This window comes from Scophthalmus maximus, chromosome 2, assembly GCF_022379125.1.
Source record: "Scophthalmus maximus strain ysfricsl-2021 chromosome 2, ASM2237912v1, whole genome shotgun sequence".
NCBI classification, from domain to species: Eukaryota; Metazoa; Chordata; class Actinopteri; order Pleuronectiformes; family Scophthalmidae; genus Scophthalmus; species Scophthalmus maximus.
The window spans coordinates 3297810-3430665 of NC_061516.1; the positions used below are offsets into that span (position 1 = coordinate 3297810).

General features: G+C 42.6%; 9 protein-coding genes, 2 long non-coding RNA genes and 7 other non-coding genes across 29 annotated transcripts; 7 read left to right on the forward strand and 11 right to left on the reverse strand.

Moving 5' to 3' along the window:
- Positions 1 to 14092: 14092 nt before the first annotated feature.
- Positions 14093 to 19314, forward strand: LOC118301427 (sodium/myo-inositol cotransporter-like). The gene is made up of 5 exons (XM_035626926.2): positions 14093 to 14183; positions 15783 to 16833; positions 16930 to 17125; positions 17371 to 17498; positions 17587 to 19314. The coding sequence occupies exons 2-5, from the start codon at positions 16194 to 16196 to the stop codon at positions 18828 to 18830; spliced, it is 2208 nt and encodes a 735-aa protein (XP_035482819.2). The 5' UTR covers positions 14093 to 14183; positions 15783 to 16193; the 3' UTR covers positions 18831 to 19314.
- A 3087-nt stretch (positions 19315 to 22401) lies between these two features.
- Positions 22402 to 39611, forward strand: LOC118300116 (ATP-dependent RNA helicase DDX3X). Of its 5 annotated transcripts, none has more exons than XM_035624213.2 (20): positions 22402 to 22753; positions 24004 to 24055; positions 24674 to 24721; positions 25135 to 25194; positions 25417 to 25620; positions 25875 to 25977; positions 26104 to 26226; positions 26731 to 26830; positions 26918 to 27053; positions 27176 to 27273; positions 27791 to 27889; positions 27993 to 28153; positions 28310 to 28454; positions 28620 to 28764; positions 29422 to 29472; positions 30462 to 30643; positions 30887 to 31004; positions 31111 to 31264; positions 31360 to 31484; positions 31637 to 39611. In XM_035624213.2, the coding sequence occupies exons 1-20, from the start codon at positions 22709 to 22711 to the stop codon at positions 31714 to 31716; spliced, it is 2229 nt and encodes a 742-aa protein (XP_035480106.1). In that variant the 5' UTR covers positions 22402 to 22708; the 3' UTR covers positions 31717 to 39611. The 5 variants fall into 5 exon arrangements, with proteins under 5 accessions (XP_035480106.1, XP_035480107.1, XP_035480108.1 ...); XM_035624214.2 differs by having other exon boundaries at positions 25138 to 25194; XM_035624215.2 differs by lacking the exon at positions 24674 to 24721.
- Positions 39612 to 39698: 87 nt separating this feature from the next.
- On the reverse strand, positions 39699 to 43026 carry LOC118300117 (dTDP-D-glucose 4,6-dehydratase-like). The gene is made up of 12 exons (XM_035624219.2): positions 42799 to 43026; positions 42127 to 42193; positions 41855 to 41923; positions 41633 to 41723; positions 41396 to 41544; positions 41216 to 41314; positions 41076 to 41135; positions 40956 to 40999; positions 40706 to 40871; positions 40574 to 40629; positions 40356 to 40453; positions 39699 to 40173 (listed from the first exon to the last, which is right to left on the reverse strand). Exons 1-12 carry the CDS (start codon positions 42843 to 42845, stop codon positions 40115 to 40117), a joined length of 1005 nt encoding a protein of 334 aa, XP_035480112.1. The 5' UTR covers positions 42846 to 43026; the 3' UTR covers positions 39699 to 40114.
- A 410-nt stretch (positions 43027 to 43436) lies between these two features.
- Positions 43437 to 48381, forward strand: gpr180 (G protein-coupled receptor 180). Of its 3 annotated transcripts, none has more exons than XR_004790289.2 (11): positions 43437 to 43689; positions 44612 to 44755; positions 44890 to 44984; positions 45075 to 45180; positions 45305 to 45485; positions 45586 to 45635; positions 45737 to 45894; positions 45985 to 46182; positions 46268 to 46345; positions 46529 to 46847; positions 46925 to 48381. XR_004790289.2 is itself a non-coding variant. In XM_035626760.2 (10 exons), the coding sequence occupies exons 1-10, from the start codon at positions 43551 to 43553 to the stop codon at positions 46682 to 46684; spliced, it is 1305 nt and encodes a 434-aa protein (XP_035482653.2). In that variant the 5' UTR covers positions 43437 to 43550; the 3' UTR covers positions 46685 to 48374. The 3 variants fall into 3 exon arrangements, 1 of the variants encoding a protein (XP_035482653.2); XR_004790290.2 differs by having other exon boundaries at positions 46945 to 48381; XM_035626760.2 differs by having other exon boundaries at positions 46529 to 48374.
- On the reverse strand, positions 48300 to 48381 carry trnas-cga. Its single transcript has one exon. It is a non-coding gene; the product is annotated as a tRNA-Ser (tRNA).
- Positions 48382 to 49144: 763 nt separating this feature from the next.
- On the forward strand, positions 49145 to 51086 carry LOC124849778. The gene is made up of 2 exons (XR_007030334.1): positions 49145 to 49176; positions 49843 to 51086. It is a non-coding gene; the product is annotated as an uncharacterized LOC124849778 (long non-coding RNA).
- On the reverse strand, positions 50909 to 50979 carry trnag-gcc. Its single transcript has one exon. It is a non-coding gene; the product is annotated as a tRNA-Gly (tRNA).
- Positions 51087 to 53229: 2143 nt separating the features above from the next.
- trnag-gcc lies at positions 53230 to 53300 on the reverse strand. Its single transcript has one exon. It is a non-coding gene; the product is annotated as a tRNA-Gly (tRNA).
- Positions 53301 to 53419: 119 nt separating this feature from the next.
- On the reverse strand, positions 53420 to 53490 carry trnag-gcc. Its single transcript has one exon. It is a non-coding gene; the product is annotated as a tRNA-Gly (tRNA).
- Positions 53491 to 53824: 334 nt separating this feature from the next.
- On the reverse strand, positions 53825 to 53895 carry trnag-gcc. Its single transcript has one exon. It is a non-coding gene; the product is annotated as a tRNA-Gly (tRNA).
- A 2169-nt stretch (positions 53896 to 56064) lies between these two features.
- trnak-cuu lies at positions 56065 to 56137 on the reverse strand. The gene has a single exon. It is a non-coding gene; the product is annotated as a tRNA-Lys (tRNA).
- A 176-nt stretch (positions 56138 to 56313) lies between these two features.
- On the reverse strand, positions 56314 to 56386 carry trnam-cau. Its single transcript has one exon. It is a non-coding gene; the product is annotated as a tRNA-Met (tRNA).
- A 2139-nt stretch (positions 56387 to 58525) lies between these two features.
- LOC118300994 (cytochrome P450 4F3) lies at positions 58526 to 62610 on the forward strand. Its single transcript, XM_035625993.2, has 13 exons — positions 58526 to 58775; positions 59109 to 59253; positions 59414 to 59467; positions 59690 to 59817; positions 60013 to 60134; positions 60234 to 60380; positions 60488 to 60611; positions 60724 to 60790; positions 60879 to 61008; positions 61103 to 61236; positions 61341 to 61405; positions 61495 to 61577; positions 61681 to 62610. The coding sequence occupies exons 1-13, from the start codon at positions 58572 to 58574 to the stop codon at positions 61889 to 61891; spliced, it is 1614 nt and encodes a 537-aa protein (XP_035481886.2). The 5' UTR covers positions 58526 to 58571; the 3' UTR covers positions 61892 to 62610.
- Positions 62611 to 67166: 4556 nt separating this feature from the next.
- On the forward strand, positions 67167 to 74168 carry LOC118300995 (peptidyl-prolyl cis-trans isomerase). 2 transcript variants are annotated; one of them, XM_035625994.2, is made up of 6 exons: positions 67167 to 67304; positions 68663 to 68872; positions 72693 to 72723; positions 73321 to 73410; positions 73519 to 73666; positions 73766 to 74168. In XM_035625994.2, exons 2-6 carry the CDS (start codon positions 68702 to 68704, stop codon positions 73905 to 73907), a joined length of 582 nt encoding a protein of 193 aa, XP_035481887.1. In that variant the 5' UTR covers positions 67167 to 67304; positions 68663 to 68701; the 3' UTR covers positions 73908 to 74168. The 2 variants fall into 2 exon arrangements, with proteins under 2 accessions (XP_035481887.1, XP_047186361.1); XM_047330405.1 differs by having other exon boundaries at positions 67211 to 67304; positions 72693 to 72727.
- A 950-nt stretch (positions 74169 to 75118) lies between these two features.
- Positions 75119 to 84505, reverse strand: LOC118301385 (dual specificity protein phosphatase 26). 3 transcript variants are annotated; one of them, XR_004790303.2, is made up of 5 exons: positions 83996 to 84136; positions 83636 to 83819; positions 81888 to 82099; positions 79727 to 80024; positions 75119 to 76809 (listed from the first exon to the last, which is right to left on the reverse strand). XR_004790303.2 is itself a non-coding variant. In XM_035626857.2 (4 exons), the coding sequence occupies exons 2-4, from the start codon at positions 83812 to 83814 to the stop codon at positions 79813 to 79815; spliced, it is 603 nt and encodes a 200-aa protein (XP_035482750.2). In that variant the 5' UTR covers positions 83815 to 83819; positions 84123 to 84505; the 3' UTR covers positions 75119 to 79812. The 3 variants fall into 3 exon arrangements, 2 of the variants coding, with proteins under 2 accessions (XP_035482750.2, XP_035482749.2); XM_035626857.2 differs by having other exon boundaries at positions 75119 to 80024; positions 84123 to 84505; XM_035626856.2 differs by having other exon boundaries at positions 75119 to 80024.
- Positions 84506 to 85947: 1442 nt separating this feature from the next.
- Positions 85948 to 99546, reverse strand: oclna (occludin a). 3 transcript variants are annotated; one of them, XM_035626624.2, is made up of 9 exons: positions 99432 to 99546; positions 98934 to 99021; positions 96357 to 97011; positions 96096 to 96263; positions 93276 to 93406; positions 87985 to 88170; positions 86942 to 87113; positions 86759 to 86800; positions 85948 to 86620 (listed from the first exon to the last, which is right to left on the reverse strand). In XM_035626624.2, the coding sequence occupies exons 2-9, from the start codon at positions 98981 to 98983 to the stop codon at positions 86522 to 86524; spliced, it is 1503 nt and encodes a 500-aa protein (XP_035482517.2). In that variant the 5' UTR covers positions 98984 to 99021; positions 99432 to 99546; the 3' UTR covers positions 85948 to 86521. The 3 variants fall into 3 exon arrangements, with proteins under 3 accessions (XP_035482517.2, XP_035482519.2, XP_035482518.2); XM_035626626.2 differs by having other exon boundaries at positions 98934 to 99008; positions 99432 to 99495; XM_035626625.2 differs by having other exon boundaries at positions 98934 to 99035; positions 99432 to 99488.
- A 2089-nt stretch (positions 99547 to 101635) lies between these two features.
- On the forward strand, positions 101636 to 108104 carry LOC124849761. Its single transcript, XR_007030296.1, has 2 exons — positions 101636 to 102336; positions 107999 to 108104. It is a non-coding gene; the product is annotated as an uncharacterized LOC124849761 (long non-coding RNA).
- Positions 108105 to 117895: 9791 nt separating this feature from the next.
- LOC118301612 (ankyrin repeat domain-containing protein 34B-like) lies at positions 117896 to 124235 on the reverse strand. Its single transcript, XM_035627235.2, has 2 exons — positions 124125 to 124235; positions 117896 to 120660 (listed from the first exon to the last, which is right to left on the reverse strand). The coding sequence occupies exon 2, from the start codon at positions 120613 to 120615 to the stop codon at positions 119014 to 119016; it is 1602 nt and encodes a 533-aa protein (XP_035483128.2). The 5' UTR covers positions 120616 to 120660; positions 124125 to 124235; the 3' UTR covers positions 117896 to 119013.
- Positions 124236 to 132856: the final 8621 nt, after the last annotated feature.

The following is a 132856-nucleotide window of genomic DNA, read 5'->3' on the forward strand; positions in this document are numbered from 1 at the left end:
ACATCTCTCCCTGTTCCTGCCACGTCTTCCTCACTGTGTCTCCCGTTCCCTTGTTAGTCTAATGAAATTTATCTTCTGTCTGTTTATACCGTTTCTCTCCGTTTGTCACCTCGCTCTCTTTCGGTCCATCCCTCTATTGTTTGCTCCATTTCTCCACTGTAGTTCTCATTCACTGCATCTCTCTCCACTTCCCCTTCATCACACCGATCCCTCCACTGTGAGACGGACATGAGAGAAAAAGAAAGATCCAGTGTTGATTGGCTCTGGATCTGTCTAGCATTTCTAACTTGCTCTCTCTCTCTCTTTCTCAGGGTCTATTTGACCCAGTTCTCTCTTCCCTGCACGTGTGTTCATGCCTCCCATGGATCATTTGTTATTGTGGCCTTGTCACACCTTAAACCGTTGCCTTACGTAATTGACTTCGTGCTGCGTGTGTGGCTGTTGGTGTGTGATACACTTTGTGTGGTTGTAGTTCTCACCACTCGTACACTCCTGCTGTTTCGGTGATGGCTCGTTTTTTCGTGGCATCAGCCTCCCGGCTCCGACTTGGAACGCATTACAGCTTGAGGGGGTTGCTCCACATGAGATACATTTTTCAGACGGAAAAATGTTGCATCGCACGGATGGGAGGAAGTTCTCCCCGGAGTTTACAAGAGGCGACGTGTTTTCTCGCCTTCATTGTCGTCAACACTGTTGTTGACAGCAGCTCTGAACAGCCAAAAGCCTCGGCTCCATCACGCCAGGCCGCTTGTCTGGTAATGCTCTTGTGTGGGTCATCTACAGTAGAATAATGCTCTGTGGTGGTGGACGGTCCATGTGGCTGACTCACTCTTCACTAGCAGCAGGAGCTTCGCTTTAATTAAAGTCCAACTTTGCAGCATGAAGAGGTGAAGCAGCCGCTCAGCTTCCCCACAGCCACTCTCTTTACCAGCCACGGCAGCCTGGCTGGTGGTGTTTCCACCTGTGTTCGTCGCTGTGAAAGGAAGAGATCATGGAGACAACTACAGTCGCACAGAGTTGGTTGTGAGTTGGTCAGTCAGTGGGGAAAACCACCGACCGGGCAAGAAGCAGTCGCAAAACTTTTCAGGCTTATAGCTGATTTGAAAAGCCAAGTTTAAACATTGGCGTGATCCAGCCCACACTCTCATAATAATGTTGTCATGACCACCAAGTACCCGTGGGTAGGAATGCTGATGGGCGTGCTGGCTGGTGGGATTCAATCCCAAATTGAATCTCTCGTTTCTTCTATCCCTCTCTGGGGCGTCAGCATCTTCCAACCTGGCTGTGTCACTAGATGCGGTAGCTCCAAGTCATGTAGTAGTCGTCGGCGTCTGCAAAGTGTTATGGTCCATAGTGAAGTATAAATACAAGCTGGGACCACCTCGGCCCTTTAGCAATGCCTTTGATCAACATTCACCGCATCAAAACCTATCAGTTGCCGCTGTAGGAAAAGCCCCTAAAGCATATGAGGATCCTTCGTGCCATCCCCAGAATCTCAATGCCCAAGAAAGTTTTATTAAAACCAACACTTGAACTCTTAAGTAGCCCAGTGCAGGGTCGTCAAGCAAAAAACACTTGAGCCTAGCTCAGCTTTCGCCACAAGGCAACATGGCGTCAACCAGCAAGGCAGTACGCTGGGCAATCTGATGGAGTGGTAGATTCCTGTCTGTGGAATGGATCTTCGGATTGAATTTGATTGTCACACGAGTGCCTGAAGCCAACGTTGCAGCCCCATGTGTTGTTTGAGATGTAATAAACAACCCATCCTCTTGGGCCTGCTTGACTCTTTATCTCCCTTTCCCCCGTGGAAACACTGCAGGCTTTTTTTTTTCTCGAAAATGTCGTTTCATTTGCGAGTTAGCCCTCAAGTCGACAGTGTGAGGTGACGTGGAAATGAACGGAGGCGATGACGAGCGGCAGGAAGCGAAGAAAAACGGACTGATCCCATGTTGGGGACCACGTTGTCTCTGAGGCGGCAGCAGTCAAATATTGGTCTGGGAGAGAGCGGGGAGGGAGGGGGGAGTGTTAACTGCCCTCCCCCCCAAGTGTAAATGTTACTGATGGTGTGTGTGTGTGTGCACTCCTGAGCATGCGCTCAGGAATGCGGCGATGAATCGTCAACACCTTCCCCTCACCATGGAAACTATGTCAACACATGGGTGGGGGATGGAGAAAAGTGTGTGTATATGAAATGGGGAGTGGCCAGCGTGTGCATAATTTATTATTAGGTAGAAGATATTTGACCTAACGTCTTCATAAGTCTCTCTCGTGCTCGCTCTCTCTCGCACGCACACACACACACACACACACACACACACACACACACACACACACACACACACACACACACACTCACTGAGATACGGGTCTCAGAGCAGTTAGCTCCCCTCTCAGAGTCACTTTCATCTTCTGTCGACTCAAATGTAGTTGATCTATAAAACATTTAAACACGGAAGCATGAAGAGAGTAATACACACTCGGACGCACAGAGAGTGGGAAAAGGGGGAAAAGAACAAAGAATAGACTGATTCACAGCAGCAGGATTGTACTTTCGTCACAGGTCGAATGTGTGCGATGGGTGGAAAGCAGCATAACTGATCCTTTACTGTGGAATTAATCAATACCACACTGGCTGTTGACGGAGAAGGCATCGGCATTAATTACCTCTTGTGAGAAATATTCTTTTTACATATCACATCTATTAACAGTCAGTATCAAGTTTTTTTTTTGTTGTTTTTTTTTGTTTCTTTAAAATCATGACCACCACAAAAGTTCAGGAAGATTAGACTCCACCTGCGGTGAGCCGGCTCAGAGCTGCTCTGCCCCTGCGGTCGTACAGTACCAGCCTGTGGACCACTCTGCTCCCTCAGCATGTCTTGCCCTTGTATGGTGCCGTGTCTCCAGCGTGGCACAGCTCCAGCTCTTCGCCATGGCACACATCCAAGTATACACAAATAACTGGTACTGTAAGTTTGACTCCACATTATCCGTGCGTGCGTGTGTGTGTGTGGGGGGGGGGGGGGCATGGTGCCAGCTACTGTAAAATCTGAGCAAGTCCAGGCTGCAGCAACTGATGTGCTCTGATGCTGCGCACACACTGTTTACCTCTGCTTCCAGATGGTAAACAGAACTCCAGGTATGATGACGTTTTTCCGTTGGGGAAAAGGGCACAAAAAGCATCGCGGCGTTCCCTGGCCTGATCTACACGGAACGTCAGGCTAGAACGTAATAGGAATTTCTCTGGAGCTTATGCAGCCATGCAAACGTTGTCGACCTACTGCGCGCAGGTCGGCGTGCGGGCACGAACTCCTCAGCGCTGAATGCTCTGTGCCTGCGTCGGCTTTAACCTGCTGAAGATTATCAACACTGCTGCTTGACCTGATGCAGATTGGAAACATTGATATGTATTTGAAAATGTCATACTTAAATTTACATCCGTACATTTTTGGCGGTTATAATTTGGGTTTACTAACCCTTTAACTATGTCATGGCTGGTTCTCCGGCGATAACTATTCAAGTGGTGTAATGTGATGTTTAACCTTGTGTGACCTAGATCTTCTGCCGCGCTCTTGGACTGCAGGAGCGACGGTGTGGGTCAAGTCCGCCGGAAAGTGCGACGCGGCGCTTGTGTGCAAACACGGTCGACCCACCATCAATCACTGCCTTTCACGGTCACATAAACCCAGAGAGTCGGGGGGAGCGGGGAGCAGGAAAAAACATGTCGCGCTTCAAACACAATCACAGACCGTTAAATATTGCGTATCATTACACACTCGCACACACTGTTCATGCATCACAGCACATGAGAATAAGAGTAAATGTCTCATATGCAGTACAAACCGCATTCAGGCGTGTACTTAATATTCAACTGTAACACTTTGAAGGAGCAAGCAACTGGACACAGAGGCAAGCTTAAGATTTAAAAGAACATGGTCTTTCGTCTTCTCCGCAAAAAATGAATATGCAGCCGAGCAAATGTTAGGTCTGAACCACCCTTTACAAAGGTCTCAGAGGTCAAAGGTTACACTCAACGCTTCGTCCGAACCAAAAGGTTTAAAGCTGGTCCCGAGCAAAGACCTTGTGAATGTTGAATAGAGCCACGATGCAAAGAAAATGAGGAAAATGAATACGTTACATTACAACACGTACTTCCTTCAACTGCTCCACTTTACACCTCACAGAACAATGTGTATGTGTTAACGTACACACACGGTGTCGGATCCCATCATTATCACGCTGACCTGTTATAATTCGGGCTGTTATGATGCTCTGTGGATGCTCATATTCAGCCCGAGGCAAACATTACATTGACTTTTACACCCGAGAGGCCACTTAGGTTTTGACCCAGTCATGCTTCTTCCTCACACGATGATGATGATGATGATCTGGTCAATAGTGGGTATCAGGGCGTCTTCCTGTCAATATCTACAAAATTAAATTCCCAGCAAAAAAAAATCCTCTTATTGCAAATGTTTGTTTGTGTCGTTAGTACAAAATAGTTTTATATGGTTGATAGCTCAACTTTACCTCAATGTTTGCACACTGTAAATATGTGTTCAACCAGTATCTTCAAATGGAATAAGGAAGAGGGAGTCATATTCACTCTTTATATCAATTTACTGGCTGCAAAACTTAAACACATTTTTTGTGTTTTCTGAAACGTTTTGGGTCTAAATATTTCCATCCTCCGCCTCCCATCCTGTATGAGGATGGCGTTATTCTTGGCTACCTGAGAGGCATCTCAAAAAAAGTAGCTGCGGGCGTCAAAGAGATTGCTTTTGTCTACTTTGACTTTGCCACGGCTGAACTTAAGTATTCGCCGAACAAATCGATAAACATATTTTGGAACTCAAGGCGTACACACACTCCTCTTCCTTCAAACAGGGATGTACTGTACAATAATGTCAGCTCAAGATCATTTTTCTTTCCTTTCAAGTGGCCCTTATACTCCTGGTACTAACGTGGCTGATTAAAAGAGGAGCGCGTGTGTGAGATGGACGACTGAAAGGCGTCCTATCATTTTCACCTTCTTGTGCTGAAATTAGCTCATTGGCACAGAACAGCTGAGGCTGATGGGAATGTCGGCCGTTTTTTCTGGTACCTGATCGTAAACTGATGATGACACCAGAGAAGAAGTCTGCAGTCAAGGCGATCGTAAAAGTCTTTTAGATTAATCCCGCATTTGATCATTAAAAAATGTAATGGACCAAAGTAGTTGAGACAATGTCTAACAGCTCAATACGACAAGCTCATGGTAAATTCCCTGGCAGTTTCTTGGCTGCAATTGATCAAGTGCAGCATCTTGTCGAATCGACATGGATGTTGTTGTGTTTTCTCTCTTTCTTCTTCTTTTTCTTCTCCTGGGTCCCTCACACCAGAATAAAAGTCAAACTGTGCCTTCGGGGTTAAAAATGATGCCGACCTCCTTTCTCCCACTAAAAATGCTCAGATGCCTGTGCTGCTTGAACTCCTCCTGTTCTCCGGGGTCATCTCCTCCACCACGGCACCGACACACTGCCTACAGCTGCATTTAAAGTGAAAGAGCAGCTTGGCTTTTTTATTCTATTTTTATTCTCCAGCATGCATTTACTGTAACTGTAGGGCCTCACCCCATCAGTGGGAAGTCAGTCAGGGACAGTGGGCAATTTAGTGTGGAGACAGCGAGGAAAGAATCTAATAGTCGGACTGTATTGTTATTTTCCCTCGGTTGACGTGGAGGTTGCGGTAGAGGCTGTGATGATTAACCTTCTCACAACGATGGATGTGCTAATTTGAAGGTTTACCAGGAGATAAAACAAGAAAAAAAAACACTAATAATAGTCAATAATTAATAATGGCTGATGATTTTGAAGTGGTGCCCTCCATTATCTCGGCACCGACACCTCTTGATTACTGATGGTCCAGTGTGAGACCTGCTCGCGTGGACCGTGTTCTTTTTGTAAAATCGAACACATGCATTGACTCAACACCGCAGAGCGAATCAAGACACGTCGTGATGATGCTTATTCCCACTGTGGTCAACGCCTGCAGGCCTTGCGGACGAAGACGCAAGATCCTACTTCAGCTGCCGGGGGCATTTTCACCACAAGCGAAGACCAGATGACGCAGGCGTGAGTTTGAGAGGTGTTCCGTGAGATAAAACGCTGTGGTTTGATACTAAACGCTGCGAGTTCACAGTCTTCTCACCAGTCTTTCTCACTCTTATGTGTATTTACGGAAACGATGCGCTGGACGGTTAACCACAGTATTGTCCGTCTCCTGAATGACCAAAGGATACGTTCTAAACATAACTTTTCGCTTCAGTGGTCCCCAGGGACCCGGATGTTCAACCCCAAACTCTCAGAAGCCGAACACTCTCTTACTGGATATGAACCCGTCAGATGCTGAACAATATCGTCTCCCAGTTGTGTGAATCGCTGAATAGTATTTCCACCGGGTGCTGCTGCACTTAAAGGTTCTCCGGGGTTTTGATGTATGTCCACAACATTATAATGGGAATTTGTAGGCAGGGGTGGAAGATATATTTACTGTATATATTTACTGTATATCACTAATATCACAATGTGCATTCAGAAGGTAAAAGTACAGAGGCATTATCAGTCAGAGATGCTTGACACATCACCAGAATGACTATTTATTACATTATTAGATTATTTTAAATGTATTTTAATGTCGTTGCTGGTCTTCACAGTTGGGTAATGCTCCATATTTTATAGGTGGAAATAGGTTTTGTACAGAGAGAAGAGTCTTAATCAGAAAATGAACTCGTAACTTTAGCTGTCAAGTCAATGTAGCTTTTATATTTCAATTTTATTTGTAGTTATGAAGAAATTCAAAGGAGCAAACTGTCCCTTCAGGTCAAAGATACACAGAGGAACAGGCAGTTAATTAGACTTGTGCTTTAAGCACAGCTTTAATTCACTGGGTGACCTCTGGAAGACACAAAATCACGTGTGTTCTTTTACAAAATGAAAAATTGAAACACGTTAGCAGCAAGACACAACTCTACCGAGGTCACTGCACTCAGGGTTTTGCCTCTTCTCAGGACAATGTGGGTGTGAATGTTCATCTTGTAGCACCCGTTTGGGCGGATGAATTATAAAGCTCTTATTGGTTCTATGACATCATAAATTCCCACTATGACATGTTACTTGACGTTGGGTTTGAACTAAAGTCGTGTATAAAATTAAAAAACTTATTCCTGAAGTTTTGTCCGAGGTTGTAAAACTTTTTCAGCGATGATTTCATTTGTTACGATAAGTGATTGCGGTTTCCGGTGAGTCTCAATCTCTGTCTACGGATGTTACATGAGGGGTTTTCTGTTTTTAGCAGAGTCAATATGTGTACTACGGAGAAGAAACTTGACTCGGTGGGTTAGAGGTGTGGAGGAATTGATTGTGTTCATGAATAATGTAACCGGAGCAGGAACGGGAGGTCATGCGGTTTGATGTGTGGCATTGACATTTCACTTTCTCCCCATGTCCTAGATCATTAATCCCTGAATGTGAATGTGACGGCCCAATCCAGTCCACTGAAGCTTGTGGGGGTTATTTAGGTCCACAACACATTCAGGGCGACTGAGGTCAGCTTCTCTGCGTAACAGCAGCTGACTGCACCTCATCACTCAGAGGGCCCAAATGACCGTCTGAACCCCCGGACTTACTGGACTAACCTCTATACACACACACACACACACTCCCACGCGGTGGGGGGTCGGACAGCGCTGTCTAAAAGAAAAAAAAGCTGCTATTGTCGGGTTTTGCTGTTGCCGATCCATCCTGGGCGGCTCTGTGGCTGTCGTCGGTACATTACCACACTGTGACCTGGAGCACGGTGACTCCTCTTCGTGTCTGCGAGGTGGAGCAAGAGAGCAAAGGCAAAAAGGGGCCGTGGGTTGACCGCTTGGGGGCAGCAGAACTAGCTTCTTAGTGAAGTCGATTTGGCTTAACTGTGTGAAAAATAATCGCCTGAATAATAATCACACAGCAGGAATGCTACTTCCTTTAGCACCTGTCAGCTTATAACAGAAATGTGTAATATCAGTGTCAAAATCCTTTTTGGATGCCCTGTGAAAAAAGTATTTTCTCCTGGATATCCTTGTCGTCGAGACAGAACTAGTATCTCCGCTATCATATTTAGTTGTATGTGCCTTTCTCTCTATTAATTTTCCTCATGGGAGAAATTATCATCCATAAAATCCGAGCTACCGGTCGTTGGAAAACCAGTTTCTGCCACACAATTTGTTTCCAGCCACGGGAGGAGTGAGCGGATCGGCCCTGCTGTGTGCGAGTGTTATTGATTTAGAACTGGAATGAGCTTTTTATTGTATTCGCTCATAAAGGATTTCAATTCTAATTAATTTGACACAGTGTGAGCTGAAACGTTGAACATAACCGAGTATTTCTAGCCTGAAACTTTTCCGAGCTTTATGATGGGGTTCAGCTGTACGACTCGAAACTTTACTGCCTTGGTTCGTTCACAAACTTACCCCAATGAGGACATTTTGTTGTCGGAAATCTTAGAACCTCATACATCTTCTTGTACAACTGCACTGACATAGGCACCGCACACAATTGGAGTGCATCTCTCATCTTCGGAAGCCCAAGATGACCAATACTGGGAGCTTTTCTCTCTAATTCAATTGGTTCTATAATCAGCTTGCAATGAATCGCAATGCCCTTGTGTTTCCAAGTCAAATATGTCTAAGCACACGCGCGCGCACACATAAAGTTACATAAGCGCTCTGAGTGCTGGTTCAATGCATCAGTTGATTCTTCAAAGAAAGAGAAAACAGAAAAGAGGTTGGGACAGAGGAAGGAGGAGGTTTATTCCTCCTCATTCATCCGTCAAGTTTTCTCTCTCTCTCTCTCTCTCTCTCTCTTAAAAAAGCTGAGCTAGTGTTTGGTGTCAGCATGTTTGTGTGTGCGTCAGAGTGTATGTGTGTGTCAGAGGATCATATGTCCCCTAGACAATAAGACGCCCTTATTTAAAACAACAGGGGGAGAGCGAGACGGAGAGAGGGGACACTCCATGAATGAAAAACGTTGAAAGGCAAAACCTGAGAACGAGAGAGAGGTTAGATCGAAGCCTGTTATCTCTCTCTCTCTCTCTCTCTCTCTCTCTCTCTCTCTCTCTGTGATTCTTTTCTTTCTCCGTAACTTGACATTGGACAGAATACTGGACGGATCTAATCCCGCAGAGGAGACGGAGAATTACAGAGGAAGAGAGTGCAAGATTTAGTCCAACATTAAATCCAGGCCCCTTTTTTTTTCCTCAATCACATCCCTAAGTAAAGCTGATGCCAGATAAAAAATACAGCGAATTGTATTCTATTATATTCCAGCCATCATTACTAAGGTCCAGTCATGCTATTGAATTGAATTTGTCTGTGTATCTTCATTAGGAATATGGTCACATGGCAGCAATTCTGCATCAGGTGTCCTGACTCATGCATGTGATGGACCAAACTATGAAAGCAGGAGCCATGTTGCACTAAACTGCAGTCCCTCTTTAAAACACTGCTGATCTCTCCTTCATTCACAGATCTCAGATCAGCTCCAGTGCTTTTGAGCTATTGTTGCTATGAACATAAACAGACGGTGCGGCGGCCTCCCCAGTGTTTGTGTCTGAGGCCAAGCAGCTGGAGATTAGTAAGAACCTTCATTTGAATTCTTTCCCGTTTGTTGATCGGAACCAAACACTAACGGCTGGCTCTTCAGTGCTTCCTGGAAAACCCCATTGCCTTAGAACCTAGAATGGTCCGCACCATTGCTGCGTTTTCAGATGTGACCGAGACGTGACTAAGAGCAACCGCTGAGCGAATTCACGGCCAAGAGCAGCGTGCCGACAGAAACGACATGTGACAGTTTGACCAAGATTTGGCTGAACCATATCTCCCTTTATCTTTTTGCTCAAACGGCTGCACCACCGGCAATTGCAGCGGATAAATGATTGAAATGTCTTGAGCGGTAGCGGTGAAATATATCAAAAGTTATGCTGTCAATGCTGTCAGGGGTGTGTTTGCCGAGGTCACAAAGTCATGCGCGTTTCTCAACTTTGTCGGCTGCCTCACTTTCTCTCTGTCACACACACACATATCACTATAGCAACAGTCATAAAAAAAAGTACATTTATTACCATGGCAAAGTACTTTTTTTTTTTTTTTTTTACCATGGCTTTGTAGCTTAGTAGCTAATGCTAAGAGGCTCTAGTGTTGCTGGTTCACACTAAGTTTACCCGGGTGCTTTCAGTTGTAATAAGCAGTTTTAGCGTTTTTAGATTTTGGAATCCTCAAAGACTCTTGTGTTCTGCTGCCGCAAAAAAATAGGCCAGTGCTGAGCAGCAAAAAGCTCACGATTTAGACAGCGGTTTGGATGTAACTTTAAAAACACATTTGGTGTGAAGGTCTTACAAATACTTTAAACATTGGATTAGTTGATTTTTATGCAATATTGCCAAAACTTCATGCCAGCTTTTAGAATGTCAATATGTGATGGTTTTCTTAGGCTTCTATGATAATAAACAGAATCAATCAGTTAGAAGATGTCACATTGGCCTCTGGGAAATTGTTATGGGCATCTTCAAGACTTTCTGACATTAAAAAAAACGTTGCTTTTGCAAAATAAAGAACATAATTACAAGAGGAAACTGTGACATACAAAACAGACCAACGTGCAACACTTGTCCAAAGCTGTAGCTTATAGCATTTAGGTAAATCAGACCAAACCCATAAAAACACATCATCCCGTTCCTGGCCACCATCATCAAAAGTATATATTATGTAGCATTGCATCTGAACGGAGGCGAACAACTTTCCTGATAACACGAAGATTCCCTGAAGAACCCTGAGGAAATAAGATATACAGTCGACATACACTCAGTGTAAAGCCTCTTTCTCACACCAGCATGACTGTGAGTGGGAGCGTTTGGTGTTTTGTTTTTTTATTCTAAATCACATTTTTCATTAACCCTGGGGGAATCATACCCCCCAACACGCACACACACACACACACACACACACACACACACACTTCTTGATGATGATAAACATGTTGGAAGTGATTTTTCCATCTGCCTTTCATTCCCTCCACCATCTGCTGTCGGCAGCAACTCTGAGCGCTTGGTGCTCCTGTTTGTGTTAGAAGAAGAATAGCGCCCTCCTCCTCATCCTCCTCATCCTCCTCCTCCTTCTTCTTCTTCTACTCTGTGCTGCAAATAAATCTCTTTTTTCCATACTGCTACAGATTCATACGCAATCGGACTCAGTGGCCATTAGAAGCAGACGACACATGATTGTTTCATGCATGTTTATATTTTTTCCTGAAGCTGACCAGCACTCCTACTCTGGAATATTATCCCTCCCCTTGTTTGCTTTGGGACATTTATTTTATGGTAATTTGATTGAACACGGCCACAAGCAAGGGCCTTGAAGAAATGGGTCAAGATTTTTGTAAATGCACTTATGTATTCATTAGTAAGCTTTAGATGTAGCTGGTAGCCAAGACAATCTACATACATCACAGGATGTACGAGGATGAGTGGGGTTTTCTGGGCAGCCGGTTTGACTTTTCAATCCGTAGACTTATTGTAGCCTGAGCCACATAAACTCTACAGCTTCAAAAATATACTTAGAGATGCCAAAAAGTCATGTTGAGCTATTGGTCCCCGCCTGTCAATCAGCTGAACGCAGGAGCGCAGCATTGTCGAGGGCTCGCGGAGATGCTGAGGGATGAGATTAAATATAGTCTGTAAAAGTTGTCTTTTATCAGATGTTTTGCTTTTCCTCAGCGGGGAGACCCATTTGTGTGTGTTTGATTGACAGTGTGGGTCTAAAAAAAAATAAAAAATTAAAGTTGGAGTTTCACAACAAAAATAGTCCATCAATGTTTGACGGGTAAAGAACAGAGCCCTCGGCCTGTGTGAAGAGAGATTTGGAGTTTGCAGGAAAGTGGGAAAGTTGAAACCATTTTACACATGAACCGGAGATTAAGAAATGACATTGGATGAATTTGATACTAAATCTGATTAGTAATTTCCAATCTCATAGCCACAGATGTTAAATTTAACATCACTGTCGAACTGTCTCGTTATTGCAGTGAATAATGTAAAAGTGTTAAAAATCAGAGGGCACATCAGTTAAGTGAAGTGGAACAGGAGCAGTCAGAGCTGTTTGTTCAGAAGAGCAGTGGCGCCATCTACTGTCAAAGTCTTGAAGGTCTCATTGATTTATCCTCCTCGTACATTGGCTCCGTGGTGCTGCTGAGCTTCTACCGCCTCCTAGTGGCTGAGCAGAGCAAGAGCAGGAACGTGCTGGTGATCCGAGGCCCCTGTGTATTTGGCACAGTCAGTAATAAATACACCCTTAAAAGAGAGGTAGAAGCGATTAGAACCCTTCTCCTGGGTCACTGCTTAAATTCCCCCTTTAGGAAATGCATTCACGTTACAGCACCTGTTGCAAATAATGTAAAACAAATCTTGAACTGCAGTCACAACTATTTATTTTTTACACTTTTTAGCCTGTGGCCATTTCTTCCCATTACTTTTCGAGCTAAACAGAAATTTAAAGTACAAAACAAACATGGCTGACATCCTCGCTGAATATATCTTGAGTCGTATCATCTCCTTGTTGTGATCTGACATAAGTTAGAAGTCATCATGACATTTTGCTCGCAGAGAACCTCCACCTCGATTCTCAGTTTATGGCTTATTGTTTACGAAAAGTGCAAAATCATGGTGTGTGTGCAGAAACAAAACACTTTCTGACCTTGTAAGGTTACGCCTGACATGGTAATGTGTAATAAGGTCATCATGGCACACACACAAAGTATTTTGCATGCAACTAAATAAGATTGTGCAGGTGAAAATGTGCAAGCAAAGTTGCACATTTGCAACACACACTCATGCAGACCTCAGTGGAGGGTTAGGCACATGTCCATGTTCTCATGATTCCCACGTCGTCTATACAGGTTGGTTTATGAGTAATACCGTTTCTTGTGTAACCTAACTGGAAAAATATCAAACTACCATTTCAGGAGAGCAAAGTGACAGCATGTTTGGTTTGTTGACACAGCCATGTGCTTGAGCAAATAGCCTGGTCCAACATGGCAAGTACAGTCATCAGTCACATCATGGGACGAGAGCGGACACGATGCCAGGTAAGATGATGAAGATAACAGACGGAATCTATAAAAATAATAATAATGGTGCCGCTGAAACTTTTCATCAAGAGGTGAAGAAGACGTCTTTAATAAAACAGTAAAAAAAAGTACGACTTTGTGAAGTCCACCATTATGAAGCTTTTATTTTTATGTGTCTGTCAAGGCTTACAGCTTACACTCATAAAGAAACCAAATTGATCTAAATATAATTTCTAAGGGTGTTAATACGGCCATGAAAACCTTCGAGCGATGCCCCTATTTTTAAGATATCAAAACCCTACCTTTCAGTTATTTTGATGAAAATCAGCATCCAGCGCAATAATTAGAGCCCGACCGATATGGACTTTTGGGGGGGCCAATGTCGAAACACCAAGAACATTTCTGATACAGATATGTCGACCTATATATATATATATATATATATATATATATATAAACTGACAATGCATCCTCAGATGACGTAAACAAGGCCTTATGTCACAAAAATGTAACTGAGGCTTGACATTTTACAGTTTAACCATAATCTGCGTTGTAAATCAAATCGAAAGAAAACACAGATACAATCATAGATGTAGAACTTGAAAATAATATAGAAAAAAACCCATACATTTTCACGTCAAACGTGAGCATAAATCAACATGACGATACATCTATGAAAAGCTCACATCAGCTTATGTTGTTGGCCAACGTTCAGTGGTATTCGCATTTATCATCATTTCATGAAAAGACTTGATCTATATTCCTTAAAGTCCATGTAATATATATGTATTATTATTCATGTTGTTCGCAATGTGTCACTGATATGAGACATCCCTAAGTGAGTGGACAACCCCTGCACATCATCATCATCATCATCATCATCATCCTCCTTCTCCTTCTCCTCCACCCAGGTGATGATGAGGCAGCTGTGGGCGGGGCTACGGTTCCTCTTATTACGCCGAGGAGCCTCTAACACCATCTGTCTGGTGGTGAACTCTCCCCTCCGCGGTCGAGCTGGGAGTCGGCCCCAGAGGAACAGCTCCGCAGGTGAGTCCCACCTGACAGTGCCTCGTCTCAGAACTCCGCGGAAGGCGCTCGATCGGGCCAACTCTATTTTTTTTTTTTTCATGCGCGGAGACCAGCTGTTTCTGCGATATGCTTTGTGTAATTAATACCAAATCTTTTTGGATTCTGTTGTTGTTTGAACACTATAAATCCACTGCCAAGTGCCCACATCGCACTCATACACATGATAATTGGATTGAAAGATAGTAAATGTAAGTGTAAAAGTATAAACGTATTGCAATGTCATAGGAATTTCACAGGACTTTGCTGGAAATTTTACAGGAAATATTCTAGGCTACTACTATGTCATGACTCAAATATCAGTTATCACATCACAAAGTGTATAAACAATTAATTGTATACCTTGGTTCTAATATATATCAATATAATAGACATGTCTTCTCATTATAGTCTATTTTGTAGTACCACAAAAATCTAATTTTACAGAAATACATCAATCTGCGGAAGTTATACTTGAATAAACAAGAATAGATCCCAATAAGTCCCAGCCAGGTTCATCTCTTTTCTGCGTCTGTGCTGACTGTAGCACATTGTTGTGCGTATTTATTTGCAGCAAGTGTGTTGTCAAATTACCGGAGATGTTTTTTGTTTTTTTTTATTATTTGCCTATGTTTCGGTTATTTGCCAGTTGCACTGTAGTGTGTCCAGGGCCACTGTAGGATGGGGGGTTAAGTCTGAGCACAAACAGCTGTCTTTCATTCCCGACCCCCTGCACCATCTGAAGCGGCTGCAGACACGAGGGAACAATGGGCTTCGTGAGGGGAATCTGCTGTGCAGGTGTACTGCAAAGACAGAAAAGCAAATAAATATGTTTTTGTGTTTACACAGCTTGCAGGGTATTGATATAATAGGCTCTCATTAGTCAATCATTTCCCCCATTTAGATTTAGATTTAACTGGATGTGTGGATTATGCGTTTGACAATTCCTTTCTTGGTCTGGGAAGCAGCAGGGAGCAGTCGAGATCGAATGAGAGACACTACTAAATTATAATATTATTAACTGAAATGCATATATGTGAATGTGTCATTTCTGCATAAAAATGTGAATTCCAATAATCAACTTTAAATTTTTAAAGACAACTACAGTGAATATCTATGAAAATCATGCGTAAGGACGGGACTGCATCATTACGTAAGTGTGTTTACAGGCAGCAGTTTGACTTGTCTTGGCTTGTCTCCATTTGAGAGGAACGGCTCTGACAACAATGTTTCTTTCGAACTAAGAGCGTCCTGTAGACGACAAGTACTGTACCGATGGATTCTCAGAGTGAAGATGGATGACAGTTTTTGAATGCCAACTATCGTTAAACCAATAAGTTCAAGTTTATGCAGGTCCACACACATGGTCCACGAAGTCAACACAAAGGAACGATTCAGGTGCTGTCAGGGCAGAATAAACAAGAACCTTGTGTGACGTTGCTGCATGTTGAGCAGCTTTTCCCCCCCTCTGTTATAATATTGGTTCTAATATCTCGGCTGCCCTGCAGCAGGTGCTGACATTCTGTTGTATTCAGGAGCTTCCACATTAGAATTTATTTGTATATTTCTGTTTTGTTGCAGGAAAAAGATGACCTCTTTCTCTTGTGGCACCCACAGTCAAACCTCAGAAACAACGCGCCGCAATGTTGTAAACTTCCGAGCCACAACCTGCATCGGTTTCCAAGGCTGAGGTTCGAATACTTGGAGGGACCACTTCAAATATTTTCACACAAGGAACATTCATCTCACACTTCCCCTTAATGATTGCATTACATTGTGTGTATATTTCATCATGTGCAGATAAATGTATGTGATTAATTTGTTGCCCATCTTCACCTACAAAGTTAAGTAGCAATGATCCCGTTTGGCACCAACAGGTCAAATTTCAAAGATTGAAATTCCAAACTGCAATTAGTGGAGAGAGTATCCTCCCTTGGTTTTGATGTGATGTGAAAACTACATATTAATTACAAATCACAAAAGCCGTCAAACATGTCCACCGCTGCCACCATGGAAGTGGCAGACATTGCCGTGGTTGCGATCTACTTCATCCTGGTGCTGGTGATTGGTTGCCTGGCGATGTGGAAAGCCAATCGGAACACAGTGAGCGGCTACTTCCTCGCCGGCCGCTCCATGAATTGGGCGGCCGTAGGGGCGTCTCTATTCGTCAGCAACATAGGAAGTGAGCATTTTATTGGACTTGCTGGATCCGGCGCCGTCAGTGGTTTCAGCGTGGCCGCGTGGGAATTAAATGCCCTGTTATTGCTCCAGTTGTTGGGCTGGATGTTCATACCTGTTTACATTCAGTCAGGAGTTTACACCATGCCAGAGTACCTGTCCAAACGGTACGGAGGGCGGAGACTGAAGGTGTACTTTGCGGCGTTGTCGCTTGTCCTCTACATCTTCACCAAGTTGTCCGTGGACCTCTACGCCGGAGCCTTGTTCATCCAGGAGTCATTAGGGTGGAACCTCTATCTGTCAATCATCCTGCTCATAGCCATGACTGCCCTGCTGACGGTCACTGGGGGTCTGGTTGCCGTCATCTACACGGACACAGTCCAGGCATTCCTCATGATCGGCGGAGCCCTCTGTCTGACAGGCATCAGCCTCTCCAAAGTGGGAGGACTTGAAGGTCCAGTTCGATCATTTATACCATGTTATTCAATAACATTTGATCTATGTACTTTCCCAATAGTAAAACTCTGCTGTCCTGCTGTATCATTTTAAGGGTTAAGGATCAAGTACATGCAGGCGTCGCCAAACATCACCGCCATCTTGCTGTCTTCACCCAACCTGACATATTCGGAATCCTGCCACCACCACCTCAATCCCAAGCCAGATGCGTTGAAGATCCTCCGAGGCCCAAGGGATCCAGACCTGCCCTGGCCTGGCTTTTTGCTGGGCCAGACCCCTGCCTCTATTTGGTAATTGTCCAAGTCTAATCGTGTCTTGCATGTTACAGCAAGTAGCATTTAAAAATGAGCAAATCATTTCCCCCCTGGAGCGAGTATTGTTTTAAAATGGCCCAAGTCGAGCAGTATGTCTGATCCCTGCCCCAGGAGCCTTTGGTGAGCACAGTTAATGGGGATTGCACCATCGGCTTTGTTAGAATGCAGGCGGAACTCTGAGGCGGACCAGTTTGGCAGCTCAAATTTTTCCTGTGTTCTAGGTACTGGTGTACAGATCAAGTGATTGTACAGCGGGTTCTTGCGGCAAAGAACATTGCCCACGCCAAAGGTTCTACAATCATGGCCGGCTTCCTGAAAATCCTGCCTATGTTTATCATAGTCATCCCAGGTAGAAACAATTATTACTTTTTGGGTCACTGACACCTAAAATCTGTAGACTCACTAAATGCCCGATTCATTAATCTCCATTATTCCAGGGATGATTTCTCGGATCTTCTTCGCTGATGAGCTGGCGTGTATCAGTCCAGAGCACTGCATGGAAGTGTGCGGCTCTGCGGCCGGCTGCAGCAACGTGGCTTACCCGCGTCTCGTCATGTCGGTGATGCCCGTCGGCCTCCGTGGCCTGATGATGGCCGTCATGATCGCAGCGCTGATGAGCGACTTGGACTCCATCTTCAACTCAGCGAGCACCATATTCACGCTGGACATTTACAAGATGCTACGGAAGAGGGTGACGTCCAGAGAGCTGGTGCTCGTCGGCAGGCTGTTTGTGGTCGTTATGGTGATCATCAGCATCGCCTGGGTACCAGTCATCATTGAGATGCAGGGAGGCCAGATGTTCTACTACATCCAAGAAGTGTCAGATTATCTGACTCCACCTGTGGCCGCGCTCTTCCTGCTCGGAGTCCTGTGGCATCGCTGCAATGAGACGGGCGCCTTTTGGGGTGGGATGGTCGGGTTCACACTCGGAGCACTGCGTCTGGTGCTAGCATTTGTTTACCGTGAGCCGCACTGTGACCAGCCCGATGAGCGGCCGTCTTTCATCAAAGATGTCCATTTCATGTATGTGGCGGTCATCTTGTTTTGGGTCACAGCTTTGGTGACGATCGTTGTGAGCCTCTGCACTCCTCCCCCCGGAAATGAACAAATCAGAACAACTACTCTGTGGGGGTTGAACAAGAGAAAGAGGCTAAAACGACGGGTCGAAGAAAAAGCTGTAGAAAATACTTTGAAGCCTCTCAACCGTGGAAGCTCAAACGGAGACAGTGTGCTCTGTAAGGAAAAGTGCCACGATCGCCCAAACAAGCTCAATGGCATCGAGGCCCGTCCTGAAGATTCTGAACCAAGCAATGGTCATGCTATCACAGCCGCTGACATAGAAACCCAACGTGCAATACAGAATGATTGCTACTCGCTGATCGCTGACCCCAAAATGGTAGAAGAGGGAGAAGGAAGAGGCGCGAGGGCAGGCGAGGAGGAGGAAGAGGGCGGCTGCTTTGAAGGAGGAAGGGTTGAGGGCAACAGGTGTGTGAAGGTTTTTGAGTGTGTCTGTGGCTTCAAGGAGAACGCGTCCGAGGATCGGATCATTACAGCTCAGGAGCAGGAGAAGATCGTGGATGAGCTTCTCTACGAATCTCCACGAACCAGAATCATCCTGAACATCGGTTTGGTTGCTGTTTGCTCGGTGGGGATTTTTTTATTTATCTATTTCTCCTTATAGGCCTCTTTAATTCCGAATAGTGGGTCTCGTGTGCAGTACACTGAGTGTTCTCACCGACAGGGGTGTGTTGAGAAAGTCACACATTTTCTGATGCCTTGGGAAAATGATGATTCAACGAAATCTGGTCATGGTCTTTAGTGATCATGTTCAGTTGTGAAAAAAATGTTACGAACAAATGTGGAGAGGAGAAACTTTGAATGCACCAATCAAGAACACCATTAAAACTGTGCCAGTGTTGGTGTGTTTTTGATCCATTCAAAGCCCTAAAGATAAGTGAAACTATCAAATATACGTTTTGAATCACCTTACTGGTGGTTCAGAACGTAAATGAGAATCTATTCTATGCAAGAGAAATTTGGCCGGAGTTTCTGAATGTGGCTCCTGTGGCTTTTCTCAGGAATAATCTGAGGTTCCTGTTCAATGATGTCTTCCAGCATTTGACTGTAGAGAGATCTGTTTTGCACATAAAAAATGGAACTACCTCTGTCAGTCTCCTTTCATTAAATGTCTCTCCTAGTATCTCAGTCACTGCTGCCACCTGTGTTTGTTGGTTTCATTGGCTGCAAAATGTTTGTACAGGTTCATAGTGGGATTCATTTTCAGAAATATGCTCCATTTAACTAATTATGGTGTGATGTAATCACTCTCTCCCCTAACGTCCATATCACTACAATAGTCACTGATGAACTTGACACCTTTTGGCACTCGCTGGCCGTCACCTCGTGGAAAGCAAACATCTAGCCAAACTGGTCGTTCTGCCCCACTTAAAGCCATCCGCCAGGATGTTTATGAGGGCTGTTGTATGTTAAACACTGCCGAGTGTTCAGACACCACATGCGATGCTTTGTGAGCCTTCTCAGCGCTTGTGTGCAGGACAGAGAATTAAAAAAATAAGACCCGCCTCGTGAGGTTTTGTTTTTGATTACGACGACAGCTAGTATTTTGTCAGAGGGACATCCAGCAGCTTCAGGTCGGACACATCCTGCCACCAGCTGTACACTGTAAAAACACAACCGACACACACTTTTTATTTTTTTCATTTGCTCTTTGGTCCAGACTAAGACAAGGCCTGGACTGCAATGAAAATGTTAACACACATTCATGTTCTCCACAGAATGAATTATAAAGATTTGGCCATCAAATCTAACACCATATCTGCACTTTCATTGTATTCAATAATTTGTGTTGTGACCAATTACCTGCAGAAGTAATAACTTCTGCTGTTCTTTTTGTTCAGTGCCAATTAGCTGCAGATGATTGGCACTCATACACAAATCTTCAACTGTATACAAGGTCAACTTTGCTTTACTTTATTATTCCCTCCCCGCCGTGCAAGCACCTGTGTCTTCTTAAACTCAATGCATCCGGGGGTTTTTAATGATTGGGGAAGGAAGTGGACATCATTTTCCATATATCTCCAACAGAGTGTCCTTAAATATCAATATACTTATACTTACTTACGGAAGTGGCATAAGCAAAGCACTAGTTTATAAAACCTATATGTGATGTATAGGCTATAATAGGGAGGAAGCTGTTCAAGTAAAACAGAAGACACACAAGCTCGTATCATGAACCAGCAGGTCGTGGTATGCGAAACAGATTTTCACAAATGCTAATAAACGCCCCACAGCAAGCAAACATCCCGCCACTCAGTCGGTTAAAAGGTTGTTAACAGCAGCCTCTGCTGTGGTGGAAAGTTACAGACTGCATGTGGAAAGTTACTGGGGGTAGACCTATCCCACACAATGTCACTGCAAACATGACAAGAATGGTAAGAGTTTACCCTTTTTCTTTCTTTCTTTCTCCCTCTGGCGTCATCATCCTTTGGTGCATAGTGAAGCTGTCTTCAACAAAAATTAATTTCCCATCATGCATCTTAGCTCTTTGTCAACAGCATTATCAACAAGGTTTTGTTAAAGCTGAATCAAGTTCCACACGTCTATTAAAGCGGAGGCCATATTGCCGCAATTACCGCAAAAATATATACCTACTGGTAACATCTGATCTTGTTGTTGCTTTGCAGTTATAGTCAGAAATATCCCTCTTGGTTTGCGCAGGTGTCCTGACTGTAATACAGAAACTTTGTTGTGTTCCATTAGTGTTCAATCCCAAAACATTTCCAACAGACACTGTGTGATTAGACTAAGTACATGCGTCGCATATTCTCTAAACTAGTTCTGTTGCTGTGAAGTAGGTCGGTGCATTAATCAACTACAATGGCATCCATTACTCATAACCGTCCCCTTATGAAGCCATATTTTATTATTTTTGTTTGGATCTGCAACAACAACAACACACTCAGATATCAGTCCCCTAAATAAGACTGATTGTTTTCATCAAACATTATTTTTATTCCTTGGGAAATCTATGAAAATATCCACAAAGTCCCACTAACACCCTGACCTGAACAGGGATTTCTCATTCATAAACTACACTGTGCAGAGCAAGAGATGGCTGTGGCGTGCTCAAAAGGCCTTAAGAGTAGGGGGCATGAGAGTAAAGAGATACCCAGTATGACACATGCGGTGCACTGAATTACCCCCACCATGTGCCTGTAAAATGAATTTCACATGCAGGCAGTGACTCCAGGCAGCTACAGACTTCCATTGAACTTTATGGGAGGGAAAAAAAACTTTCAAAATAAAATGACATGTAACTATAACAATGAGACTCCTACCAGCCAACCAAAACCATACCTGCTAAACAAACAAAGCAGCGGTGATGGCAAAGCAAAAAGAATTATAGGCAAATCAGCAGTGGCAAAGTCCTGAAGGGTGAAACCAGAAGGTAAGGGGAAACTACTTTGTGTTGTTGTCTAGAAGGTGCAGTCACTCTCCTGATATATATATATATATATATATATATATATATATATCCGTTGGGAGTGAATTTCTGAATAAAATAGTTCTACATTATGTTGTGTGTCTGACTCTTCTGTTTGTGTTCATTAGTTTTTCCTTTTAACTTTGTCATGAATCAGACATTGTCTTTATTGCTAGTGTTCATCAACAGATCTAGATTAGTTTGAATTTCATATTAAACATCGAAGAAATGTATTTGTTGGAAAATGAATGGGTTTTATTCAAATCAGGCCAACGTGGCGGTGGAGGATGCTGACATTATGTATTTGTATATCAGAATATAAATGAATGTAATTGAACGTAGATGAAACCTGGCAGTCAGCACTGTGCTCCACTGGGATCATGCACAATATTCTTCCTCGCGGTGCAGCGGCGATATTACGACGGACTGTGATTAAAATCTCGCGTTGTCTGGATTCAACATGATCCGGTCAAGTTAGCTGGTGTTAGCCAACAGCAGTCCGGAAGTAAGAGGACTGAGTGGTGCCTGAAATGTGACTTAAGAATTTCTTTATTTACCTAATACCTCATTTTGGTTAACCATAACCAAACATTTGCAAGTAATTCCTTTTTCAATTGATGGCTATAGTTTGATTCATTTCATCCTGTTGATTATTTAATGTTGGCACGCATCCTGCTAAAATGTTACATTGACTGGTGCATATTGGAAGACTTTTATTTTGGAGGTTACCGGATTTGCTTTTCGGTTTTACTCAGACCAACGTGACGGGTACATGACGGCTTCATCCCAGCTTCGACTGAAGAGCAAACCGACAACAGCTGAGTTTGCACGAAGTGCTATCGTTGTAGCTGAAATACAGGGATTTGTCGCTGCATTCAATTCTGCAATAGCATTTTCCAGTGCTCCGTGTGACCGTCGTGAGCAGACTGCATTGCTGTCATCTGTCGAAACCGCAGAAGCAGCATAGAGGCTAAGGAGAAATCACACTACATCAAACCCGGCAAACAAAGAGGTCCTTTTTCAGCGACAACATTTTTCCTCCATATTCTATAGTTATGAGTCATGTGGCCATCGAAAATGCCCACGGTCTAGAGCAGCAGGTAAGCCGCGTCATTGTCGTGTGTGTCTTGCGTCGTCGGTTGACTAAAACTGTTACAACGGCACGGATAAATGTTAGCTTGCCGGCTAGCCCGAAAAAACACCGTTAACCAGATGCTATCATGCTAGCTGGCGCTGGGTGCGCTTCAATTCTGCACCCACGTGACCAAAAATCGGGGGAGCGGGGCCTGTGCCGTGCAACGAGGAGAATATGTCTGCTATCCTTTCGCCTTACTACTGGGTTATAGCTACAGTTGTTACGGAGAGGACTTTACCCAGACAATGTAAGAAACCTCCAGTGTTACTGAGAGACGCGTTGGCGAGGTTCGTCCGCGGACGAGCCCATACCTGTAACCGGGAGCTGAATAACAAATGACGCCCGGGTAGCTCCGTCGGCCCTACTGCGTGGTCACATGCAACGCACCCATGAACTATTATCTTCACTGCGTTTGTCGTGCAGCTTGATACAATAATAAAATGGAGGTATTCGCGGATGCAGCTAGCAGGAGTGACACACAAACAATGCGGCGTTTGACAGCTCGGCCCACCGGCTTTCACATCACACGCAGCGTTGCTCAGTTTTCATGTTGGTCTCGACTGCGTCCCCGTTAAAAAAAAAAATGCATCTGCGTCACCAGCAACGTCGTCTGTCTGTGTGTGTGTGTGTGTGTGTGTCTGGTCAGACAGTTGAATAGCAACAGAGAAATACTTCATGTTCTCAGTTGATATTTGACAAAGATGGGTTTAACTGGCAAGAAGGAGTGCACAAGTCTGACTTCATTGAAACAAACACCCTCTGTCTCATTTGGGATGCGAACAAACAAAACCTATACTGAGATGTTTTTGTTTTTTTCTAAATGCAGGAAGTGAATCATATTATTTGCCTTCTTTACCAAATGTTGCTCCAGTGTTGATCTAAATCCAGATTTCTGGAATTGATTGATAGAAGCTGGACGCGCCGACATCAAATCTGTGGCCTCTCGTCACGTCACCGTCCTATTTGATGAAGTATCTCAGGCCGGCTGTGTGGTCGTGTGCATCTTGTTGACAGGTTCCTGTACATGGTGTTTATGCACACGACCATGAGCGAGTTTCCATCATTTCTGTTTTTATTAGCATTTTCAATATGCAGGGAAATAAAAAACATTCGCAGAAGCAATCAAACCTTTACCTGGATAGAGATGGGATGAGTTTGATGTGGATTTATGATTGATTGATTTTTCTAACTCACTGTTTATCTCCGTGTCTCCAGCTCGCTGTCCTAGACTTGAGTGCCGGAGACGGACAAGTTGGAGGCACAAACAGTAAGGAGCCGAGATGCTTTTGTGTTGGACCTTTTTTTCCTTTTCATTTTCTCTTTCTTAATCATGTGCACAGACACCCACAAACATGAACATTTTACCCCCACAAACACTAAACCAATTGCAAAAGCACAGGGGATGCCATGAACTGAGAAAATGTTCTATGGAGAAGGAATCGGGAATGAGACAAAAGCGTGACGCACCTTTTCTGCACTGGAATGCTAAATTCTTACAAAAAAACTCCAACAACCCTAATCTATTGACTGATCATTTCAGTTCAATACAGTTTAAATGCATCTTTGAGGCGAGACGAAACAACGACTTTGGCAATTTAATTTGGAATTCTCTTTTGTTTTGTGTCAGCGTTGCATCATAGATCACTGGAGGCAGGGTATCCATGGGCAAGTTTTAAGATTATTTAAAATCCTTGAATAGGGTCACTTCTCCAACTGTAGAATATGTTATTTACATTCAGTGACATTAAGTGTTTGCCACAGTCAAGGAGGATTGGAGTGGTTTTGATGGCTCTGTGTCATTATTTAGATGAAATATCGTTACACATTCAGATGCTGAGACCTCTAAGGAAGGAAACTCTGTCACTGATGTTGTCTCTGTCTACAGGGCGATACATTCCTCCACATTTACGGAACAGCGATGCTTCCAAAAATGGTGAGTGGGGTCAGAGCTAAAGCTGTCCTGCGGAGTTTTGCCATAAACCAAAAAAAAGCCAAGTTATGTTTACTTTTATCGACACTCGCCCAAAATGCATTTCCTTCCTCATAAAACATTTGCAGAGCCAATTTTGTAAACGTATGAAAGCGTGCACACATTTTTACCCCGGGATTCCTCGCCTCCAGTATTCTTTCTTCCCCGTCTTTGCTGTTGTGTGTGTCTTTGCAAGTTACATCCACCAACTGTCGGTCGGTGCAAGGCTGTGAAACCGGTGACAGGATGTGAGCAAAAAAATGTGTAATGCTGCTGGTGGTCAAAAACTCCACAAGGCATCTCTATTATGTGTATCAGTGATTTATAAAAATAAAAAATAAAAAAAAATCACAACTCAAAAACTTCTTCCCATCCAGCAGGAAATGCCTTTGCTGCTGGTAGACCAGGTGTCTACGCCATGGCGCCGCAAGCCACCTGTAAGTTCCTCTCTGAACTCCAACAAACTCAAAGTCATTAAAACTTTGCGCAGTGTTGACATGGTGAAATATGATCAGCGGAAGCTAAAGCATGGCTAAAGGGGCCCGGACTGAAAACGGTCATATGTCAAGTTCTGCTTTCAATGTGTGATGAGTTGAACTGAAATCCAAAAAAGATGATTGAGATACTGGGATCTTTTATCGTCCTCTCTCTGTCTGCAGATGGTTGGGACGGAGGGCGCAACAACTTTGTCAATGGCTACCATGACAACCGCATGACCGGCAACACATTCAACCGGGGCCCGCCGCGCATGGAGCGGGGCCGAGGTGGCGTCGGGGGAGGCGGTTACCGCGGCAACAGGGGAGGCACGTTCAACCCCATCATCCCAGCACAGCCAATGGGATTTGCTGGCTTCGAAAATAAAGGTAGGATTTTGCATCACCGCATCCAACTTGAGTTTCCAAAACTAAAATGCAAACGAAGACTGCTACTCTTAGTGCCAGTGAAGAGAAGACTGTGGATATGAAAATCAAAAATGACGATGTCGCTGCCAGAAACACATGAAATCAAACATTTCAAAAAGTAAACATTGCCCATATGTCCAAAGACACTTGGAAATCTTCACTACCTGCTTAATCTTTTCCCCCTTCTTACACATTTGTTTTTATTCTCCTCTCAGATGCCGGCGGCTGGAACACGGCCAAGGACGCCTATAGCAGTTTTGGCAACAACCGAGGAAAGTCTGCGTTCTTCAATGACAGGGGCAATGCTAACAGAGGGAGGTAAGGACAAGAGACGGACTTCAAGGTCTCAAAGAAATCCCCATGTTGAACGTGAAAGCAAAAAGTTCGCAGATTTGGAAAACATTGCAGCATCACACTTCAGTTCTGCCCGTGTCCTGTGCTCAGGTTCGATCACGGTGGATTCGGTGGTGGCGGTGGAGGAGGAGGTGGAAACAGCCGTTGGGTGGAGGAGTCCAGAGACGACGGAGATTGGTCCAAGCCAACGCCACGTAACGAACGCCTTGAACAGTGAGTCAGAACTTTTGCTTGTCATGACAGATGAATGTGGTCCATGTAGGGATAGTTGGAGAGTTGAATAAACTTTGCAGGGACATCTGGCAAAATCAGGGAGACGATTTCACTCGGTGTTATATCATCACCTGCATCAGCTTAACTGGATAAACACAACACAACAGAATCAATTGTACAATGATTAGACATTTGTGTTCGACATCTGTTATAGAACATCTAAGAACAAAAAAGTCAGAAAAATAGACATGTTTCTTCGTCATTTCTTCGACACACTCACTGAATCGTATAAACAGACTGTAACAACACAAACTGTCATTGAGCCTTTTAAGACATGAACATTGTGCATTCAAGCATCATCATTTAATGTTGAAAAACAAACATGCAACTGGTGAGTCATGGAGTTCGAGTTTTTGTAACTTTTTTTCTCATGTGGCGTTATTACAAAGATTGTCTGTACGTCAGACTAACCCGCCCTGATTCTCCTTTTCTGCTCCTCTGCAGCGAGTTGTTCGCTGGCAGTAACACGGGCATTAATTTTGAGAAGTACGACGACATCCCCGTTGAGGCCACTGGGCAGAACTGCCCTCACCACATAGAGAGTGTAAGCTACTGTCGTTCACGAGAAATCTAACAATATCTTACATCAGCTGCACAATTACATAAATGTGTGTGTGTGTGTACTGTGTAGTTCCAAGATGTGGACATGGGTGAGATAATCATGGGCAACATCGGCCTGAGTCGCTACACCAGACCGACCCCTGTCCAGAAATATGCCATTCCGATCGTAAAGTCAAAGAGAGACCTCATGGCCTGTGCACAGACAGGTAGGACATACATAAACAAGCAGTACACCAAGAGTTCATCACATCGCTTAGATTTTGATGTCAGATTCTTGAGGTAATGTCATGAAACAATGACTTTTGATGGTTGTGTTTTGTGCCTGTAGGTTCTGGGAAGACTGCAGCGTTCCTGCTGCCGATTCTCAGCCAGATCTACACCGAAGGACCGGGAGAAGCTCTTAATGCAGCTAAAGCTTCTGGACAGGTAAGAAAAAAAAGAAAAGAAAAAAATCCTGACCATAAAAAAGCTGTTTTCAGATATGAACTCTGGAAAATGTCCATTTCCACTGGACATTTTGCCTTTCTTACACGACGAACGCAGCAGGAGATTTTCCGAGTCAGACATGTTCACGACAGCAGGAACATTTCTGGAACATTCTGTGGCGACTTGGAGGACATGACGAGAATTTGGCTGTGGAAAGTGTTAATGTTTACAGTCATCAACACGAGATTTTCCTGCATATTCTCACATGGGCTCACTTAGACATTTTCAAGAAATCTTAATATGGGGGCCAGCTGGAAAAGTTTTCGGAAAATGTCCAAAGCAGCGTTTGCGGACAACTGGCTTCTCACCTACATCCCCTCTGGAAAATGTAAAGACTTCAGTGCAAGTCTGAAACTAGCCATCGTGACTTACACTGCGACATAAATTTAAAGCTCACATTTGAGTTAGACATGCATGAACTGATCTTTTGCTTTGTGTTGTTGTCGTTGTGTTCCAGGAGAATGGGAAGTACGGGCGTCGTAAGCAGTTCCCAATCTCTCTGATCCTGGCTCCAACAAGAGAGCTGGCATTGCAAATATATGATGAAGCCCGGAAGGTATAGCCCAACATGCACACACTGACCCCCTGCCATTAATAATAATAATTTTTAAAAAAACATTAACCCCGGTATTTCTTGATCCTTCTTGTTCTATTAATAGTTTTCCTACCGGTCCAAAGTGCGTCCTTGTGTTGTGTATGGAGGAGCAGATATTGGCCAGCAGATCAGAGATCTGGAGAGAGGCTGCCACCTGCTGGTGGCCACACCGGGGAGACTGGTGGACATGATGGAGCGGGGCAAGATTGGACTGGACTACTGCAAGTAAGACATGGACGGCAGGAGCGAGTGATGGATATATTCTAATCTTCTTTAATGGTTTCTGAATCGGCTTATTGGTATAGTTGTGAATACGCTATTTCATAAATATGAGTTTTACTTTGAAGGCTACAACCTCGTCCTGTGTCTCTCCCACCTCAGCTACCTGGTCCTGGACGAGGCAGATCGCATGTTGGACATGGGCTTCGAGCCTCAGATAAGACGCATTGTGGAACAAGACACCATGCCACATAAAGGCATCCGGCAGACCATGATGTTCAGTGCGACCTTCCCTAAAGAAATCCAGGTGTGTCTGCAGGGACTCCTCAGATTAGTCCTCTGGTTCCTTAAGAGAAAAGCAGAGTTCACTCCTTATGTCAGGTTTAATGGAATCTGAATCGGAAACGGTAAAAGCCTGGTGCTAAAAAAAAAAGAATCATTTTCGATAAACAATAACGGTCTGCTCCTGCAGATCCTGGCCAGGGACTTCCTGGAGGAGTACATCTTCCTGGCCGTGGGCAGGGTGGGCTCCACCTCGGAGAACATCACTCAGAAAGTGGTGTGGGTGGAAGAGAGCGATAAGAGGTCTTTCCTCCTGGACCTGCTCAGTGCCACAGGTGAGCCGCTGACACGAGGTGCATCTGTGTCGAGCCACTGCAAACACACACATACACACACACACAAACACAGTACAGTTTTATTTCCCCTATCTCTTTACCATTGACATACTGTGGTCCTCACATCTCAGCCAGTACATTACTACGTGTCTCGTGTTGAGCTTGGCGTTATGTCCGTCAACGTCTCCTTTGTCTGAAACCTACTTTGAAAAACTCACAACATTCACATAGTTGTGTTTCAGGTTTTTAGTTCAAATTACATTTAATATTTCAACCAGGTAGCATCAATAGGGGTTTTATAACTCTTATCAAACAAGCTACCCAGATAAAGTCTATTGACTTCTTCTGTCTCTCTGGGGATGAGCTCAGGGCCTTGAGGGTTTATAGATGTCATTTCATCCAATCATATTTTTGGTGGTCTGAAGAAAAGTCAATGGTGGGAACACTCTAAGAGAAGAAACAATATTCATACCCCAAAGCATACAACAAATATTTTCTTTTCACTGTAAAAACCCATTAAAGAAAATGAGCCTTTTTATTTTTCGCAGTAAAAGAGACGTTGGTCCATCAGGAACATTAAAGATATACACAGTTGGTTTTCTCCTGGTGACTGAGTGCAGTTTACATGTTGGTGGTTTGGTGTGGTTTTATCCAAAGTCATCCCCAGCGATGTACAGGACAATACTGGAGACAACATAGAGAAACCTGGTAAGATCCTCAAACAAGAAACCTGTATTTGTCATTCCATACTTTTAAAAAATCATTTTGCTTGCCTTTGATATTCTTCTCTGTGGGTGAAGAATCCTGTGTTTCGTGTATATTTTTATTTTTTGTTCCGTGTACCATGTCATGGGTCAGGTTTTGCTCTGCTGAAATCAAACATATTTGCTTCTGTTTCCAAGAGTTTAAAAAAAAAATAAGAATTATTTTCTTTTTGGCATCTGGTGGCGTCTTCCATGTTGGACTCAAATCCTTGATGGAGAGAGTCTGGTCATCAGCTTACAAGTGGAAACAAATGGGGATGAATATGGGCCAGTGGCCTTCATTTCATAATCGGGTGTTAATGTCATAATAACCGGAGCATTAGGACGGAACCATGTGACCAAACTCTTTCCATCAGTGGCTCTAGTCACAGTGCTGCTGATGTTATTAGCTGTTTATTCTTGTGATATATATATTTTTAATTTGTATTCACGCTGCACCCCCTCCCGCTGCTTGTTGCACTATTCTGCTCACAAAAGAACAGTGTTGTAATGTGGTATGAACATCTATAACTCCTTAAGGGTGCATGTTTTTTTTATTGATCAGATTCAAGTTTAAGCACAAAGATTGACTTGCCAGACACGTGGACATTTTGTTGAGAATAGAGTTTTTGTTGTTCGTCCTTTCAGGTGCCATATCAGAGTCTGATATTTGTATCCTCAGCATGTAGTGAAAGGGGAAGTCTGACACTTGTTTTTCTTACTATGTCATCAGTGTGAGATGTGTTTAACTGATACCTCATCATCAACAGACTAGTGTTAAGTTTAAGATTAACCTTAATTTTTACAATCCAAATACATTTTATGAGGTTTGAACCCAGAAGCTTCTTTATTCTCAGCAACTTTAAAATCTGCTGTTTGTGTCGGTTTGACCACCGTGATTATCCGCTCGCCTTTTAATTTTAACCTCACGCGTCCTTTCTCTCGGTTGACCAGGCAAGGACTCCCTGACTCTGGTTTTTGTGGAGACCAAGAAAGGCGCCGATGCCTTGGAGGACTTCCTGTATCGGGAGGGCTACGCCTGCACCAGTATCCACGGCGACCGCTCCCAGAGAGACCGAGAAGAGGCCCTAAGCCAGTTCAGATCAGGGAAATGTCCTATTCTGGTGGCCACAGCGGTTAGTACACGTTTCATTCTCGAAACTTGCTGTAATACATAGTTTGACACACACACACACACACACACACACACACACACACACACACACACACACACACACACACACACACACACACACACACACACACACACACACACACACACACACACACACACACACACACACACACACACACACACACACAAAATATCGATGCAAAATGTTGATTGAATGTTGCTGCTCTTTTCTTTATGTGCTCAGGTAGCCGCTCGGGGTCTGGACATCTCCAATGTGAAACATGTTATTAACTTCGACCTGCCCAGCGACATAGAGGAGTATGTCCACCGCATTGGACGTACAGGACGAGTCGGGAACCTGGGTGAGTCTTCAGCTAATGTCGTTGAAAGTACACACCGATCTAGATTCTAGAATGAAGAAAGTCTTTCAGGTTCTGGAGTCCTTGACTTTTTTTTTTTTACCTGCAGGACTGGCCACATCTTTCTTCAACGATAAGAATGGGAACATCACTAAAGACCTGCTGGACATCCTCGTCGAGGCCAAACAGGAAGTCCCCTCATGGCTCGAGAGCCTGGCTTATGAACACCAGCACAAGAGCAGCAACAGAGGACGCTCCAAGAGGTAAAACATAATTGTGCCAATGTATGTGTTCTGTCAACATGAATGCTATTTTAGGGGCTGGTGCTAATCGAGTTTGTGTCTGAATGCACAACCAGGTTCGCTGGAGGTTTCGGAGCACGCGATTATCGTCAGACGGCCGCCGGAGCCAGCACTGGAGGGTTTGGAGGACGCGGAGGTCGCAACCAGGCAGGACACGGAGGAGCCCGTGGCTTTGGAGGGGGTGAGGATTTAGTCTTTAGAGATAATAACTCGTTTTTATACTTATTTCATATGGTCATTTTTCAAGTGACTAATGTTTTTTGCACAGAAAATGCCACTGTAATCGAATCCGAATATTACGGAATTGTTGATGAGTGTCATCTGTTTTTCCAGGTGGTTTTGGAAACTTCTACACCAGTGACGGCTACGGAGGCAACTACTCGCACTCTCAAGTTGACTGGTGGGGCAACTAGGTTTCTCCTTCCTCCATCCCTCCTTCACTCATTCTTCTTTCTTCTTCTCACTCATCCTCCTTCCTTTCCCCCCACACTGTTCTCTGCACTCCATCTGTCTTCACCCCCCCATAACACCCATGTGCATGTTATTGAACTATTTATAATCGTTTATATAGCCCCCCCCCCTTTAATCCCTATATGCTGAGATCTTTTAATTCCTCTTCTTTCCTCTTTTTCCACCCTCACCTTCGTCTATACAGTTTTCCATCCACCCTGTTTTTGATTTCTTAGTTCCTGAAGATTACCACCTGTTAAAATTGGCCACAATTTAAAAGAATTTTAGTGGGTTTTGTTTTTTTTAAACTAGCCACAGATTTATTTTCAGTGAGCAACATTCTCTTGGTTTCTTTTGGGTTGCCCTCTTGTGACATGTCTGAAGAAAAATAACCAGTTAAATTTAAAATTCTAGTTGTTCTTTTAACCCCATGAGATAGATACACACAAGGTTTACGGTGTGTGGACTCGGTTGTAGAAGACCAGGGGCATATCCATTTTTTTTCCAGTTTTAGATTTGAGTTTTGGTTTCATTGTGTTTTGGCTGTAATTCACCCAAAGCCAGCTTCCTGTGTCCCTTCACACGTCATCTTTGTATGTAACGCATGGCCATGTTGTAAATCACCGGCCGAACACTTTTTTCTAAAACATAGTGCAGAGACCGGCAAGATGTCAGATCTGAGCAAGATATGTCTGCGTATATATAAAAATAGGATCTGACTGAGGTGCACTTCCATGACGGGGCAACAGAAACAGCAAAATTATTATTATTTTTTGATTTTTACCTTTTAAATTATATTAACTCGGAGTTGTGAGAAAGACGTCTGACAGAAGAGACACGGGGCTGGGACGATGCCAGTCAACCGAGTCTTCCGACTCAACGCGATTGTGAATATCACAACCACAAACAACATTTCTTTGTTTGATGCAAAACATAATGGAGGATCATTTGTTTCTGTACTGTGCCTTTTCAGCAGTTCAACTTTATCCCTTTTTTTCCATTTGTTTTATTGCCACAATGCGTAACTGGCCACAAGTATTGGCCAACTGTGACAAAAAAAAGAAAAGTGTATTTAATGTCATGTATGGGTTCAGACATGTTTTCTTTATTTCTATTTGGAAGGAAACAAACTAGGCTTGAACTAAATCAAACCTTGGCAAAAAAAAAAAAAAAAACTTAAATAAAAACTGCGATGAGGAACCTCAACACTGTTCCTTATCTGTCTATTGGAGTTCAAATTCATCAGAAGGTCTCTGATGAGCTGCTTCCCAACAGCATATCACCACTGGGACCGTATTTCTATACTTTTTAAATGCACACTCATCCAAAGCCACTAAAATGGGTTAAAAAAAAATTAATTTATTGAAAATTACAAGTTGTATTTATAACAACTGACCTCTGTTGCTTTACTGGGCTGTGAACAGAGATGATATCAGTGGTTTTATGCCTTTGGGAAACTGAGTGCTGCTCATTGACCTGAATGTCACATCTTGAGCTCTGGTTTGAGCTCGAGTTTGCGTTTCTCAAAACCAACGTGTCACTAATTGTCGGGTCGCTTGACGCCACTGACGGAGAATCTGTTTAGCCGTGCAGCAGCAGGCGTGTTGCGTCGCTTTCCCCCCTCTCTACCTTCAGATGTGTGGTTGTAATTGATGTTCCTCACAGAACCGACGACCGCTGCGCGACTGCTGCTGCTGAAAAAAAACGACAGATTTCCAAATTTTGACGATTGGCCGTGGAATGTTCGACCGACTCTCAGTGCCGCCGTGCTCTTGGGAAACCGGCTCCGCTTCCACCACAAACATTGAAACCCTTGTTTGCCAAAAGCTCCCTTTCAAGGGGAGTCACAACTAAAAGGCTATAATAGTTCAACAAAAAAAAAATATTCTTGCTCACTCTATCCTGGAGAGTTACATGAAGAGTCTTCTCTAAAATAAGTCATTCCAGTTTATTTGTTAGGTCTTACAGATCTGTCGAGGTCAGGGATAAAAGTAAAGAAATTGGCAGCCTAATCCATTTCACAGCAGGGTCATGCTGGGGCTTCTGGGAGATAATGTAACGCCACACCTCTATAGCACATTTTAGTCATGTCGTGTCTTACTGTGCTGTGACCAGATCTACTTTTTAAGACTGGTGTGCTTACATTCCTATCCTTTTTATGCATTGAACAGATACGAGTCCTCATCACTGTCTTTTCCTTTCTGCCTTTCTGATTAAATCCATATCAGTCGACGGAGAACTCACAGAAATGATGATCCCAAAATCCAAATCAAGACACCAGAATCATATCATGCACTTCACTTGCACCCGTTGCTTTCTATTTAAACCGCACACCTCTCGGCACAAGCCGCTGCTGAAGGATGTCGTATCGACTTCCTGTATGTCAGTGTGAAATGATGCAACACAACTTTTGCTAACGCTGCCCTGTCTTTATCCCTGCTAGGAATGATAAAAAAAAAACTAGCTTCTGCATAGCACAGCAAGATACAGGACAGATAAAGTGTGCTAGAAAAGGACAAGTGGCAGAAAAAACCTTTGGCCTAATCAATGGAAATCAATGCCCGATACCCGATAAGCCCCACTTTGGCAGGGGGGCAGTCGACCTGCGCCCACCGTGTCCACGTTTCTCCCCAGTTTAGAGAAACTCCACTGGACGTTTGGATGATTCAGTGGTGGATGTTCAATCCCCCCACTTTGTCTTATCAGCAGCAGAAAAGGCCAAATGCACTGTTGCTACCTTGTGGGGAAAATTATTGATTCTTTTTTTTTATCAGGGTATTAATTTGTTTTTGTTTACATCGATAACTTTAGTGAAGTACAAAATATAGATTGTGTAAATAGTTAAAACAGAGAAGAATCTCCACTGAAAAAGAATGTGAATCGTATGTGAGACAACACTTGGCGTTGTAGAAGATTATCTTTGATCACTCGACATTGGACCACGCAGTGTCTGCTCCGCTCAGCTCGATGGGCAATTTGAACGAGCTGGGCAGGTTTATTCCTAGGATACGGAATTTTTTGAATGCTCACGAGGCAGATTCCCTCACATTGCCCCCCCGGGCTGTGACGAGCGACAAGGCTGGACCAAGACAACAAAACATATGCAAGTGTTGTTGTGTTTTTGGTCAAGGAGTTTAAAAAGAGAAAACAACAGCCAAATTTATAAATACAATTCTACAGCAGGCTTTAGTTATGATTTTTTGCGTCGTCTATGATTTTCACACTACTTTAGAATCAGAAGTCGTGCGCGGGTCAGTCTTCAAATCTTATTTCCCTCGAGTGCAGTTGACGAGAAGGTTACTCATGCTGAGTAACGCTGGAGGACTGAGGGTTCAAACGGACGCATACACCAGTCCCTTGTGTCCATTTAGTGATGACTTGCTAACAGACGGTTTTCACGTAGGAAGAAAAAACATTGAAGCTCCTTAAGTAGACGGGAAAATGAAAAGCACTCGACCACGTCGACCTTCCAAACGAACCAAAAACAGAAAATTAGTTTGCGTTTTACTTTCAGTTTCTGTCAAAGTGTCGCTCAACTGTAAGATGAACTGTTAACGCATCGTGTTCCCCTAAGTTGTTCAACTCGCAGTTTGATGCAGACAAAACTGAAACCGCTGTTTTAAAATGTTGACCAGAGCTGCGTTCGATTCGTCCCAGTAAAAACATTTTTAGCGGCTGCTAACCAATCGGAGAATTCCTCCCTATTTAGTTTCTCCTTCAGCAATGGTGGATAGTCTCGTGTGAAGGAATAAGCAGGAGGGAGCTAGGAATCAGTGAATGGACAAGATGTTGAAGATTGATATTGCAAATGACAATCAATAATTAAGGATTTGCATTAGTTAAAAAACTCACTTCACACATCAGTTGTTTTTTGATTGCCTTTGGGGGAACAGCTTGAAACGTAGAGCTTGCCCCTAATCAGCCGTCTCGTTTTGCAGTTATTCACTCTCTGGCCTCTGGGATGGAGAAGACTGAACCCGAATCATTTATCGTCGAAGACTCTTAATTTTGTAACATTACCAAGTAGCGTCCCCAAATCCCCATTTTGTTGTTTTGGAGTCAGGACATTTGGACGCTCTCTGGCATCGTTTAAGAAGTTCTACCTTTATATATTGACTTAATACCACATGTTGAGCATTGGACTGATTTGCCGCCTGACACTGTTACATATTCCCTGAGTTGGAGGGGACATTGTCAACTTTTGCTACTTGAATCCACGACTCTTGCCGACCACAAGCTTGGCAGGCAGCTAGTGGAGATCAATAAAAAAATGCTAAGCATGTTAAAATTCCTTCAAGAAGGACACTAGAAGTGAATCTGGGTCCACGTAGACGTTGCTGTGCCTTCTAACAGCCACTAGGGGGCAGATGGAATTACCGCAAAATGATGGAAGGACTAATCTTTTGTCACTTGGGCATTGAACATGCAGCGATACTGATCTAGGAACCGGTGATTTACTGCAGGATCTGAGCACGTTGTCGACTGCTGGGAGTGTAGATAGGAATTTTTTTTATTTTATTTTTCGCGATGTACAGCAGGGAACCGAGGATGGTCAGACTTCAGTTTACCTCACTTTTTCATGGTGTTTATGGAGCAATCTTGTCACGTGGTAGTGTTCAGAGCACGCACATGAATATGCAATGTAATTAGGTCTTCTTTTCTAGGAAGACAGATAATATCTTATCAGCTGTAATTTCTCTTTTTGAACTGTGTTTGGAGCAACACTTAATTACCACTGTGCCCCAAAACCCCCACCTCGTCAAAAAATGTCTACAGCAAGTGCAATAGAGATCAGTTCCTCGTGGCTCGCTTTCACGTTTTGAGTTTTTGTTTCGAGCTCTTTTCAGTCTGTGCTCCGTTTGGATGAAAAAGCACAAACTTGGCACAAGCGAAATTCAGCTCACATTCCCGACATGTGCACGGTGCCTTTTGAAATGATTTACTCGACACTGAAAACGCGTCAGTGTCGTGGCTGGGTGTTCGTCAATACAGACGTAAAAACCCGAACTATTACACGGACACGAGTAAATGAAACGCTGTCTCCATTTCAGATGGAAGGTTTTACAGACTAGTGAAGGCTTTAAAATAATGAAAAATTGGAAATGTAGTTGTCGTTTTTTTGTTATTAACATTATGCGTTTGCGTGAACATCATGTCCACTTAGCCACAGTAGCAGCAGGGCTCGACGTACAGGACCGTAGGTCAGTCGGTCCATCAACCACAGTCGTCCAGACTAGATTTGTTGGCAGATGAATCCTAGTGACCCCTGTAACTCTGCGCTCCGTTTATTCCCTGAAAGAAAAACGTCTTCCAGCACTTTACTTTGTGGTTTTTGATCATTTTCAAAACCTCTCTGAGGCCTTAAATTCAAGGCTGATACCCAGCCCTAAGTTGGTTACACTGCATACAGCAGTACCATGGCAACAGATACACAGTTGGAAGGATTTTGCCTCACTACGGTAACTCGACTTACCAGCAGGAGCATTTTGATCGTCGGGGCAGAACAATGAATGGTGCTATGTTCCATTGCTGCGGCCTGCAGGCCCCCTCTGTCGTAGAAAGACTTCAAACCCCAACAAGTTTTTTTTTTTTAAACAGAAAAAAAATGTAACTTAGTTTAACGTTAAGCTAAAGTCCTCTGTAGCACACGTCATTCAAAACCTGCGAGGGGTTCGTATGAGGTATGAGTGAGTGTTAGAAGTGTAGCACAGCCGAGTGTGAAAATGAGAGGCTTCTCATCGTGTGTGTGTGTGTGTGTGTGTGTGTGTGTGTGTGTGTGTGTGTGTGTGTGTGTGTGTGTGTGTGTGTGTGTGTGTGTGTGTGTGTGTGTGTGTGTGTGTGTGTGTGTGTGTGTGTGTGTGTGTGTGTGTGTGTGTGTGTGTGTGTGTGTGTGTGTGTGTGTGTGTGTGTGAAGGTTCTTCCAGATATGAAACAAGTTATTTTTCTTTTTCTTTCGTTTTTTAGTTTTTGTTTCGGGACCAGGTGGAGTTCTAGTTAACGGCAACCGTAGGATTCAGCTGTCTGCGCGCAGTTTCTCGAGTCGACTTTTCGCTGCTAGTTTTGTGTAATTTATCAAGCATTTCTGAGAAATATTTATTTTTATAAGCCTAATACAAAAGTTGATATTTTACAAAGTGACTTGACCAAAAGACAGTAAACAAAAACACTGGCACTTGAATGTTGAATGTCATTGGTATGAGTGAAAATTTCTATTTTTCTGGGGTAGTGTGAGCTTTTTAATGTCAAAAGATGCAACGTGTCGGGGTTTCTCCTCGGATGTGTCACCGGAACACGCTCTGAAGAAGGTTTTTAAAATTCCAAAACTAAAAGTAACAATACTGTCACGGGTGCCAAAATGCTAAGAAAAAACAAACAAACCATACAAGCGCTCTCTGCTAATGGCCGACGATACAAAGTTACTCACACCATGTGTACATCTTTCCCTCAGCCTGTCCAGCCCTGTTTTTTAATTGTAAATTGTTTGAACTGGCTTTTGTCCCAGAAAACTTACACCCTGAACACATCTCAGAACAAAATTTCAATTTAGCACAGACATTCGTGTGTAGACACATTCCATACACGGGGAGTCACGATACTGGGTATGTTTTTTTGTTTTGTGGCATACACATACATTTTGATATCCTGGTGTACCTGAAACCATTTATAGATTAAATGAATTGTTCTGTGCATTGAGTGATACGTACCACAATATAAACCATAAGGAAGAATTGAATTCCTGAAACAAATTAGAAATATTTTTTCTTTACTTGCACTTTACGATGCGCGAAGATGTGCACATGGTGTCGTGTGAGGTCTCACGGTGAGCATAACCGCGACGCAGCAGGAGAAACGCCCGACGCGCGTTACCTTTAAAGTCTCATTGGACTCAGCATCAGATCCATACACCTGTTTGTGCGACAGGCTCCATTGCCAATAATGATAATCATCCATAAACAGTAATTTTTTTTAATTGGCAAACAAAATTTGAGAACAATATCACCATGTATGCCAAGGTTTGGATAGAAAAAAAAAAGAATAACAAAACATTACGATCAAAGACCATTTTGTAGAAAACATTTTTAAAAAAAACATTCAGTACAAAAAACAAAGTGTCCAGATTCTCTCCAAGTCAGTTTTTTTTTCTTTTCATTTGAGTCTTTACACTTTTCCTTCCCGTAAACACCCTCGTTGTGAATGTCTGGCAAGTGGCGACCTTTAAAGTCTTCATAACTCACAGTTAACTGTGGTTCTATTGCTATGTTGTTGTGATTTGCATATTTTCAGGCGTCAGCGTGTTTAACGCCGTCACTGGGGAGATTCTGGCCAATCAGAAATGAGGATCCTCTCCTCTGTCTCGTTACATTAGATTAACCAGAGGTGGTGGTTGTTGTTGTTTGTGTCGACGTGCAGCTGATCCGTGACTCTTCATCTGCCTTTGCATGAGAACAATAATGTTACTGAAGGTTCACTCAGCACAGACACTCGCACTGCAGTCATTCTGTGGCCTCCCTGGACAAGAATGCATTGCAGCCAGAGCAAAGCCACAATCACTTATGGCGATGCAGGTAAATACTCACATTTTATAGCCTTTTGTGCGCTCAAACACAAACGTCTGCGAGATTAAGTTCATGGCTCTTCTGCGGTAGTTGACAAATGAAATAGAAAAAAAACAGTGTCATTACTGACTGGCCAGACTCCTCCACGTGGACACACGGCAGCACCGGCCTGCTAGTTAGCATTTGCTTTATGTATTAGTTTAGCAGTTGTGCACGAAGAGGAGCACTGCACGAAGAAAAACGAAAACTGTGCATCTGTTCTGATTTGACCACAAAATAAAAGTTTGGATTTGCAAATGTAACCGGTGTCGTGGTGCGTTTCTTTCCTCCTCCGTCTTGTGTGTGCGATTGTAGATGTTTTGAGAAAAGCATCAACGACGCCAGACACCTTCAACTTATTAAATATTATGTTTATTTGTAATTAAATAGATTCTTCAGCATTGTATAAAAAAAATTCAAGAAAGTGTAGAGTACAAAACACCTGACTGAGATGAGGGACTTGCTGTTTGAAATGTAAAGTTGCAGCGGCAGACCAGTCGCTTGAACGTGTTGAATGCTTCCAATATTAGTAAACTAATATAAATCTGTCTCGTAGGAGCAGATGATCAGATCATCGGAATCTGTAATTAATTTGGAGATAAAGTGCTTTCATTTCCAGGTGAAACTGCTTTGGTTGAAGGGAGGCGCTGCCGTCCTGTTTGGCCCAACGCCAAGTGATTGGACTCTTGAGGATAATGACGTAGCAGCAGTGACTCTGTTCAATCTGCAACCTGTCAGTCAAGCCACAGGGCACAGCAGAAGCCATCTATTGCTGAAGCTCGCTCTTGTCTGACCAGAAGTCTGGGTTTTCTTGGTACCATTTCACTTTAAAACACACACACACACACAGGAAGTAACAGAACACATATCAATGTATTTTCCATCATATCTGTTCATTTGGAAAGACAATTTGGGCTGCAACTTACACCTACTAAATGTCTGAGCTTATATTTCTAGAGGCATGTGGTGTGTGTGTGTGTGTGTGTGTTGTGTGTCTGTCACCGTACCAGTGTGTCTGATGCCTTCAGCCCAGGACACCTCCGCCCTCCAGCCCAGCTGCTGCAGCTTCTCACAGGTGATGGGGTAGCGCAGGTCGACCCGTGGCCTGCGGAGCATCAGTACGGTCAGATGAGTTTAAATGTTTTAATTGTGGAGGAGGGCGAGGCCATGGCTATTTCCTGGAACATTGCATAGATCTGCTGAACTTTTCACTTTCTTATCTCACCTGTCGGGCACAAACTCGAGCCAATCCTTCACCTCAGAGTCCGGAACATTCTTGATCTATAAAATAAAAGTTTTAATAAGTAATTTGTTTTCCAAAACCTCTTGCGAAATGTTTGATTTAGTGAAAACACACCATCCTTATAAGCTGCCGGGCCAGTTGCATGATGGGAACCTCACAGGTCGTCCCCACATTGTAGATTTCGCCCACAGTGCCTTTCTCCAGAACCAACAGGAAGGCAGCGACCGCGTCGTCAACAAACAGGAAGTGGCGGGACTTGGGGAGGGTTCCCTGGATGGTGCTGCAGCGTAGAAGAGAAAATTTTTTCTTAACTCAAGCTTGATCATAACCTGAAGGTTTCACAGTGAAAGACGGACACACCTACCATCTCTTGTTCATTTGCAAGAGGGTGAGAAACCTTGGAATGACCTGAGAGACCAAGAAGAAAAGTCAGCTGGAGAATTTTAAAAGAAATCAATGACGCAGTAGTTGTGGGATACTGTACCTTCTCGGTAAACTGCCTGGGCCCGTAGATGTTGTTGCTCCTGGTAATAATGATCGGAAACTGGTGACAGGTGAACAGAGCAGAGTTTAACGTACAAAGAAAGATACGGCGAGGGGGGGTGTTTGTGTGTGTGTGTTTACCTTGTATTTGTCCCAGTAGGATTTGACCAGTTGCTCTGCGGCTGCTTTCGTTGCAGAATACGGGTTGGTCGGCCTCGGTGGGCTGCTCTCGTCAAACACCTGCCGAGAATAAACACCAAAATAGTTGTCAATAAAAGACTGAATCGTCCAAAATGAACCACCCGTACCTCCCCCGCTGACCTCGTCCACACTGGCTCCGTACACCTCATCGGTGCTGACGTAGACAAAGCGCTGCGGCCGGTGTCTGGCCCGACGGGCAGCTGCCAGTAGAACTCTGGTGCCGTCGACGTTGACCAGCTGGAATGTAGACTGAGATTCAAACGACGCCTCTGAGGGGAACAAAGGACAACATGGCGCATCGTGAGAACAGAGTGAACCATGATTATCCGCTCGGTGAAGTGAACAACCGCTGCTCACCGACGTGCGTTTTGGCTGCCAGGTGGAAGATCACGTCGACTGTCTCTGTGGTGAAGATGTGGTCGACCAGCTGCGAGTTACACACGTCTCCCTGTGGAACACAAGCAGCACATAGTTAATAATTAATAATAATTTTAATATCATAAAAGTAGAATTTGTTCACGGTCGACTTTTGGCAGCCAGCTGCTCTCAGAGCAAACATTATGATGCAGCAGCTCTCACCCTGATGAAGGTGTAGTTCGCCCTATCGTCGACGCTCTCCAGACTCCTGGGGCTGCAGCAGTAATCCAACTGGGAAAGACGAGGCCACAAGATGAGACATCATTTGTATCCCTACACACACACACACACACACACACACACACACACACACACACACACACACACACACACACACACACACACACACACACACACACACACACACACACACACACACACACACACACACACACACACACACACACACACACACACACACAGTGAAGACTTACATTATCCAGGTTAATGATTCTCCAGTCAGGGTGTCTGTCGACCAGTGAACACACAAGATGGGAGCCACTGGAGGAAGAAAGAGGGATGCAGCAGATATAAGACCCCATGTCCCATTGTGCCCTGTCCCACTATCCTCTTTGTCTCAAACTACAATACACATCTACGTCAGTAAAGAATCATACTGTACACACTTACGCTCCAATATTGTTTATTTCTATGCAATTTAATAATAATATGAATTTTAAGCTTGTAACTTATAACTTGTAATATCTACAAGTTGTGGCCTTTAAAGGCCCTAAGTCTTGTCTGTTGGGTGTGTGTGGGTTTGATATTAGTCCTGGACAAATTAAGAGCTTTTCTTTTTTGTTCCACTTTCTCTCACTTACTACTTGCAATGAATGACCTCATTGATGGAGAGCTGTGCTTAATTTCATTTGTGCTGTACTTTGTTATTCTAGACTTCACACGCTGATTATGAGTTAATAACAACAACAACATATCTTGGACATAAGAAAACATTAGCTCCGAGGCTGCACACACTCAAACATATTAAATACAGTAAAGTAAAAACGCGTAGAACAAGACGTGTTGAAGCAGCAGTGAATATGAATACAGTAGAATATACTGTACATATAAACATGACAGAGGTCTGGTTTTAAAGTGACACTCACATGAATCCGGAGCCTCCGGTCACCAGAACAGTCCGGTTGAAGTCCATCCTGTGTGTCAGGTCACATTCTAGTCTCCTACTGACGCAATCACACTTTCACTCCTTCCCACCAGGTCGTGTTTCCTGTCATTTCTCACCTGAGAGAACACAACGCTTCTGTTACCCTCCACACGCACAAGTACGCAGTGTAACGTGCGACAGCGGCGGTCTGTTTTACGGCAGTGTTGACACGTTGAAAATGGGCGGGGCATTTGGGCGCAAGCGGACGAGCTTCTCCTCTCTGATTGCCCCCCCCCCCCCCCCCCATTTCCGTGTGACGTGTCAAAATAAGTGCCCTCTGATTGTGTGAATCCCAAATCACTCAAAACTGTCAACGGGCAGGGTGGTTCTGTCAAGTGAGCTACAGTAGCCACGTATTGTGCGGAAGGTTTTTTCAAAATAAGGGTGTACATCATTTTCTCAAAATGTACTGTGAGTAACATATTCCCTGGTTTGCACGTCATATATTGCTATTAAAAATTAATTTTCTCAAGTTCGATTTTGAGGCACTTTCACATTTGAATGTGAAACCTGAATATTATTTATACAGCCGACGGCTTTTATTTGAGAGCAGGAACGCCTGAGTTCCGGTCGTGACCCTGGGTTAGTTGGTCCAACTTGACGCCGCTGGGCTGCATCTGGCTGTCGTGGCTCATTGAATCGATGATCGGACGAGTTGTGAGTCGATAACGTTGAAAGTGACCCGCGGGACAAATGGCGCATGTTCTGGCCGCGCTCGTGGCCGCGGTGCTGCTCGGTTCGGAGGCCTGCGGGAAGACGGTGACGGGACTTTTTAGGAGCGACGCGGCGCGACAGCAGAGCGGCCAGTTCATCACTAAATTCATGTACCAAGGTAACTGAGGTGGTGGTGCTGCTGCTGCTAACGTGTCACATCAGCACCGAGTGTATTGATATTATACTGTCTGTGTGAACATGTTGATATTGATAGATCATTTTATTTATCCTGTTCTCCAGCCTGATGGGTGTTAGCCTGCACTTCATCAGTAGCATGTGTCCAAATGCCAGTGGATATTATTATTCTAAGCATCTTCCCCAGTGAATGCTACAGGAATATTTAAGCAAACTTTCTGTGGGGTCAGGGGTCAAATCCACTCCTCACTGAGCTGGTGACGTCAGCAGGGTGGATGCTTGCTGCAGGATTGGTTAGTTAAAAAAATTGTGTTGAGCCATTGATCTATGGTTGATCTAAGTTTAGTTGAGGCTCACATCATTTGGATTCTGCTTCTCTTCGAGCATGTGACCGCGCAAGAGTCAGGCTGCTCTCCTATCTGATTTCTTTTTTTTTTCTTAAGTCCTCCGGCCCCTGAAACCTCAGACTTCAGTGTGTTCAACCTCAGAAATATTCAGTTTGCAGCATATAAACCAGAGATCCTCACATCTGACGAAGTTGGGACCAGAGACTGGTTGGAATTAATTTATTAACCCATTCAGACCTTTGATCCTGAATTTTTGAAGTCAATGGGCCCATCCATTCATCTCAAGGCCCCACTAAATTGATCTGGCAAATCTGGGACGAGGTTGTGTTCGAATATAAGATGAAGATCTGTCTTGGGTAGAGGAAGACAAATGTTGACGTGACATACAAAGTCCAATGTCACATAGAACGCCAGCAGAATTGAAAGTATGACTTTTTTACATAAACTTTATTGTAAGTAATTATAAATAAATGTAAACATTACATATACACAACAATTAAATATATAGAACTTGAAATGAGAAAATAAACATGTTTCCGGCCTCTCGTCTCTGTATAGGTGATAATGGTTTGTTGGTGTGTCGCCTGGAAAACACTGCTCTGGCCACGGAGAAGGAGTCCAGACTGCTGCTGTACCACGATGTGGACTCGGACCTGGACAACCTCAGCTGCACGGAGCGGCTCGCCAGAGCCTACCTCTCCAGTAAGGAACCGGCCGTGCCGCTCACCTCTGATGCGATGCACATGGTGGATTGGTGTATTCCTCTGACTCCTCTGCTCTCTTTCCTCCACGTCGTCTCGCTCTCCTCTCCTCATCCTTCCTCATCCTGTTTTCAGTTCCTCTCGGTCAAGAAGAGCACAACCAGACAATGCCTCGCCAGTCCTCCCCGACAGCCTGGCGGGCCCTGTACGCGGATAGATACACGTGTCAGGTAACAGCATCTTCGCGGATGAAACAAGCCCCTCCGCTCGTTTCAGGTTGTAACGCTCGCTGACTCTTTTCCCGTCTGTCTCTCGTGCAGGAGAGTGCAGTGATCCCGTCTCACGCTGATCTCAGCTTCACCGTCCTGCTGTTCAATGCAGACTCGGCTGGAAATCCTCTGGAGCACTTCAGTGCAGAGGAGGCAGGTCAGACATCGCGGACGCTCCCACCGCCACGGTCCGATGGGCTGTCGGTGTAATGCAGCCGAAATTTCCAGGCAGGAAGTGTAAATTTAAAAACCCCTCATCGTCTTGACGTTCTCTCCGACAGGTCTCCACAGTTTCTACTTCCTGCTGCTGCTGGCCTACTTCATCGCCTGCTGCATCTACATCCAGCCTCTGCACCAGGCCCTGAGGAAAGGAGGCCCCATGCACACCGTCTTCAAAGTGCTCACCACAGCGCTGGCGCTGCAGGGCTGCTCTGCACTCTGCAACTACATCCACTTGTCCAGGTCGGCTTTTTTTTCAGCACATCGTATTTGACTGCCCTTGAATAAATATGGAGAATATGAAATAATGCAGCGGTGTTTCCCGCTCCCTCTTTGTGTGCAGGTATTCTCGAGACGGTGTCGGTATTCCTCTGGTGGGCAGCCTGGCAGAGTGTGAGTTCCTCTTTCTCAAACACACACTTTTCTTCCCGTCTATGTTTGTATATCTGCTTCTGAAGTTCGAGGGGACTCTTTCGGTTCTTGTCCCGGTGCAGTCTGGGATATGGTGTCCCAGGTGTCCATGCTGTACATGATACTGAGCCTGTGTGTGGGCTGGACTCTGAGTCGAGGCAGGAAGCCCCAGGCCAGACCTCTGCAGTGGGAACACTCTCCAGCCTCCACGGCCGTCGCTGTCGGCGGCGTCGTTACGCAGGTACGCAGGAACACAAGCTTCATTAGAGTAAGTATTTAAGGCTGATAATGCTTTTTGAACTCTGATCCTGATCTGATTTTTTTCTTTCAGGGAGCGCTGCTGCTGTGGGAGCAATACTCTGAGTCAGGCGGTGAACATCACAGCTATCACGCCCAGCGAAGTTTGGCAGGTGTCCTCCTCATGGCTCTCAGAGTCTTCCTGGCCCTGCTGCTGGCCTCCGTCCTCTACCAGATCATCGCCACCGAAAGGAGCACACTTAAGAGAGACTTCTACCTCACCTTCGCCAAGGTGAACTGCACCTTTCACAAGCCCCCAGCCTGAACAAACATTCCCCCGCGGCTCCTCATGGTGGTCGTGTGGTTTTCCGTTGCAGGGTTGCTTCCTGTGGTTCCTCTCTCACCCGGTCCTCGTCCTCATGTCCGTTATCTTCAACGAGCACCAGAGGGGGAAGGTCTGAACACACACACACACACACACACACACAAAACAATATTTTAGCAGAAGCACCAACGTGAAGTGACAAAACAGTTTGGGTTTGTGATTCTAGGACCGGTTGGGTGACCTTTGGCACCACGTTGACGGTCTACAGTCCATGCGGAGTCATAACTCTCGACTGTGTCTCCTCTTTCTGTAGGTGGTGACTATCGGTGTGATCCTGTGCCAGTCCATCTCCATGGTGATCCTCTACCAGCTCTTCCTCTCTCGCTCTCTCTACTGGGAGGTCTCCTCTCTCTCCTCGGTGTCTCTGCCGCTTACCATGTCCAGGGCGAGCCAGAGGGGGCGCTACTGAGCACATCCGCTGTTGCGCTTTTTTTCGGGGGAGAACACGCTATGACACAGAGGCTTCTCCTCCCTGCACCCCCCACCCTGCCGGAGGAGGGAGTAAGAAGACGAGGAGCGCTGCTCCTTCGCTGTTCACGGCTTCCTGCGAGAATAACCGTGGACACTAGCAAGTAAGTTCGCAGGAAACAATAGCACGGGTCAGAGAATGAGCAGATGATGATACTGACAGCAACACCCTACCTCTAAGTGACAGATGATTTCTGACAGTGCTGGGAAGGAGGCAAAGGTTTTACTAGACCACTCCGATGAAGAGGCATGAGGCTTTCAACTGGTGTCTCGTGCTCTCCGCTACATTCTGGATGTCTCAACCTGACAGCTGACGTACAACTTCAAAGGACAGGAACAAGAGGACTGAGGAGGATGGATCGCCAGCGTCACCATTTTGAGGATGCGTCTGCTGGTGAGGTAGAAGTCAACAATGGAGGATCTACACGTGAGCGTGCAGAAGGAAACGACGGTTGTTTGGAGCTGAGAACCTGCACTTTTTGAAATGATATAAACTGTGTAGCTGGAGACGCACTGCATGACTTATCCTATTATATATGTTCTCATGTGAAAGAAGCAGATCAGGTTAATTCATATTCTTCCCCTGAGTTATGATGATACACTTGAATATGAGCCTTTGCGGTTGGTTTGTTCATCACAAAATGTGCAATCTGATCCATCTTTGTTTTCTGGTTTGCATCGCAAACGTATGTGTTCTGTGCTAAATGTACCCTTCATATGGGTGAAGGAGAACGCATACTCTATAATTTTTATTTTATCCCACAATGACAATCTCGTTATACTTTGACAACAGCAAAATATGAAGCCTCTGGTTGTACTGTGTGAATATTATATCATGAATTTTATTTGAAAGAAAACAGAAGTGTACAGTCACCCTTCTTCTTGAGTTTCCATATATTACAAGTATTTATTATCTGTAACCTGGGGAAATATGAACACTGTGATCATGACAGCTGTAACAAGGTAATTGTAAGGTAATAAAACACATACCAAAGCAAAGTAAATGGATCTGAACCTAAAATATCGCAGTCATTGGGACATTTACTTTTAAGGATTTTTGATGCAGATCACTGTGACCGTGGCACACATTTAAACTCCCTGTCGAAAGCACCCTAGTACTGTAGATTCTGATCCATCCATCAGGAGGCGTCTGGTTGGAATCATATCCTGCTTATTTTTGCAGCATGACGATGAGGCCAGATGATCTGGTCCCTGATGTCGACATCATGGAGTCCGTCTGGGAGTCACGAGAAGAGACAGAACAACCGAGAGGAGAGCCCATGCTGTTTAAAAGAAACGGATGGGCACACCAAATGATTTTTATGAAGTTCATTAAAAATCAAACAATATTAATGGCATTATTTTTTAATGTGTCTAAAACACTGTAAAGTTCCATTCCGTTGGTTGATAAAAAAAAAAGAAGAAGCTGCCTTGCAATCTGCCCGGCAACTCAAATTCAAGCTCGTCCTGAGATCAGCAACTCAATCCGGGTCCAAACGAATCCTGCCGATTCCAAACCTTGTATCTACCGGCGACGCTAAAAGAAAATGGAACATCGTCACGAACAGGATTCGAACCTGTGCGGGGAAACCCCATTGGATTTCGAGTCCAACGCCTTAACCTCTCGGCCACCGTGACTGTCCTTTACTGCTCTGAAAACCCCTATTTCTACCGCTTGCAGGAAAACCTTTGTATCGTTGATATTAATCTGCTATTGTGAATTATGTTTCCAGTGTTTATGCTTTATGTAAAGCTTCATCATACACGCCAGTGAAATACTCACGCAGCAGAGGCAAATTATTCGATGGCAAAACCAATCCTTTAGCGAATCCGCCAACGTCGGTTGATGGCGTCGTGATTTGATATTTGAACATGAGATGCAGGCATAGATTTACTAAGGCGACGTTTTAAAGTTTTTAGCAATAAAAAAGCAAGTGGTGGAACATATATTATTTATTTTCAAGTGCATAGGTGTGTGTGCTGTCTTCCCTCACGCCGATGAAAACATTTGAGCTTGTCGATCGGTTCACTTTACCAGCATTACATTTTTGATTTAACTTTCTTTTTTTCACTCAGTCAAATTGTGAAACTCAAAATAAATGAACAGACGATGGATTCATAATTGCAGATGTATTGTGTCTGAACACAAACAGAAAACCTGTTTAACCCGAAAAAGAAAATCAAATACTGAATTATCAAATCTGATAAAATAAAATAATTTAAAAAACAGTAATTCTCAAGTATGTTTCAGGTTGTTTGGACTTTAAAAATAGTTTGTGTTACAGAAACAAACTTCACCCCTGTGGCCTCAAACTTGGTACGTTCCAAGTCGCCCGCCACCTTTTTTTCCTATACGTTCAATCGGAATCCTCCACTTCCTGATTTCCAGTCGTCACTTCCGCCAGGAGCCGGCGAATGGGGAACAAACATTTGGTGAGAACATCTTCAACTTTAAATGTGTAGGTGCAGATTTTTCACTGATCAAACTGTAATGAAGGGAAGCTGAAGTGATGTCATACTGACAGAAGAAGTTAATGTGATGAGATCATTCACACTGACCTGATGACCAGATTTTTTTTTTAGATGTTGCAGCCAAGCTTTAATATTAAACTCAGAAAATTAAGACTGCATCCGGGGTAAAGAATGATGAAAAAAACAACTGTGAAACATAGTTTGGCTCTCAGAGATAGAATAACTTAAGAATCAACAAATGTATCAGATTCATTTTGTTATGTTATCATCACTATAAGTGCCATCGGTGTTTGGGATCTAGAGGCAAACAACTGTATAAAAAACTCCAACACGTTCAGCTCGTAATTGTGAAAAGAAGCTGTGTTTTTGAGTTGTTAAATAAACAGTACAAGTGTACAATACATTTAACATTAAAATGTGGTTACATGGTGCAGTCAGAATAGCTCAAAAGAAATACATGCACACGAGTACATCCACAGACCAATGTGACTGTAAAAAAACGTATAAAGTTAAACTTATTTTGATCAAGGTGGATGAATGTTAAGAAACTTTGTTTAGTATATTGCGAGGAAAAAGTTTTGTCAAATTAAAAACAGACTCTAACCAGAATCCTCTTTGCTCCTCCAGGTGGCGCTCCGGAGTTTACGCCTGCTGTGCTCCACCATGAGCCTGACCCTGTGCAGGAATGTCAAGCATCTCCGCCGTTCTATTCAACCGGACCAAGGAGCTCGACCTCCGTGATGAAAGTGTTCACGTATGAGATCATAAAAAACACAAGTCCTGTCGTGAAGCCTTTCCTGTGTGTTAGAGATGGTCTATGGATTAATATTTAACGTTAAAATGCGGTCACATGGTGCAGTCAGGATAACTCTAAATGATTCATGCCTACATGTTCTTCCGCAGACCAATATGAATATTAAAATGTATATAGTTTAACTTTTTGATCAAGGTGTACTTTGTTGTTTAGTATATTACGCTACTTCCCCTTGTGTCGAAACTTTGTGAAGAAAAAGTTTGTCTTGGCATACATCCCAAAAAAAATATTTTTCTTCACAAGATGTCTTTGTGGAAAGGAAAGTAAAGGTATTATTATAATAGTAGTTTATAAAAAATTGTGTTGTCTGCTTTGTAACTTTTAACTAACTTTTTTCTCTGCTTTTTTTCAGATCTTTGAGCATACAAATTGTAAACAACCTTAAAATTGAACTACAGTCCCCCTCTGCATCATTCAAAGCAAAGCACATTTAGACCTGTTGCTTTGTACGATGCAACAGAGGGGGACTGCAGTTCAATTTTAAGGTTGTTTACAGATAAAAGTTTAGTATAACCCCCTACTTATCTTTGTCTCCTATCTATAACCCCCTACTTATATTTCTCCCGAGGGCCAGGGGGGCTGACGTTCCCCCCGGCATTCTCATCCGCAACCTCTCTGGACCTCCCCCAACCGCAACCTCTAGGAGCCCCCACCAACTCCATCTGCCCCCAATATCACCTCCATCATCCTGTTAATACACAGATCCTGTTAATATACACAACCATGTTAATATACACACCTTCAGCAATCTTTCCGTGGTCCCTCCCGACCGTCATCTCCGTTCACAGCTCTCTCTCTCTCTTTACCGAGCGGCATTCGATTTTTCACTTTGAAAAGGACACGCATACACCGGAGGCCTTGAACGAATGAAAAGGAAGTTGCATTGGCCGGGAATCGAACCCGGGCCTCCCGCGTGGCAGGCGAGAATTCTACCACTGAACCACCAATGCTTGTCATGATTTCACATAAGTCTGTTTAAATTGCGCCCCCGGTGGCTGCAGCAGGGGAAGTCAACTGGATCTTCCTTCTCCATATCAGCAAATGAGAAATGGGCTACTGAGAAAAGTCAAATCACACCGTAATCGCATTTAATCGCCACTTAGCTCTCCCTAGTGGTCAATGGGACTTACAGCTGACTTTGAAATGTGTAATTCACGGGTCGACAACTTGTATATTGGAAATTCAGTTGCACAACTGTCGCATTTTTAGGCTGGCATTGGGTATCTGTTTCCTATCAGTGTGTTACGGGCACCGAGCGGAGTGAACTGTCTCTTTGAATCATCTTTTGTCAACACCCACATGGCAAACACAGTAACACCTCTGGGTTCACAAGTGGACTCAACTCTACCACCTACTGGTGCACACTTCACTGTTCCCTATGACAAGAGCAACCCTGTTGAAACGAGGCTGGAGCCAAAAGTATCATGAGGCCAGAAGACTTGAATAACTTCAAATTACACAAAAACAAATATACAGTGCTTGTGATGATAATGAAAAAACTTTTGCAACAGTTCAAAATTAACAGAGTGGAATTATATGAGTCACTGTGCAGTTAAGTTAAGAATACGTAGGTTTTAAGTAAAACAAACCATAATGTGTAGCACAACTAGGGTTATATTTAAAGAATTCAATCGTATTTTGGCACCAAGGTGTAATGCATCAAGCTGAAGAGGTTGTATGATGTGCAATAGAGGACCATATTATAGTGTGGGTATTTAATGATATGTGACGGGGCACTACTGTAGATGATGAGATCTGATACTTCTACACACCACATACGACCAGGTGGATCACAGGTGTTTTTATTGAGTAAATTCCCTGCAACACAGTGCAAAACAGTGGAATGACGAAGAGAATGGGTCTTGGGATCACAGTCTCAGTGCAGGTCTATCGGCAAATCACAGTATATGCACTGCTGTTGTACCAGCAGAGGGCGCAGTTGCGCTATTGTTGCATTCATTTAACTCCGTCATCTTATACTCTGTTACAGAGACGCCTGTTTCAATTTCATCTGTTTAAATTTGTTTTCATTTATTCATGACTTTTTAATGGGAATTTTTTTCCATTGAGGACCAATAATAACAGACAGTGATGACTCCAAACATGGGCACTCTTACTCTCTGGCATCAGTACAGAGGAGCCAGAGCTTCTCCACAGTCAGGACAAATGCCCCACTGATCCTGCACAGTTCCAACTCAACTGTATAAGACTCTAGAAACCAAGCTGCAAACAGAGACATAGCCAGAGACACTGAAAGCAAAGAAGAAGTATGAAGCAGCTCCTGACAGTGATGCTCAGTTTGTTTGGTGGAGAAGCAGTCTCTGAAAAGATAGACAAAAAACAAACAAAAAAAGAAAATGGTGAAAGCACAATGTACATTAAACTTTCTATAATCAGACAGTGAGGTTTTACACATTTACAAGTAGTGTTACAAATGTAAAGTAATTGTTAGACCTGATTCTGTTTATAGGGAGAAGAGAGAGTGGCAGTAAAGAACAATGCTGTTACGATACGATTTAACCCTCCTGATGTGCTGGGACAGTAATAATGTGAATTAACATTTCATGCTGAATCACCTCCCTTCATGCACACGTATTTCCCATCTTTGTCTTACTCGACAGAGGCGTTCAAGGGCCCTAACAACAGATTTGATTGTAACATGGTTTCCACTGCTGATCCCTTCACCCTGTCGCTTGGGATTTTAGAGATTTGCACAAATTCATTCACACGAGCAACATCAAATTTGGTGTGCCATCTCAAGACCTGTGGGATCAAAAGCTTGAGTTTACACCACTGCCCCTTGCAGTGATGACGTGGAGAGGACGTGGTGATCTTCGAGATGAAACAGGAAGTTGCTGCTGATCAGAGGTACATGATGTTTCTCCATGATGTGGGACGTTCCTCTGCCTTGCATGTCAAACGTGCACATGTGTGCGGGGGCCCTGCTCTCAGCTGCCTGTCACTGAAATCACATGTAATCGTCACTTAGCTCCCCCTAGTGGTCAATGGGACTTACAGCTGTTTTTGAATCGTGTCACTGATCAGAGTAACACACATTGAGGACGAGTCAAGAGATTTCAATTGTGAAACTGTTAATTAATGAACAGACGGTAGACTAAGGACTGCTGCTGTGTTGTGTCTTGTTTTGAACACAAACAGAAAACCGGAAACCAGAAATCGGAAATAAATGAAAAGGAAGTTGCATTGGCCGGGAATCGAACCCGGGCCTCCCGCGTGGCAGGCGAGAATTCTACCACTGAACCACCAATGCTTGTCATGACCTTATATAAGTCTGTTTAAATTGCGCAGCAGGGGAAGTCAACTGCATCTTCCTTCTCCATATCAGCAAATGAGAAATGGGCTACAAAGCAAAAAAAATGAAAAGGAAGTTGCATTGGCCGGGAATCGAACCCGGGCCTCCCGCGTGGCAGGCGAGAATTCTACCACTGAACCACCAATGCCTGCCATCCTTATCACATAAGTCTGTTTAAATAGCGCCCCCCGGTGGCTGCAGCAGGGGATGTCAACAGTTAATATCCATGAACTATCCAAATGTTTCCTTTGAGGAGATATCCAGCAAATACATGAAATATTTTACAATACAGCTTCTGGCATAACATTTTACTGCGACAAAAAAGGGACAATGAGGGTAAATTTTATTTGAGTCAGACTTTAACCCTTCCATTAGTTTAATGGTTGTACTTTTACCAACCCTTTGCTTGCTGGACCCAAAGAGCGTACGCAGTATGGTGAAGCGTACCGACTAGGAAATTGGAAAAAAAATGAAAAGGAGGTTGCATTGGCCGGGAATCGAACCCGGGCCTCCCGCGTGGCAGGCGAGAATTCTACCACTGAACCACCAATGCTTGTCATCATAATATTGAATACTGTTAAAATAGCGCCCCCAGTGGTTGCAGCATGGGAAGTGAGCATTCTCCAGGTTGACAAATGGGAAATGGGCCACCAAGAAGTCAAACCACATGCCTCAAAATATACACAGTTAATAACCATCAAATTTCAGTAATTTAGCAGAATTCTCCAATATTTTATATGATGTTATTATGAATTGAAACTCATTCATGACACTGAAAAACAAGCGAAAGTAGATTTATTGGAGAAAGCCGAATGTGTTGCTGTGACTGGGGATCATTGGACCTCGGTCAGCAATACAAATTTTGTTGTTGTGACTGCACACATTATTGACGTCACTGACAGGGAATGGCATCTTAAGTCTTTCGCCCTAACCGTGCAGAAGACGACCACCAGGCACTATGCAGCAGTTTCTCTCTGTGGCAGAAGCCTGGGGAGTTCAACAAAAGGTCACCACAACTGGAACAGACAGTGCCCATGATCGCTGCAGCCAGACAGCTCCCATTTGTGCATATGCCATGTGTTGCTCACATTTTGCAAAGAACCATCACTGTTTGCCTCAGTGACAGTGGGTTTAATGATACGCTGGCAAAATGTCACAAAATAGTGGGTCATTTTAAACACAGCCCTGCTAATACAGAGGAACTACACCAGGAGCAAACAGCACTTGGGCAAAAAAGAGAGCCACTTATACAGGACGTTTCCATAAGGTAAATTCGACGCTGTATATGATCTCTCATCTCCTGAAGAACCCAGAAACAAAAGCTAACCATGCTGACTACAACGGAGTGGGACAAACTACAGAGGCTTGCGACCATCCTTGAACCATGCAGGTAAACCCACCTACACCTTGAACTGTTTAATATGATTTTTCACTAGTTGGCATCTTTTCCTTTTAAGAAGCTTTTTGAATTGACTATTGTTTTGAAAATAAATCCACACTAGCATTATGTCGGGTAGGTTTTCTAGTTTATCACCAGGGCAGAATACCTGGACAGGTCAGGGAACCAACGTGGAACCCTTCTCCTGCAGTGCGAGCTGTAATGTGACAGGCTGTGAGTGCGTCAACCTGGATCACGGGGGATGAACAGTAGCACAACAACACTCTTCACCCTAATTCTGTCTTTTCTGTCTGTCTGAAAAAAATAATCGCGCAGACTATATGGGTGTTTTCAGGGTGTTTTTTTTTTTTTCAGCAGTGCAATAACTTTATCATCTTCTTCAGGAAAATAGTCGTCACCATCTGCTCTCTTAGGACACCATCCGCAGGATGAAACGCTCCACCTGTACCCTGGACCCTTTTCCTACAGCCCTGGTAAAATCCAACGTCCCTCCAGGCTGGATATGTTCCATCTGATCTCAAAACTGCTGTCATCAGACCCCTCCTCAAAAAACACACCTTAGACCCAGAAATCCTCGCCAAATAAAGGCCCATTTCCAACCTCCCATATCTGTCCAAAGTGCTGGAAAAAGTATTCGCCGCACATCTTCAGGACCACATTAATTCTCACTCCCTATTTAAGAAGTTCCAATCTGGCTTCCGTTCCGCCCACAGCACCGAAACAGCCCTGGTCAGAGACACAAACGACCTGCTGATGGTGGCTGACACTGGATCACCATCGCTCCTGATCCTTCTGGATCTGTCTGCAGCTTTTGACACGGTTGACCATAACATTCTCTTTCAGCGCCTCAAACAACCATCGCACTCTCTGACTCCACCCTGAGCTGGTTCCAGTCCTACCTGTCTGGAAGAACAGAATACGTCTCCTTGGGAGGAGCAAAATCACAAACACACACTGTCACACTGTCACTGTGGAGAACCCGAGGGTCGGTTCTCGGCCCCACTCTGTTCACCCTCTACACTCTTCCCCTTGGCCTCCTCATCAGCCAGCATGTAATATCATTCCATTGCTACCCTGATGACACACAGTATTATTATTATTATTAACTGAAGACAAACATGTTTTTTTTTTAAGTGTGAAGGACCTGCTATGTGCAATTTATGAACTTCATTTTGTAGATAATGTAGCATACAATTGCTTTTTAATGATTTAATGAGATAATGTAGCATGCAATTGCTTTTTAATGATTTAATGATTTTTTTTTTATGATCAACATTGTTGTTAGTTCAGGAAACAGAATGTGTGCGGGGGAAAAAAAGCTAGCGCCCAACGTGGGGCTCGAACCCACGACCCTGAGATTAAGAGTCTCATGCTCTACCGACTGAGCTAGCCGGGCTAGCTCTCACTACGAAGGCTAACGATTATAAAGCCTGTTGCACAATGGTTAGCATATGTATTTGTTTCCTGTTTGCTAGCATATGGAGGGAACACCGATCTCCTGGCACTTGAACATAAAAAAACACCATGTGCTCACCCCGCAACTAACGCAAAAACAATGAGAAGCAAAACACTTGCCCCGTGTGAGGCTCGAACTCACGACCTTCAGATTATGAGACTGACGCGCTGCCTACTGCGCCAACGAGGCAGACAATTCCAACTTCACAGGTTGTCTTTACATAGATACTACTACAACATGTCTTACACAGATAGAATTAGACAAAAGAAGTTAAATACTGAAAAGGAGTAAATTGGTTGTACTTCCCCTAAATGTCCACCTCACACACGCTCACACACACACACACATGCACCGGTTGAAAAACAACACTCTTCATGTACTTCTCCTGGCTTCAGTGTAACAGGGCTATACTGACTCAATACTGAGTCTTGCAATATATGGAGTACAACTGTTGAAAATACATTGAAAAAATTAAGAATTTATTTAGAATTTTCGAATTAAATTAGAATTTCGGATTCTTATTCATAGTAAATATATATAGCTTATTTTATTTAACTTCAAACATTTTGAAATTAAAGTCGGTTGACTAAAGTAAACGTTGTAGATCTTTATTTGTCCAGTCGAACTGCAGCGCCCCCTGGCGGCTAATAAGTGTTAGCAGGCCTAATATGGCTGCGACGTTGACCAACGATCGAGCGGCCAATGCCGCGACAGCGTCAGATTCTGACGTAAAGTTACTGCCTTAAACATTGTAGAACAATTTCCACAAAGTTGATACCGTTTCTTGGATTAACAGTTTTATCAGAATTCTCAATAGCACCACAAACACCTCCTTTTTACAATCGGGACCTGTCGAGGTAATCACCACTCGCAACATTCCACAACATACTTTCCACTGTGGTGCATGAATTATTTTTATGTTTTGAGTTTAAACGTTGCTCTTTAACTCCTCCAAACACAAACCCACCGTTAATATTTGGCTGGGAAAATAGTCGCGGTTCGGCCAGCATCCTGCACAGCCTCAGGTTGTCGGGAGCGGGTCAGTTTACTCACTGCGTCGCCGAAAGTTGCTGACACACACGAGACGTGTCGCTCCTCGACACAAACTGACAATAACACGAGCGGTTCCGTCAGTTAAAGTTAAATCTAAAAAAAAAAAACTCGTCGACTGTCGTCGAGTAGTTCGAAGACACGATGCTCCTGCATGATGAGTCCGTGAACTCTCCCCCAGACACCGAAGCGCCTTAAATTAAGAGGCGGCCAATGGGAGAAGAGCTGCGACATGCAGCAGCGTCACGTGGTGTTGACATCCAGCTGGTGAACAGACACTTCAAACGATGCTTCACCTCTGTACCACTGTAATGTATCTCAGTAAATGTGAATACTTGCCAATATTCCTACTTTTCAATGATAGCAAACTCAACATTTGGGCCTTTTTCCCCCCCAACAAAATACATCTAAAAATACTAACTTGGTCTTCAAATTTTTTTTGACATGTCATAAACGGAACAATCTGTAATATTATCTGTGGAAAAAGTGTGTGGATCCAAAGGTCTGGTGACGACAATCACTCCGGGGTGTCAGGCGAGAGTGCAGCAGTCAAAGGAGGGATGCGCGTCCAGTTCCTGAGTTTCCTGAGTTTAGACTGTTTATCCAGGTGCATTCCAGCATGCAATATGCTAAATCCATCACAGTTCCTGTATATATTGTATATAATCCAAAGAAGAAGGAGAAAATGATAATCCTGAAGAAAGTCCAGAAGAGAGTCTCTCAGTCTGATGAGGGTGCAACACCACCTATATGCAATGAAAATCCCAGATCAAAGGAGTGTGTGTGTGTGTGTGTGTGTGTGTGTGCGCCTTTGATCCTACAGGGATTGTGCGATAGGATGTGAATTGAAACGAAATATGGCGTCAGATTTATTGTCGAACTGCTGACACAATAGATATTGCATAATTTTGAGGGGTCAGGAGGCAAAGGTTGGGAAAATGATTTGGAACGTCATAAGCACATCTTGTCAATATGCAATATTTAGCCTGTATCTGGTGACTACAAAGGCAAACATCGCTTTTCAGAAATAAAATTGCTTATGTAGACTGAATCTTGAATGACTGAAGTTTAGTAAACGACAAGGTAAATCTGCCTTGAAGTTGAAGATTGGCCAACACATCGAGCACAGATGTTGCATCAGGTTGGAGTGGCGTAAACTTATATGACAGTAAACAACAAGGGTTACAGCAGCTGTGGTTCCTGTTGTAATAATGATGGGAACGGGTGAACCCGGTTGCCTGTTTCAACATCATCACCAACTTCTCATTGTGAACACAGCCGCTGTCAGAGCCAGACCTCTGGATACCCTCCGCTCTGTCCCAGGATGTCTCTCCTGCAGGGTGTCCTCTCCTGGGTCCTCAGCTGGGCCGGCCTCTGTCAGATCATGGCCGTGGTCGGCATAGGCCTGGTTGCCTTGGTGGCGGTTTGGATGGCGAGGCTGTTGGCGCGTCACGCCTGGTACACGCACAGACTGTCCTGTTTCTGCAGGCCACATGCAGACTCTTGGCTGATGGGCCACATGGGCCAGGTAGGACAAACACACACTGACACAAACAACTAGTCTAATTTATCAGTTGTATATTGTCATCACGATGAAAGACACATCAGGAAACGTATATTGATTTCTCAGTGACACAGGATGTGCTTTGTGCTGCAAAATATTACCAGATTACAGAATGTCCTCTTTTTCGATACCATTCTGCATGAGAAGTCGGCAAAGCAATGAAACTTCGACCTACCAGAACCTTCAAATCAGACAGAGTTCATCCAACTTTAAAGGACATTATTCAATGTTACAAATGAAATCACATGTAATATTTACTGATTTAAAAACGAAATAATTGATATCTTTCTGTCTCAGATGCAGAGCACGGAGGAAGGTCTCCTCCAGGTGGACGAGCTGGTGCAGACGTACAAACACTCCTGCAGCTGGTTCCTCGGTCCTTTCTATCACTTTGTCAGAGTCTTCCACCCAGACTATGTCAAACCTCTACTAATGGCATCAGGTAGGGTTACACACCATCAGCAAAATTAGATATGGTATCCCCGGACCAGTAGAAGTGTTAACTGGAGTTACCTCAGCGTTAAAACCACCTTAATTTAATGCTCGGTGTTTTGTTTTTTCCTTCTCTGTCCATTTCGTCCTCACTCCTTTATTTCTTCAAGCCAGCATTACAGTGAAAGATGAGCTCATCTATGGCCATCTGCGTCCATGGCTTGGTGAGTCAATTTTTTTTTAGTTTTTTTAAAAAGAATTTTTTTTTTTACAGTTCAGTCGTAAACAGCAGCAGTTGCATATTTCACAACACTCAAGGAAACGACAAAGCAGTCGAATGATTTCTAAGTCTGAACAGGACAACACCATGTGTGTCACCATTTCCTCTTCAAAATTCCAGTTTACTGTCATCCTCACTTCCAAACCGTGTCCCTCTCATGTGCCAGGACGGAGTCTGTTGCTAAGCAACGGGGAGGAGTGGCTTCGCAGGAGGAGGCTGCTGACTCCAGTTTTTCATTTTGACATTCTGAAGAGCTACGTCGCCACGTTCAACACCTCAACCGACACCATGCATGTGAGACACACACACACACACACACACACACACACACACACACACACACACACACACACAGAGCTGCAGAATACACACAAGTGGTGTTGTGTATACATGAGTGACAGATTCTATAGCATGCATGGTCAATACTGATTTTACGTATCCATGACCGTGTAAAACTGTCCACCGTCTCTCTCCCCGTTTGTCTATCAGGGTAAATGGCGCTGCCTGGTGGCAGAGGGCAGAGCCAACATGGAGATGTTTGACCATGTCACTCTGATGACACTGGACAGTTTACTGAAATGTGTCTTTAGCTACAACAGCAACTGTCAGGAGTGAGGATGCCCACTCGACCACTTGACCATTTCTTCCACACGCCTATATTCAATTTGTGTCGTACTGTACTATTTTTTTTGAGAATGTTCTCCTTCCAGGTTGACCAGTGAGTACGTGTCAGCCATCGTGGAGCTCAGTGACCTGATAATAGACCGTCGCCTCAAGATTTTACACCACTGGGACTGGTTTTACTGGAAAACACAGCAGGGGAAAAAGTTCAAGAAGGCCTTAAGTGTCGTACACGGGTACAGTGCATGCACGAGTGTGACCTATTGACCTTTCTCACATTAAAGTAGCACAGTGTATCCTTTAGCACAGGTCTTTTACGTCCGGGTAAACTTGGTGTTTGCAGGTTCACCAGTGAAGTGGTTCAGAAGCGTCGCACCCTCATCAACCAGCAGACGGGGGCGGAAACAGATTTCACCACAGCGCCACAGAGAAGGAAGGATTTTTTGGACCTCATACTGCAGTCAAAGGTAGGAGAGAAGCATGGATGAATGAAAACAGACAGTGAGGGCAGGGACAGTGGTTGAAAAGATCCGGGGTGTTATGTATTATTGTGTTCGCAAAATATCTGGTGTGTTGCAGGATGACGACGGACTAGGCCTGACAGATGAGGAGATACAGGCGGAGGCAAACACCTTCATGTTCGCAGGTGAGGCAGTTCAAAAGCCGACTACATTACTTCGAGTAGCGAGGAGAAGACATATTATTTGAAATTATAATTTAAATGAAATCCTCAGGTCATGACACCACAGCCAGCGCGATTTGCTGGACCCTCTATAATCTGGCGCGCCATGCGCACTTTCAGGAGAAATGCAGGCAAGAAGTGATGGATCTGATGCAAGGACGAGACAGACATGCAATAGAGTGGTCAGAGAAAAAATAACACAAACACACACATGAAAAAAAACAAAAAAACTGACGCGCAGAAATGAAGATTCACTCATCTCTTTGTAAAAAAAAGGGAGGATCTGTCCAACCTCACCTTCACCACCATGTGCATCAGAGAAAGCCTCCGACTCCACTCTCCTGTGCAGGCCGTAACGAGGCAATACACCCAGGACATGGCGCTTCCAGGGGGCCGGACGGTTCCAGAGGGTGAGACGGACAGACTCTTAGCTTTTTTTAAAAAAGTTTCTTTAATAGATGTTAGAGGTTTAGACAGCTGAGCCTCTTCGTCATTTCTCGTAAATTCTCCCCAGGTGCCATTTGTCTGGTCAGTATTTACGGAACACACCACAACCCCACCGTCTGGACAAACCCCAATGTAAGAAATGAACGAAATTGATCTTAATTTGTATTTCCACTTTCATGCAGCTCTGTCATGTTCAAGCTGTGTGATTTACTCTCTGCCAGGAGTTTGATCCTCTTCGTTTTGACCCATCCAACACAAAAAAACGTCCGTCTCACGCGTTCATTCCCTTTTCTTCAGGCCCCAGGTACAGTGTCCTCAAGCAATCTACACTTTGAACCAAACCGAATAAGACCTGACATAGCTCAGAATGTGTTGGTTATTGTGTGTGTGTGTGTGTGTATTCACAGGAACTGTATTGGTCAGAAGTTCGCCCTGGCAGAGCTGCGAGTCGTTGTGGCGTTGACCCTGCTCAGGTTTCGCCTGACCCTCGGAGTGAACCCAGAACTCGGGACCAGCTCCGGGGGCATTCGTCGTGTCCCCCAGCTCGTCTTGCGGGCTGAGGGAGGCCTGTGGCTGCGGCTGGAGCCTCTGACGACACCCGGCGTGGAGGAACCATAGGCCGAAGCACTGTTTTAATCCATTATGTGCACTTCAGGGCCACCATGAAAGTCAGTTATGTTGGATATCAGCATTGAATAACTGGGACAAAGGAGTTTATGTTTAAAACGTATTGACTGTTTCACACCATGTAGAATGTCATTCCTATCTCTTTACATGTTTAATGTAATAATGCATAATGGGAAACACAATTTATTTTACATTTTACAAATGTTGAGAAGCTACTCTTCTCAACATTTGTATATTTTTGAGTGAGCCAGATAAAATAAGTTAAAAATTTGTTGTCTATGGGGTCAAATTACACGAAAGTATAACAGCAGCGTGACTCAAATGTAGCACAGACAGAAGGAATCTTAACATCACCAGATTTAACACCACTAATTTCTGCCTTAATAATCAAACAGCCATAATAATCAATCAAAAACTAAAGCACTTGAGTTTCAGAAGGGGGTGTATTTATTGGGCCTAAATGTGCTGTTATTAATTCATACAGCCAGTTTTTTTCCCTTTCAAAAAAAAGTACTGAGAGCAGTTTTGAAATTTTCTGGCTGCAGTAACAACATTTGGACAGTAGGTGGCAGATAAGTGCCGCATTTGGATTTAGCGTGGCATGTAAAATTATGATTTTTTTTTATTTTTAAAGACGCTGTTATCAGAAACTGTTATTAAACAGACACATCCACAGCGAACAGCCAACAATAAAGGCAGATTTATGAAAATAATTTTTTTATTGTAAACTCGCTGTGGGGGCGGATCTATGTTGGTTTCACTTTCACACCCCGAGCTGCTTTTTCCTTCACTTTTCACCAATGGAGGTGATTCGTTTTTCATTTTAAAGTTTGGATATTTCACCTGCAATGTTTTTAGCTTTTATGTGACAGCTGCTGCCATTGTGGTTTTCCACCCGCCCCACCCAGAATCATGTACATACTGTATTTAAGGTGGGGCAGGTTTTATTTCCTGTCGTCAACAGAGCCCCCATCCCCACCCCACCTTATAATTATTCCTAAGCATTTGCTTTCCTTAACATCTTAATATCCTATTATTATGACATTTGAAGAACACCGGGGAAAAAGATTATAGAGTGAAGCAAAATTTAATTGATTATATATATATATATATATTATTATATATCTTTTTTTTAAAGTAGACTAAAGATTAAAGAGATGGGTAAAAAGTAAGTTAACTTACATAAAAACGTACTAAAAACCAGGTCAGTGTTGAATCTGAATCCATAGAATATTTACGCTATACTAATGTAAATGACACACGAGACATTCGCTTTACAACCTGAGACTCGGGCGGGTGTTATTTTTTCCAGGTAAATTCACCTACTTAAACTTAATTCCTAAATTCATTACCTATAATATAACCAGAGTCCATTTAAAGGTGGTACCGAGAAGAAAATGGCCGCACTGAGCTTCTTTACGTCCTTGCAAACATGTTAGTACTCAAGAAGGAGGGCCTCATCCTCAAACCTGGCTCCGGTTTCCCCGTGAGCGACCCCATCGGCAGCGTCATGTGGAAAGTCGGTCCTGACATTGCCATCGAGTGGGAAGTATCTGATCCAGATGTTACTTACTATGGTCACTTCAAAGGTATATTTACCCCAGTTCAGCTTCACAGGGTTTTAAAACTGAACGGTACAATTGTCGCATAACAAATCATGGATGACGTTAGATTATCACGGAAAGTGAGAATCTAACATCATCCTTGTTTTGTTTTTTAAAGAGCGTGGGAGCCCGAACACCTCAAGTGGAGAGATGACAATCAGAGGACTGACTTGAAATGACAGCGCGCTGTACACACCGGAAATCAACAGCAAAGAGGCCACTCCAGCGCTCCTCACAGTCATCTGTAAGTCACACAGCGTTCGGTAAAGACAATTTTTGTTTATTATGAATTTTTTGAGGGGGAAATTAATTTTAGTCGTGTCACTTCGAACTAACAACAGCTCCTGTCCCTGAACCCACCGTCACTACGTCCTGTGACGAGGAGAAGGCCGGCTGCACTTTGACCTGTGAAGGGAACACCCGTCGCCTACAAGTGGAAGTCAGACGACACCGAGTTGACAACTGCATCAAAGGATCACCACGTGAAAAAGGTGTTGTCATGACGATCACGCTTGTCTTTGTGTCGCTGTGATTTCTGTAGATTGAGCCATTTGTCCCTCGACAAAAAATTGGGAATTATAGACATTTTATTTCATCTTGGGAAAACTAAGGGACTGTTTCATTAGTTTCTACTGTTTTACATGCAAAACATTTAAGAGAGAAAATAGTCATAGTGAAAATAAGCATTAATTGCAGCCTTAGTTTTTTTTTTGCTGTAATATTAAGGTACATGATTGATGAATCTTTACTGTTCGACTCGTCTCCTAGGAGAACAGCCCGGGTATAAAGGAGTTCAGCTGTGAGCTGGTGAATCCCGTCAGTCGGGAGAGCAGCCGACCCATCCCCAACCCCTTCATGCTGGAAACCATTATTGGCAGTTGCAGTGTCATGGGTCTGGCAACATAAATATTTATTATCGTCGTCTTACTGAAGGGAATCTGAACAGGGAGTCTTCCTCTGTCTGCTGGTCGCCGTACTGCTGCTGGTTTTTATATACAGGGGGACATCAGGTATAACTCATGATATGATACTGCATTGATTAGCATTGCATCAATATTAGCAGTTATCATCAGAATGACGCAACAGAAACCACATTTGTGTCATTTGACATATTTGTTTTTTTGGGGGGGATTTCCTCTAGGGGTGTGGTTCTTCCAGAGAGGTAAGAAAGCAATTGAATTATTTTTTTTCAAACATCCAGATCCTGATGGATGACAATGTAGTAAAAATAGTTGTAATTATATAGAATGTAATACCTAATAATTGTCTTCCAATGTCCCTTTATCAGCTAATAAGCACATTATAGTGTTTTACATTTATTAAATGTTAATTCATAACTTTTAAGCTGCTTTCAGCAGAAGTCCACATTTTCCTTAACCTGTATATGAGAGCGCACATGTCCGCAAATGTTGTTTTCAGGTGGTCATGTCTGAAAACAGCTACAGAGGGTCTTAAAGTGTTGGCGTTATTTCTATTTTACTCTCAGGTAGATTGGTCAAATTTTCCTTTTAATAAAAGTCAGTTCTTTTGGATAATTACTGGCCTCTGTCACATCCTCTCCACTGTATTTCTCCCCCTGCAGAGTCCATGCCTTGGGAGGCAGGTTAGTAACTCAAATGTCAGACATCGACTATAGGGACTTGTATCTGAACAAATTTTGTCACTACAGAGATGTTGTCACATTCCTCTCCTGGAGGCGGAGATTTCTGTGCACTTCTCTGAAATGTAAAATTCAAACGAATCATGTTCAAGCTAGATTTGGTACGTCACAAATAACAACAAGCAATTGCCGTCGAATATGCAAATGTAGGCAAAAGGGCTCCAGACTGCAAGATTTTCTTTTTTCTTCGGAGGGAGCGAGTCTGCCAGTGTACGCCAATGTGTGCGACAGGGGCAAGAGTCCGGGAGTGATTAGTCAACTGCGGGGGTCACATCAAAGTTCTCAGTCACTACGATATCCAGTCTCCACCAGCTCCTCTGCGTGCGGGTCTCGTCTTGCACCCTCCAGCAAAGTGGTCGGCCTCTGGGCTGGATCTTTTAAACCTTTCACCGCGGCTCCATCCAGACCGGACGTGTCGGCCGCGAGCACTAGGACATCAGGGCCCGTCACGCCACGACGTGAAGGCATCACGTCGCAGCACAGCAGCAGCTGTGGTGGGCGGGCCACGCGGCCTGTGTTATCATGAATATTCAAAGTCTCACAATTCCTCAACGAGGGAGAGAGAGAGAGAGTGGATTCCAGCCCCATTTCAGAGGGTTTTTTAAAAACTTTTTTTTGGTGGACAATGTTAAACAAAGTATTAGGCATAGCAGATTATTCTTATATACTTATATCTTTCACATATAAACTAGGAATGCTACTTTGGTGCAGATTCTCAGCTTCAGCTAAAAAAGAATGGTTGGTGCCATTAATAATTATGAGATTTCATTGTATTCCACAACAGTCAGACAAAAATTCACCTATTTTTTTTACTAACTGAATATAAAGCTACACACTCAACTGATCTTCTATGAGATGTCATGTACAGGGGCTAAAACTTAAAAAAACGATTCATAAGCCAAAGAGAAAAGTGTGCACACTGTGACTCATGCAGACAATATTATTTAAGTCCTTATAGTTAGTTAGTTATTTAAAGTTATAGAAATATAAGTAAGAATTGTTGACGCTGTGTCTTCTCACTCATTTAAAGCGGATGGGACTCAAAGGATTGAAATCTACTTGAATCAAATTTTTTTGAATGTTAAAAAGTAACCCCTCATTTTGAATTTCTGGGCGGTTTATAACTGACTTTTGTAGTTGTAAGCAAATGTAATTGTTTATTAATGTTTTATCAACAGCTGTAACTCCTCCTGTTGACACATGTGGATACTGGTGTATAAACAGACAATGAATGATCATATAGCAACATACAACACATATAACACGGCTGTAACTAGAATGGCACTCAGTAGAGCGCATTCCTCCACCAAGGCCCAACTGAAAAAACGAAACAAAAGAACATCTCATAATGTTAAAGAAAGTTATTTAAAAAATTCCTATCCACGCCAAAATGTAAAGTCCCATCCTTCCACCAAGTTTGGTGGAAAACTGTTTTGTAGCTTTTGGGTAATCCTGCTGACAAACAAACAAATGCAAACATAACCACACCACATCAACTATATCATATGCCCTTATAGCTAGTTATTTTGTTAGTTAGTTAGTTAGTTAGTTGAGAGTACAGTTAGATAGTACTCTATGCGTATATAAGAGTGTTACAGGTTGTTTATGATGTTATGGATATTTAATGTGAGTGAGTAACACTTTGAAACGATTTGAAACCATATTTCCAGGGGCTTTAATGTATGTTCCAATTTCCATCAAGCCACTGTGAAGGAATGTGTCCTTTTGACTGGTGTTTTAAATAATATCTGCTATATGCACATCGTGTACACAATCACTCTCTAACTCAGTCAGATCATCGTGCTCTTAGATGGACGGTGACCCAGAACAATATATCAAGCAACAGGAAAAGAAGTGGCCCCTCCCCCCCACCAAACACTGTTTTTCCTCCTATTCTCAGCAGCTGGAGGCACTTTCTCTCCCATGCTGCACTGGTCGCTATTATGCAAGACAAAATAAAAGTGTGCACTGACCTGTTTTTTTTTTTGTTCTGTAGGGGTTTTTCTTCTGAAGGAGTTAAAGTTTGTTTTGTTCTTGGTCCTGCAGGGAGCCAGGGATTCTCCAGCCAAACAGGGTTCACAGATTTCGCCAATACTCCCGGCACCTCCTCCACTCCCCTATCAGTCGGACCACGTTAGAGGTATTGAACGTACATGAAAATAGAAAGCACCATTTTTTCCTGTTTTTTTTGTCTTCAGTAGAAACAAATCAACCTTGACCTCAGAGCCTCAGAAGAAGCCATGATTTAGGTCTCCTGAAAAACGACAAAAGTCTGAATTGAATGCAGTCAATATTTTTGGTTGTGCGTTCATATATTATATTACATTGTATTGTATAATGCCTTTTTTGTGCATGTGTGTGTGGTAATATTATATATATTAGGAATACAGAAGCCAAAATAATCAGAAAAATAAATGGAGTTTGTTCTGACACCAGGGCTGCATGGTGGTGTAGTGGTTAGGACTTTCGCCTCACAGCAAGAAAGTTCTGGGTTCGAATCCCAGTTCAAACCAACCAGGGCCTTTCTGTGTGGAGTTTGCATGTTCTCCCCGTGTATGCGTGGGTTCTCTCCGGCTTCTCTGGCTCCAGGTTCATTGGAGACTCTAAATTGACCTTAGGTGTGAATGTGAGAGTGAATGGTTGTCTGTCTCTGTATGTGGCCCTGTGATAGGCTGGCGACCTGTCCAGGGTGAACCCCGCCTCTCACCCAATGTTAGCTGGGATTGGCTAAATGGATAAATGTTAACCAGCTGACTGTTTAGCAATGCGTTCAAGAATTCTGTCTGAAATGATGGTAGCATGCAAACTGACGTTCAGAAACACTCCAGCAATTAAGCTACTAATTGTGAGTGATTGTGAGTTAAAATCTTAACGATACCCATCCATACTTCAGATGCAACAGCAAAGCACAGTAGGCGCTTTTAGTTACCTGTTACAGTTGTATGTAAAAGTTTGGGCCCCTGGGCAAATCACGTACAGTATTTAGTTGATGTTCGAATTGAAAAGACGTAACACAACTCCTACAGTACACCTGTGAATGCAGCAACTGTCTGCCTGTAAGGATTTGGTAGAAAAAGGGCCAGTAATGTGCTGCTGTTAAGCATTCTGTAACACTGACTGTCTTGTCCTCATGGTTTTGTGCGTTGGGTTGAGAGCCTTTAACTGGACCTGAAGTAGACAGCGCGGACTAAGGACAGATTTGCTCGCACACACAAAGTGCTGAGCCACTAAACCACACACCAACCTGTCGCACACAGCTGCTCGGCTGTGTGCTGAGGGTTTGTGTCTGTCCTCCTCCGCTGTCACACACTTCTGCTGTCAAGCCTCTTACGAAAAAGACCACAAGGATAAATGCAAAGTGTGGTTTGCGGTGAATGCACAGCAAAACAGTGGGGAATTCTATTAGCAACATACAGCTATTGTTGCCGTAAGATTATGATTAATTCCTTGTTTTTGTGTCTCCCTTCTTTGTGTCTCGTGCCGCTCTGTCTCTGTCAGGCACCCCGTGCTGGACAATTGGAACACACCCAGCATATAATGCAGCAGCACAGTTCTGGTGTTCATGGTAACCAGGGTCTCGGTGACGCCGGCCATTTATTGCCGCAGCGGAACAACAATACCCAGAACTCCCGGCTCCAGAGTGACAGCTCCTTTGCTCTTGGAGGACCAGGAGCACCTGGAGGAGAGGGAGCCGGTCATGCACCAGATGTGAGTGAAACCAGTTGATCATGTGTTCAGTGATATAAGAGACCATAGATTTTTTAGACCACAGGACTTGAATAAATGTTACTTTCCCTCTTAGTAAACCCAAGATCTGTGTTCATTTAAGTACGAGTGAGAGATTTCCCTCCTCAAAAACTCAAGAATCAAAGCTTATTATCAAATTTAAAAATGCCATCCACTTATCAAAAACTCCACAGGAATATTTTGACATTTTGAGAAATTTGCTTTCTGACAGAAGAATGATGACTGATGACACTTTAATGTCCTTACAGTAAACGTGGCGCTACGATGATCAGCCTGCATTTGTCAAATTTCTCTTCTGTGTTTATTCTCGTCTTCCAGCAGCAGCATCACCTTCCAGCTCCAATTTCCTGTTTCAGGCAGTCTCCGTAGTTGTTACTGGGGTCATGTCTATTATTCATGTGAGCCTGACTTACATAGACCGGGCTTTATCATCCATTATTATTTTCACCCAATCCGTTTGGTGGTCTGTTTATCTGTTTGTAATCTGATTCGCAACCACACTTGGTGGAGGGATGAGGCATGGGCCAGGGAGGAACTCATTTAATTCAAGGGCGGCTTCAGGGATTTTTATTTTTCTTCGATCACTTTTTGTAACAATGTGACATTTTCCAATGTACTTGATGCATGTATGACAGAATTTGGACTGTCAGCTGACATGGAATAATGCGGTTAAAGATGTCAAAATCAAACTTGTTCTTAATATCACTTTTTAAAACTGACGTGTTTTTTTCTTCTTCTATGAATTCCACACAAGGCGACAATAAATTATGTTTCTTGCGAATTTCAGCAACACAATAATCTTATATTTGGAGATTATGGACTAATTAACTGCAAATTTATGAGGAGAAAAAAGATTTTAATTTGTAAACTATTACATATAACATATTTTGTAACGCATTGTAATTGCCATTATTTTATTTTTTTTTTTAGTCATAATCGTCGTCATTACGTTGTCCCTTTCCTGGAAGTCAGAATCACAATTAAAAATCACATTATTTGAGGAATTGTAAAGTTGTCAACTATTTATTTTAAGTGACCATACTGTATACTGTATGTAAAGATGATCATTGACTATATAAAGATGGATGATGTGTCCACTGCCTCCCACTGTTCAAAAATGAAGCTAAAATATCTTGGATACTGGCGATGAACACATTGAGAAGGAACAGCACTAGAATGGTTTAAGTCCTACTTATCTGATAGATTTCAGTTTGTTAACGTTAATAACAAATCTTCCATTCATACAAAAGTGAGACACGGAGTACCACAAGGTTCTGTACTGGGACCAATACTTTTCACTTTATATATGCTTCCTTTAGGCAATATTATAAGAAAACGCCACATCAATTTCCATTGCTACGCTAAAGATACCCAGCTGTATTTATCTATAAAGCCAGATGAAACTAATCAGGTAGACAAACTTCAGGATTGTCTTAAAGACATAAAGGCCTGGATGACTTATAATTTTTAACTTCTAAATTCAGAAAAAACGGAGGTCATTATACTCGGCCCTAAACACCTCAGAGAAACATTATCTGATCATATAGTTACCTTGGATGGTATAATCTTGGCCTCCAGCTCTACTGTGAGGAACCTTGGAGTTACCTTTGACCAGGACATGTCCTTTGACTCACACATAAAACAAGTCTCTAGGACAGCCTTCTTTCACCTGCGCAATATCAAGAACATTAGAAACATCCTATCTCAAAAGGATGCTGAAAAACGAATCCATGCATTTGTCACTTGTAGACTAGACTACTGTAATTCATTACTGCTAGGATGCCCCAATAAGTCTGTGAAAAGCCTCCAGTTAATCCAACATGCTGCAGCACGAGTTCTGACAGGAACTAGAAAAAGAGATCATATTTCTCCAGTGTTAGAATCTGTGCATTGGCTTCCTGTAAAATTCAAAATAAAATTCAAAATCCTGCTCCTAACCTACAAAGCCCTTAATAATCAAGCTCCATCATATCTTACAGAGCTCATAGTTTCATATTATCCCAATAGCTCACTTCGCTCTGTAAACGCAGGACTACTTGTGGTTCCCAGAGTCTGTAAAAGTAGAATGGGAGGCAGAGCCTTCAGCCACCAGGCTCCTCTCCTCTGGAACCAGCTCCCAGTTTATGTCAGGGAGGCAGACACCCTCTCTACATTTAAAGTTAAACTTAAAACCTTCCTTTTTGATAAAGCTTATTGTTAGAGCTGCTCAGGTGTTTAATAAACCATTTCTTTGTTATGCTGTTATAGGCGTATACTGCTGGGGGAACTTATGTCATGAGCATCTTTCTCCCTCTCCCGTTCTCTCCTTCTCCCTCTCTCTCTCTCTTTATATCTCTCTCCTTCTCCCACTTTTTTCGATCTCTCTCTCTCTCTCTCTCTCTGCCCCCATGTATCTACATTACATGTCACTAACTCTGTTTTCTCTCTCTCCTAGTAGATCTGACCCCAGAGCTGCAGGATCCAAACCCGTCAATATTATTATTAATAACATCATTGTATTTATAAGTATCAGTTTTCACTAATTATAAGTATCAGTCTGGTAGAAATGAAAGCAACTGTTATACTACCCCCCTATCCCCCGATATGTTTACATTACATGTCACTAACCCTGTTTGTGTTTTCTATCTCTCCTAGTGTATCTCTGACCCCAGAGCTGCAGGACCCAAACCCGTCATTATTATTGTTATTATTAATATTAATATTTATATCATCACTAATAATAACAACAACATAATTGTATTTTTTAATTATAAGTATCAGTCTGGTAGAGATTAAAGCGGCAGTTGTACAGCTGTCTTCTCTCTCTCTTCTCTCCTACTGTCTCTCCTCCCACCCTCTTTCTGCCCACCTCTCCACTCTTCCCCATTTCTCTCCTCACCCCAACCGGTCGAGACAGACGACCGCCCACAACTGAGTCCGGTTCTGTCAGAGATTTCTTCCTGTTAAAAGGGAGTTTTTTCTCTCCACCGTCGCCAAGTGCTTTGCTCTTGTGGGATTTGTTGGATTGTAATATTGCCTTGAGACAATGTATGTTGTGATATGGCGCTATACAAATAAAATTGAATTGAATTGAATTGAATGGAAACGCCCAGCAACCTCCTCCTCCTCCTCCTCCATCATTAGTAGTCTAATGTGCAGGTTAGGCTGTGAATCAGTGGAGAGATGCAGTCTTTCTCATGTCTTCTCAGATTTACACAGTTAGAGCTGAAATTATTTGTCAATAAATCGATTAGTCAGTGGATAGAAACTTCATGAGGAAACTGTTTTCTCGTTTCATTCAATTTTCTCAAGGACTAATTAAAATGTCTTGTTTTAGACATTTTAATTAGCACTTTTGGAAAATTATAATGCACAACATTTTCTATTCGTCTGACATTTAATTGAGGATAAGTTGAGATCATGATTCCCTGTGGGGAAATTTGAAAATGAGTAATTAGAATTAGAAAAGAACACAAATTATATATACTAACAGTCAGTGAAAGTACATGTACAAGAGCTGCACGCAGAATGGTTTAATTTTTTTTTGCATTTGTCCTAATAGAAATTTAATATAGTTTAGACAGCTGATGTTTGGGCTGATGCTTTGTTTTGTATTATCAGTTGAGATTTAAAAAAAAACAAAAAACACAACACCTCTTTGCCCATGCTGTCACATAATCATTTGAGGCCTCAGGCATCCTAAAGGTTTAGCTTTTCAGTGCACCTCACGTCTCTTCTTTACCTGTGTGCATTATGTGTCAACCTGTCACGTGACAAAAATAGATAACCCTGTGTCTTGCAGCTCCGGGTTGATGTGGTCCCAAAGACAGCAGGTGGGTAAGAACCTTCAAAGTTCACTATACGCAGCTTTAACTTACTGAGCTGCTGCTCGGCTTCCTCCACATACCTCCACATACCTACAATGCACCTACAATTATGCAAAAGTACCTCATACAACCCCCCCTCTTCAAAATCACTGAACTATCCCTTTAAATACAGGCTCTCAGATTTTTTTTTAGTTTTGTCACAAAGATCATTGTAAATATGAACCCTTTAGCAATGACAAAACTCTGAGTTACTGCATTGTAACTGACACGCATCTCAAATGTGTCTGCTTCCTGTCTCAGCTGCAAGGAGAAACAGAAATAAGAAAAACCTGCAGTTGTCCAGGAATACGACACAGGCACCGCTACTCTGCTAAGCATGCAAAGCAATATGAGAAAGATCAGTTGTTCAGCTTCTGAGATATAGGAAATTTAGTTATGAACAAATAAAGTATCCAAGAGGCCCCTTGAAGAGAGAAGAACCCCAGGTGGTTTGAGTTTAAGACCTCCGCTAACTATCAAGATATAATCTATTTATTGTTGTTTGATTTATTTATTCTAGTTGGTATGAGTTTACTTAAGCAATCACTGTGTCTTTGTTTACAGAAAATGTCCATGCTTTGTGCACTGGAGAGGAAGGTTTTGGCTACAAGGGCTACAACGTTTCACCGCGTTATCCCAAAATTCATGTGCCAGGTACAGTTAAGAGATTACAACCATTTTCCTTTTTCACACAATCAGAACCATAGCTAACAGAATTATGCTAGCTGTTGCCACATGTGCTGAGTTATCTGTGTTTTACAGGGTGGGGATTTACCAACCACAATGGAACTGCAGGCAAATCCATCTACGGAGAGAAGTTGCCTGATGGCAACTTCCAGTTGAAGCACGGCGGCATAGGGCCCAACACCAATGGCTCCCAGTTCTTCATATGCACAGCTTCAACTGAGTGGTGAGCTCCACTTTGACTGGTGCTTGACTGCATTTAGGTGAAATAAAGCAGTTTCAGATTTGTTGGTCTCTCATACTAATCGGCTCCTCTCCTCCTCAGGTTGAACGGGAACCATGTGGTGTTTGGCAGCGTTGTGGATGGCTTGGATGTTCTGAAGGCAATTGAGGAGCATGGCACAAAGAGCGGCACTCCTAAAGCCAAGGTTGCCATTGCCGATTGTGGCGAACTAAAATACTGCTAGTCACTCAGTTCCTTCAGGTCAGTCCGCTCTTAAGATCAGATGTAGCCATTATCATCCACATCCCAGTTAAACTCTGAGATGGTGCATAGCTGCAATATGTGCAAAAAAAAATCCTACTAACACTTTCTCCTCTAAAAAATGTTGGTCTACCATTCGTTGTGTCTTATTTTGTACCTTACAATCTGTCATCTAAGGACCACCTTTGTTAACAAAACCTGACTTAAATAATGATGATGGTGTAAATAAAGCAATTGCACAGCCTTACTTTGTGAATGTACTCTCATTCTGTTTCATAGCATTTGTTAGAGAAATCCAGATATGTATTTAAATGCCTGTGAGCTTTATGTATCTTGTTTGTTTTTGTACCATAAGAATATTTATTTATTTGTTTTTGTTTATTGCAGTTTTACATTTCACCCCTAGGGGTCGGTATAGGTATTAACTCATTAAAGTGTGTGTGTGAGGGCTACACGGTGGTGTAGTGGTTAGCACTGTCGCCAGGGCCTTTCTGTGTGAACTTTACATGTTCTCCCCTTGTATGCGTGGGTTCTCTCCAGCTTCCTCACACAGTCCGAAGACATGCAGAATGGGGTTAGGTAAATTGAAGACCCCAAATTGACCAAAGGGCTGAATGCGAGAGTGAATGGTAGTCTGTCTCTGTATGTTGCCCTGCGATATGCTGGCGACCTGTCCAGGGTGAACCCCGCCTCTCTCTGTATGTGTGTGTGTGTGTGTGTGTGTGTGTATTATTCTCAAGTGCAAAAGTCAGATTACAGGAATCTAAATTTTAAGTAGTAGTAACAAGTTTTGGGGCTTTCAATCAATTATATCATTTTTTTTTTTTTTACAAGTGGGGACAACAACCATTAAAACAATAATCCAAGCAAACTTTCAAGGAAGAACTAATATTAAAACAAATGTCCTAATTTGCAAACTCCATTTGCTGATGGAGCTTTTGATGAGCTCAAACTCTCTGAAACAGCTACTGAATGGATCTTGTGGCAATATTGTCAAGGATTAAATCTGAAACACAACTTGACGAAGATAATGTGATATGATTGACAGCCAGAACAGCCACTGAATTGAACTTGAGGCGAAATTGTCAAGAATGACCTTATGGCAGGGTCTTTTTAACTATCACAGTAGTCTGTTAAAGTACTTACAGTACAACTAAATCCATCTCAGTTTAACACAGAACACAGTACAACAACTCTGAGAGAAGATTTTTTTTAATTTCTGACTAAGCACAGACTTTATCAAAACAAAGTATCAATGCTTAGTGTTCTTCACAGTAAAAACATAGAAACAAAGTCTAAAAACCCACTTGAAGTACACAAATTAAGGCATCGACATCTCCTTTGCCAGGTTCTCCTTCAAAGAGAATGTTAAATAAAATTAAAAGAATTCAAGTTTCCCTATTGAAAGGTCGCTGTAAGAAAAATATATTACGAGAATACAAACAGGACTACGACCAATCACAGCACAGTAAAACCACAAATACAAAACATACAAAAACCAATACGGCAAAGGTAAACATGGTAATGGTTAAATTGGGCTTTTCCAGAAAGTGTCTCCTCTGTGTTGCTGTGCCATTTTAAAATATCAGGGTCTCATGAAAATGCCTGTGGTCTGACAGAGAGTGGTCTGATGTGGCACTTTGGGTCATCTATTAGTACCTAAGGAGCCAGCTATGATGCAAATGGGTATTCATTTAACACACAATGCTAACAAATTGTCCCTTAGTCTCACGCCACCTGGGTCTGGGTTGTTTGCTGTTCTGCTTTGCTTTCCATGTTCTCAAGGAAAGTAAAACATGCTTAAAAAAATGTTTGACAATTTGGGAAATTTGCCTTCGAGCCGAGAGGGAGACAAGGAGATCTACAGTATATCACTTACATGTCTTTGGGTTGAGTATACATTTGAAGCCAGGATCAATAAACTTAACTTAGCTTGGCATAAAGACTGGGTGCAGGAGGAAACATCTAGCCTGGTTATGTGTAGCGTAAAATAGCTAATATCTCTCAATTGACAGTGTACTCTTTTGTCCAGCCATTGAGCTGGAAAAAACAATAAGTCATAGCAAGATTGTTCATTTCTGTGCATTCCACATGGATTATCAACTGTGGAATGTTGGAATGTGGAATGTTGGTGTTGAAATAACACAGAAGAAGACTAATAATCACAACAAATGTGTTTCAAATATGACACTTGAGGTAACCATTAACACACATAAAGCTGATTCAAATTTCAGCATCTCTTGTTTTTCACGAGCATGAGAACACAATTAGCCTCACTTAACACCAAGACAAGAGAGCAGACTTTGTAATACAGCACTGAACACTGTGCAGTCTCCTATCATCCAGGCAGTTGGTAGCTTTTGCAATGGCACATTTGTGGTATATTCTCCCACTGCACAGTCCCACAGTCTGTTTTGAATATCTTTTGCTGGCATATAACACTATCACGAGTACTGCTCCGGTCAGCTAACAATCACTGTAACGTTGAAGTGATTCACCGGACTGGAAGTTTACTCTCCTTGTTAAGTATGTGATTTTGATTCTAAAGCCCTATTTGGACTGGATTTATGTAGAGGAGGTGGGTGATTTTGAATTTGGGCATTTTTTGTTATTACTTTGACCGTGAAGAAATTTTTTCAATGCGATGATGCTTGGGCATATTCGTCTTTTTCTCTGTCTTCTATGGACTTTTATTCTCCACCCATCAGAGATAATATCCTCGGAAGTGGTCAGAGTGAATGATATGAAAATGTTTTTCATGTCTGTGTGTTCAGACTCGAGTAAGTTATAACACGTGGAAGGAGGGGGATTTTCAACATCTTGGCCTCCCCTTCAACTCACTGGCGACCCCTGGGAGGTTTTTGTCTATCTCTTTTAGCTTTGTCCTGTTGAAAGACAAAAGGCTGTTTTCAGACATGACAAACTGACAAAAATGTCTTAAGCAACTGACTGAGACATCTGTCTTCTCACTTTCAGCCCGTGGAAAATTTTAAGAAAATGTTCGGACTTCAGTGCATCTCTGAAAGCAGCTTGTGTCTATCACCAACCAATCCTGTAATGTTACCATTGGTGTCCATGCTGTCTGGAACAATGAGGTAAATTACAGTAAAGCACAAGGAATATTTAATTCCCTCCCTGTATCGTCAATCCCGTCCATTGGTCTTTAATCTCTAATGGATGAATTTGGTCTAATGGATGAATTTCAGATCATCTCACACCAGATATCCTATAAAAAAGTAAAACATTACCGCAATTTTTTGGAAAAACACTGGACTTGCGACTGTAGCTCAGGAGGTAGAGACTACCTCAAACTGTAAGATCGGTGATTCAATCCCTGCTTCCAAGATGGGCAAGATACTTAACCCTCAAATTGCCTCCGACAGCTCTTCCTCCAGTGTATGAATGTGTATGAATGTGTGAATGTGAATTGTACTGTAAAAGCGCTTTGAGTGGTCAATAAGACTAGAGAAGCGCTATATAAATAGAGTCCATTTACCAGTTTTGCTTATTCCACACTATATTGAAAACAAAAAATATATTATACTGTATCTTGCTATGCACAAACTCACTACGGATAATAAGTATGTACAGATGTACAGCACTTAATGACACATGCTGAATGTGAATAAGTAAATTGACGGAAGAGCTGCAAAGACTGAAGCTATGGGGAAAGAATCACTGAGCGAGAATCTTTTCTTTTGCGACCTGATATAACAGGTTTAACTTCTGCTGTGATTACAAAAGACAGAAGAGCCCATGTTTGGGCCTTAGAAACAAAACTAGGGGGCCCCTGAATCCCAACCCTGAGCCATTGCAGTGCTTATATTACTATAGATCCAGACTGGCTGATAAGAACACTCGGACTGAAATAACTAATTGATTAAACGACTAGTTGCTTGACAGAAAATTGATATTCAATAACAGATTAATCATTTAAAAGTGATTTATCAAAAAAAGCCAAATATTCAATGCTTTTCTCTGTTTTATATGTTGTTAATTGAATATTTGGACCATTAGTCAATGTTAACAAATAATTTAAATATATGAAAAAAGATCTAATTCTGAGGCAGCACAGTTAGGTTACTTTTTTAATTCACTCATTTAATAAATGAATTGTCTAAAAAATAATTAAAAAATAAAGTCATTAATAGTTTCTGTCTTAAATAAAACTAACTGTATTTTAATGGTGGCACCAGGAGCAGGGGCCAGTACTGTCCTTTAATTATTTTTTATTAAAACAAATGAAAATATTCTGCTACTGCGATGATTTAATGTTTCCAACTGATTGGATAATTTCAACATTGCTGTCACCTTCTTGATACTAGAACGGTGATCTGAGACATACTCTATAGACTTAAGAATTGTAGAAATTTCCTGAAACAAGAACAAATGCACCGGAGATTAAACTATCTGACTTGTTAATGTGTTTTATAGCGCATTAGGAAACACTGATTAAGTTAAAAAATGTACAAAGAACCTTTGAGTTCCTTACTTTTCCCCTGGTACTGTGGCGCAATAAAATCAGGCTTCACGTCTTATAAGTTTCAGTGGAATGTTCTGAATGATTAGAAAGTAGAGGGATTGGACTGTAGATTTGTTCATCTAGAGACATGGTTTTCAGTGGTTCCTGACCATTTTGGTTTATGAGGGTCATTGCCAACTTCTTGCCAACTTAACTGGGGCTGCTCATCACAACATAGATGAGTCCTTGAGCTATGAGTAAAGATAAGTCTCTTCTGAGATTATGTTAGTTTTAATGATTATTTTAAGGCATCTAGACCTGAATTTTGAGTGTACACAGTAAATAGGCAGACATGGAAATGGGAAGACACAGGGATCACTTTCAACAAATGTCCCTGGCTGGATTCATATTGGGGACATTGGTTTCTGTCTTGGACCCTATGATGCAACAGACTATTTTATTTAACATCTTTTAGAGGCTTTTATAGAGATTTTAAAGATTTTAAAATCTTTCTGTATCTCCCTCTCTCTCTCGCTTTTCTCCTTTCCTGACTTCTCAGATCATCTCATGACAGTTAAGATTTATCTTGTGAAACCTTGAAAGGTCCCACCGTCTTCCTTTGGAGACTTTTTTACCCTCATCAAAAATATATTTTGGGAATTTTCCTTATGCGACTCTTGGGTCTAGGCCTGGTCACAACAGAAGGCAGAACTTATCTTACCGTCTTTACAAAAAGTAGTTCCAGAGGCTTGATTAGATAGTGGCTATATGCTAAATTATTATTATTATTTTTATTTTTGTGGAGCAGTTTAAATTCTTAGAGAGCAGGTTAAATAAAACTGAATGGTGACAGGTAGTTAATAATCTACGAAAGCTTCCTACATTATGGATTCTCCGGTTCTTCACTCCGTCAGATGTCAGCTCCTTCAATGTGGCTTGCTCATGGGCAAAGGTGAGCTTTAACCATAGAAATTATTGATTTGATTTTGCTGCAACATTCTGCTGTTTAAATGCTGGTAAGACCGTACGTTGTGGACAGAGCTTGTTTGTCAAATGTTGTAAAGATTGTAAGGTCCTTTAAGGCAAATTTGTGATCTATAACACTGAGAAGACTTGATTTGAATGAATTCTTCATTGGGCTAAGGGTAATGTTTGGCATTTAAATGTGTGTAAGCCACCCTTGCTATTTCAAAAATATGGACCTCACTGAAGAAAAACCAACCAGTACTCGTACTGTGTCCTAAACAGATAATAAAAAATGAATGAGACCGGAGATACTGATATCAGTCAAACCCTCCTATCACCTGCTGCCTCTCAGAGCCACAATGTCATAAACCCACCACTTGCTCCTGACTTGGTCCCATTATCTTCCTCAGTGTAACCAGACGAGCTGCTATCTCAGGTGGCGTGTGTGCTTGGGATGTTTTCAGTTCTGCGGTGACGTCTTGCGGCTCTCTCTCAGGATGCTGTCCAGGCCGTTGAGTTGGCGAAGGAAGCCTCGGTTGGGGGTGACACCTCTGTGGTCTTTCACTGTTTTGATGGCCTCCACCAGGGTCAGGTTTTGTCTGATCATTAGGTAGGCCAGCACCAGAGTGGCTGAGCGGCTCACTCCCACAGCGCAGTGGACCAGCACCTTGCCTATACATTGATAATGACAAACTTAAATCTGCTCTGTTTCAGAGGTTTTACACATGTATATATGTATTTATGTTAGGTTATTCTAAATGTCTTTAAATTACATAGCCATTCATTTGAGTTAAATAGATTTAAGCCTTTGTAACCTTGTTTTGAAAGGTGCTTTATAAATAAAATTGATAAAATGTATATATATATATATATATATATATATATATGTAGTCAGACTAATACTCAAATGCGTATTAGTCTGGGACCGCTTGCTTCATTTTCGATTTCCAAGATGCGTTACCGATGGACGCAGAGCTAAATGCCTTCGTCCACAATTGGATAGCAACGAATCATGTGACATATGTTGAGCGACGGGAAAATGTTAACAGACTAGAGCAGGGAGGAGATGTCAATTTAGCGGGGCATAACAGAGTTTACACACAATATTCTGTTCATATATAACAGAAATACCCGCGAAATGCATCACAACACACAATACTCAATCTCTCCACGAACGCATTCCCCGTAATAATGAGAGCTACGGCCACCACGTACAATGTAAACAAAGTTCAGGACCCGAAGCTGCGCTACACGGGCCGCCAAAAAGGTGCCTGAGTAAATGAAGACAACGTAGCTCAAAAGAAAGGGGAATTTACAATGATATCGGGTACTTTTGCTCAAATGCTCGTTCATTTGCGGCAGCCTTGGTTGTTTACAAAAGTTGCTGCGTTGCTGTCTGCGTTGTGGTATAAACCCCGCCCATCATCAGATAATCAGTTGTGATTGGAGCTGGCAAGTTTTCTGTGGAGGGAAATCAATTCCCTATGGCGGGGATCCAGACTGATTCTGGCAGAGCAAATGAAATGAGCTCCCAGAATTCGTCTGGGTCCCAAGCTAATATATATATATATATATATATATATATATATATATACAGTGGTGGAAATGGGGGGAACGCTGTGGATGGAACGGCATTCCCTTTCAGTTAAAATTTTTTTATTTTTTTTTGGGGGGGGGGGGGGGTTAAATCGTTTATAGACATTTTACCACAGATATCTAGGCATTTTACAGTGTTTCTGAATTAAATATATTTTTTACGAGTACACGAAGCAGCACAGAAGCTTTTCAGCGTCGTCGCTTCTTTCATGCATCTGTTGACCGCTGCCGACAAAACCGCCTGGCGACAAGCATTTGAAATGAAGATCCGACTCGCTTTCAAGTTTCTTTAAGTGGTGTCTTAGTCTAGTGGGTAAAGTTAATTTGATGACTTGACGGTTTATATGTTTATTGATTAAAGTGAAGTAAGGTGAACCTGAGGTCATTATGAAATGTCCAATATTGTTCACTTATGGGTTAGTATAGTTAGTTTACTAGGTACAGACTGGATGAAGGTAGCAGATATGGTGCGGGATTGCCCTTGCGCATAATTTAATCCATTAAACACTCGTCTATGTATTTCGCTATTCCCCAGTGCAGGAGAGATTTCTCTCTCTGTCTCTCTGTGTGTGCGAGGGGCGAGGGCAGCTCGCCTCACTAGTAGTAGACACACTGCAGTGGGGGGCAGCACATACACACTCGCACACAGAGAGAGACCCTGATCTGTTCAAACCCCTGGTTACAGAACAGGGGAGGGAGGCTGCCTGCGGGCAAAGCCTATCTTGCTTTATTATTTTCTGGGTGGGGGTCAGTGTCCCTACAAACACAACAAAGTTGATACTGCACAATTATTAATAAAGTTAAAATAAAATAAAATGTATGAGTATTTGTAGAATCCTGCCACAGCCATCAACATAATTCCAAGCTGTTCATAGGTTGTACTATAAACAGCTTATAGAATCTTTAAGTGTAAAATGCTGTCCACATTCACAGACTAACCTCCACTTGTCAGGGCTTTGTGGATGAATTCTGCAGCAGGGTAGAAGTTGACACTCATGTCAAAGGTGGGGGAGTCGTGGGCCTCAATGCCGTGATAGGTGATGTTCATCCCGGTGTAATACTCGGCTCCGCCACGCCACTTACTCTGTGCACAGTTGAGGATGTGTGTGATGCCGAGTTTGGCCAGCTCACGCCGATCTGATGCGATATCTCTGCAAAGTGGAGCAAAGAAGATTTGTGCATCATCATCCTCATCATCATTAGGTAGTCAAACGTATTTTCACTGCTCTCACATTGATTAGGACTGTCCTGATATCTGATTTTGACTTCAAGATTATCGAGGCCAAAAGAATTCACAATAACAATATTATTGTAATATCTTGTTGGGGGTTTGAAATTACCAGGACCCAAATGCAGACATGGGACAAGGCCGGTAGAGAAATTTGATACAACAAAAGACAGCCTTACATTCTAGGTTGATAGGCAGGCAGATAAACTGACAAAATCCAAACTCAAAAAATTCAGAAAAGTCAAATGGTAACAATGAAGCAACAGCCCTGTAAAGACCCTTTGCTTGTAAATGCAATTTTTTTTTAGATTTAGTTGTTTAATATAAACAACTTCATGTAGATTAATATATGACAGCGGTGAAAGTGCTCATACCCTTTATGTAGGTTAGTAACATGAACCTGGAGCTTAGAACATTTGTTGTGGTTAACATATATTTACATATCTATACAGTATTAACTGTAGGCTATATATTTCGTAAATATAGATTCTAAAAATAAAATAATAAAAATCTTATCCCAACACTGTTAAGTAGATGTGAACCAACCTATCACGTATAAAATTGCAAAAATGCTGCAGTAAAGATGAGAAGAAGTGTCCCACTTCACCTCAAACTATCATCCCATATGCTCAGTGCTCGGCGGCGGCCTAATGCATCTGGGGGCCAGTTTCAGTGATTAATATGGGCCCCCACCCACATTGACATTAAACATAAAAGAGCAGAAATGATGAGCCGCGAACCCGCGTCATCGGTATGGGAGTCCGACGCACCAACCACTGGCCAAGACCATGGTGTTGCAACGCCACCCGCCAGCACGTCCCTTAAGCTGTCGACAAGTGATGTTTACAAAGTGCACTCGCATTGTTGTGTAGAGCGACCCAAGCCATTTCTTTTGTTTTCGATTTACAGAGCCTGGGCTGAGCCCCCCCCCCCCCCCCCCCCCCCCCCCCAAAAGAACACGAACACAGAACCGACAGGTATGTGAGGAAATATTCGCTTAGAATCGTCTACTGCCCCCTCAGGTGGGCCAAGACCAGCCTCTCCAGCACCTTCATCACATGAGATGCAACGACTACCGACCAGTTGCCCTCACATCTCATGTGATGAAGGTGCTGGAGAGGCTGGTCTTGGCCCACCTGAGGCCGCAGGTGAGATCGTCGCTCGACCCTCTACAGTTTGCCTATCAGCCTCTCTTCTGGGTGTGGACGACGCTGTCACCCATCTGCTGCAGCGGGCCAATTCGCCCCTCGATGGTGTTTTGGCGGCACTGTGAGAATCACTTTCCTTGATTCCCCCAGTGCTTTCAACACCATCCAGCCACTGCAGGGCTACTCCCTATTGTTATCAGCCCCCCCCCCCCCCCCCCCCCCAGAAATCCATCGATCAGGCTTTGGTATTTATAATGTAACACATGCGCAAACCGTTAATATGAAAGGGTTGGGGGGTTACATAAACTCACTGATCTCCAATATAGAGTCGTGGCCACACTTCGTCTGCATGGTTACAGGCCGTCTTGCCCGTGTAGAGCATCCTCTCCAACTCCGACACAGTCAGGTTTGGGGAGACACGCTCGGGATTGTTTCGGCTCGGAGACCTGGAGCTGCTCCGGGACCGGGAGAACCGGGACATGAACGCCATTAAATCTGAGAAGAAGAAGAAGAAGACAAAAAAACGACCATCGTCTCCTGAAATGTAACATTAAAGGAATTAACAATAAGAAGACGTACAAAAGGCAAAAATATAAACTGAGCAGAATAAAATACATTGTTAGGCATAAACCATATTCTGCGGGAATAATTGCATATGAATTATTGTTTACCTGTAGCTTTACCTTGGTGAATACTGTGCATGGAGTGTCGCCGTGCCGGCGGCTACAATAATCCAAAATCTAAAATAAAAACATGCAGACCTGCTCGTACCCCTGCAGATGTTCATGTTTTATTCACCTGTGTGTTGCTTTTGTTCCGTTTCTCCGCGGTGCTACAGGGTGAGCTGCTCCGCGGCCATGTTGACTCGTTCACTCGCGGCGGCGGGAGGATAGCGCGGAGGGGATGAGGCTGCCGCTGCTGTGCATCCACCAAACAGCCTCACCCCCGTCCCCCGCCTCGCCATCCTCTCCACCGCGGAACGCCGCGGACGCGCCCCCAGTGTTTCGAAGGCGCAGTTACCACGCGGTCGCTCTCGCAGCACAACGGCGAGCCCCACGCGTGCCGCTTTGATGACGCCGGCTATTTCTATGTTCCGCAAATAATGAACGTGTGTGAGACGTCGGCGCGCCAGCAACTCGTGGGTGTATCATACGAGCTGGATGCTGGGTGGAAAATGGCGGGAGCCGTTCACTTCCATAGTGATTGATCGACTGGCACATTCGTCGGAAGAAAAAAAAAGTTCCTGGATTCCTCGGTTACTTCCTCTATTTTCTTACATGGAATTCAAGTGATCATTGAGTTTGGGGAACGTGGAACGCCGTTCAAGGAGTAAAAGTGGGGATGGAACGGCGTTCCCTTTCAGTTAATTAAAAAAAAAAATCATTTGGTTACATTTAACGTTTATAGCCATTTTACCACAGATATCTATGCATCTTACAGTGTCTCTCAATCAAATCTATTTTATTCGAGCGCACTTGAACGCAGCACAGAAGCTTGTCAGCTTTGCAGATTATTTCATGCGTCTGTCAAAGATTCCGACTCGCTTTCAAATTTCTTTAAACTTCAGTGGGGTCTCATTCTAGTTTGTAAAGTTAATTTGATGACTTGACGGTTCACGAGTTTAGTCTCCTGCAGTACATACACACACACACACACACACACACACACACACACACAGACCCTGATCTGCTTAAACCCCTGGTTACAGAGCAGGGGAGGGAGACTGCCTGCAGGCAAAGGCTATATTGCTTTATTATTTTCTGGGTGGGGGTCAGTGTCCATACAAACACATGGTTGTACAGGTTGTAAGGATATTAATGGAGGTGATCATCACCCATATACGTACAACCTGTGTGTTTATGATAAAATTATTTACTACAGCAAAGAAATTGTTTACAAGAGCATAATGTTGTTCAGAGATCGAGCCTCCTAAATTGCTGTTAAAAGTTCACCAGATTGATGGACTTAACTTTAAAATGTACAACATTTTCAACCTACAGGGTCTGAGGTCCACCCCCCCATTGTTTCTCAAAATCCTATGGTAAAACACTGCTTTATCACTATCAACTACTATTTCTCATTGTCTGGCATAGTCTTTTACAGAGCAGAGAATAGTAAGAGAACTTAAGTCTCAAGTCTCATGTAATCAAGATATATTTTTTATGTAGCTCTGATGGTTATGATTAAAATCTATTTAAAAAACAGTCAGGCATCCAGCTCTTGATTTAACCATTAAATCTTACATTATTGTGCCATGCTTGAAATGCACTTGGGTTTCCAATGCAACTGAATTGATTTGAGCTGTTATACTGTATAGACCACTCAAAGCGCTTGACAGGAAAGTCACAATTCACCCATTCGCGCATATTTTTCTGTCACATTCATTCACATTCATACACTGTCGGAAGAGCCGTTAGAGGCAATTTAGGGTTAAGCGTCTTGCCCACAGACACAACGGCATGTGGACTGGCGGAAGCTGGGAATACAATATTTTACTGATGCTCACGTTTAAAAATGAATGATGTGTGTGTGCGCGCATCAGCTGCAACGCAATGTATGTTGCTAAGACTGTAGGTCAGTGTTTTGGGACTGCAGACGTACAAAACTGTGTAACAACAGAAAGTGTTTAATAAAGGAGTTTATTCTAATAAAAACATCACAACTGACGGTCAGAGTACACCAGTAGGCATCAAACATGCATAATCATTTGAAAGTGTCTTATTTCCACTTATTTCTATAAACTGCTCGAAAATGTAGATAAGCTCCCCACATATTTACGTGTTCACATTGCTTAAAAAAACGACAATAGATTAAAATGAGTAAAAGCGAGTAATAGCTATAAAAAAACAAACAATTAATTGTATTTACTCCACAATCTAGTAGCATAACTCCTCTATAAGACTGTTTAGATCACATTTGGTGAAATAAATAGATAAAACAGTATGTATGTCATGTGATGCTCATAATACAAAGAGAGACATAATACAGGACAGAATATTGATTGTCTGTCTTTCCAAGGTACCTTTGCTAAGTTTCAACAGAAATGAGCTCAAACACTTAAAAAGATTCTGTGTTCGATATGAACCAGCACAGCTCCGTCCAAAAGTCTCCAATGTTTCCGCAACTGCGCCAAAACCCCATTTAGTCCTCTCTGTCACGTCTCAGACAGGTGTATAATCCTTGCATATTCTTTTTGTTCAGGCCCTGTGGTCATAATCGCTGACCATTTTCTTGATGTGGTTCAGTTTGGACTTCAGATATTTACACCTGCGCTTCTTCATCTGATAATTTGCAGACTGTGGAGAGGGGAGGTATGTTAGAAAAACAAATAAAACATAATGAGTATTAGTACCACGAAGGAATGTCTGCTGATGGCACTGCTGTGCTAAATCTTTTATATATTATAATTATAATCCGTTTCATGACAAACTTACTTTTTTAATGTTCTTTATCCTGTTGTATTCATCCAAGGCATCCTGGCAAAGAGTGCAATGACAATTTATCATACACAAATTTCAAAATGAAATGAACTCAGACAATCTGTTTTTTAACGTCAGTTACATGGATACCCTAGTTTTAAGGGACAGTTAGTGGCAGTATTATCTGTAATCTCTCACCAGGAACTGTGGGCTTCCCTCCTCCAGCTCGTCAAGCTCTCTGTCTATGTCTGACAGATTCTTATTGATGGCGTCCAGCTCGGCCTGCAGGTCCTTGTACTCCTGGTGTTCACGGTCAAATTCATGCTTGTAGTCGTTGCGCACCTTCTCGTCTGCTATGGGAGGAAATTCACTGAGGTAGATAACAAGGCGAAAGAGAGAGAGAAGATGAAGGGAAGAGAAGGGAAATTTAAATTACCGAGGAAAAAATGTGTCAAAGCAATTTATGTAGAGGCAGAAAGTAACCAATTATTGTCCATAACTGAAAAATTTGAGGTACTTTTTGTGTTACTTTGTCATATTTAGACTCAACATTTTCAGTCAAACAAGTCCATTTGCCAATGTGTCATATTGTACCTTTCAGTCCACTAGATTTATCTGGTGGAATTATCAGTTTCCTGAGAGAAAATTTGCATAGTGCAAAGAAAAAAAACCTTAATCTTATATAGTCATTTGTGTCTTGTATTGAGTCCTATAGTTCTTATTTTCTTATGGCAACAAGTGAAAAATATCTGTATCTGTATCAGTTAAATCCAGCTTGACTCTGTTCAGGTAAAAATGCTGCTTAGATTTTTTAAGACTTATTTTCCCATGTTTTTGGATGTAAATGATTGATGAGACAAACATATTTGCAAATGGTTCACTATCGAGCAGTAACTGCAAAACAGCTTCTGCAAAGTAATAATGGAGGGCTTTTGTCTGTGTCCACTTAAAGTGCTTGTTTTTCCCCCCAACAGGCTTAGATTATTATTTTGTGTCTAATAACATTATGGATAGGATTCCTCCTGCTGTTATGCTCAAGAATAAGAGCCGTTTTGTTTCACCAAAACCAGCAGCTGTATCTCTCTATTCAACGTCACCAGCTTCCATTGACAAAAACAGTAAATTTACATCGCAGAACAATCAGTTAGTTTGTTTAGTGAGTTAACCTTAAAGTAAAGAATCTGAATACTTCCACCAACTTGAGTTGGACACTAATATATGCACATATAATGTATTTGTACCTGTCAAAGTCGTTGTCATCCAGTTCATCTCCTGAGGAGTTGTAGTCAGTGTCGTAGTCCTGTCCATCAGCACGATGAGGACGACCATGACGCCTCTTTTTGGGCCGTCCAGTCGAACTGGCCACCTCTGAGTTACTGCTGTAGGGAGCCCCATCCAGCAAAGGCATGGTGTTTTCAACTGGAGGCCTGCAGGACAAAGACAATCACTTAAATGACGCCTGGTGACTTTTCTTAAAGGCACTGTGATAAATCATGTCAACAGATTCCAGACGCTTAGCTGAGGCTATGCAAACTATCATAGGAAGCATAAGTTGGAAAAATGTCGCAATACTTGCCCTTTTCTGGAATTTGGTTTTAACTTCAGTCTCTGGTGATCCGATCACAAGTGGACAATAGTTTCACACTTAGCTTTAAAATGTGTCTACAGGGAGCACTGTGATCAGATCTCACTTCCCTGCTCTATCTATCTATATATATCTATCTATATATCAATATATATACACGAACACCATGAGATAGAGAACAGAGCCGGGAGAGGCTGAGGGAGTCACTGTGCTGCACGCAGCTCTACTCTGGAATAATATTTTAATCATTCAATCAAAAAAGAATAAATAAAATGTGTCAGTCAGTGTAAATATTGTGATAGTGTAAAAATACTTGGGGTTCATTATGAAACTGTAGCGGGTCAGAGAACGTCAACTGAGTAAGCGGTACTTCAATGTGGCCCAGGACACATTTAAATTCACAATGCTAAAAGAATATGGCCACATGCATCTCAGACCACCTCCCAATGTGATCAGATCTAATGCAACCTGAACTTAGAGCTGTCCACTTGTGATCAGATCACTCAGGACAGATGTTAATACCAGGTCTGAACAGGACCTCTGTAAAACAATATGATTAAAGTTTTTGTCACTTACTCACTGAGTGCAAAACCCTGGACAATTAAACCCATGTCATAGTTTTATTTATGATATATATCAGTGTTTCTGATTTGCTGCTACTGTAAAACTGAGCCAAATATATATTTTTAACCAGGTGGAGATGATCTTAAATCAATGCCAAATGTTAGTAAATGAGGGAAAAACAGTGTTTATGTCAAACTTCACTAGTCTTCAGTAACTTTCCTGTGGCGTAGGATGAAATACAGCCTAAGTTATGATTTTGCAGTTATTGTTGGCTGAGTAAACAGGTCAAACAGTCTTGTTTCCTTCATGTCTGCATCATGCTCTTGTTTCCGCATTACAAACCTATTTCTCATAGTTTCAGTGTTGCAGAAAGAAGTGATTCATGAATCTGGTTTCATGGTAAACAAACTATTAGTGGATTCATTTATATTCTGCAATGTACTATAATTCTCACAATTTTGTGACCAAACAATTTGTCAAGTGCATAATGGTGATATTAATCAATAATCAAAATAATTGTTACAGACAGCTCTACTCAGATTAGTGGGGAAGCTCATTCTGCTGAGATACCTCCTGGATCAGGTCCCAAATCTTATTATCTACATATTAGATGGGTTTCACATTGTGAGGTCTCGACCTTAATGTAGCTCTAGTGTAAGTTCAGACAGGAAGACTACTTTCATGCTCCGGCTGTAATTTAATTCTCATTCATCCTGGCTTTCATACACTCACGCATGTGCACCATCAGTTTCGTCATTGCCGCGATCAGCCATTAGTCAGCTGGTCCCTTCCATCCAATAGCATTGCAACACACCTGTCTCATTAACCTATCATCTTGCTGCTGTCTATTTAAATATGGTTCTCTCCCTGCCTTAGTCCTTTAATTTTGCTGTTCTGCGTACCCTCCACCTCCCCATCACCACCAGTCTGTGCAGTCTCAGGGGATTCTTCAATCCATCAACCCAGCAAGTCATCAACCACCATCACCCCCAGTGTCTAGACTCCATGTGGGGGATCTACTTTGGTGCTGCCAGGACCGATGCCCTCTGCTACATATCTCCCCATGGAGTCTAAGCGCCAAAGAATCTATCAATATTTTATCATCACATATCATTCTGTTAAACCTGTAATAAATATAATTTCTTCATTCACTTGTCTCTCCTGATTGAACTATGGACTATGGTGGCTTGAGATAACATATGTTGTGATTTGTTACTACACAAATTAAAGTACTATACAAATAATATTCAATTGGATGTTAGTTCTAGGCCGAGTTTCAGTGTGTTAACTCTAGGAAAGTGACAGAATGAAGAATATGAGCAGAACAAATCCACTCTAAATACAGTTAGTGTTTTTAGTTTTCTTGGTTCAACAGTCTCCCACAGTCCAAAGACATGCAAATTGGGGTTAGGTCAATTGGATAAAGCGGGAATAAATGGATAGATGGGTGGAATTAAAGTGCTACAAAAAAAATTCTGGGAAACAAAAAATAAGTACTAAATCTTAGTACTTAGTACTAGTATCTAAGTAACTGTAGTGGCGTAATGCATCCTCATTGTAAGCAATGTGAACAAAGTCTAGTTGATGCTAAACATAATCATGCTGGCGCCGATGTGTCCTTGCTTTGACCAGTATCTTGTGTCCTTGTTGTAAACAATTGAACATGTGACACCTCAGGCCTGTCTCGTAGATGGTGGGTACAAAAGAACTGTACACCCATATGCACTTTGATTCGCCCCATGTTTGTACTATGAACCACATCTCGAAATAAACGTCTCCCGCTGAAACTGCTCATCGGCTGCTTCGACTTGTATTTCTGCAAACCTCCTGAAACCTGAAAATTCCTTACATAATCTACATTGATATTTTTGTAATTAATATGTTGTATCAATCTGTGACAAAGTGCTAGTGTCTATAAAGTATGTTTGCTAAAATTCCTGGCAGAAAAAAACAGCCGTATCCACTTTTTTTTAACACAACAAGTTCCAGCAAGCTTTCTGTTCTGACTGCGGTAGTCTGAAGAAAACCAGTTAAAAGTCACTTGCTTCCAACAATTTCAAGCCTGTAGTCTATTTCAACACAGGTATAGATCATTATAATCAAACCATTCACCATGATTGTGTCCCCTGTGGGTGTGGTCTGCTTTCCACCTCTGTTGACTGTCTTTTACATAAAAACAAGCTGCTGTTAAAGTCACACCGAGGAAGGACAGTTACAGTTCAACTTCTTTTTCCACCTGTGATCGACTCCTCTCTTTCTTTTCTGCAGTGCCTCATGGGACACTGTGCATCAACAGCTGCACACTCAAATGTACTAGTATCACTTGGATTTCTTTTTTATGTTACATTTTTTACTTATGATGATTTAAGTACATTTTGTTGATAATGCTTATTTTTTTTTACTCAAGTATAATTTTAGTCTTAATGAGATAGTTTTACTTTGTGGTATTGCTACATTCACCCAGTGGTGGAAAGTAACTATGCTAGGGTTGTCACGATACCAACATTTTGACTTAACATGATACCTGATACCACTTTCGATACCACGATAAAAAAAAAGGTCCTACTCACCTTTCTCTCTCTTTCTCTAAATTTCAAATACTGATCGCATACCAACATTATTAATACTAGTATTATTTTTCTCTATTGTTGCTTCACTTGTAAAATCAGTACAGTGGACAATGAGTTTCCCCTGTGTAAATAAAGGTTACATTTAAAAAAGCAACACCACTCTGTAATAACAAGCATGTAATCACCTTGGACTCTGTTAATCAGCAGGTGAAATAATCAGCAGATTAATAATGAAAATAATCATTAGTTAAAAAAGGAGCTCCACCTCGACAAGTTTTTTAATGAATGATTAATAATAATCTGATGAAATAATGTATGTAAGTGTCAGGGGGCATTCCTCTGCATAATTCAGTACTTTTACATTTGATACTTTAAGTACATTTCCTGACTATGATTGCAGTGTCGCGTTTACTTTTAATTGTAGAAAAAAATTGTATTGTTACAGTGTGGTATTAATATTTTTACTGACTCCCTCCCCCCAAGCTGTGTTTGTGAAGCAGTCCAGCGGGTTTGTTGCAAGTGAGTGTCTGTCGGTGTTTGAGAAAAGTACCAATGCATTGCTGCGGCCACAGAAAAGTTAACTCATGAGGGATAACTTGTGTGACTAAATACGCATTATAACTGTTGAGGCTGTAACGTTATTGTGTTCACCACCACAAAAGACAAATAAGAAGTCCCTGGTCATGCAACGTTACTTCGCTGTTCTCCTGCAGTTTTCACAGCAGCAGAGGCCACTCACCACGGATAACTGTGACCGACAGAAGCACTGACACTAGACTGAGCTAACGTCAGTCGCACTTGAGGATAAAAAGCTCAAGTTAATGACAGTTAATGTTAATGACGTCTGCTAAAGCCCCTTTCACACTGGCCAAAAAACCCGTTTAAACCCGCGAACACCCGGCGTTTTCTGCAGTGTGAAAACGTTTAATCGTCATTCAGCCCCGGGTCAGATGACTCTGTAAGAGACCCGGGTAATAATCGGCTTCACCTCCGATCGGCATTGATGTGAACGTCACACCCTGCTGGACCCGCTAATTTGCGCCATGACGGAGGCAACGAAGGCTCGACTCCTCCGTCGCTAACTGCTGTCACCTCACCAGCTGTAGTAAAGGGACCTCTCGCGTGTAGCTAGCTCGGTTAGCCTAGCTCTGGCTCGTTGGTGGTAACAACTAACACAATCCAGATCATCGACGAGGTTCAGAACGGGGCACTTTATTTCAACCCTTCGGCGGACACACGCGGCCTCATCGGGCGGTCTCTCATTACACAGTGGCCGTAAACTGTCGGTAACATGGATGATGTGCGGAGCCCGTTCTCCTTGTGGCTGCCGCTACGTACACAAACACAGAGCCAAGCTTCTTCTTCTCTCATACACACACACACTTCAAACCCCATACGGCCTCCTGCTTAAAGGGCCAGGCTCGGCTCGTAACACTGCGCTGAGTTTGTAAACTTTGAAAGAGTGACAAGTACAAGATATAAGGTAGCGCTGACCACCGGCTCACTGGTTGCCGTGCTTTCTGTTGTTTACCACACTCTTCTTCTTCTTTGTTTCGTGGCGCGCGCCGCTCTCTACCGCCACCTATGGCCGCCACCTGTCACTACACGATCGTCAGACCCTGATCTGCTCGCAGTGTGCAAGTAGCCAATTGCCGATTAAACGCGGGTCGACCCGTGTTTCAAAAAAACCCGGGTCTACACGGTCATTTTGGTGTGAAAGTGGTATAACTTTACCCTTGTTCGCTCAGGGGGAGGGGGACTTTCTGAGCTCATGCCCATGCACCGCAGTCCAGGCTTCTTTTTGTATACTCACTGTGGGGAGTAGCTGTAAGTGGGTTTGTCATAGTTTGTGCTTTCGTCATCCAGGTGGCTCCTGGAGCCTCTCAGCTTCTCATGGTGGTGGGACATCGGGAGCTCTTCAGGGGCAGCGGAAACGTTGTTCACCTTTGGAAGAAAAAATTACCTTCAATAAGCAACATAAGTCTTTTATTTATTAACCTTTTTTTTTTTTTACATATCTATATTATATCCTGAATACATTTAATTGTATCAGAGCTGCAAGGATTAATCAATTAATCAATCCACAATAAAGTTCTAGACTATTTTGGACAATCAAATAACCGTTGACAAAAATGTCAAACATGCAAGTTACAGATATTCACATGTTTGTTTTTGACTGTTGCTCAGACAAAAACCAAGACACTTTATGAACCAGACAATGAACTGTTAATGAAAAACAATCATTAGTTGTCGCCCTTAACTGTGAGATTTGTAATATTTGTTGACCTTCAATAGAAATAGGATCTCTACATTAATGTAGATGCATCAGTGAACATTTCTTACAGTAATAACAGCAATTGTTAGACCCATAGGCGGCCTTACCTATGTTTCAACCATTTCAATTGAAATGGGCCCCGCCCTCCAGGGGGCACCCAAGTGACAGGCCTATTGTAGGTGATTAATGTATATTGTTGTCTGTGTTCTGTGCGCGCTGCCGAGCTGTCACTGAGGAGATTGAACACCGCTTTACGGCTTAAAGCACTGCGATGTGGACGCTGAGGACCTTGTGCGCGAGGTGTCGGCTGCCGTCACCGCCATGCTAAAGAAACCACTGGCCTGCAGATTCTGAGCTACATTTACAGAACTTAGTTATACTGTATCCAAACCTCAGCATTGCTCTCTGACTCATGGTGACAGTGCCTCTGACTGAAGCTAGCGTAGAAAGGAGTTTCTCACGCTTACAGGGGCAGTAAGTGATTCTAAAGCAAAACACGTTTTGTAAAAATCTGCAAATATTTCATCCGTTAGCTATTGGTTCTGTGTGCGCGCTGAAATAAAATCTTAATTTTTCGACTCAGCCCAGGCTCTGTAAATCAAAAACCCTTCCTTGCTCCTTTATGTTTATGTTTTATGTCGGTAGGGCCCCATATTCATCATTGAAACGGGCCCTCAGATGCTTAAGGCCGCCACTAGTTAGAACTATGGATTCCTGAAACAAACACACTGCATCTCTACTATGTCTATGAGCCTGCATGGACTTGTCCTCTGAAAATATGGGACACAAACAGATCTACGCCCTCCTGCACACCTCCAACAACATGTCTACATGTATGTGCTGCGGGGTGCTACAGTCACACTGTTTCAGCATGTTCACGCCTGTTCCCACAGAGAAGTAAATGCCACTGGTTCCCAGTATCATGTTGCTGTTGTGGCGTTGGATGTCTGCTTACTGTTGGGCTATGGACCAGAGTACCAGTACAACCTGCTCTTCCTCTTCACTGCTCAGAGGACATGGCTGAGCTCAATGTCATCACGACTTCCAGATTTTTACAGTGACTCACCTGCTCATCACTACTTAGTGTACTAGGTTAAATGTGAGAGCTGTTGCAAAGCACTTCTGAAAATAACTTAACATAACAAAAAGCATGAATCATCATGAAGTGGGCCTTCTGAATTTCAAATGCTTCGCTATAGGAAGAGTAATAAGTCCAGGTTTTTATTGCTCGTGGTTCTTCCTCCTTTATGGCAGGACAGTGTAATGTTGAAACTGTCACTGTCGTGTACATGCCACACCCTGAAACCTAGCATGATATAAAGTATGGGCTTGCTGCGCCACACTTCACCCTCCCCCGTTGACAAACTGGTTGTTCAACTTCAGTACAACTTCAACACAAACACACACTCCCACACAAGTACAGACACTGTTTGTTGGCAGCTATTCTGAGAATCAATTACCTGCTTCTGGCTGCAACTGAAGCTTATTTTCATTATCGATTAATTAGCAGGGTTTTCTGTTTTTTTTTTACCATTCATTTATGAAATTATTTGTGAAATGCCCACAAATAGAATAAAAAAAATCTAACTTCCTACACACCAAGTGGACATCTCCTAAATGTCTTGATTTGTTTAATTCAGTCCAAAGTCCAAAGACGATCAGTTGACGATCATATATGACAGAATTTTCTCCTCAGATTTTAGAAGCTAGAACCAGCAACTGTTTGGCATTATTACTTAATTATCAAAATCGTTGCTGATGAATTTTTCTGGCAACTAATCCTGACAAATCATTGCAGCTTTGTCAAGGTTTAAATCACTTATCAAGCAAAAATGCCAAATATTTCTGACTGCAACACCCTAATAGACTTTCCCTGACTGAAATGGAGCAGGGTGAGGAAAAATCCTATGTCACCTCCCTCCTTCTCAAAACAAGTTGTATTGGTCATTTTAATCTTACATCACTTTAAATTGAATATCAGTTGGCCTTAGGGTGTTGGTTGGAATAACAGCCTTGGACTTCAGAAAATTGTCAGGCATATTTGGTCAATATTTTCTGACAATTTGTAGACTAAACTGTTAGGGTATTTTATTTATTTTAAAACAATCAGCAGATTAATCCATCATGAAAATATTTGATTAGTGTATAAAAGGGCTAAAAAAATGTGTTGTTGTTCTTACAACAGTCATACACCCCAACATATTCAGTTTAACATTATAAAGTTCAAGGAAAAGCAGAATATCTTCATATTTTACAGCACAATATAGCAATTCTGAACATAGTTGCCAATTTCTTTTCTGCCAATTGAATACATTTTTTCAGTCAACTTGAACAATTAAATAGCATACTGTCACCTACCCATGCCTCGACATCCTGAGGTGGCAGATTCTCGTCGATAACCTTCACTCTCCTCCACAGAATGTTGCTTTTGCCATAGTTTCTGATTTTCTGGCGAGTCTTCAGAGCAAAGACGAGCATGATGATCAGGGCGATGGCCACCAGGAAGCCAAACACCACAGCGATGGCCTGAAACAAGAAGTAACGCTCTGGGTTGGAAACAGGACAAATCCTCTGGTCCAGATACAGGTACAAGTGAGGAGATCAAATGTGTGTGTTCACCTCTTGTGGCTCCACCACGCAGTAGTGGTAAAGGTACTGGTTGACAAACATTCCCGACGCCTGTGGTTGTTGGTACTGGGCACACAGGCCAGCAATCTGGTTGGCGTAAACAGACCCAGATGACTGGGCCATGGGGTTCACTGCCATCAAGTACACTATGGAGGCTATAAGCATTAGCAGTGCTAGGATGGCACAGATGATCAACACTGCTAAGTAGAATCTCCTGCTCTCTGATAGGCTCTGGTGGGACACTACGATTATGAAGATGACCAGGCAGATGATGAAAGTGATGGCTGCCATGGCAATCATAAATCCTTTCCCTTTTCGAGGGTCATTGTAGTTCCCTCCAAGTCCGCCGTAGCCATAGTTGTTTCCAGCTCCATAAGCACCACCTCCAAATCCATACCCATTGCTATACCCACTACCATAACTGCTGCCATAACCTGCGCCGGAGCCACCGATACCCCCAAAGCCAGACAGGGCTCCCTGGGTGTCCCAAGCCAGAGTGGAGGCGACACAAGCAAATATTGCGACACACATCACAATAGCTATGATTGCCATGATTTTGAGGATGCCTGGTGGAGATGTCCAGCGGTAGAAATGCTGGAACTCGTCATCTGGATAATAAGAATAAGCTGGCTGGGGAGGACCATTACTGTCAATTCAGAAAAAAAACATCGTTATTACCTGACTTTGGGAGTAAAAGAAAACAATTGGCCTGGTGGAAGCACAGAAAGACCTTAACTGTATGAATCTTATGATTCCTGCTTTGTATAATAAAACAAAAGCCCAAACAGAGAGGCAACTGTCCGAAGCACCGTGAAGCCTGGCAGCACGTCAAGCTCTACACAAAGCTAACGACACAGTTCCTCACCGCTCAGCATGACTTGGCTGTGCACATCTGTCCCTAGTGAGAGGGTATTTTCCGCTGCAGGTGACATTGTCACATTAAGCAGATCTGTGCTGTGTACAGAAAATGTGGACATTCTCATCTTTCTTCTGAAAAAAAACTTGAAACTTGAGAAAAATCACAGTGAGTTCCATAAATAAACAGATGTTTCTTTTGTACCTTTTCTTTAGTTTGTATTTGTTCATAACTAATACAATACTACACATTTTTCCATAAAAAGATCTTTATGTTTTGTATGCTGCTAAGAAGACACCACAAAAGACGGGTCATTGTTCAAAGTCAAATTATTTTTTAAACATTATTATATTATTTAAAAAGTAAGGACTTTTCTCTGGCATTTCTACTTTTTTGCTGTATTGAAAACGTACCGAAACGTGACACCACTGTATCGTATCGAACCGTGAATTTTGTGAACCGCTACACCCCTAGTTGCTCTACAGGAGCCCAGAGTGGACAAACTAAACATTTGCACGAGAGATTTTTGCGTAACCTATTTGTATGTTACCTGAAGGCTACAGTAGGCTCTCCTACATGCGTGGGAGGGGATATTGAAGCAAGGGGTAATAAAATGGTAACAGTCTGCTACTTCATTGCTGGATGTCATTAAAACTGCTTTCAGGCATGCACAGATGTCCAGACATTGTCCTGAACTTCTTCAGAGGGGCTGTATGTGAGAACACAAATGTCCGCAGATGTTGCTCTGGAAGTTCTCTGCAGTTTCTCCTGCCAGCCCCCTAGTATAATCACTGGATAATGTTAAACTGAGCCCATGTAAGAATACAGCAGGAGAATCTCCAGAGAATTCACAACGAGCGAGTTGGCCCGTTGATGACTTTAAACAAAAACTCTACTGTGTACAGCAGAGTTACCTGCTGATCTACACACAGACAACACACGCTCCAGAGAGCGTCCTGCTGCTGTGATCATGGCTGACTCGGACAATCCCATGCTGCTTTCCTCGTGAACATAAACATCCAGAGACAATTTTGCAGAGATTGCACGGAATTTATGTCTGAAAACAACTTGAGTCATACACACTGACGCTTAAATTTTAAAATGTTGTTTTATTCTATCTATGTGGTTTATTAATGTTGTTTGTTCAAAATATCCAGGGGACACTTTCAAAAACGTTGTTATTCTTTTTTTTTTAAATTCAAACACTATCTAGCATCTATAAATAAATAAAAAAAATCTCGTACTTAAATACAAGATTTAAAAAAAAAAAAGATTTGAACAGGCAGGCATCCAGGAATAATCAATCGTGTCTAAATGGAACTTATCAGACCCCTGTTGGGTCAGATTTCGCTCTATTAATCATGTCATCTAAGAAGGAACAGCTCAGATAAGCAACTGGAAACTTTGAACCAAAACAAAAGAAAGAGTTTGGAATTGCAAAAATGCTCAACTGGAAATTAAAGAGAAGGTAAGTTAAACCACATAAATTAATCTAGATATTTTTCAAGGCAAAAATATTTTAAATTTCACTGGTATTTCCTTTTCCTGTATCAACAAAAAACTGAACAATTTTGGCCTTTCTTTGCTTCCATATCCAGGATGTTCACATACAGCCTGTTATTAGCTCATATCTGTAGTTCGTAGCCCCACATGTATGTATGTATATACAGTATATCTGAAGCATATAAACTGATCAACAACAGCAGACTCACTATCCATCTTCCTCGTAGGGAGGTGGACTCCCATTGGGCCTGGAGGACATTACTGCTGGATCCACTGGGTGCTGCCTGTGAAAAGAATCTGCAACGAGAGTCCTGATATTAGGACATTTTTATTGTTTATTATTCGAAACAGGGCTATGAATAATGATACATCTTCTACATCATTTGATCAGTATGTACTAAATTAGAAATTGGTACGAAAAAAGAGCTGCACTACTTTTTTTTTTTAAATGAGTGGAGCTGTAAAACGTATCTGTGCAACCGTAGTTGTATCATTTATAATGATGATGCTTCCTTTCAACACAGCTCCCCTGGATGATTGCACCCAGTTCTCCCAGGTAGGTAACCCCTTTAAAGCCTTATCCAACAACGCACCATTGTTGGTTGCAGCAACAGGTAAAAAGTCAGTATAGATTAAGAAAAAAAACACAAAAAAACCCCCCATCAAAGCAGTTTGTTCTCCCAACCTCAAAAACTGGACGCGCTCACCTGTCGCTTGGTGTCTGAAGAGTCCTCTTCAGTGTCTCACCTGGACTGTGTCGACTGAAACCGCTGCAGCGAACAAAAACACCCCAAGCCACACCTAGACGAGCCTGGCTCTCGGTCAACACAGCCCCGCCCCCCCCCGCCCCGCCGCGCCCCGCCGCGCCGCACCGCGCCGCACAGGTGTCACATTACCCGGCTAACGAGACAGGAAGTCCTCGTTAGCGCTTCACGGAAACACCTGGGAACGCAGCAGTAGACGGAAATGGCCGGTGAATCTAGCTGCATATGATATTCACCTGATCTGATTTCCGGTCATTGAACGTGACTTCTGCCCCGCGGCGTCGGAGCCTTGCGGAGGACATTTCAAGCTACTACCGGCTGAATGCTACGCCTGTAGTCCAAGAAGTATGAAGGTAAATTAGTTGCAAAATGCAAGCGCTTGTAAACTGAATTGTTGTGAACCTGTAGAGTACAATGCGAGAACTTGTAGAACAAATTTGAACCTGTATGTTGAAACTTTCACACCTGTGTTCTGAATTGGAAGTCACATAAACAAATATTCACAAATGTGTCGATTGATATTTACATGAATACAATGGCAGCTGCAAAATTCTAATCTAACATTAACCCATTCATTTTTTTAACAGCCACAACTCACTCATTACAACCTCGCCCACTTAACGTGCCAGAGTTGGTCACATATTGATACATGATGTCATTATCCAGGTAACGTTCTGATCTGGGTTCATGTAATCAGTTACCCTCGGCTCATCTCAGGAAATAACCAAATTAATCAAGATTGCTTTCTCATGATGACAAAAAAAATTTAAAACTGCAACGATCTAACTCAAGACAATACTGTCAAAACACACGAAATAATTGCTAACACTGATCCACAGGAAGAGATCAAATATAAGTGGTAATGATTGAAGAAAAAATATAAATAATAAATACATTTTATTTTTGTATAATGCCTTTTCTTAAAATAAATGCTTGACTGTTGACTTTTTTTAGTTAGGTAACAAATTGACTTAGGTGAACCCAGATCATAACATTACCTGGATGATGACATCATGTATCAATATGTGACCAACTCCGGCACTGTAGGGGAGGGGTAATAAATGTTGGAGCTATAGTTGGTATTTTTTATCAACCATGACGAACATAAAAATAAACTCAACATTGTCCATGATAGTCAGGGATCTGTTTAGTCTTAACAAAGTGTGTCCTGAAGGCCAAATTCAATAGCAGTGACACTGCCAACTGTAGCAGTTACAGGTCCCCTTCACAAGGTGCTGGAGGTGAGTCTGCTGCAGGTCATCTTCATGTTGAACAGCCTGATGCTACTGATCTCCCTCAGGTTGTCGTCACCACAGTGGATGATGAGGACGTCAGCTGCTGCTCTTCCTCACGGGGTGGAATCAGAGTGGAAGAAGGCTTTTCCACCACAGTAGGCCAGCCAAACGCAGCACGACAAGGTCTGCAGCTCTCTGGACACCTCGCGGACAAACTCATCACCACGTCCACATTGTGACTGTAGGATTAAAATTAATAAATGAATGATAAATGCTTCAGATAATGAAAAATGTGAAGTCCACTAAAGAGTGTAGCTCACATTTTTATGTTGACAACACTGTTATGTCAAATCTGTAGGATAAAATAGAACTAAAGAGCTTCATCTCAGAATATAGATGAATCTCTAATACTTTATTTTTAGACAGACTATATAACTGTTAAGTCAAGTCCACGACTGGTACTGGTTTGTTTTGTGCAGCTAGTGGAAGCATCACAGGTGAACTCAACAGCAACCACTGTGCTGAAAGTAATAAACATTTTGTAACAAATATAAAAGCCCATTTCTAAGTCATATTCAAAGTGATAATCTGGTACAGTAATGTCTATAGCAGTACAGGTAAGGTTGACTACCACGGACTTCTGTCAGTGTGAAACTTGATCTGTGCACTGTTAAAGACAGTGGTGTGGGGAATTATAGATTTTCTATTTTCTTGTTTGGTGTATGTCCCTTAAGGCCAAAATAAATAAATAAATGACAATAATAACTAAGACTACAAGCCAGTTTTAATAAAATATATATACTGTGTGCCAAGAACACTAACGATCACATGTAACTTCTGTTTAGTTAACGTTTATTTGATTTAATTTATTAGAATCAAAATATAGTGGAGCAAACTACCACTGATACAAATAAAAAAAATGTAATTATAATTTTAATTTCAGTAACAAATATTTATTTCACAGTGTTACTTACCACATGTAACATTGGCTGGGACGACTGGTACCGGAGCTCACGTTAGCGCATTCAGTACAGACCCGGTGCAGCCTCAGGGCCGCGATGCTGCACTTAGCATAGCTTATTAGCTTAGCTCCTTAGCCTCAGCTAACTGGGAAGTTTCGACGTAGCTGGGCGTGTTTCAGCGACCGGTCTGCATTCGGCCCACCTCTTTGTCCATATTCTGATTAGCCCGGTAATGGAGGAGTCGGACCCTGTGTACTGAAATAACATTTTGTACTGGTGTATTGAAATAACACTTTGCACTGAACTAACATATAGCTAACTAATGACATATAGCTAAATAATGGAATAACATGTAGCTAAATAAATACTGACACCTATAAAGCTTGACATACGTTATACTTAAGATTTTATAACAAATCTTGCAGAGCCTGCACTACGTGCATAAGACTAATTAACATACAGACAGTAGATGTCACAAGATGTTCCCTTCAGACCAAATTTAGCCTAGGACACAGACCAAATTTATCTTAGGACAGCAAAATAATTACACAATAACGATTACGATAAGTCCAGACACATAGTCAGGCGGTTCACCCACGTACAGACCGCACCCACCATGCGGGATAAATAGCAAATTAACTATTGTACCAGGTTCCTGTCCCAAAGACTCTGTAAGTATTGTTATTGCTTGGAGCAAATAAACATGATTTGATTGAATGCATTGAACTCATGACTGTTTTCTCCCTCTGAATAAACGAACACACGGCGAGGACATTGCCGAGGTCTAGGACGAGAATCCTGCCGAACAATTTGGTGACCCCGACGTGATTCAAGGAGAAATGATTGTAAGAACAAACTCAAATACGGGTGACAAGGATGGTGACTTATTCAGTGCAGACCGGTCAAAAAAAAGGTAAGCAGTAACCTTTTGTAATAAAATACTGCATATTGATCATTCTAAATTAACTGATTAAGTCACCGAATCTGACTCCTTAGATCAAATTAAATGCATTCTACCAAATAAACGGATCTGGGATCCATAGGATCTGGGATCCATACCTAATAGACGGATCTGGGATCCATAGGATCTGGGATCCATACGAATAGTCTGGGACTATTAAAGTGAATGTTGTTCGGGGAACTACAATAATAACTATGTGGGTGGTTTATTGTGACTAAGACAAGGTTTGCCGACACACAGAGTGTTGCAGTCACAAGTCTGTGGGGATTGGGTGGTAAAGTGGTAGTGGAGTGTATTCATGCCGAAAAGGAAAGGTGGTACTTGGGACGTGAATTAACACCCAGATTTTCAGCGCACCTTCGGGTGTAGAAGCTTCTGAAATTGTCCCGGTATCACTGGCATTGCGTCCCCTTTCCACGGAACTCCACTAAGTGTATACTCTGTTAAATAAGAAAACATGTCTAGTTGTCAAGGTAAAACTCGAGACAATACTGTCAGAATGTGGTAATAATTCGACGAATGCTAGAACCTTCCGAAAAGGGTTTAAAAATTATGTGAAAAGAGAGGAACAGAAACCATGGTGGCCACAACCTTCTGACCCGAAACCAGTTAAATCTCAGTTTCAACACCACATGGTGACCGCCGCTGCCGAGGTCAAATATCGAGGACAGCATTGTGATAATCGCACAGGCTGTTGTGGGTCGAGCGGATTGAAGAAAAAATATAAAAAAGCAGTAAATACCCGCTTTTGGCATGAGTACATGACGAAGCATTTAGGCCGATTAGAAAAAACGGGACAGCCCAACCGACCCCCACCGTACAACCCGAAGGCACCCAAGTTAATGGCTCCCGTAATAGAATTCAAAGGAGACATAAAATTAGAGGGAGAACTAAAAGAGATTCCCTCAAAGGAGGTAAGAGAGGAGGAAGAAGGAAGTGCGGAAAGGCTAGAGGACCTTAAGGAGATGTTGAATGATTCACAGACAGTAAGACTACAACTAAGACATGAAATTGAGAAAATGAAAGACGACTTGGAGGTCATGAACCTCAAACGACTCGACATGGAAGATGCTGATAAGAGACGAGAGGAGAAGAGAATTAGAGACCCGTCTCGAGTTGTCAACTCCGGGCTGAATTAATCTGCAGCCCCGCCGGCATCACCATCACTTTCCCTAATGGCTCCACACAAAACCTGACCAACACGCCTGTCGCCTCGGCGCCTCACAAAGTGATGATGCAGTCGCCTCTGAATGATAATGACTCAGCGGACATTTATTGGGCTTTGCTGCGGCCTGAAGACTCACAACAACGGGGTGTAATGTCCATGTTCAATTTGTGAAAGCCATGGATTTACTCCCTCGGTTTTTATATTCCCCCGCCAGACCCACCACACTGTACTCTTGCTTACCTGCGCGAACCTGATCTCCTGTATGATGATGATTTTAAGACCATCGAAGGCCTTGTTTGGCAGTTGACCACATCCGACATATACGTGGGGAAAGAGGGGGCAGCGGCTGTCGTCATATTAGCAGGGGAACAACATCATTGGTATAAAATGAATAATGCAATACCACATGTCTCTCTGGCTGTAGACGCCACAGGGGAAGCACGGAGTTTGGGACCGATGGTTAAACGTCTGTCACACGCAATTGATTGGGTTCCCACTGCAATAAAGGGGGTGCATTTTTCCTTCTCGAATCAGGCTTACAAAATTACCTCATCTGCGTCTGACTCTGCCGTTTTGCAACATGACTCACTCACTCGATACCATGGCAGGGAAAAAACTGACCACCCGGCCGGGGAGGAAGTGTTTAAATTACTACCTCCCGCGCTAAGGTCTACCGGCCCTTTTGATGTTGGGTTTTGTGATGTTCCCCCTCCTCTATTTCTCCTCGACACAAAAACCCCAGTGTACCGACCACAGTATCAAAACAAACCAGCTGCGGTGGCCGGCTTGCGAGACACCATTGACGGACTTCTAAAGTCAGGGGTGATTGAAAAATCTGACTCCTGTTGGAACACACCCCTTCTTCCGGTGCCAAAAGCAGAGGGCTTAACGTACCAAATGGCACATGATCTGCGGGCGGTTAATGACGTCATGCGGACTCCAGTTGCGCCCGTTCCAAACCCTTTAACGGCCCTCAGCGTCCTAAATTCCAAGCACAGGTGGTTTACAGTGATTGACCTCGCCAACGCTTTTTTCTGCATTCCACTCGCTCACCACCTCCGGCACCCATTCGCCTTTACATATGCAGGCCAGAAATACCAGTACACTCGCCTGCCCCAGGGCTTCTCTCTGTCGCCAGGCATTTTCAACTCCGTTTTACGTGAGCAGCTGAACAAACTTTCACTTCCTCCTTGGACAGTTTTAGTCCAGTACGTAGATAACATACTGCTTGCGTCACCTTCAGAGAGTGACGCTTTGGCTGCGGCTCAGTCAGTACTACAACAATTGGCCTCCTCAGGGTTCAAGTGCAGCAAAAACAAACTGCAATTTGTCCGACAGTGCGTGTCTTTTTTAGGCAGACGATTATCCGCTGCAGGTTTGGCTCCATCATCCACCCAGCTCTCCTCCATCCTCAACCATGCCCGGCCTCAGACTGTGCGGGACATGATGTCCTTTTTGGGCCTGTTTAACTACAGCCGGAACTACATTCCCTCATACTGCGACAACACCGGCATCTTGCGTCGTCTCATATTGGACAAATCTGTGCGCAACCTGACTCTCCCACTTGACTGGTCCTCTGAGGCAGAGTCTTGTTTCATCCAGTTGAAGCAACTCCTCGCACACTCGGTGACTCTCACGATTCCTGACTACACGCGCCCGTTCTTTTTAGACGTGTCTGAAAAAGATGGCATTGTTAATGCGGCACTTTTTCAGAAGGGGGAGTTGGCACGGGGAGACAAATTCTGCTATACCATAGCTCAAAGCTAGATACCGTGGAGACCGGTCAACCACCATGCACTAGAATGGCGGCATGGGTGGCAAAAGCATTACAAAAAACAGCACATGTAGTGATGGCGCACCCACTGACTGTTTTGACAGACCACGGCATTGTATCCTATTAATAATCAGCCTCTTTTTCAATGTCACAAATGAGACAACAGCGACTTTCTAAAGTACTTCTACAACCACACATCACTTTCACAGCAGACGGCGTGAACATGGCAGATCACATGAACCCTCTGCCACCGCACGATTGCCAGGAGTTAGTGATGCGAGATGTTAAAATAAGACCAGGCATGAAAGCAGGTACGATACTAGGTGACGAGGTACACCAGGTGTATACAGACGGTTGCTGTTTCAGAAACAAGGACACAGGGAAGTTAGATTCTGCATACACAGTAGTCAAACTAGACAAAGAACAGGGGAAGTACATTACAGAAGAAGCACAGGCACTCGAAGTTGTCACAACTTGTGGCTGTGATAAAGGCCCTGCAAAGACACAGTGGAGAAAAAATAAACTTATTCACGGATTCTGCATATGTGCACAGCCTGTGTCATTGGGAATTGACAAAAATGCAAAGGGGCAGCTGGAACACCTCCACCGGTAACCCGGTGAAACACCAACAGGAGGTACAGCAGTTAGCCGAAGCTATAATGCAGCCCAAAGAGCTGGCCATTATAAAGTGTGCAGCACATCAAAAAGGAACCGACCCAGTCTCAAGGGGAAATGAAGCCGCAGATGCAGCTGCTAAACAAGCCGCCGGCTACACAAACACTGCCTCAAATATCATGATAATGATATTGGGCAAACAAAATGAACCTATGTCGTGCACACTCTCTGATGTAAGTTCCATGCAGGAAAAAGCGTGAGTATACGAACAAAATCAATGGGTACGGTTCGGGGCAAGGACGGTCTATGGAGGTCGGCACAGGGAAAGGTGGTACTCCCATGCAAACTATTTGACACAGTGTTGAAAGAAGCGCATGGCTACGCACACAACAGTCGAGCCAACACTGCCAGAAAGCTTGACTTTTGGTGGCATCCGTTTCTACCACAAATGGTGGTGGGCTTTGTAAAAACATGCACAGCATGTCAAAAATACACTCCCAAACCCTCACTTAAACCACCTATGGGGCAGTTCCCAGTGCCGGAGGGCCCGGGGGAACATTTGATAATAGACTACACCGACCATGGGACCACAAAACAGAACACAGGGGTACAGATACCTGTTGGTAATTGCGGACGCCTACTCAGGGTGGATTGAGGCAGTCCCCACAAAAAGGGAAGACGCCGCCTCAGTAATTAAAGCCCTTATGAACATGCAAATACCAAGGCATGGCTTCCCATCACAAGTGAGGTCGGACAATGGCTCTCATTTCAAAAACACTGACTTACAAACTGTGGAAAAAGCATATGGCATTATGCATAAATTTGGGACGGTGTACCACCCACAATCCCAAGGGAAGGTGGAAAGAGCAAATGGGGTGTTAAAACAAAAATTGGCAAAAATTACCAGTGTCACAGGAATGTCCTGGGTGGACGCTCTGCCCATTGCTTTACTCGAAACCAAATCAAGCCCACACTCAGAGACCGGACCGGACTCTCCAAGTGCTGACAACCTCTGGTGTAGGTCATAGAAGAGCGCGACTATAGCACTGATAAGAAGCTACCAAGACACCAACCACAACGTGTAAGCGGATCATGTCACCTTGTATCTTTCTCCTAGTGTGGGTATGTGTGTGTGTGTTTGTATTTGCATATGTGTGTGTGCATCGGTGTGCATCTATACAATGTTCTCAGTTTAACAGGTGTGCATCTATACAATGTTCTCAGTTTAACGATTGTGATTTATACACTGTTCTCATTTTAAACATTCTACTATATGCATTATACTCACTGAACAGGTTGATGAAAACCAGTACGACAACCTTTCCTTCGATTCCGCTTATGTTGCGGCTTCCGACGACGTTTGATGTTCTTTTCATGTGATTTGTGTCCTGAGGGTTTTTTCTGATGTATTTTTGTACTGGTGTATTGAAATAACACTTTGCACTGAACTAACATATAGCTAACTAATGACATATAGCTAAATAATGGAATAACATATAGCTAAATAAATACTGACACCTATAAAACTTGACATACGTTATACTTAAGATTTTATAACAAATCTTGCAGAGCCTGCACTACGAGCATAAGACTAATTAACATACAGACAGTAGATGTCACAAGATGTACCGTTCAGACCAAATTTAGCCTAGGACACAGACCAAATTTAGCCTAGGACAGCAAAATAATTACACAATAACGATTACGATAAGTCCAGACACATAGTCAGGCGGTTCACCCACGTACAGACCGCACCCACCATGCGGGATAAATAGCAAATTAACTATTGTACCAGGTTCCTGTCCTCTGCGCGATCCAGCCCTGGTTGGTGACTCGTGAGACAGAAACCCAGAGACTCTGTAAGTATTGTTATTGCTTGGAGCAAATAAACATGATTTGATTGAATGCATTGAACTCATGACTGTTTTCTCCCTCTGAATAAACGAACACACGGCGAGGACATGGCCAAGGTCTAGGACGAGAATCCTGCCGAACACCTGCCAAGATGGTGACGGCTGAGCCGCTGCAGAACCGCCCACTTTGGCCTTCAAAACCAGCCTGCAGAAGCCATTGGGTGACGTCACGGACGCTACGTCCATGTTTATCTACAGTCTATGGGGTTTACACAAGGCTGAGTAAAAAAAAAGAAGACAACCCAAAAAACTGTCAAAACAAACAATAATACACACAACCACACTGTAGATGTACACACAGATCATAATCCTTATACTCACAGAGGCCTCGTCCAATGAACCTGAGTCTTCCCGTCAGGAAGGAACCGCAGCAAGTTGGCGATCATGCAGATGAGGGCAGGATCAGGCCCAACAGGGGGGCACACTTCCCTGTACAGCAAATAGGGTGAGGTCGAAATGTCCTTCCTATCTACTCTTACTTGGCCTCAATGGAAAACATCATGAGGTCAAGGACAGGTGTAAAGGAGGACTGATAGGACTTAGCAAAACCCTACAGCGCTGCTCAGCGAATCCGACTCGAATTACACTATACTTTGTCATCACGCGACGGCGGATGTTATTGATGTGCGTCTGTCGTGGTGAAAATGGAGCCGCTGCGTTTTTTGTAATGATGGAAGATGGACTACAAAAACGCAGCGGCTCCATCAGCATATTTCACTGTGTTTTACCACCGTGTGACATCAGATGTAAATTATTCATATGTAACAGTAACTTACATACTTACTGACATGCATCTCTTCTATTTCTTCTACTTCGGATTTAATCATTTACGTCCGTGCATGGCGCGTCTCGTTAAATATCGCTGCCGCAATGAATTGTGGGGCGTCTATATCTCCTTACGCTCACATAGGAAGCTCCAGTGTATCCTATGCTAAAGAAGATAGGAAAGGAAGCATTGAAGCTCCTTTCCTGTGCATTTAGAGAATCCGAACACCTCTTATCATGGGTGCTGATCAAATACTTCCGGGTCACATCACGATTTAGGAAACTTCCTAAGGCAATTTGACAATTCAACCTCACCCATGGTTCACCCAAGTCGGTAAAAAGCACACTAGACAGCTCACAGTGAAAGGAAAAAAAACATGAACAAATTTATTCAAATTACTATTAATTAAGTGTCTGGCTGTTCTTCAATTAAAAAAAAGTTCTGGTTGGTTTCTGAGGGCTTGGAAAAAAACACAATGAGGCCGCCATAGTCTCCTGTCTATCTGTTGTGTACTTGAGTATGGACACATGATATGTAAACAATGCCCAGAGGCATGTTGGAAGAGGAAGTAAAATGAACCCCGGCTCATTTTTGCCAGACCCACTTACATTGATTTGTGAATAATATATGTACTTGGACTGAAAGGTCCAAGGGGCCCTTTTTGTTTTGTGTCATCTTGTGAGCCTCCCACCACTAGGTAGAAGTGTTGTCCAATGGGGCCACAAGGTTCCATAGTCATGTGTTGATGGAGGCAGGTGTGTATGATTTGAAGATGTAATGTACGGATAAAATGGACTACTTTGTTTCATTTGAAGACCCCATGGGACTGTTAGTAAACAAAACATCTTTTTACTGGCAACTGGACATTTGAAAGCAATCACTGACCCTTTTTTGTGGCTTTTTTGTGGCAAATTGGGCACTACAGAAGGCAATCCATTCCTGATCACTGGTAGATTTTAGAAGGGTTTTCCACCAGAAAAAAACATTATTATTATTATTATTATCATGAAATCAAGGCATGTCCACATGTTTAATTTTTCACATAACCTGAAATGTCTCAAAATGCGTTAACAAAATAAAGTTAGTGTTTTCCTTAATTCAGTCGAACAAAAGTACCAAATCATCAGAAATCTGAAATGATCGTGATTATCCCGTTGCAGACAATTTCAATGACTTTAACCATGATATTTTTACCTCCACACACAGGAAAAAAGTTAACTCATGTGGTATATTTGATATACGTTGTCCTTGTGGATTGGCAAATGTTGGCAAAACGTCAAGACATTTTAAGCAGAGGATCAGTGAACGTTAAAATGTCTACTTTCAGAAATGATCGGGATTATCCCGTTGCACTCAATTTTAAGGCCTTAAACTATTATATCTACATTTCGTTTTATTGTTATAGACAAAAAAGAGAGGTAGCAATCATTATGTTCTGCTTAAACAACATGAAGCCCATACTAGATATAAAGTCTTTCCCCTATGGTCCTTGAACATGACCTTTCACTCAATGTGATGCTGTAAAGTTTTCTTTTACTTTCAGACACTTCTTTTCTAAACTCCTGCCTGACCCAATAACAGACGGATCTATCTTTGTGACTTCAATGAAACATTGTGGACTTGAGGATTCCTTTTTTTCCCCTCTGATATGACAGTGGTTCATAAGTATTTAATGTTATGAACTGTATTTTATCCCATGTATGTGCTTGGATCTCCATTGAGTGGATAAATATGATTTTATCATGTGTTCCACATATATATATATATATATTGAAATGATATGATGCAGCTTGACAAATGGTGGATGTGGTGGTGGGGGCTCACTTTGAGCCAGACTGTGCAGCCTATTGCTGCTAATGAAAGGTTTGTAATGATTTGTTGCTGTATGCACGGTGGTGCGTATATTTAAAAGAAAAAACTTAAATACAGATTTTGACTACATATGTTAGCATTAACCTGAAGGTCTTTGACAGAAATGCTTTATTATTCAGCAATTGATTTTAAAAGCAGAGCAGTATTATCAATAATGATTATTAGCCATAATTTCGTAATCATCAAAGGTTAACTTACCATGAGCAATGAGATTGTGAAATGATGGTGTATGCACCCGTGGAAGCCACAAGTCTGTATGACATCAACCTTGTTTTAAGAAAAAAGTGAGTGTCCAGTTTGTGAGGTTGGGAGAACAAACGTCCTTGATATGTTTTTTTGTTTGTTTCTTTATTGCCAAAATCAAAGGTGTGTTGTTAGATACAGCTTTAAATCAATATCGCCTGGGTGAACAGCATCTCTGCTGTGGTGTAAACATATGGAGGGGAGCTGTGTTCAAATAAAGTATCATCATTATGAATGTTACAGCTACAAGTGGTTGCACAGACACATTTGAAGTTTTATAGTTCCACTCATTTAAAAAAGTAGTGCAGTTAAGTGATGTTTCAGGTTGTTTTTTTTATAGCTGCCGGGTGGCTGTGGCTCAGCAGGTAGAGTCGGTCGTCCACCAACCCGAAGGTAGGTGGTTTGATCCCAGTTTCCTTAAGGCCCCATGCCGATGTGTCCTTGGGCAAGACACTTCACCCTAAATTCCCTCATACGGTTCTTCCGGCAGTGTATGAATGTGACTTGTCCTGTAGAGCGCTTTGAGTGGTCAATAAGACAAAAAAAGCGCTGTATAAATTTACCATTTGAAAAGTCTGGCATTAGAAATAGACATACAACATGCCACCTCAAAATAAAGCTTAAACGATTATTTGATTCATTGATTCGGCAGAACAATAATCAGCATCAGTCATCATTTTTTAACCCTCTAGTTCCCGTTTCTCAAAAGTGAGAATATTTCAAATGTGTTTTATTACATAAATCTGTTCTTATATTAGGATTCTCGTTGATGGATAGTGAGTCTGCTGTTGTTGATCAGTTTATATGTATATATATATATATATATATATATATATATATATATATATATATATATATATATATATATATATATATATATATATATATATATATATATATATATATATATAAAAATACATACATGAGCTACAAGCTACAGATATGAGCTAATATCAGGCTGTATGTGAACAGCCTGGATATGGAAGCAAAGAAAGGCCACAGTTGTTTCCGTTTTTTGTTGAGACGAGAAACTGAACAATAATTGATGAATGTTGAAAAGGAAATACCAGTGAAATTTCAAATATTTTTGCCTTGAAAAACATCTAGATGAATTTATGTGGTTTAACTCATTCCTTTGTTTCACTTCAAAGTTCCCAGTTGCTTAACTGAGCGTTTCTTTCTTAGATTACATGATTAACAGAGCGTAAGCTGACCCAACAGAAGTTCAATAGGTTCCAATTGGATTGATTATTCTTGTAAGCCTGCCTGTTCAAGTCAATTTTTAAAAAGTTTGTATTAAAGTACAAGCAACCTGATTTTATTTTTATTTTTAAATGCTAAAATAACCAACTAACTTGTATGGTTTACTATAAACACTTAAATATTATACAGTACATTATAAAACAGGTAGCTCAAATCAAGCGATCTGATTGGTTCATAGCCTGTCGTGAGCTATTACTCAAATATAATGGCTGAAAATGTTTTTGAATTAAAAACAAAAGAAAAAAAACTTGAAATCAAATTTTTGAAAGTGTCCCCATGATATTTTCAGCAAACAGACCTAGTGCCAGACTACTGCTTTGCTGGTTCCAGACCATTCTTTTCGGCCTAATGCGTCTGTTTCCTTGGACTCTGCAATAGATTTTGAATTATTCAGTGAACTTTAATTAGTTTTATGTTGCTGTGATGCCTGACTTTTACATTGATATATTTTGTGTTGTGGAATGACCTTAACACCTCTGTGACACTGAGCCCACTGATCTCCATTTTGTTTCTTCTGTTTTCTTTATCGGCAGCTGGGAGACCTGCGGGGAGTAGGCGCGGGATACACTCGTCTAGCATGCAGTGTGGTAGGCCTTGTGCCTTTCTTTGCAGTGTACCTTGCAGTGTGGTTGTTGTGGTTTGTAGTGGTATTAGTGAACATGGTGGTATGCTCACGTGGTGGTATCACTTGGCCATGCAATAGAATCTCCCCGGCAAGTACCCTGCTTAGTAAAGCCCTGCCATCTAACATAACTTAATTTTATACTGTGGCCATTTTCCTTATTGGGAACTGTTTTAGTGGTTTTAGTATTGTGAAATAAAAGATTTTTGTTAATTCTACTTTTTCTCTCTCCTTTCTCAGGTTTTCCAGTATTCTCATTTTTGGTTTCCCATTTTTCTCATTTTGACTAAACATCTTTGTGAACTGAATGCATTTCTCCTGCTCTTTGAACCTTAAATTATATTGTGTCAGCCCGTGTGAAGTTGGGGCTATTTTGGCCAATAGGTTTTTATAGGGACCTCATATCTGCCTCACATACAGTGCGGGGTCACACTACATTTTTAAATTACAGCGTCAGTGAGAAAGCTGGTTTCAGACATGAATTCCGAACAATGTCTGCAAAATTAGGTGTAATTTTAGACAACAAAAACCAGGAATTTTTAAGCAATAGCATCATCATCGCCAAATATAATATACAAAAATCCTGATATGCCAGAACACCCCCATTATGGACTGTATTCAAAAATCAAAGGGCCAGTGCCACCCTTGGTTTCCACCCTAAAATGTCCAAAGTCAGTTTCATCCTCGCAAGCAGAAATCAACGAGAGCAGAGTTTACCTGTGAGAGCCTGTATGCCTTTGTGTGCTCGCAAAGCAGACACTCACGGGTGCATTGAGGCTGCTCTGTGAGCGTGCTGCTCAGTTCTACACACGCAGGTGCCATGTTCACACGCGCAGCTGTCTGTATAACTCTCGATCTGTCAATAATAAATCCAGTTCTGATTTGGAATAAACCTGCATTCCATTCCGTGTGAGAAGCTTGGGAATTCATGTCACCAAAAAACCAGAGCCTTATAACTTATGTAATGTTTTTTTATATGTATATATATAGTTTTGTTTAACAGTTATGACAGTTATGGTTAGAAATAATCTATGTTACAAATTAAGTTTGCGTATATATTTCCAGATGTTTTTGGGAAAGTGTTTCTGAAGCTTTGGAATTTAATACACAGACAAAACTGAGGTCATTGTACTCGGCCCTAAAACACCTCAGAGAAACCTTGGATGGTATAATCTTGGCCTCCAGCTCTACTGTGAGGAACCTTGGAGTTATCTTTGACCAGGACATGTCCTTTGACTCACACATAAAACAAGTCTCTAGGACAGCCTTCTTTCACCTGCGCAATATCAAGAACATTACAAACATCCTATCTCAAAAGGATGCTGAAAAACTAGTCTGTGCATTTGGCACTTCTAGACTAGACTACTGTAATTCATTACTGCTAGGATGCCCCAATAAGTCTGTGAAAAGCCTCCAGCTAATCCAAAATGCCGCAGCACGACTTCTGACAGGAACTAGAAAAAGAGATCATATTTCTCCAGTGTTAGAATCTCTGCATTGGCTTCCTGTAAAATTCAGAATAGAATTCAAAATCCTGCTCCTAACCTACAAAGCCCTTAATAATCAAGCCCCATCATATCTTACAGAGCTCTTAGTTTCATATTATCCCAATAGCTCACTTCGCTCTGTAAATGCAGGACTACTTGTGGTTCCCAGAGTCTGTAAAAGTAGAATGGGAGGCAGAGCCTTCAGCCACCAGGGTCCTCTCCTCTGGAACCAGCTCCCAGTTTGTGTCAGGGAGGCAGACACCCTCTCTACATTTAAACTTAAACTTAAAACCTTCCTCTTTGATAAAGCTTATAGTTTCTCTCTCTCTCTGAGCGAATGGAGGACTGAGTGCTGAGAGCCTGGTGTATGCAGATTTTTCAGTCATTTGAGTGAGTTTTTCTTACCCTTTTTCTTGAATTTTTTGTCTGTGTTGATGTGTATGTGAGTTTTCTTTAGTTAGTAGAGTGTTTTCGTGTGTTCGGTGTGTTGGTGGAGGTTCGAAGCAGCTTTGTTTGGCACCATGACGGTGGCAGCTGCTGCTGCCGCGGAGTTTGAGAGACTGAGTCGGCGTCATGCCATCAGACTCATCCCGGCGGTGCAGTGCTCTGTGGAGGAGGCAGGTTTGGCGGTGGGAGAGGTGGTGGGGTACGGCAGCATCAAGTCTGCCTCCCGCATGAGCGGAGTGATCGTTATCTTCCTGAATAGAACTGCTAAAGTTGGCGAGGTGGTGGAGAACGATGTAGTGATACAAGACACTTTTATGGTTTTTAAACACTTTAAGTGATACTGTTAGGATTTTATGTTTTTAGGGGGTGATTTTAACTGTATAATTTGAGCGGTTCGCTTTTCCCCCAGTGTGATGTGTCTTTTAAACTCTCTGTATACGCAGATAACCTTATTGTGTTGGTGAATACACAAAAAGACATTGATGTTTTATCTGATACTTTGAAGGACTTTGGTTTTATTTCCTTTAGCAAAGGTGAACTGGGGGAAGAGCGAGGCTCTGATGGTCGGGGAGGAGTTGGGGGTTCGACTCAGGCTGCCTGGGGGCTTAGTCTGGAAGAAAGGACGACTCAAGTACCTTGGAGGTCTTTCTGGGGGACGAGACCTACAAAAGAAAAAAAAGTGGAACGATGTTGTTGAAAAGGTGAAGGGGCGCCTCAGTAAATGGAAATGGCTGTTACCTAACATGTCATACAGAGGTTGCACCCTGATTTTAAACAACTTGGTCTCGTCCGCACTGTGGCACGGGCTGTACTGTGTAGATCCTCCAGCAGATTTCTTTTGGGCCAGGATGCACTGGGTCCCACAGTGTCCTTTTCCTTCCGAAGGAGGAAGGAGGCCAAGCCTGGTCCATCTGGCCAGCAGGGGTGCTGCCTTCCGACTCCAATTTATCCAGAGGCTACTGACTGGGCCTGAGGACACTGTGAATACCTTTATCCCGGTGCATCCTGAGACATTTGAACAGCATGGGTCTTGATTTTAGCCTGTTTTTAATGCATGACAATAAGGTAATTGCATCATCTCTTCCTTGTTTTTACAAAAGTGTTTTTATTGTTTGGAACCTGGTTAAAAAGGAGAGAAAGCAGCAGGGGGACTCCCTGCACTGGCTGCTGCAGGAGCCCGTCCTGTACGGGACTGTACTGGACCATCCCAGCTGGGCAGGCGCCACATTGTCCAGACTGCTGCAGACTGTGGGGGTTTCCATGCTGGGCAAGGTACTGGAGCTGGCCGGGCCCCAGGTCGAGGACCCCACTGAACTGGCTGATAAACTGGGAGTTAGATCCATCAGGATTATAAAAAAACTTCTTGATTACTTGAAGGAAAAACTGACAGCTCAAGACTTCAGCTTTTAAAAACGTTCTCTGATGGATCTTCTCCCAACACAGAGGACCCCTTTCCGGCTACTTTTCTGGCTGTGGATTTTAAAGACTACTCTGGGCCTGTTTTAGATCCAGTACACCCTGTCTCCCTGGAGGGAGGATTCTGGAAAAGTTTCTTTAAACTTTTGGTAAAAGTTTTGTACAGAAAAAAACGTGGACAGACTGACACTGCGTGGAGGCGATACCTAGAAGAGATTGTTTGATAAATGGACAAATGCCCATTCTTTGGCTTGAGATAGACAATTTTTCACTGTTTTTATGAGTGTCACCATCTGTCAGCGCTGTTTCTGTTTTTACAAGTTGTTTTTACCAGTTTTAAAGAGAGATTGTGATTTAAGTTTCTACAGAACAGCAGGTTACCTGGACTGCTGGAGAACTCGTTTATGCAAATTACCTCATGTGATTATTATTTATTTTTTTGGAAAAGTTTTTTTTTAAATATTTCATTAGGAAATAACTTTTACACTGTGTAAAGTTGAACAAAAATGTCTAATAAAGTTTATTTCAAAAATCAAAAAAAATCTCCTTCTCTCTCTGACCCAATGTATTTACATTACATGTCACTAACACCTTTTTCTCTCTCTACTAGTGATCTCTGACCCAGAGCTCCAGGATCCAAACCCATCATTATTATTACTAAAAACATTATTGTATTTATATGTGTCAGTATTTCCGTAACTTCAAGTATCAGTCTGGTAGAGATTAAAGCGGCGGTTGTACCCCAACCGGTCGAGACAGATGCCCACAACTAAGTCCGGTTCTGTCAGAGATTTCTTCCTGTTAAAATTGAGTTTTTTCTCTCCACTGTCGCTTTGCTCATTGTGGGATTTTTTTGGATTTTCCCTGTAATATTGTAATATTGACTTCACGATGTAAAGTGCCTTGTGACAATGTATGTTGTGATTTGGCACTATACAAACATTTCAAACTCAAAAACGGAAGTGAAATATACAAATAATTCTAAGACAAGGCTTTAAAACTAACAACAACTTACTAATACACCTCAACTCAAAACATTGATGATTGCTGGAAAAATACAAAATATTACCGTAACGTTGTTGGCTACTAAATAACGCAATTCAAATTGATCGCGTATGGCCGCTGCTGAGCGGTTTCACTGGCACCCCTGAATATGGTGTAAAATGTGGTTGACCATACAAATAAATATCGACATGTTGCGCTGCTGCTCAGCATTTACTTTGTCGCAAGCTGTGAGTTTCACCAGTGAGGACGGTAGAGGACAGAGCTGTGCTGGTCCATATCGAACAAGGAAGCTTATTAAGTGTTTGAGCTATTTACTGTTGAAACTTAGAAAAGGTTTCTTGTACTTTGGAAGGACAGACAATCAATATTCTGTCCTGTATTTTGCCACTATTATGAGCATCACGTTACATAAATACAGTTTTTCACTCAAATTCATTGTTTGATTTTAATAGCTCTCACTGTCTTTTACTCCTCATTTTAATCCATTCTCATGTTTTATCAGCAATGTGAACATGTAAAATATGTGTGGGTAAACTCAGCAGTTTATGGAAGAAAGTTGAAATAAGATACTTTCAAATGATTATAATTTTATGCATACTGATGTACTTTGACAGTCAGTTGTGATGGTTTTATTAGAATAAACATATTTATAAAACATTGCTATTGTTACACAGTGAATCTTTGTCTGTTTGCAGCCCCAAAACACTGACTACAGTCTTAGCAACACGTTTGTGTTGCGGCTGACACATTCACACAGCATTTTTTAAACTATTCAGATGGCAGGAAAATTATAACATGTGGCTGGATGCATCCAGGTCTTTTTTTCCTGCCCAATGCTTCCACTGGGGGCACACAACAGTTTTTTTTTCAATTCTACATTAAAAAGCAAAATTAAACAATATATTTATTACATTTAAGGTTGACTCGCTTTAAGGTTGCAAGCACATGTAACACATTCCTTCCCATAGGATCACACCAATAACTGCAAATAAAGATTGAAGATGCATCTCCACTTCCTCCCACTGTACAAAAATGAGACAATAATACACCAGCGTCAAATTAACTACCTAAAATGACAACTGTACCATACTTTGATTTTTAATTTGGTCCATATGTATGCGTAATCCATAGAGAATTATGACATGACGCCAGTGTTCCCCTCAGCACTTTGAACTTTATTTTAGCTTCTCTTAGCTCATTGCTTTGGTTTGGAACCTGCATATTTCACCTTCATTGACCCTGCTTTCATAAAAAAGCCCAAATAAACTTATTGTATGCAACTTAGTCAGTACAAAGAACAAACAAGAGTTGAGCATTTAGCAGCTTAAGGTCCAGTTATTTTTCTCAGTTAGCAAAGACTAAACGTGAGCTTAAGAGGGGAGTGAATATTTGTAAAGTAGTCAGAAACCCCCCACAAATGTATGCTATTGAGCTGAGTGATCTACGTTTTAGATGTTGGCTAAAAAACATTCACCATGGCCACGTTTCAAGATGATGACATGTGTTTAGATGTGTTTTCAACTTGTTCTACCTCCCCCTTGTGGACATTTTTTAATGCAGTTTTAAGGAAGAGTTACTTATACACTGAAGCTACATACACATTTGACAATACATAGAACACTGGAGCGGTATTTACATTGTTACATCCATTGGGATGTGTTGTTTTTCTTGCACAGTATTTCTTCTTTGATTCCCTCATTGAATTTCACTACACAGACTATATAACAGACTATATCACATTAAAACACACTGATGAACTTTTCTTTCAGCCGAATTTCAGACTGTGGTTTTAAACTGTTCGGACTGCATCGAATGTCTCCTTAAAGGCATCCTCCTGGTCAGCTCTTTTGGGTGTCCAGGAGGGGCAGAGGGAAGGAAATGTTTTTGTTCTGTCTCTATGTCAGAGAAACCCCCTCCAGCACCAGATCCAAAGTTGCAAACATTAAGAATGGGAGCATTGGTGGAGTTGAGGGTCAGAGGTGGCAGAGACCTAGGCCTGGCCTGAGAGTTGTGATCCAACAAGAAGGCACCAGAACCTCTGCGCTCATACCTAGAAAGCACTCTCCTGCTCGGACCCAAGGTCAGCAATGACTCTCTGGAGCACAACGTGCTGGAGCAGCGTAAGAGGGCCAACTTCTTGCACTCTGTTGGGGGATTTTGGATGTCTACAGCAAGCTGGGGGTCAGAGCTGTAGATTTCTGCACCCTGCTTGCACCTCTGTATAATGCTCTGAAGGCTTGACGAGGACATGCTGTGAAGTGTAGTTCCATGGCTTTTGCCACCAGACAGGCAAGAAGAGGAGGCGGCTGAATCTGTTCCAAGGTTTACAGAGTGGAGGTTAGGATGGGAGGCAGAGTGGGATGATAAGAGACCTGGTAAAGATATCTTTTTTCTGGCATGTTTGGCGAAGTCTTTCTTGTTATCTCTTTCTACTCCTATATCCTTTTCCAGTCTTCCTTCATACAATTTAGAGCTGTTAGATGTGGTGCTGTTGTCCCTATCCAGTCTGGGAACTCTAAAAGAGAAGTCTTCAGTTTGGCTGCAGTCATGACCATTTTTTGAAGACACGGCTGCATGAGGCTGCTGAGTGAGCAGAGATGCTGGGATCTTTAGCCAAGGCTCAGAGTTCAACCTCAGGAGGGGCTGCTGCAGTCTGCTTGCCGCCGTTTGACCAAGCCCTCGAAACCGTGATGGGGAACATGGATTGGAGCTTACGCAACAGGACTGGGCGTCATTAAAAGAGAAGACAGGCTTCGGGGGACATGTGGATGCGGGCGTGCACTGAGGGGAGGTGATGAGCTGAATTTCCGAGGGAGATGCAGGAGCTGCTGATTTCTGGTCGAGAGGACCAATGGGAGGCATGCTGAGGTACTGCTTGGCTTGCAGTTTCCCACATGGGAATTTGTCAGTCGTTATGATGATCACCTCTTTCCCTTTGGCCTTGCAAGTGTCAAGCAACAGTTTCAGAACATTCCACTCTCCAGCCATGACTGCATGGACCAATGCTGATGTCCCGGACTGATCCTCCAAGCTAATATCTGCTCCACTGTCCAGGAGCAGAGTTACCACCTCAGGGCCGGCCTGGTCGCGGCAGGCGTGCATCAGTGCAGAATGACCCTCCTTGTCCTGGATGTTGGGGTCTGCTCCTTTCTCCAGCAGAAATTGAACCAGTTTGACCCGGCTGGCGCTCTGGGCGTCTATATGCTGGGTCCTGCAGGCTACCATCAGGGGTGTCTGGCCTTGGCTGTTACTCTCATTGATGTAAGCCCCGCCCTCCAGGAGCAGCCGTGTGAGTCGCAGGCGACGGAGGAAGACTGCTCGTAGTAAGGGGTTACCCGAATCCATCGCCACCCTAGAATTACAGCCTTCTACTTCCATCACTGGTCCCAGCAAGTGGATATGAATATGTAGTAATACAAATTTCTGTGGATAATAACAAAACATATGTAGGGAATTATGCAGAAGTAGAGCAACTATATACATGTTAGTTTCATAGACAGTAGAGGATTTTGGAATTTCTGAAGCCAACACGTGCATTCTCAAGTAAGACACATTAGACAACTGTACATCTGCCTCATACACACATGCACATACACTGAATGCTCATCTTCTCTCCCAGCCCGCACATGCACTCACCACACCCATGCATGATTTTCTGCACCGCAACAATCCATCTTCTTTACAAGTCCGTTCCAAGTATGTATTCTCTGTCATGTCTGCACATGCACGTTAAATCCTGTGTTATTTTGTCCTGTTTCACCAGAAGAAGATTTGTGTCCTTTTTTTTTCTTGCAGAAAGGACATTCAACAGTTCTTTTTCATGCACCTGTCCTCTGCAGCACCAGCAGAGGCAGCCCCTTTCTATCCACCTCTGTCTGTACTGTATGCCCTTGGTTGTCTTTACTAGAGCAGATAAGGTGAGTTACCCACATCTGATACAATAACATAACATTTTACTGTATGACTCACAGACTGTAAACTGAATCTATATATACATATATATGTTGCATGAGATGATGCTATTTGCATTTCAGGTTGTATGAAAAAGTAGCAACAGTCACTTTGTGTGTGTGTGTGTGTGTGTGTGTGTGTGTGTGTGTGCTTGTGCAATGCTACAGTTTTACTCTATTACAAATAAAGGTATTTCTTACATTAATAACTTTTCTTAGTAACATAAGATCATAAGATACATAAACAAAATGTACTTATTTTAAATAAATATTATGCTGATATTCATTCATATTCATGTACTTTTAATTTGGGTTAACACTTGAAAAGGTTTACATGCTCTAATGTTGAGTAAAGGCATCAGTGTTCTCATACTGCCCATTCCTGCATTTCCTCTTTTCACACCTGGATCTCTTTTAGGGTTGTATTTTTCCCCACAGTTTATTGGCTGGCAAGTGACACATATATGTGCACAAAAGCTGAAAAAGTGATTTTTGCATAATATGGCACCTTTAAACTATTCAGTCAAAATGGGCTCTGGCAGTTATGTTGTGACAACAGCCTCTACATTAAAACCACTGACAGGTGAAATGGATAATGTTGAGGAATTTTCATTTATCCTCCCCTGAGAAACTTTTCAGATGAGTCTTCTCAGGCACCAAGCAAGGTAATCTTATCTATGGCAAGCCGAAACAATCATTGAGCAGCTGATTTCTCACTCGAGGTGTCGTAATCCCGGGAAGATGGTGACATTAATCAAAGCTAAATACACTACAGAGACCGGGGATGGGCAGACTATCTTGGGATGCCAAACACTATGAACCCGTTGATCTGTGTAGCGAACCTGAAGTCTCCTTAATATTGAGCTCTTATAATAAATACTTCTGCTTCAGACATCCACGGTTTCCGTCTACCTGATTCAGCATCCACTCCATCAATTATACCATTTCAGATAACATTGACTATCAGGTTATAATGCAATGTTCTGCTGCATGGGACACCTTAATCTGGGTGTTACTAGAACACAAACCACCCACCTCTAAACATTGTTACAGACTGAAAGCCAAGCAGACCCCCCATGGCACTCTTCGCTGGCAGTCGTCTCACCCAGCAGGACAATTTGCTGCCACACTGCAAGAACTGCTCAGAACACGACAAACTCCCCAGATTCCAATCTGATCAGAAGAAGCTAGATCTGTGGAGGCCACAGCCACAAAACTAACACGACCAAACGGATCCGCTGCCAATGTCCTAACATCACAGGACACCACAAGGGTCCTGTGTCCATTCCCCAATGCGTCAGAGCTGTTTTGGTGGCACGAGGGAGACTTTCACGATTTTAGGCAGGTGCTTTTAATGTTGTGGCTGGTGTTTATTATACTTTTGGATGAATCATTACTGGTGCAGTAATGGTTGCTTGCAGTCAAGCTGATTGTTGCTATATGATAACTTGTTGAGTGGTCTAATAAAAGGTATAACAATGGATCATATTTCAGACTCTTACATTGGATTCAAAATCGTAATCTCTAAAGTAGCTAAAGCTGATAAATGTAAATCATACAAGTATGTATATCTCAGAATTGTAATTGTTCTTTACTTGTCACTTCATCTAAGCCATCAACCTGTTTTAGATCATATTCCATCAAGGCTATTTAAAGATGTATTACCTCTAATCAATAGTTCCATATTAGATCAGATCAATTTATCTATATTAACAGGCTATGTGCCAAAGGCCTTTAAGCTGGCAGTAGTTAAAAAGAACCAACTCTAGACCCAGATAGCTTAGCTACTGCTGAAGGTGACCAATGACCTTCTCATGGCCTCAGACAGTGGACATGTTTCTATTCTCGTCCCATTAGATCTTAGTGCTGCATTTGGTACCATTGATCACAAGATTCTATTACAGAGATTAGAACACATTGGGATTAAAGGAACAACACTACAATTGTTTAAGTCTTGCTTATCTGATAGATTTCAGTTTGTTAACGTTAACAACAAATCTTCCATTAATACGAAAGTTAGTCATTGAGTTCCACAAGGTTCTGTGCTGGGACTGATACTTTTCACTTTATATATGATTCCTTAAGGCAATATTATAAGAAAACACCACATACATCTGTAAAGCCAGATGAAACTAATCAGTTAGACAAACTTCAGGACTGTCTTAAAGACATAAAGGCCTGGATGACTTATCATTTTTACTTTTTAAATTCAGACAAAACTGAGGTCATTGTACTCGGCTCTAAAACACCTCAGAGAAACATTATCTGATCATATAGTTACTTTGGATGGCATTACCTTGGCCTCCAGCTCTACTGTGAAGAACCTTGGAGTTACCTTTGACCAGGACATGTCCTTTGACTCACACATAAAACAAGATTCTAGGACAGCCTTCTTTCACCTGTATAATATCAAGAACATTAGAAACATCTTATCTCAAAAGGATGCTGAAAAACTAGTCCATGCATTTGTCACTTCTAGACTAGACTACTGTAATTCATTACTGCTAGGATGCCCCAATAAGTGAAAAGCCTCCAGCTAATCCAAATGCTGCAGCACGAGTTCTAACAGGAACTGGAAAAAGAGATCATATTTCTCCAGTGTTAGCATCTCTGCATTTGCTTCTTGTAAAATTTAGAATAAAATTCAAAATCCTGCTCCTAACCTACAAAGACCCCACCCCCCCCACCCTTCTGCCCACCTCACCTCTCCTCACACACCTTCATGGTGCTTATATTTGAGCTGCTCTCGAAGCACACGATCACCACGTCAAGAAAAGACACATTTTAGTCCGAAACCACCACAAAGCTTAAAATCCCGTTCAGTTAGCATTAAAGACAGCAGCCAGATTAACCCAAGAGGTTGTAATACAGCAGAATTAAGTTGGACACTTTGTGAAGAATTGATGATAGTATTTTTTTCTGCTGTATGTCACTTACCAGGCTTCAGTCAGGATTAGTCCTCTCTTGCAGACATTTATGCGCTTGTAGCTGAGCTGCGACTGATGTCCTCTGTGTCCAGGCAGTGCTGAGTTGGTGTGTGTGTGTGTGTGTGTGTGTGTGTGAGTGTGTGCGTTGTGTGTGTGTGGTGTTTGTGTGTGTGTGTGTGTGTGTGTGTGTGTGTGTGTGTGTGTGTGTGAGACAGCAAGCCAGAGGAGACAGGAGATTCAGCAGCCAAGGTTTCTCAGATTGCGTTGGTTTGTCGGACAAAGTACATAATGAGGGAGAGGGCTGCAGGTTTGTTGTTGTCAGGCACGTCTAAGAAATGGTTAATCCATCACCATCGTAACAGGAGAGTTAGTGAGAAGGCGACTAGGAAAGGTTGACAGAAATGAAGCACTATAGCAGCCCAGCGCCACAGCACGTCTGCTTTGTCTTGTCATTAAATAAAGGTGGCCTGATTCAGCAAAAGCCCATTAATGGTGAGACTGCCTCATAATACTTTCTTTAGTTATGTGCAGAAAGGAAAATTATTTTCTCCACCTTATCAATGACATCTCCATGACAACCATCAAGGAGGCCGAATGACGGCACACGTTGTAATTGTGCTAGAAGAGCTGCTCTTTGTTGCCTGTGTGGGAGTGTGCACGCACCTGTGCGAGGACAAGAGCTGTGCATATACTTTGCATGCACGCTATCTTATGCTGCTACTGCAACATGAAAAAAGCTTCAGCACAAGTTCTAACAGAAACTAGAAAAAGAGATCCTATTGTAAATAATTCTAAAAATCCTGTTCCTACAAAACCCTTAATTTCAGGTTTCATCATATCTATCAGAGCTCATAGTTCCATATTCTCCCAATAGATCACTTTGCTCTGTAAAAAGGATTACTTGTGGTTCCCAGAGTCTGTAAGAGTAGAATGGGAGGCTCCTCTGGAACCACACCCAGTTTGTGTTAGACACCCTCTCTTCATTTAAGGTTAGACTTTAAACTTTCCTCTTTGATAATGCAAAAATTTTAGCCCCCCCCCCCCTCTCCTCTTACCCCAACCCGCTCGGGGATGTTCCACCCCAACGAGTCGGGTTCGGCTAGAAATTATAAAATTGAGAAATATTTTTTTCTTCACAGTAGCCAAGTGCTTGATTGTGGGAACTGTTGGGTTTCTCTGTAATATAGTCAGGTTTCGACTTTCGGATAATGTATATCATGATTTGGCGCAATACAAATAAAATTGAATTGAAGAATGAGACAATGCCTCTTTCACTGACTTATTTATTGTTGATGTGACTTTATGTGTCAGAACACAAAATTAAGGGACCAAAGACAGAATAAGAGGAGAAGAAAAATAAACACTGGTTCTAGTTTGTTTCCCTTAGCATAAAAAATACGAACACATGTGAATGTATCTAACATGAAATATGACTTTTAAAACATCCCTATTAAACCACCACTCACCCAGCTGTTAACTGTACAGGGTTTCTTTAACTTTGCTGTAACCATAGAAACACCTGTGAATTCACCACACAGTTCGTGACTCCACCACAAGATGTCAGCATCTGTCATTATTTTTCGTCATACACATTCACCTGTTTTACTTTATTGTGTGCCTGTTAATACTCTACTTTATATTTCTGTTTTAACTCACTGACAATCTCCTTTCTTTTAGTGTTTCACTATATTTTTTCCAAACTTCAATTGTTCAACTACAATTGTTTTACCTAGCTATTCTCAATTTTTGACCTGCTATTCTGAATTTTAAATTGCTTACCCTTCCTCTGGTGTTTCCTCATCGCATATATACCTGACATTGTTTACTCTCCCATAAACGACCATATAGGTCATTTATCAAGCAGCTTATTATGACCTATGTGGTCATTTTAAAGACCACCGACTCCTAGCGATCATGTGTAAACGGCCACTAGAGGTCAGTATTGTGACGTACCGTAGACCTGGTAAGTCCGTCAAGCAAATAAAGGCAGACGATGCTCTGAGGTGAAAAGTATTTGTGGTGTACCTCCTGTCACCAGTAGAGACGCTATTTTAGGAAACGATTTGGTCGTATTTTACACATATGACACAGTTCGTCATATGAGTTGGAGACCTCTCTTCGTTTGTTCCTACAATTACAGAGTCCTTTATATATCACAATATTTATCATGTTTATTGCTTTGTGTGTGCACGTGAGTGTGTTTCTTGTGAAATATACTGGATATTTATTGTTTATGTCAACCTGCATTAAGTGCTGTTTTACCCATTTGAACGCAACAGTGAAATATTTTCACCTTTAACTTAAACATATTGCTCATTTCCAGCACTCTGATTGTGTCTGTCTGCTCTTTAAAAAAACGTTGAGGTACAGAAAACCAAAGCAATGCAAAGATGAGGTGATCATTTTCTGGATTCATTCAAGTGACACCTTTCAGCAAAAAGTAGTCAAGTTATCTATTATGAATACAAAAATACTGATTAAAGGCACTTTAATGATGATGGCAACGACAGACCTAAATATATTTGAATGTGCGTGTATTTACTTCTGATGAGTATTGTCATCTTGATCCATGTTTCCCAGACAATGCAAAAGGGAAACTGCTCCTATTTGCTGACTGGCCTCAGCCTGCTGCCTTCAAGGTAACATCAAGCAGCTGTGGATTTCTTACAGCTTGTTAAGTGATCATCTGTGTTGCATCAGATTGTCTGTACCACATCTGCAAATATTAGCATACTCAGAGATTTGAACATTCACGTTCACTCCTGCCACCCTGCAGCAGAATTTCTACAATTGTTGGACTGTCTCAACCTCAAACATCATGTAGACTTCCCCACACACAACAGAGGGCACACACTCGACCTCATCATTAGCACACACTCGACCTCATCATTAGCACACACTCGACCTCATCATTACTGACTTTGCCCCCATCAAAAATCTGTTGGTGTACGATCTGGGAGTGTCAGATCACAAAGTCATTTCACTGGACTGGAAATTGTCTCACCACACCAAGCCAAAACGCCAAATTCACTTCAGAAACCGGAAAAACATCAACCCAGACAACATGACTTTGGACCTCCAGCAAATCCCTCTTCAAACATCACATCAGAAAATGAATAAGTGGATTTTTACCATAAGACCCTGAACAGTATCCTAGGTTCTGCACTCTCTCGTACTGTTTGTGTTTTTTTGTTTACTCTCTGATAACATTCAGCAGAGAAGAATTATTAAACCTACAAATTTCCGTTGGGGAAACTTTCCCCCCGTTTTTCACTGAAATGGGTAGTTTTACGTAACTTTTAGTTGAAGTAGCAGCGTCTGGAACTCGCCGAATGAAACGTCGGGGGAAATGCGCAGGAGTGCTCGTGATTTATCCCACCTCAGGCGTGTGTTAGTGAGGCCTTACAACACCTGGCTGACCAGATAACTAACTTGGAGAAAAAACACCCAGACTCCCTGCTGATTGTTCTCGGGTACAGAGCATACCTCAGCCACGAACTGCCAAAATACAGACGGCATATTAAGTGTCCCACCAGGGACAGCAACACACTTGACCACTGCTACACAGCAATAAAGAACGCATATCGCTCTGTCCCCCGTGCATCCTCGGGACCCTCTGATCACTGTCTGGTTCATCTTCTCCCGACGTACGGGCAGAAACTGAGAAAGCCTGTGATCTGCTCAGCCTGTGGTCAAGACGGTGAGGAGATGGACCAATGAGGCAAAGCTGGAAAGACCGACTTCACCACTCAATCATCTGCACTCACTGCCTGCTCCCCACCCCTCCCCACTGACCCCCCACCTGCACTCAGGATCTGTGAAGAGGACGTGAAACAGCTCTTTCACAGACAGGAGTGCAGCTGACTCTCATCCTCACACGGATCTTCAACAGATCACTGGAGCTGTATAAGTACCCTGCTGCTTCAAACGCCCCACAATCATCCCAGTCCCCAAGAAACCCTCCATCTCAGGATTAAATGATTACAGGCCTGTCACCCTGACATCTGCTGTTGGCCTACCTGAAGGACATCACAGGCCCCCTGCTGGGCCCCCTGCGGTTTGCCTACCGGGCAAACAGGTCAGTGGATGATGCAGTCAACACGGGACTGCACTTCATCCTGCAACACCTTGACTCCCCAGGGACGTACGCACGGGTCCTGTTTATGCATTTCAGCTCGGCGTTCAACACCATCGTCCAAGAAATACTCTCCCAGCTCACTGTACCTGCCCCCACCTGTCAGTGGATCAGAAAACTTCTTGACAGACAGCAGGCAAGCAGGCGAGGCTGGGAAAGAGCACATCCAGCACCCAGACAAGCAGCACTGGCGCCCCCCAGGGGTGTGTGCTCTCCCCAATGCTCTTCTCCCTCTGCACCAACAACTGTACCTCAGGAGACCTGTCTGTCAAACTCCTGAAGTTCGCAGACGACACAAGGATCATCGGCCTCATCTGGGACAGTGACGAGTCTGCGTACGGGAGGGAGGTTGAACAGCTGGCCCTCCCAATCTGGAGCTGAACCCGCTCAAAACTGTGGAGATGACAGTGGACTGCGACCAGCTCAGGAAGTTCAACTTGCCTCAGGAGCCGCTGATCCAGTTGTACTCTGCAGTCATCCGGTCTGTTCTGTGCTCAACCATCACTGTCTGGTTTGCTTCGGCCACCTGACAGGAAAGGAGGAGACTAAAACGGACTGTCAGGACTGCAGAGAGAATCTGCCCTCCATTCAGGACCTGTACATGTCCACAACCAGGACGCGTGCAGGTAACATCGGTGGAGATCCATCACACCCCTGATACAACCTGTTTCAACTCCTCCCCTCTGGCAGGCGCCACAGATCACTGCGCGCCAAAACTGCCAGATACAAGAACAGCTTCTTCCCACAGGCCGTCACTCTGATGAACAGTTAAATCAGTCGGACTGTGTCAGAACAACCTCTGTGCAATAAACTGTAACTCTAATCATCCCCCGCACCTTCATTCACATTCTGCCATGTCCTCCCACCTTGTGTATACAGTGTATTTAGTTAATTTTTCAATATTTATTTATTCAAGTATTCTACCTTGTATATGTATATGTATATATAGTAATGTTATTATCCATATTTATTTCAGCATCTCAGCACCATTTCACTAGTGTCTTCCTACAACACTACATTGCTCATTTTTATACTCATTTATATTCATAAATATATATATACATATTCTTTATATATATATATTTCTATATTATGTTTATAACTGTATATAATAACTAAATATTATTGTTATGTTCTTGTTGTCTAGCTTAGTTTTTTGGGGGTGTAAGTACACTGAGAGCTCAGGTAGCCGGAGTCTAATTCCTTGTGCTTGGCCAATAAATCAATAAAGCTGATTCTGATTCTGATTCTGATTCTCAAGCTCAGCCCCCTGGTTCACTTCAGAACTACGGAACATGAAAGCAGCTGGGCGTGTACTCGAGCGTCGTGTGTTGCACAAACTGGACTCACTTTTCACAGATCAGCCAGATCAGCAAACACCAAAAAGGCCTACTCAAAGTCACTTAAAAGAGCCCGGTCACAGTTCTACTCCAAAATCATAATTAAAAGTCCCGGAAACTCCAAGCAGCTTTTCTCTGGCATAATTCATCCCCTCAAGCCACAAACTCTGTCACATACCCATACCACAGAAGAGCAGTGCAATAGCTTCATCACTTTTTTCAGGACAAAAGTCGAAACCATCCGCTCTCTCCAGCTCCCCTGCTGTCCCTACTGCCGACCCACAGCCTGGGATTTTCCAGCCTCCAACCTCCCATTCCTGTCCAAGGTGCTGGAAAAAGTAGCTGCCGCCCATCTTCAAGACCATCTAAATTCACACTCCCTCTTTGAGAAATTCCAGTCTGGTTTCCGAAACAGCTCTGGTCAGGGTCACAAACGACCTGCTGATTGCCCCTGACACTGGCTTGCCATCGCTCCTCATCCTTCTGGATCAGTCTGCGGCTCAACCATGCAATACCAGAGAAACAGAGTTACAGTATATCATGTTTAAATGCACACGTAGAAAAGGGTAATGATCTGTTTTTGTAGATTTACTTGTGGCAGTCATAGTGGCAGGCGCACAGTAATAGTAATCCTCTATAATCCTGTGCTGGCTATATCCACAGTACAGATGAGAGCACTGTTATCAAAGCGCCTTATGTTCCCAATCAAGACCACCCACTACGCAGTGTTGTTTATGAATAATCAAATATAACTGTTCACAATCTTGCCATTCAAACCCGAATGGGAAGAAAAACAAGTTGCTCAGTTGAAATTTGTTTAGTAAAAAGCAATGTGGCTACCATCTAACTGGACATCCTAGATGAGAGGTTAGAGGCTTGTAATTTGTTTGTCCATTCATGTTTAATACATAATTTATCATTTACAGATAATTTATGAGTTATTAATACGAACAACCTTTGGTTGCCAAATTGTAAAAAAGACCCTTGGGCAAGTCAAACACAAACACAACGTGGCAGCCAAAGAGTTGTCATTATTGATGGCTCATAACTAAAACAGTAGTTTTATGATGGCGTTTTGCTTCTCCAGACCAGAAGGGCTTATGCCACGTTTAAGTTTCCTCTGGAAAGAGTAAAAGTTTAGGACGTAAAGTACCGCTTCCTCACGATTGCGCAGCTGCGGTACAGTTTCATGACAGCTGGTGGTGGAATGATTGTGCTGTTTTGTTAGTGTACAGATTCTCTAACTGAGCTGTGCTCCACTCCAGGCTGTTGAAACTGAGCAGCGTGAGTCTGATGCCTGACTGTGATGCAACGACTGTATGTCCTTGGCCTGTCCTTTAACCTCAGAGGGATTGTTGCTCTCTGTGCTCCTCCTCCCCTTGCAGCTCCACTCACAGTATTAAGCTGCAATCAGACTTTCTCATTTGTCAGCATTGCCCCATGTTTGCCTGTGGACACTGGGGTCTGGAATGGCCGTTAAACCTTTGGAGCTGATAAGATGCAATATGATGAGGTCAATATAGCACAGTCGGCCCACCAACATTTCATAGTAGCCCGTTTACTTACAAAACCCCTAAATGATGTACTGTATGTCTATAGTGCACAAGTTTGTCTTACATTTAATGCCAATGATTTTGTAATTCTCACTTTCTCAATATAAATGCATGGAAAGTTTATTGTGGTTATGGCAAATAAAGTGCGGTTCAGATGGTTACTTGGTTACGGTAAGAGAAAGATCATGGTTTTGGTTAATTAAAGTAAAAACATTAATTGCGGGGATTGTTACTGGCAAACCCGAGTCTCCTGAATGAGACTCTGATGCACCAAGCTCCTCATCCACATTTTGGCCTCACCACAGAGAGGGCTGACTATGTCCTTTACTAGCAATCTATATAGGTTCAGGGCGGCTCAATTATGCAATTTATAATGGGCTTTATGGTTCTCTGTTGCTTGCTACCTCCTTTTTAGCTGATCACAAGATACTCAGAAAATGAATTCTCAACAGTTCTTATTTGATTTTTCAAAACAAATAATCATGTTAGTTCATAACAAGGAAAAATACAAAATATTTGTGGGGTCAAGCTTTTCAAAGTTTTTTCTCTTACTGTTAATTCAATATTTTGGGCTTTGGGACCACCGGTTTGACAAATTGAGTGACTTGACAGTGTGTCTGGGCCATGACTGATGTGGGTGGCGCTGCATCTGCTGCGGTGGGAGAGATGCACTCTGGCTTGAACTCCATGGTTTTCTTTTCTTTTCTTTTCTTTTTAGCACAGTGTGTGAAACATCATTACATGAAATACAATCTCAACAGGCCACTGCACAGTAGAGCATGGTCAGACTTCATCACAGTAAACTGATACTAAACTGAGAAACAAATTAGACTGGTATCCTCTGTGTGTTACATTGTTTCTTTTGATACTGTTTGCCGGTGTGGATGAGTGAGAGTGAGGCAGTTACAGTTCCGGTCACAGGAAAACTCTCAGTAAATTTAAGTTCTTACACTGTATTTTGGAATATTAAGTTTATGCATTTGAAAAATAAAACACAAACACTTGAATAATCTGAATGATACATCTGAAAGTTAGCTATAAATAAAATACAATTTTCTCTCTACGCTACTGCATTAGTCCATTAAACAAGTGACACTGATAGTAGTAAAAGACATTATTCTTCAAAATCCAGCGTAAAACATTCAAATTCAAGTCAATTTGTTAGGAACTTAACTTGTGCAAAAGCATCAGGGCCTATTGTATGCACAGCAAAAGTCGCTCTCCACCTGTCGCCATTACATCGCCCTTGTCATTCATCATGGAATCTCCAGTCAATTTTTGGGACAAGAATAAATAAATATTGTTTTTCAGATATGCCGAGAGTCGGTGATAAGTGCAATTCTACTCTAAACAGAAGAGTTTAGAGTAGAATTGCACGTAGAGTTACGAAAAGGGTGTTAAAAAAAGGGGAATATGGAGACGATATGGCCTGTCTGTTCTGAAGTGAAGTTCAGTTTTATATCACAGCAGCTTCACTCAAATCATCAAACATGTAAAATACAACTAGAGACGACTTAGGGGAAATCCGACCAGTCATCAAAGTTCCTGACTGGTCAGAATTCCATCCTGATTGATTGTTTGAGAGCCAGACTGTTCATCATTCAGGTGATTGAACCACTTAACCAACAATAAAAAAAGGGGTTCAAATCTGGCTTAATGCCTTAATGTCTGCCCGGCTTGGGTGGGCGACAGATCCACACAGATCCTTTGGATA

Bases quoted from the DNA above. Each gene is read 5' to 3' on its own strand.
- LOC118301427 (XM_035626926.2), top strand. From the start codon at position 16,194: ATGTCCACCGCTGCCACCATGGAAGTGGCAGACATTGCCGTGGTTGCG. The intron at 16,834-16,929 runs GTCCAGTTCGAT...TATCATTTTAAG, and splicing joins CAAAGTGGGAGGACTTGAAG to GGTTAAGGATCAAGTACATG. The intron at 17,499-17,586 runs GTAGAAACAATT...CCATTATTCCAG, and splicing joins GTTTATCATAGTCATCCCAG to GGATGATTTCTCGGATCTTC.
- LOC118300116 (XM_035624213.2), top strand. From the start codon at position 22,709: ATGAGTCATGTGGCCATCGAAAATGCCCACGGTCTAGAGCAGCAG. The intron at 24,722-25,134 runs GTGAGTGGGGTC...CTTCCCATCCAG, and splicing joins CAGCGATGCTTCCAAAAATG to CAGGAAATGCCTTTGCTGCT. The intron at 27,890-27,992 runs GTATAGCCCAAC...TTCTATTAATAG, and splicing joins TATATGATGAAGCCCGGAAG to TTTTCCTACCGGTCCAAAGT.
- LOC118300117 (XM_035624219.2), bottom strand. From the start codon at position 42,845: ATGGACTTCAACCGGACTGTTCTGGTGACCGGAGGCTCCGGATTCAT. The intron at 41,000-41,075 runs GTACAGTATCCC...TTGGTCTCTCAG, and splicing joins CCAGGCAGTTTACCGAGAAG to GTCATTCCAAGGTTTCTCAC. The intron at 40,872-40,955 runs GTAGGTGTGTCC...TCTACGCTGCAG, and splicing joins TTGCAAATGAACAAGAGATG to CACCATCCAGGGAACCCTCC.
- gpr180 (XM_035626760.2), top strand. From the start codon at position 43,551: ATGGCGCATGTTCTGGCCGCGCTCGTGGCCGCGGTGCTGCTCGGTTCG. The intron at 46,183-46,267 runs GTGAACTGCACC...TTTCCGTTGCAG, and splicing joins TCTACCTCACCTTCGCCAAG to GGTTGCTTCCTGTGGTTCCT. The intron at 46,346-46,528 runs GTCTGAACACAC...CTCTTTCTGTAG, and splicing joins ACGAGCACCAGAGGGGGAAG to GTGGTGACTATCGGTGTGAT.
- LOC118300994 (XM_035625993.2), top strand. From the start codon at position 58,572: ATGTCTCTCCTGCAGGGTGTCCTCTCCTGGGTCCTCAGCTGGGCCGGC. The intron at 59,818-60,012 runs GTGAGACACACA...TTTGTCTATCAG, and splicing joins CCTCAACCGACACCATGCAT to GGTAAATGGCGCTGCCTGGT. The intron at 61,237-61,340 runs GTGAGACGGACA...AATTCTCCCCAG, and splicing joins GGGCCGGACGGTTCCAGAGG to GTGCCATTTGTCTGGTCAGT.
- LOC118300995 (XM_035625994.2), top strand. From the start codon at position 68,702: ATGCAGCAGCACAGTTCTGGTGTTCATGGTAACCAGGGTCTCGGTGAC. The intron at 73,411-73,518 runs GTACAGTTAAGA...TGTGTTTTACAG, and splicing joins TCCCAAAATTCATGTGCCAG to GGTGGGGATTTACCAACCAC. The intron at 73,667-73,765 runs GTGAGCTCCACT...TCTCCTCCTCAG, and splicing joins TGCACAGCTTCAACTGAGTG to GTTGAACGGGAACCATGTGG.
- LOC118301385 (XM_035626856.2), bottom strand. From the start codon at position 84,026: ATGCACAGTATTCACCAAGGTAAAGCTACAG. The intron at 82,100-83,635 runs GTGAGTTTATGT...TCCACTTTGCAG, and splicing joins CGACTCTATATTGGAGATCA to AGATATCGCATCAGATCGGC. The intron at 80,025-81,887 runs GTTAGTCTGTGA...ATCAATGTATAG, and splicing joins CAAAGCCCTGACAAGTGGAG to GCAAGGTGCTGGTCCACTGC.
- oclna (XM_035626624.2), bottom strand. From the start codon at position 98,983: ATGTCCTCCAGGCCCAATGGGAGTCCACCTCCCTACGAGGAAGATGGA. The intron at 88,171-93,275 runs GTGAGTATACAA...TTTGTCCTGCAG, and splicing joins ACTTACAGCTACTCCCCACA to GCCTCCAGTTGAAAACACCA. The intron at 86,621-86,758 runs GTAAGTTTGTCA...CCCTCTCCACAG, and splicing joins GGATAAAGAACATTAAAAAA to TCTGCAAATTATCAGATGAA.
- LOC118301612 (XM_035627235.2), bottom strand. From the start codon at position 120,615: ATGGAAGTAGAAGGCTGTAATTCTAGGGTGGCGATGGATTCGGGTAAC.